General features: G+C 47.7%; 6 protein-coding genes and 1 long non-coding RNA gene across 24 annotated transcripts; 3 read left to right on the top strand and 4 right to left on the bottom strand.

Moving 5' to 3' along the window:
- Positions 1 to 3,069: 3,069 nt before the first annotated feature.
- On the bottom strand, positions 3,070 to 26,677 carry BCAT2 (branched chain amino acid transaminase 2). Of its 2 annotated transcripts, XM_053363772.1 has the most exons (12): positions 26,123 to 26,164; positions 23,074 to 23,129; positions 14,571 to 14,645; positions 14,181 to 14,381; positions 13,804 to 13,914; positions 13,122 to 13,241; positions 11,611 to 11,774; positions 10,007 to 10,149; positions 8,641 to 8,726; positions 6,133 to 6,273; positions 5,961 to 6,035; positions 3,070 to 4,272 (listed from the first exon to the last, which is right to left on the bottom strand). In XM_053363772.1, the coding sequence occupies exons 4-12, from the start codon at positions 14,289 to 14,291 to the stop codon at positions 4,234 to 4,236; spliced, it is 990 nt and encodes a 329-aa protein (XP_053219747.1). In that variant the 5' UTR covers positions 14,292 to 14,381; positions 14,571 to 14,645; positions 23,074 to 23,129; positions 26,123 to 26,164; the 3' UTR covers positions 3,070 to 4,233. The 2 variants fall into 2 exon arrangements, with proteins under 2 accessions (XP_053219747.1, XP_053219746.1); XM_053363771.1 differs by lacking the exon at positions 23,074 to 23,129 and having other exon boundaries at positions 26,123 to 26,677.
- On the top strand, positions 16,733 to 38,362 carry LOC128400992 (uncharacterized). 4 transcript variants are annotated; one of them, XR_008327408.1, is made up of 4 exons: positions 16,733 to 17,365; positions 23,140 to 23,213; positions 24,601 to 25,873; positions 38,296 to 38,362. It is a non-coding gene; the product is annotated as an uncharacterized LOC128400992 (long non-coding RNA). The 4 variants fall into 4 exon arrangements; XR_008327407.1 differs by lacking the exon at positions 38,296 to 38,362 and adding an exon at positions 19,542 to 19,585 and having other exon boundaries at positions 24,601 to 26,530; XR_008327406.1 differs by lacking the exon at positions 38,296 to 38,362 and having other exon boundaries at positions 16,735 to 17,365; positions 24,601 to 24,737; positions 25,144 to 26,530.
- On the bottom strand, positions 29,645 to 42,965 carry HSD17B14 (hydroxysteroid 17-beta dehydrogenase 14). 4 transcript variants are annotated; one of them, XM_053363773.1, is made up of 9 exons: positions 42,824 to 42,965; positions 39,838 to 39,882; positions 38,307 to 38,407; positions 36,598 to 36,664; positions 35,418 to 35,509; positions 34,179 to 34,283; positions 33,368 to 33,435; positions 32,405 to 32,501; positions 29,645 to 31,045 (listed from the first exon to the last, which is right to left on the bottom strand). In XM_053363773.1, the coding sequence occupies exons 1-9, from the start codon at positions 42,948 to 42,950 to the stop codon at positions 30,881 to 30,883; spliced, it is 867 nt and encodes a 288-aa protein (XP_053219748.1). In that variant the 5' UTR covers positions 42,951 to 42,965; the 3' UTR covers positions 29,645 to 30,880. The 4 variants fall into 4 exon arrangements, with proteins under 4 accessions (XP_053219748.1, XP_053219749.1, XP_053219750.1 ...); XM_053363774.1 differs by having other exon boundaries at positions 42,753 to 42,932; XM_053363776.1 differs by having other exon boundaries at positions 30,959 to 31,045; positions 32,405 to 32,526.
- Positions 42,966 to 47,480: 4,515 nt separating this feature from the next.
- On the bottom strand, positions 47,481 to 94,270 carry PLEKHA4 (pleckstrin homology domain containing A4). Of its 5 annotated transcripts, none has more exons than XM_053363374.1 (22): positions 94,248 to 94,270; positions 69,947 to 70,055; positions 64,917 to 65,027; positions 64,084 to 64,156; positions 62,752 to 62,852; positions 61,763 to 61,878; positions 60,551 to 60,814; positions 59,823 to 60,375; positions 59,646 to 59,723; positions 58,736 to 58,837; positions 57,781 to 57,849; positions 56,167 to 56,247; positions 55,909 to 56,058; positions 54,770 to 54,868; positions 53,452 to 53,554; positions 53,233 to 53,315; positions 52,325 to 52,438; positions 52,088 to 52,220; positions 51,057 to 51,112; positions 49,449 to 49,610; positions 48,444 to 48,612; positions 47,481 to 48,118 (listed from the first exon to the last, which is right to left on the bottom strand). In XM_053363374.1, exons 2-22 carry the CDS (start codon positions 70,028 to 70,030, stop codon positions 47,556 to 47,558), a joined length of 3,264 nt encoding a protein of 1,087 aa, XP_053219349.1. In that variant the 5' UTR covers positions 70,031 to 70,055; positions 94,248 to 94,270; the 3' UTR covers positions 47,481 to 47,555. The 5 variants fall into 5 exon arrangements, with proteins under 5 accessions (XP_053219349.1, XP_053219348.1, XP_053219346.1 ...); XM_053363373.1 differs by lacking the exon at positions 94,248 to 94,270 and adding an exon at positions 88,237 to 88,330; XM_053363371.1 differs by lacking the exon at positions 94,248 to 94,270 and adding an exon at positions 80,985 to 81,625.
- Positions 86,292 to 95,230, top strand: PPP1R15A (protein phosphatase 1 regulatory subunit 15A). The gene is made up of 3 exons (XM_053363384.1): positions 86,292 to 86,530; positions 89,957 to 91,430; positions 94,285 to 95,230. The coding sequence occupies exons 2-3, from the start codon at positions 89,964 to 89,966 to the stop codon at positions 94,543 to 94,545; spliced, it is 1,728 nt and encodes a 575-aa protein (XP_053219359.1). The 5' UTR covers positions 86,292 to 86,530; positions 89,957 to 89,963; the 3' UTR covers positions 94,546 to 95,230.
- Positions 95,231 to 97,983: 2,753 nt separating this feature from the next.
- On the bottom strand, positions 97,984 to 114,360 carry NUCB1 (nucleobindin 1). Its single transcript, XM_053363385.1, has 13 exons — positions 114,248 to 114,360; positions 113,092 to 113,225; positions 111,547 to 111,654; positions 110,848 to 110,980; positions 110,068 to 110,171; positions 108,136 to 108,321; positions 107,919 to 108,009; positions 106,665 to 106,723; positions 105,341 to 105,433; positions 102,931 to 103,020; positions 100,116 to 100,286; positions 99,707 to 99,821; positions 97,984 to 98,763 (listed from the first exon to the last, which is right to left on the bottom strand). Exons 2-13 carry the CDS (start codon positions 113,197 to 113,199, stop codon positions 98,636 to 98,638), a joined length of 1,386 nt encoding a protein of 461 aa, XP_053219360.1. The 5' UTR covers positions 113,200 to 113,225; positions 114,248 to 114,360; the 3' UTR covers positions 97,984 to 98,635.
- Positions 114,361 to 115,122: 762 nt separating this feature from the next.
- TULP2 (TUB like protein 2) lies at positions 115,123 to 137,746 on the top strand. 7 transcript variants are annotated; one of them, XM_053363378.1, is made up of 18 exons: positions 115,123 to 115,295; positions 116,189 to 116,315; positions 116,586 to 116,771; positions 118,874 to 118,923; positions 120,623 to 120,667; positions 122,468 to 122,519; positions 123,336 to 123,492; positions 124,096 to 124,221; positions 125,543 to 125,662; positions 127,500 to 127,694; positions 129,322 to 129,513; positions 129,840 to 129,976; positions 131,320 to 131,502; positions 133,317 to 133,429; positions 134,478 to 134,592; positions 135,419 to 135,517; positions 135,631 to 135,802; positions 136,930 to 137,746. In XM_053363378.1, the coding sequence occupies exons 3-18, from the start codon at positions 116,715 to 116,717 to the stop codon at positions 137,061 to 137,063; spliced, it is 1,947 nt and encodes a 648-aa protein (XP_053219353.1). In that variant the 5' UTR covers positions 115,123 to 115,295; positions 116,189 to 116,315; positions 116,586 to 116,714; the 3' UTR covers positions 137,064 to 137,746. The 7 variants fall into 7 exon arrangements, with proteins under 7 accessions (XP_053219353.1, XP_053219351.1, XP_053219352.1 ...); XM_053363376.1 differs by lacking the exon at positions 116,586 to 116,771 and having other exon boundaries at positions 116,194 to 116,315; XM_053363381.1 differs by lacking the exon at positions 116,586 to 116,771 and having other exon boundaries at positions 115,133 to 115,295.
- The last annotated feature ends 1,527 nt before the right edge of the window (positions 137,747 to 139,273 follow it).

Genomic DNA, 139,273 nt, shown 5'->3' with positions numbered 1-139,273 from the left:
TAATTTCTCCCTCTTGCCTCATTGTTTTGCCACCTTGGGCAGATGGGCAAAGTGCTGTGGCGGCCATGCCCAGTTTGCATGCTTCCCACAGGGATCTGGTTGGCCACTGCGAGAGCAGGATGCTGGACTCAGACAGTGGGCCATTGGCCGGATCCAGCAGCTGCTTGTTTTGTTCTTCCTTTGCCACTCATGGTGGCTGCTGGCACCTCACTCCCACTCTGTGCACTGTTTTGGAGGAAGGATATAAATTTATCAAATAAAGCAAATCAATGTTTCTCTTACATTCTCCCACCCTTGGACCACAAGAGCATTACTGAGCGTCTGGGTGGACGACTTTTCCTGCCCGTTGTATCAATGGTAAAACACTGTGCTGGATGCGTGCATTGCATTTTATTATCTCACAATCTGAATTCTATGGAATACGTGGATGGAATTCTACAAGATGAATGAATGGAGGCAGGAATGAGTTGAAGAAAGCAAGGAATATCTTTATTTTCTGCAGCAACAGAGTCCCCCGCCCCTTGCCGCCCTCGCAAGGAGGTGAGAGGACCCACAACAACTTTTAAAGACTTTAGAAATTGCCCAACCCCTTAGCCAAAGACCACCCCAAATTATCATACAAATGTCACAGAAAGAGGTGGTCCACAACAGAAATGTGAGAGTATGACTTGGTGCCTGTCAGTCAAGACACCTAACAATGCTTGCTGGTTGCCTTTTCCCGGTGAGTTTGGGCCGTTCTTTTGAAATGGTGAATATCTTGACTCCAGAATACATTGTCACAGGCCTGTTTCATTCATTGACAAGTCAGCTTGGATAGCCTACCAATACAGTGGTACCTCTGGATACGAACAGGATCCGTTCCGGAGCCCCGTTCGCATCCAGAAGCAAACGTAACTAGGGGCAGCACATCTGCGCATGTCGCTTTTCGCCGCTTCTGCGCATGCGCGTGACGTCATTTTGAGCGCCTGCGCGAGCAGCAAAACCCGGAAGCAACGCGCTCCATTACTTCTGGGTTGCCACGGAGCGTAACTCGAACACGCTCCACATGAAGCATATTCAACCCGAGGTATGACTGTACTTGTTAAATCAGCTTCACAGAGGGGAGACTAGAAAGAATTTCCTGCTCTGTAACCAGAGGAGCCTTGAGGCTGACTAGGGGGCCATGCACGACTGCTGTATTGCTCTCTCTGAATTATTCCAGCTCAGATTTTATCAGTAAAAGCGACATTTCATCGAGAAACTGGTGGATTCGTGGATAAAACAGGGCGAAGTGAAAGCATCTGCTGTCAATAGGCGCATCTGGATCCCTTGTTCCCATTTAAGTGACTTATGTCACAAAGGCCATTTGCAGAAGAGCTCCTCTTGCATTTCCTGGAGTCCCATGAAGGGGGCTGGGTGTTTTGTGGGCAATCTTTGTGCAGATGCACTTATCCCCATGCAATTGTAATGACATGTCATTAATTTTTCCATAACATACAGAATTCTATTTAATGCATGGATAGGCCACCTCTTCTGTTCCATCGCAAATCCAGACACACGCCACGGACCACCTGGATGATGCCTGCAGACCACTCTGCAGACCAGAGTTTGGGGTCCCCTGAAATAAATGCATTTTAACCAGGCTCCGCACCAACACCTGAATCCCAGGGCAGATGCCACAAGGCCTGCAAGTAAAAAAAGGTAAAGGTAAAGGAACCCTGGACGGTTAAGTCCAGCCAAAGGTAACTATGGGGTTGTGGCGCTCATTTCGCTTTCAAGTCGAGGGAGCTGGCGTTTGTTCACATACAGTTTTCTGGGTCATGTGGCCAGCATGACTAAACCACTTCTGGTGCAACGGGACACCGTGACGGAAACCAGAGCGCACAGAAACACCCTTTATCTTCCTGCTGCAGTGGTACCTATTTATCTACTTGCACTGGCATGCTTTCGAACTGCTAGGTTGGTAGGAGCTGGGACAGAGCAACGGGAGCTCAGCCCGTCATCACGGGGATTCGAACCACCAACCTTCTGATCAGCAAGTCCAAGAGGCTTGGTGGTTTAGACCACAGTGCCACCTGCAAGTACTGAGGCCTGCCATAGCCACATTCCACTCTCTACCCTGCTGCTGGCCACAGGCTGGCTTCCAGTTTGATTTCCCATATTGCTCTGGAGCAGAGGGAGGGGACTGGATATGGTCACTGAATGGATCATTCCTTCCCCTCACCCTGCTGGCCAACTCTGAGGTCAAGTGGCAACCTGAAAAGGGCTCACCTCATCAGTTTGCAAGCAGTTTCAATAGACTTCAAAGGCCGATTAACCGATGGGTGCAGAGCAACTTCAGTCTGAAGTCCGTTTACAAGTAGTTTGTCAGGAAACCTCTTGTGAACAGACTTCAAAGGCTGTGTCTGGAGAGACACTAAGCTGAGCACTCAGAACTATGTGAACTTAAAAGGGGTCTCCTAGCTGGCAGAGTGTTGCTGCCGTTGCTTTTGAAATTGTGGTCCAGTAAGCTGGAAAAGCCTGAAAAAACTCCAGAGGGGTTTTTCCCCCTGGGCTTCCATCAAACCCAGAGGCATCCTTGGGCCTTATGACCACCACTTCTGCACAAGGTACTCAGGATGTTGGAGAATTCCATCGGAAACAGAAACAGGAATGGAAATTGCCACAAGTTGCTCATTCACCCAGTTAGGAACAGAAATCACACAAGCAAATATGAACAGCATTCATTGGTGCCTTGTGAAAACCAATCATTGGTGCCTTGTGTAAGTTGGTGTGGGGAACCTTTTTCCAGTCTGAGGGCAACTACCGCTTCTGAGCGAGCTTTCAGGGTCCACATGCCAGTGGTGGGCGGGGCCAGAGGCAAAAGTGGGCGGAGCAACGACCATCAATGTTACCTTCATACAGCAGTGAAGATAGTTTCTTCACGCACCTCGCTCTCTCTTTCACCCAGGCAAAAAGGCACCATGAGAGTTGAAGGACACTTTCAAGCTGGGTAACAGGCTTGGCACCTCGCCTCCCCCCCGCCCCAAGCTGGACATCCCTTCACCCCTGCGTCTGGTATTCTTTATGATGGAATATGTGACCCACAACTACGGTGTTAATCTAGCTTTATTCTTCTTGGCACAACACAGCACCCTTCAGATCAAAGGTGGGGGACTTGTGGCCCTCCAGATGCTGTTGGACTACAACTCCCATCATCCCTTTCACTGACTATGCCGGCTGGGGCTCATGGGAGCTGAGTCCATCAAGGCCCAAGCAGGGCCACAGCTTCCCCCCTCCTGTGGTAAACCGTTCTCCTCAGAACTCTTTCCAGAACAAGTTGCTGCTTAAAAGAAATGGACTGTCGTTCCATGTGGGGAAATCAGAAACAGGTGCTCAGAAGCTTCTCCAGGAGATGGTTTTTAATTTTAAATGGCTTTTTTTGAATGTAAAAAAACCTGCCTCCCGTTCCCAATACGTTTTGGGGTTCAAAGCTAGTTTGCAACCCCTAAATGCAGATGGATTCTCTTAACTCTAAGCCAAGACAGATTTGGAATATTAAAAAAGAGGCAGCAAGAATGTTCAAGCGGTAAATTTGAAACGTCTGGAGAACTGCAGATCAGGAAGCAAAAGTCAAGCTTTTTTTAGCACCGGTGACTAGTGTACGAAAGCTAACTTTTGCCAGAGCAAAAAGTTTAGACTTGAGACTTCTGTGCTTCTGCGTGAATCCAAGAACATACTTTAAAAAAAATTAAAAACAGTCTCTTCCGGACAGATCCTGGATGTGTAACTACTTTTTTTAAAAAAAACAAACAAACACAAAACATGTGTGAGTTTCTGTGTGGATTTAAACAGTTTTGAAGACACATCAGTTTCTCCCTCTCTCTCAATATTGCACTTTAAAAGCAGGAAGCGGTTGAATTTTGGAGCAGAGAGAGCAGCGGAGGCGGCGATTTCAGTCCAAAGATTCCTTCCCGTTGCACAGAAGATGCGAGCAGGAGCTCTTCTAAGCTCTGGGCACATCCCAGAGTGGAGTGTTTCGCCGCCACAAAGCGGCCTGCAGTTGTAACAGGCAGAAGAAGGCCTCTTTATCCGAGAGCATAACCGGTCCAGTCCAAACTCTGACAGAGAAAAAGGCAGGACTGTCAAAGCTATAGAACCAAGTCATAAATACAGCATTGGTAAGATGAGAGAGAAAAACGGAGAGGCTGTAGCAGGAGGAGGAGGAGGAGGAAGAAGAAGAGGCGGCTCCGGTGGGGTGTTGCTCAGCCTACGTCAGACTGGGTAGACCCAGTCACTGGCGACACGTCCATACTGCAGGGAGAGAGAGAGAAATAAATAAATAAATAAATATGGGAAGGTGGGAAGATACACCATATTTTTCCGTGTATAAGTATATTTTCCCCCAAATTTTTGATGTTTAAATAAGGTGTCGCCTTATAATAATAATAATAATAATAATTTATTATTTATACTCCACCCATCTGGCTGAGTTTCCCCAGCCACTCTGGGTGGCTCGCAATCAAGTGTTAAAAACAATACAGCATTAAATATTAAAAACTTCCCTAAATAGGGCTGCCTTCAGATGTCTTTTGAAGATAAGATAGCTGCTTATTTCCATCACATCTGAAGGGAGGGCGTACCACAGGGCGGGCGCCACTACCGAGAAGGCCCTCTGTCTGGTTCCCTGTAACCTCACTTCTCATAATGAGGGAACCGCCAGAAGGCCCTTGGCGCTGGATCTCAGTGTCCGGGCTGAACGGTGGGGGTGGAGATATACAGGACCGAGGCCGTTATACGCGGATAGTGCATAGTGCATTTTCTTGATTTTGAGTCCCCCAAAATAGGGGGCGTCTTATACACGGGGGCGTGTTATACATGGAAAAATACGGTAGTCAGTTAGCATGGCTGGAAATGCCACCTGGCCGCAAATTCACAGACAATGATATGCCCAGTAATGTCAACCCTGACTGGCAGCAGCTCCCCGGGAGTCTTTTCCTGGAGATGCTGCTTTTCCTGGAGATGCTGCTTTTCCTGGAGATGCTGCTGGGGGTTGAGTCTGAGCTCAGGGCAGCTATCCCTGAGCTGCGGCCACTTCCCTGCTTAGCTCTAGGCTTTGCAGCTGCCTGACACTGGGATAAGGACGGGAGAGGCAGAAATGGGCCCGACCCCACAATGCAGTAAGGGAGCAAAAGGAAGTCTATTTTCCCACCTCCCCTTAAATTTATGAGGTGGGGTGTGTGTTTGGGGGTGGAAACAAACCACTCCCCCCGCCCAACACACAGCTTCAAAAATTCTGGGAAGGTTTTACATCCCTACAAAAAGAAAATTGCTGTGTGTGTCCACACACCTGCAGCTGAAAGTCATCAAGAGATTATCAAACATGTGGGGTGAACTGGTGGAAAAGCAGGGAAGTGGCTTCCCCTTGCGATGGAAAGGGCATATCGTTCCAGATCAGAACGGGTGGAATCTGCTGCCAGCCCCCACTGTTCCTGGAGTGTGTCCAGTTGTGCACAATTATCCCTTTACACTTCATTCTTCCAGGTTAAATCAACCTACCGTGGAACCTCGGGTTACATACGCTTCAGGTTACATAAGCTTCAGGTTACAGACTCTGCTAACCCAGAAATATTACCTCAGGTTAAGAACTTTGCTTCAGGATGAGAACAAAAATCGTGCTCTGGCGGCATGGCAGCAGCAGGAGGCCCCATTAGCTAAAGTGGTGCTTCAGGTTAAGAACAGTTTCAGGTTAAGTACGGACCTCCAGAATGAATTAAGTACTTAACCTGAGGTACCACTGTATTAAATTCCTCTTGCATAGTGGGTACCAAAGGCAGGTTACTCCACAAGGTCGCTGCGCCCACTGGTGGTCAAACAGGGAACCACAGGCAGGATAAGGACCCAGGACTCTGCCCTTTGCCTACAAACTGTTTTCTTAAAATGAAAAACAACTTGTCCGTCCCCCCACCCCCACCCCGCCGCCCCACTTTGCTAAGCTATACCTGAATATCTGTCAGCTCCTTCAGAAACCGTTTTGCAATCTCAGGTCCGTTTTCCATGGTGGGGATATGGTAATTCTGACATGAGAGAGGAGGAGAGATTCGTCACGAAACATGAATCACAATTCAGACGGTTCAGAAAAGGCCAGTGCTGGGCCCATGTCCTAACTCTCACCTTGCCCTGGTAGAAGATTTTATTCACAGGACAAACGACACAGGCCGTCCCCGCGCCAAACATTTCCTTGACTCTGTTTTCTTCCAGGCCTTGGATCAGCTCAGCCATTGTGATAACCTTTTCAGAAACTTTGAATTGCCCCTGGGTGGAAAGAGATTCAGGATTGAAAACAAGAAACAAACAAACCCATTGCCAGCTACTTTAAAAGCAGCAACATTAAACCTCTCAAGTTCAGTATGGAAGGAGTAGCAATGCAATTGTTATTGAGGAAAGAGGCTATAGCTCAGTGGGCAGGACATCTGCCTGGCATGCAGAAGTTTCCAGGTTCAATCCCTGGCATCTCCAGGAAGGGCCAGGAGCCGTGTTCGAAACTCCCATTCTTCTGGACGCATTTTGGGACCAGGAATTTCAAGCAGTTTCTGAGCTCTGGGTGCAGTACTGCACCTAAGATTTCAGATTAAAACTGGAGAGCGGAAGGAAAGGAGGACCTTTTTCTGCCTCCTCACTTCCAGCTACTCTCTGAAGACTGGAGAATAGACCCACTTCAGAATATTATGGGGGGTGGGCAGGGGAAGGACTAAAGCACGTAAAAAATGAACTTAATATTTTAGCTGCAGTTCATTCATTTTCAGCTTTGTATTCTTGTTATGTCTCCTGCCAACCTAGCAGTTCGAAAGCACATCAAAGTGCAAGTAGATAAATAGGTACCGCTCCGGCGGGAAGGTAAACGGCATTTCTGTGCGCTGCTCTGGTTCGCCAGCAGCGGCTTAGTCATGCTGGCCACATGACCTGGAAGCTGTACGCCGGCTTCCTCAGCCAATAAGCGAGATGAGTGCCGCAACCCCAGAGTCAACCACAACTGGACCTAATGGTCAGGGGTCCCTTAACCTTTACCTATTCTTGTTATGTACAGAATTTTTCACTATATAGGACGCACCCAACCATAGGGCGCACCTAGTTTTTAGAGGAGGAAAACAAGAAAGAATATATTCTGAATCAAATGTTGTATGAACTACTGTATTTAATAAACAACTGGTATATCAGAATCATATTACAGCCATGTAAAGTGAACAGCAGTCAACAATGGCATTAAGAACCATCATCACTGTCATTAACAAATGAAGAGAGGCTTTAAGGTTTGAGTACTCTTCTAGTCTTCTGCGAACCCCAAGAACTCATCACTGCTAGAATCAGAATTTATGAAGCTCAGTTGCTCACAATCACTGACATCACTTTCTTCGCTATCTTCATGTAAAATACCATCTTCATTTCCATCCAAAGCATTGCTAATGCCACATTTTTTCCTCTCAGTCCTCTTCCTCCTCTCTCAGCGAACAGCCTGCCCGCTGCTCCAAAGCTTAAGGGCAAAGGGCAGGCTGCTGCAGAACAGCACCCCCCACCCCCATTCAGCAGTCCAGGAGCGTGGGGCAGGCTGACCGCTGCTCCAAAAATTGAGGGGAAAGGGCAGGGTGCTCCAGAACAGCACCCCCCACCCCCATTCAGCAGCCCAGGAGCGTGGGGCAGGCTGACCGCTGCTCCAAAAATTGAGGGGAAAGGGCAGGGTGCTCCAGAACAGCACCCCCCACCCCCATTCAGCAGCCCAGGAGCGTGGGGCAGGCTGACCGCTGCTCCAAAAATTGAGGGGAAAGGGCAGGGTGCTCCAGAACAGCACCCCACCCCCATTCAGCAGCCCAGGAGCGTGGGGCAGGCTGACCGCTGCTCCAAAAATTGAGAGGAAAGGGCAGGGTGCTCCAGAACAGCACCCCCACCCCCATTCAGCAGCCCAGGAGCGTGGGGCAGGCTGACCGCTGCTCCAAAAATTGAGGGGAAAGGGCAGGCTGTGGCAGAACAGCACCCCCACCCCCACTCAGCAGCCCAGGAGCGTGGGGCATGGGCGCACAGCCCTCCCACTGCTCCAAAGCTTCCCGGGGCTGCAGGGGGAAGCCGAGGTTGCCGGCAGAGGAGCACGCCCCCCCCCCCCAGCAAAGAGCAGCCCAAGAGCGTGCCGCACTCTGGCACTTTGGCTCCAGGGACCACACATTCGCTCCATAAGACACACAGATATTTGCCCTTATTTTTTAAGAGTAAAAAGTGCGTCTTATGGAGCGAAAAACACTGTATATATAAAAAAAGCGCACCTAGGCATTCCGTTGTTGCACCCACAACCTAGGTTTAATGTTCCATTTAGCTCCTAGCTTTCATATCTCAGTTCCTAACACGGGTTGGGAGAGTGCCCTGCTTTGAAACCCTGCTGCCAGTCAGTGCAGACAATCTTAAGCTAGGTGGGCCAGCGGCCTGACTCCGTACAAAGCAGTTTCAGATGCTTCTCTAACTTAGCTCATTCAGCAAAATGCATTGTTTCCCCCTCCTTTCTAAAGGTGTGTTGAAAGATCATCTGGAGAAAGCAAAAAAAAGATTTTTGCTGCAAAATTCCAGCTTGCAAATCCGCCACCTACCCTCAGATCCATTCCAGCACTATCAAAAGTCTCCTGTTTTCTCCAAACTCACCCATTCGCGTGCCAGATCTAGAAGGCTTTGCCGTATCACACCGGGCAGGATGATTCCATTCAGAGGAGGGGTGACCAGCTCCAGATCTGGAAGGGGAGGACGCAGTGACAGACATGCAGAAAACATATAAACACAGAGCCTAACTCCCTTCAATTTTGCTTTTTGCTTTTTTTGTTGTTGTTGTTAAGATCCAATTTTCTCATCCTCATAACTTCAAAGATAACATACTTTAAACTGCGTGGGCAACACATGTTGAATTGTCAGAAGCCGAAGAGGTGGATGAATCCAAAAAGCCATAGAAGGTAATGGTTTTTCAATAACAATGTAGAGAAGATTCTGTGTCTTTTGTTTTTAAATGGTGCAGGTTCAACACATACCAGGCTGCCAGGAATGTGAGCCAACATATCTAGACACTTCATAAACCACAAACAAGATCAAAAGGGGAACAAAATCTGAGGGGGACGGGGCGGAATTATCTACCCGGATTGCACTTAGTAAGGAAAAGGTTCAGAAAAAAGAATCCTGCAGACATTTATTTTCTACATAAATATGATGAGGTAATAGCTGACGCAAATTGTTTTACCTTTACCTATGCTTTTAATTTCCTTCCAACGTGTTGTAATGCAATGGCAGCATCAACAGTGGACTCATCTTTTTTGGGGGGGGCGGATTTTAAGTCAGTTTGCAAAATTTTAAAAATAAAGTCCAAATTCTTTCTTTTAAAAAAAGAAAAGAAAAGCTAGAGGTGCCACCCGATTAAAGAAACCCTGCTTGACTGAACATAGGAGTTTTAGCTGATTAATCAGATTTCATCAACATAAATTTGCATTTGAAAAATACAAAAAAATACATCTAAAGGGAAAAGAAATATACTTTGCTTCTGAATGAAGCATTCATATGTCCCCGGAAGCACCTGCTTTAGGAGAGGCATTCCCTTTTCCTTCACATACAGGGCGTCATTCAAATATTTTTTATTAAGTGGTGGCTGGTGCTCATCGGAAGTCATACAGCAGAAGGCAAGGAGACTAAGAGGAGGTGGAGCCAAAGGCAACGAGAGGCGGAGCCAGAGACAATGAGGGGCAGGGCCAAGTAAGGCTAGTTCTGTTCCCACCTCCTTCCTCCCTGCTGAGTTCTACAAGGACAAGGCTGATGCAAAGAGCAGGAAGCTGGCAGGCCCTGCCACCCCCTGGACTGCCGATGGAGGTCGATGCAGCAGTGTCGTCCCACATGCCCTAATAGACCAGCCAATGCTGCATTTATTTTATTTCATTCAAGTTATTTGCCTCCACTCTCGGAGGCAGTGAGTCTCAGTACCCCCATTGCTGAGAATCGCAGCTCCCGACAACTCAGGGACCCAGTTCCTCACCTCCCTGCTGGTCTTTCCAAAGCACGAAGATGTTCATAGTCCCGACTTCTGTGATCTGGTGGTCGTCCCCGTAGAGCCAGAGCACCTGCTGGCAGCCCTCTTTGGCAGCCTCCATCTGCACGTAAATGGTGGGGCCGTAGTTGCTAAGGGAAACACGAGAGCAAGGCAGGATTTCGCCGTCAGGTTTTTTAAAAAAGGCATCTGCAGGCAGCAGAGAGTGCCGAGTCGACCCTCTCTTTGAAGGTGTGGGGAAGGCAGGCCACAGCTCTCAGAGATAACCCTATTACACTTATTTATGTGAGTAATTTTATACTGCCGTTCAGGGGATAGTACCCGCCAAGGGCAGTTCACAAAGCCATGAAAGATAAAAATGCACATCACAACAACATGCAAAAATAATTTCGCTCAGTGACAGCGATAAAAAGAGCCTCAGCTGTTCAAATGTCAGCTTAAGAGAGTGGGGACCAGCCTTCCCCAATCCAGCAATGGAGGAGGCTCAAACAGGTGCGGGTAAGACAGTCCTAGGTGGAGTCTAGATAGAGCTGGGTGATATCAACTTTTCAACATTGCAGTGGAAGACCTACATTGGCTCCCAGTACGTTTCCGAGCACAATTCAAAGTGTTGGTGCTGACCTTTAAAGCCCTAAATATACCTGAGCCCAGTATACCTGAAGGAGCATCTCCACCCCCATCGTTCTGCCCAGACACTGAGGTCCAGCGCTGAGGCCTTCTGGCAGTTCCCTCACTGTGAGAAGTGAAGCTACAGGGAACCAGGCAGAGGGCCTTCTCGGTAGTGGCACCCGCCCTGTGGAACACCCTCCCACCAGATGTCAAAGAGAACAACAACTACCAGACTTTTAGAAGACATCTGAAGGCACCCCTGTTTAGGGAAGCTTTTAATGTTAGATGTATTACTGTATTTTAATATTTTGTTGGAAGCCACCCAGAGTGGCTGGGGAAGCCCAGCCAGATGGGCAGGGTATAAATAATAAATTATTATTATTATTATTATTATTATTATTATTATTATTATTAAGCTTGTTTCTCCCTCTGCATCGTATGAGGGCAGAGTGCAAGGGCGGTTTCACTCAGCGATGTATCATTGGTGAAACTGCTGCCTCTCCCGATTCCCTCTGCTAGCAGCACCCACTGGAGGAAGGAACTCTTGACTCCCTCCAGCGGACGCTTCTAGCAGAGGAACTCAGGAGCGGTGGCGGTTTCACCAGCGATATATCTCTGAGTGAAGCTGACATGGCGGTCTGCTCCTCATACCAGTCCTGGCCAATATATCACCCAGGCCTAGTGAAGTCCTTGGCATTTCCAGTTAAATTATTTCCAAACACCTGGGAAATAAGCCCCCTTTTCTCTCGCTTCCTGAGATCTTGGATATCCACTGCCAGTCGGGCTAGACAGGAGTAGCCAATGCAGATGTTACTGGAATACAACTCCCATCTCTCCCAACTATTAGCCATGCTATCTGGGGCTGATGGGAGTTGCAGTCCATCAAGACCCGGAGTCCACCATGTTGGTTGCCCCTGGATTTGGCAGCATTGGGCTGGAGACCATCCTGCCGCCGTACCTGTTGAAACAGAAGCCGTACTCACCCGCCCACCTTGCAGTCCCCCACGCCGCCCATCCAGGCACGGACAAAGCGAGGGTCGGCCAGTAGGGAAACGGGGCTGAAGGTGCCGGTAGCGAAATAGGCTCCCACGGGGCCCAGGATCACATAGAGCAAGGCATGCCTGGACTTGGCGACCCCCAAGGAGGGCTGTGGAGAGGGAGAGAGAGAGAGCAAGGTGTTGGCACAGGCGTTGGCTGGCGGCCATTGGAATGGGCAGAGTGGGAAGAAGGGCAGCCCAGCAGGGGACAGAGTCAGAGTCAACAAGAGCCAATGGCAGGGGCAGCCAGCTCTTTCTGGTTCTGTCCCCATCCTCTTCCCGCTGCTCCTCCCTCAAGGGTGACCCTGAGAAGGAGGACGCCAAGAGGCTGGGCTGCTTGTAAGATGGCGGACTGAGGATGATGCGCCCCCAACGGACCAAGCTCCCCTAATTGGCAGTCCAGCAATACCCTCCATCGGCTCTGCTGCGACAGGCCAGCTCCATCAAGCCTCCCTCCTGTTCCCTCAACAGTCACCATTCCATCAGGCTGCCTCCGTGGGAGAAACAGGAATCAGGGCACATTCCATCAGGTTTGATGGCCTCGCTCCTGCCCCAAACTACTCCACTTGGCCAATCTAGGAACCGCTGTTTAGAAACTGGGGGTGCCTGAGTTTTGATTTCCCCCTCCCCCTTTTCCCTGGGGTGCTGTGGCCTTTTGGGGGGGCTGTGGGTAGAGACTGCCTTGTTTTGACTGCCTGTAAGCCGCTGAGGGAGCCTTTCTAGCAGAAGAGAGGGATACACCCTCTTTCTCAATAAATAAAATACAGTCATACCTTGGAATTCGAACAGCCTATTTCTTGAACGTTTTGGCTCCCGAACAATCAAACCCTGGAGTGTTCCGGTTTTTTAATGTTCTTTTGGAAGCCGAATGTCTGACGGGGCTTCCGTGTGGGATATAAAGCTGTCAGTCAAGTCCAACATTTCGAGAGGACTAACTGCCTCTATGGGGCAGGCAGTTTTGTCAGTTGGTCGGTTGCTGCAAGGAGTGTTAACTGGTAACTGCTCGGATGCAGTCTTCTCATGACTCACTACTATCTAGTATATAGTTTATCTGTTATGTAACCTAAGCCTGCCTTCAGGAACAACTCTGTAAACCTGAATGAATCTGATAGTAAAATAGTTTATGTTAATATGATTCAGATTCATGTGTGTTTTCATTAAAAGGGACAGAAAGGGATTATCATCCAGGAAGGTATAATTATTTATAGGACTCAAACGGTTAGCAACCTGTTTATCGCTGCATAAACTCAAACAGGGGATGGCTTAAACTCTGCTAAATTATATAAATGTCCCCACATTCCACGGCTTCTGATTGGCTGCAGGAACTTCCTGCAGCCAATCAGAAGCCAAACTTTGGTTTCTGAATGTTTTAGAAGTTGAACGGACTTCTGGAACGGATTCCGTTTGACTTCCAAGGTATACTTAAAAGAGCGGGGAGGTGGGCTCGGGAAACACACCTCAGTGCCGATGAAGGTGGGGCGGATGTAGAGGCTGGTGGCTTCGGCGTGTGGGACCCAGTCTTGGTCCAGGTGGATCAGCCGCCGGATGCATTCGAGAAGCTCAGACTTGTCGAAGGGCTGTTGTGCAGAAGGGAGGGGTGGGGAAAGAGCAAGTAAGACCGGTGATGCTGTTTCCCCTTCTCCTTTCTGGACCCCAAGAGTCTCAAGGCGAGCCTCTTTCCCCACTCCCACAGAAAGACGCTTTAGGGCTGCAGCCCAACGGCAGAGCATCTGCCCTGCATGCAGAAGGTCCCGAGTTCAAGTCCCGGATTCCCCAGGTAAAAACCCTTCTATGAATACGCTCGCACCCTGTGCGGAGAAAGAGACTGCATCGCTGTTTGTGCCGAGGAGAGAAAAGGGAGAGGGTGAGCCGAATGCAAGTAGTGTAAGTTCAGGCTTTGCCCTGGGGCGGTTGGGTCAATGCAGATGCCAGGCTCAGCGATCTGTGCATCCCTTTGAGGTGGCAAGGCTCAAAGGGAGGATGAGCCGAGGATGAGCGGGGGGGAGGGCCTGGGTCTCAGCCCCCAAACCTTGCAGCACCACTTGTGGGGGGGGCATATCTGAAGACGGCTTAAGATGCAGCAACCCACAGTTCCTGCAGGAGAGGGAGGCAAGGGGCCGCCTCACCGGAAGTACCCACCGGCAGGGAAGTACGGAGCGCGGAACGTAACATGCGGTTCATGTTCATCATGGGACGGAAAAGTTGGATGCGCTTGTCTGGGCCCCGGAATGCCTTCATCCCCTCAAAGAGCTAGATGGGAGAGAGAGAAAAGAGTCGTATGGAAGAAACGAGCTATTTAGAGACTCTGCCTTAATGTTTTAATGTTGTCTTTTAATCTTGTTTTTAAATTGTATTTTAATCAACTTGTTTTTATTATTGGTTGTTAGCCGCCCTGAGCCTGGTCTTGGCTGGGGAGGGCGGGGTATAAATAAAATTTATTATTATTATTATTATTATTATTATTATTACCTAGTGAAACTGACAGCGGAGACTCTTTTTATATAGGAAGCAGTTACCTCCACTGAGTAGTGCAGGGCGGAAGAGGCTGGATGCAGTGAGAGATTCTGGAACGGTTTGATGTGTGGCTTCCCCCAGCCTTTCTCCTGGCTCCATTCTATCATGAGCATGTGGTCAGTGAAATACTTGCCAAAGACCAGGTCCTTGGGGTCCGGTTTGGACTTTGGGTGCTTGTTCAATTCAATCTGGAGGTCCGAGGCCTGGTTTTGAAACAAAACAAGAAACAGGGACCGTTCATCAGTCAGGCCTCCATGAGGGCTAGGAATTTGCTTTTTCAATATCAAACTTAAAGGTGGGATCTCCCCCTGCGAGGGTTCGGATCCAACCCACATCTTCCTAGCTCAGATTCCCCCCAGATTAGGAGTTCATGAGCCTGCAAGTTTCCTCACCTTGAACGTGGTGCTTAAAAATCTCTGGGGACCGAGAAGAGAAATTAGCGCATCGCTGGTCCTCCCTCTCAAAACCTAGAAGGCAAGAAGGAAAAGGGCTAAGAACTGGCATTAAAGCCTGTCCCTATACAGTGGTACCTCAGGTTACAGACGCTTCAGGTTACAGACTCCGCTAACCCAGAAATATTACCTCGGGTTAAGAACTTTGCTTCAGGATGAGAACAGAAATTGTGCTCCGGAGGCACGGCGGCAGCGGGAGGCCCCATTAGCTAAAGTGGTGCTTCAGGTTAAGAACAGTTGCAGGTTAAGAACGGACCTCCGGAACGAATTAAGTTCTTAACCCGAGGTACCACTGTAATAGTATTATTTAACACATAGAAAACACATAGAATTTTCTAAGCGCTGTGCATATATTAAAAGAGAAGGCAGCCCCCGCCTGCAGGTTCCACTGACCTGTAGTAACAAATAACAATACAAAAGGATAAGGGAATGAGGAGGGAAGAGGAAATCAATCCCTGGGGCAGCTGGTCCTTCTCTGACTAATGGATGGGGCCAGTGGGTGGGGCAGTGGGTGCAGCTCCTCAGTGGCCAGCAGTGCCCTGGCTGGTCGCAGAGTACGCCTCCCTTTGGTTCTGCAGCCCTAGATCATAGTTATAGGTCCTGCTACTAAAAAAACCACAGTCAAGTCTGGTATCAGGAATAGAATCAACACAGGGCCTCTGCAATGCCAGGACAATCCAGGTGGCATTTCCTGTCCCCCTCCTTGGTCTTCAGCCTCTGCCTAGTAGGCCAAAGCTCCCAGCACTGTTCTCTGAGGCAAGAGAGCAGGACCGAGCTACTAGGCCTCACACATCCCCTTCTGGAGGACAAGTCTTCCCTCTGCCCTAACTCTTACCCTGCCCCTGGCTCAGCAGCTGCAGCAGGAGCATGCCTAGTGAATGTTAATCCAGAGGTATTCATTCCTGAGAAAACACAGTGTCCATCGCCCATACTGGCTGGGTACAGAATGCTGCAGCGAGACTCCTCACGGGGTCTCTGCCATGGGAGCATATTCACCCAGTGCTTTTCAAGCTGCACTGACTTCCGGTGGAGTACAAGGTCAGATTTAAGGTGCTGCTTTTGACCTTTAAAGCCCTTCACGGGCTAGGACCCTCGTACCTACGGGACCGCCTCTCCTGGTATTCCCCACGGAGAGCCTCAAGGTCCATAAATAACAACACCCTAGTGGTCCCAGGCCCTAAGGAAGTTAGATTGGCTTCAACCAGAGCCAGGGCCTTTTCAACTCTGGCTCCGGCCTGGTGGAACGCTCTGCCTCATGAGACCAGGGCCCTGCAGGATCTGATTTCTTTCCACAGGGCCTGTAAGACAGAGTTGTTACGCCTGGCCTTTGGCTTGGAGCCAATTTGATTCCCTCCCTCCCTCCCTCTCTTTCTTTTTTCTTTTCCTTCTCCTCCTGCGATGAGGCTACATTTTAATATTTTAATGTTCCATTATTTTAATGTTGTATTTTATTTTTGTTTTTAAGTTGTAATCATTCATCTTGTTTTTATTATTGCTTGCAAGCCACTCTGAGCCCGGCCTTGGCTGGGGAGGGCGGGGTATAAATAAAAAAAATTATTATTATTATTATTATTATTATTATTATTATTATTATTAAAAAGACCATCAGAAAGCAGGGCCGAGAAAAGCCTCTATTGCAGGGGTTGGCAAGGTTTACCTCGCCTGGGCCGGTTCACTCCAGCTGAGATCCCTCTGTGGGCCGGATTGCACGCGCATGCCTGCGTGCACACAAACACAATTTCCAGCATTGCGCACGTGCAATTTCCAGCGCTGCAGAAGCGAGTCCCTGCACCGCACTGGTTTAGCGCAGCATGCGGGGACTCGCCAAGCGGGTGGCTCAGTTCGGGGGTGGCTCGTAGGCCGGCTAAACGACCCCCGTGCGCCGCTTGTGGCCCATGGGCCTTAGGTTGCCGACCCCTGCTCTACTGGGATCTTCAGAGAGCTGCTGCCAATCAAAGTCCTGTAGCTAGGGCGGACCCATGACCAGGCTCAAGGAAACCCTTATGCTCTCATAGGAGAGTGTGTGTCTCTTGTTAGGAAGAGGAAAGCCCAGAGCAGGGACTCATTCAGAGACACCACAAGCACCCTCCTGGTCATGCTGCTGGGTCTTCTGCCTCAGGATTAAAAGGAACAAACAAGCCAGCCAGCCTCAGTGCAGGACTGCTGCTAACCCAACTTCTCTAATCACTCATTCGCCATGAACAAACAGATTCAGTTAATGTGTAATCTGCAAACACCAGGGGAGCCATGAGGCAGGGGCCTTCAGGGAGCTAAGCGGCTGACATCCCTGGGTGGGTGTGGGTGTGAGAGAGATCTTGCCCTGCTCTACGCCTGCTTTCTGCTGCTGCTGCTACAATGGCAACCAGTGCCACGGCTTTCAAAAGAGCTGCCTTCATTGCCAGGCTCAGCGAAGGGAGCACAAAAGGCTGGTGATCCGAGCGTGGGAACACTGCAATTTCCATTTGTGAGGCAGCCATTCCCCAATCAGAGGCGGGAATAAGTCTCCCACTCCTTCCCCTCCTTTCTATCTTCTTTTTTTTGGGGGGGGGGGGAGGAATTCCCAGAGTTGAACTTCAGCCCCTGTTGCATCACAGCAGTCCAGGGTGGAAAGCAGCAGGAACAAAGAGCGGCGGAGATCACTGGTACGGCGAGATTCTTTTAAAATACTATTTTCTTTCAAAGCACGGAGAAAGCACAGCTCGTCTTGGTGAAGAAAAGGGGGAAGATTTAAAAAGGTAAGCTTGCATGAATATGGGCGCTAAGGTGGTTTGGATCCTCTCCTCCTGTCCTCTACCCTTAACTGGGAATCATGCAATTCACTGGGAAGTGAGGAACAGGGAGATAGTGGATCCCATGGGCTGGAAAAGGGAGCAGGGAAACCCTTTGCTAGCAAGCCAGCTTCTGTAAGAGTATGCAAGGTTTGAAGCCGCACAGAGTTCTTGATCAGGCCTGAAGGTGTGAGCTGCTTGCAATGAATTATGAAGATTTATGAAGTGACAGCTTTCAGAAGGATGGCAGGAGACTCTGCTTTCCTCCTCAACTCAGGGAAAGGAAAGGAAAGACACCACACTTAAGAGTTTATTACAGTGGTACCTCGGGTTAAGAACTTAATTCGTTCTGGAGGTCTGTTCTTAACCTGAGGTACCACTTTAGCCAATGGGGCCTCCCGCTGCCGCTGTGCCGCCGCCATGTGATGTCTGTTCTCATCCTGAGGTAAAGTTCTTAACTTGAGGTACTATTTCTGGGTTAGCGGAGTCTGTAACCTGAAGCATCTGTAACCTGAAGTGTCTGTAACCTGAGGTACCACTGTACTTTAGAAGAACCTAGATGATTATTAAAATGCATTTGTATCTTGGCCTACCTTCCATTAGCTTAGTATGGCAGATGTGGAGTAGCTAATGGCCCCCACCCCATTAGCCACATGAGGCTAAGTGGGGGGGGGGAGAGAGAGAGAGAGAGAGAACAGCTGGTCAAAGGTTACTTAACAAGCTTCATGGCTGAAGGGGAATCTGAACTCTGGATCTCCCTGGCCAAAGTCTTACACTCTAACTCTTACATGGCGCTGGCTCCAGCTGGATAGAAATTTCACATGCAAGCACTGCCAGCAGAGAGCCTAGAAGCCTATGCATTGACAAAATCTAGCATCAAAAGCTGGGGTAGATTTTAGAAGCCAGCATCAAGGAGAACGGCTTCGTTTTGGGGACAGGAAGGCCGAGGCAACCAGGCCAGTGAGCAGGAGACTTCAGGCTTGTGAACAGGCTTGCTTCTGTTCTCTCTGCTGGAATCCACAGTTTCGCCAACCAGAGCCAGACAACATAATGGCAGCTCAGGGATCAGGCCAAAAGCAAAATAATAGGGCAGAGCCTATTACTTGTGAGCCAGCCTTGGTGTAAGCTGCCTCCATCAAGATGTTTTGGACCACAACTCCCATCATCCCTGGGCAGCATGATTGGAGTTACAGTCCAAAATATATTGGTGGGGGGGCAGGTTGGACCACGGCTGCCAAGTGCCATAGAGTGGTTCTGAAGAAGGGTTCTTGGAGCAATGTGGGAAGCTGGTCAGATTCTTTCTCCATCCACTCCAGCGCTGCGTAGTCCTACTGGTGGTGGCTCCCTGGGGTGTCGGACACAGAGGTCTTTCCCCCTGCCTTCTCCTCACCCCCATAGGGCCCAGTTGAATTGGCAATGCCAGGAACTGAACCTGGACCCTTTCACAATGTGCTCAATGTGGTCATTTCCCCAACTCATTTCACCTGGGGCCCAAAGATGGGGTTGGGGTTTAAAACCGGTAACTGCATAACGGCCTGAAAGCTAGGACCCCAATATCTAGTGGAAGAAGAATGGGTTTTAAGTGGGCCTGGGCTGTAGCATTTCATACTTAGGATAGGCAAGGATTCCACATAGGGTGGGAGGAGGCTCAAAGTAATACAAACTATTTATTTCTGGTTCTCCTTCTGCTGGAAAGACAGTTCACTGTTATGGGTGATGACAGGGAGTCTTGGGGACTGAATATCTGCCTCCCACTCCCCATGACAGAGCTGCTGTATATTTTTCAGTTGTGTGCCTGGCAGAAATTCAACAGATCTTCAGGCACAAAAATGCAATGCTGCGAGGGAAATGCCTACTGAATTTCTGCCTTCAAGATACCTATTTTAAAGGTGCACAGACTCAGAAAAAGGAAAGGCAGTGACTGTGAGTGCAGGGTCCTCTGGATGTTAAGCATCAACAGGCTTCCAGACAATGTGTAGTTAGCAGATTTTGCAATCTGGGAAAAGATTGTTTAAATGGATGCAGAAAACAATTCCAACAGCAGGGGGCAGCAAGAGGCAAAGAACCTTGGAAAATCTTTACAGCACATACCGTATATACCATTTACATTGATGACCTGAAATGACCAGCTCTCTGTTTACAGACACTTCCCTTGTCTGGAAGGGAGTCCAGTTCACTGGTGATCAGGTAAATGGCTATTTAGAACGGTCCATAAAGTGTTTCAGCCTTTAGCCGGTATAATTCTTGGTATAATTCCCAAAAGTATTCAAATTTTGCACATCCAAAAATCAGTAATTAGCCTCATTTATGCAAATGAAATACATCTGCATGCATCTCCTTACTTTGGCTACATCGTTCTGTTTTCCAAAGACCAGTTTTTAAATTTTGAAACCCTGAGATTGGGCTAAGTTGTTTTGTTTTGCTTTGCTTTGCTTTTTCATAAGGGCAAATATGTAGAGCTAAGGAAAATGCATTTTTCTCCAAAACTACAAGGACTAGAAAGTTGTGCAAATTTGAATGGAAGACAGGATTCTTAAGCCCTCGCATTCCAATCCAGATAAGAGCCCGCCCTCGAGCAAGAAACCTGCTAAGGTGGGAATACATATAGCAACGCTGGAGGTGACTGAACCAGTTTCTTTCTTCTAAATGGGTGCCTGGGATCAAAACCAATGCAGGCCCAGAGACTTCCCCTTTCCTTGGAGAAACAATAGGACAAGACTGAGCGTGAAAGATTCCACCTTATCACTCTAAGAATTGGGGGCTGAGCCAACAGAATAACAGCATGTAAAGGGGGCAGCGAGAGATGGCAGGTGGTGACATATAGTTCCATAAGAGGAGTCCTCCTGGATCAGGCCAGTGGCCCATCCAGGATCCTGTTCCCACAGTGCCTCTGGGAAGCCTGCAAGCAGAACCTGAGGGCAACAGCACATGCTCTCCACTTGCGACTCCCAGCATCCGGCATTCAGAACATATCCATCCTGGCTAGTGGCCATTGCTGGCCTTAGTTGTTGTTGCTGACATCTGTCTGTCTCAAGAGACAGTCCAAAGGGAAGCAGAGCAATACATTTGGCACCAGCTTGGCTGCACGAGTTGCCAGAAGGAGGCCTACAAGGTGCAGAGGTTTAGGATGAGAGCTTTCCTCCTCCTAGATGGGCCACCTTCCCAGGTTGACAAGCCCTCACTTCCCTCTACAGCACATGCAGAAATCACCTTGACTGCTGGACTCACTATTGGTCTTGTTGAACCTGTCTAATGCTCTTTTTAAGCCATCCAAGTGGGCAGCCATTGCTACCTCTCATGGAAGCACATTCCATTCTTTAACTACGCCCTTGTGTGAAGGACTTCCTTCCTTTGTGTGCCCCAATTCTTCCAGCATTCAACTTCCACAAGCATTACAATCCTGTGTGGGTAGCTTGTGGGCCCAGGAAACTTGAGCTGAAACTCTACCTCAGTCACAGAGACACATCACTAGCTCTTGGCCTCAGTTTGCCATCTGTAAAATGGTCTCCCAGATCATTTATAATGCTCTGCACCAGTTCCCTTAACCACAGTATCTGCTTTGCCTTCAGCTTCCGGCCTCCTTAACACCCCTTCCCTTGCTTCCCTTCGCTTTATGTGACAGAGGAGGCAGGCCCTGAACAAATTAAGGCAAAACAGGGGATTCAGTTGATATGCCAGCTAAATGTACAAAATCATCTGAGGGGAAAGAGAAGGGCCGCTGGGAGAAATCGGATACCCCAAGACGCGCTGCTGAAGGCCTCAAGAGCCACGTGGCAGAGAGCAAACTAGCTTGACAGCAGACATGAAATTCTAGCCTCCGAGCATTAAGTCAACCTCTAATTAAGGGGATTAGGAGGCAAATGAGGGATTGTGAGAGATTAATAACAACCACAAGAGGGAGCGTTTTAATGCTCTCCTGTGAAATAGGGAAGCCAGCATCGGTCCGCAGAAGCAATAGCCACAAAACTGAACAAGAAGGGCAGGTTGCTCAAAGCCATTGCAGTACAGTGGTACCTCGGGTTACAAATACTTCAGGTTACAGACGCTTCAGGTTACAGACTCCGCTAACCCAGAAATAGTGCTTCAGGTTAAGAACTTTGCTTCAGGATGAGAACAGAAATCGTGTGGCGGCAGCGGTAGGCCCCATTAGCTAAAGTGGTACCTCAGGTTAAGAACAGTTTCAGGTTGAGAACGGACCTCCGGAATGAATTAAGTTATTAACCCAAGGTACCACTGTATTTCAAGTGGAGGCTCTTTCTGCAGTGGGTCTCTGCTCTGCCATACCACTTGGCCCGAGTTATTCCAGAGGAGAAAGGGAGACAATGCACCAGGGGTAGCTAGTTGGGTGGTGCCCTCCAGCTGCTGCGGGACTCCAACTCCCACAAACTCTGTGGCCAATGCTGGTTGGGAATTAGGGGGGTTGTAGTGCAACATCTGGAGGGAACCACATTGGCTATCTCAACACTACACCAACGTCCCTGAACCAGCATCTTTGTCTCAGACCTTCCCTGGCCCACTGACATTGGACAGATGCCCTCACTGCATTGTTTGATATGCGTGCTGAAAAGCAAGCCTACCCAGACATATAACCTGGTTACTTATATTTGTTTTTAAAGTTTTGTCTTTGTTTTATAATTATGATATATTTGGGTTGTTGTTTTTAATGGTGGATTTTGATTTAGGTTTTATCTACTATTTATCTGTATGCTGCTTGGAGACTTTTGATCAAGTGGATTATATTTTTGGTGCAGTGCCAGGTGGCTTTTTCTGTCACAAATCACTGAACAATCTAATTTAAAAACAGCCACCTTAAACACACACAAGGCAGCAGCAGGTGGTAATCTGATACTACCGCTTCCAAGCTTCTCCATCATGGAGATTCACATCACACGTAGATATGAGATCTATTATGAGAATCATCAGCGCGGTGTAGGGATTAGAGTGTTGGACAAAGACTGGGGAGGCCTGTTTTCAAACCCCCAATTTGGCCATGGAAGTCATTAGGTAGCTTTGGACTAGTGATTGTATCTCATCCTAATCTAAAACCTCACTGGGCTGTTGTAAGAACAAAATGGGGAGGACCTTAAACAGACAGTGACTGGACCTGTGGAAATAGAAATATCACATGCACTTAAGAAAAACCCTGCTATGAAAGGCCCATCTGCACCAACACCTTGTTCTCAAAGTGGCCAGCTAGATGCCCATGGGAAGCCCACAAGCAAGACCTGAGAGCAAGAGCACTCCCTGCCCACTGGTGATTCTCAGCAGCTAGTATTCAGAGGCAGTGGAAGCAGAACATAGGCATGATGGCTAGTAGCTATGATAGCCTTATTCCCCATTGTAGTTAACCTCCCACCGAATCACAGCCACTTTACCTTCTGGTAGCCAGGGCACATCTAAGCAGGAATGTTTTCTCACCAACTAATCGTTCCCCACTCATTCCTAACTAAATGTTCTGCAGAACTCAGCTACTGGGATCAGAATAAAAAATACCAATGAAGCAAACATATGGAACTGAGGATATATAAACTAAGTAAGATGTGATTTAATGTGCAGTCGCTTCCTTTAATCCAGGGAAATATGGGACCTGTTTTTGTTTTATAAATTATATATATATATATATATATATATATATATATATATATATATATATATAAAAATATATGTTTGCACACCTTTGTCTCTCTCTATAACTTTCCTTAAGGCTTCTCTCATCTCTCCTCTTTTTCTTCTTCTCTTAGGGAAGCATAAACAAAACAAAACAAGAAAACGGTGGCAGTGGTTGCCCACTCATCAGGCCTATAATCTAAAGCAGGTATGGGCAGACATCAGGCTGGCACAATCTACTTTGCTGTTGTTTTTACTTGAACCCTGAGGTGCACCAACCAAGTGCAAAATGGTGGCTGAGGGAGGCAAAACCACCTACCTCCTGCAATCCATGAGCCATACATTGGGATTATCTACATAGACAAGTACAAATCTCATTTATTACAGATCAGGGGTTCTGAAGCTCCAGTTTAAAGGAGGAAAGCCTTGTTGTTCTTGCTCCGCAACTGGAAGTTAGAAGCCCTTGCTGATTTACTGCCATCAGCCAATGGTACAACTACAACATTCAGGTCTTCAAAGCTAGCATTAGCACCTGGCGGGGTACCTAGGCACCGAATTCTGAGGGGCACCAGGCGCCCAGTGCTGAAGCTGCCTAAGCTCTTAACTATCTACCTGTTATGAAATAATAATTTTGATCAAGCTAGAAAAACGAAATACATGCCCGTATTTTTCCGTGTATAAGACGTCCCCATGTATAAGACATTTTGGGGAACTCGATTTTAAGAAAATGGGGGGAGATGGCTCCATGTATAAGATGACTCATACTGTTTAGCATAATTTTTAAAGAAAAAAACCTAGCCTTAACACGGAAAAGTATGGTATGTACCTGGGTATTACCGAAATGTATACCTACTAAAGGACTTTTGACTTTGTGCACTCATTTACCAAAGACGTGCTGTGCAAGCAGCGGCACTTGTCATTCACAACGGCGGTGCTTGTCAGACTTGGGGACGCTGGGAGGATCTTTGCACCCCAGCGGCACATATGCTAAAGACTCCCCTGGCACCCATGGACAGTTGCTAGAACCCTAGTTCCCTGGCAGGGCCCACTGCTGATGCCTGCCCAATCCCTACCCCTATATATGAATGACTCACCACTCTCGACTGTGACAGGCAGCTGTATCTAACCACCCTTTACATTCCCTACAGTACCCCTGAATTAGCATCATTCATAAAGGGAGGGGATAGATACATCCACTCATCTCTGCTCGGAGCAGTGTCATGAAAACCAAGAAGCCCCCCTCACCCGTTGACAGGAGGAGGGTCTCAGCAGGGAACATCTTGTCCAGAGCTGCTGCAACCTGCAGCCAGCAACGCCAAACTCCTGGGTTTCCTTTGCACTGAATTTAATTTTGCTGGGTGCAGAATACACACACCTCTGTTAATGAGTGAGAAACAACTGAGTTGGATCTCAAAATAACCAGAAAGGACACTTCCCTGCTCTTGGCATGACAGCAGGGGACTGAAGAGAGAAACTCAGCAGTAGTGGCGACCATAATTCTTGGCCTTTGCAGAATTTTCAGTGCCTTGGCAACTGTTCCTCTTTTCATTGCCGACAAGCAATATAACACTTTGAAATTGCTCTCTCTCCTCCAGTAGAAACCCAATCCAGGCCTCTGAACACAATCAGCTCTATTTATCAGGAAGTTGCAGCTCTCTCGCAAGATGCATGTCAGAAAGTCAGGGGTGGAGTGGTAGAAAAAAGAAGCGGAAGAGAGAACACAGTGTTCCAGGTAAGTGAGAATATCATGCCAACTTAAATAAAGAAAGCAGGAGGTATGCTGCCATGGGACTGTGGCTGCAAAGGGAGGGGCAGCCCCTAGATTTGTATAACAGGTCAGGACAAGAATAATGACAAAATGGGGTTGCTCCAGGTGTTGATATTTCCAGGCAGAGTTTACAAGGAACGGATAGAGAATCCACAATTTCCTCATAACCAACATGAACTTTCATAACCCCACTGCCAAACCCACGTGTTTTAGTGTCTATTAAGTTAGCATCAGAAACACATTCGCATCAGAAACGCATAAACTGAATGTTAGCAGTTGTTTTTAAAGTCCACAGGGTTTTATCTGTGTAGTGAACACTTAAATTGCTCCTTATTCCGTTTAAGCATATTGCCATTCTTAAAAATCACAGGGAAGTTACAGCTGCTGAGGAGCATAACACTCCAATCACTGAAGCAGGATAAAGTTGTTCTTGGAAAAAATCTACCCTAAGCCTGGAGGAATTTTGAGCGGGATAAGCTGCATGGGTCAAATCGATGCCATTTCAAGCAAGACCAGGTAGGGGGGGAGGGAGGCAGCCATCACCATAGACTTAAAAATCAAAATTCTTCCTATTGTACAAAGCACCCCTTGTGTCAAAAATTGTTAAAAAAAAGAAAGAGTATGAGAACAGTACCTTAGGTGTGGAAAAGTACTGCTCTGGGTGCCCTAAGGAATTTCTCATGAGGAATTAAAGGAAATATAGCTGAGGAGAGTGTTATTTTTAGGACAAAAAGATTTAGCCATGTTTTTAGGACTAAAAGATCTCAAGAGGCGGGGAGAAGTGTGTTTTGTAACAACTTGGCAGTGATGTGCTTTTGGGAAATATCAAATTGGGAATTTATTTGACTGTAGGGAGCCAGCTGGAGCGGGGCTATCCAGTTCAGTAAATTTCCTCTGTTGGAGAAGAGATATGGGGCTTGAGGGAGGGGAAAATAGGTAACGTGTTACTACTGATCACAATCTTTTCCAGGCTAAAAACAGTTATTGGAAGAGCCAGGTGGTGAGTGACCAGGCGAATATCGGGGTTGGGGGTGCCTCCTTGGAAAGAAGGACTGGGGAAGAAGCAAGCTAATACCCATCTGGAAGGAAATGGGTAATAAGTATCTGTTTAGGAACTGGGCAAGGGATTTAGAGAAGAGATTGGCTAAAAGAAGACGAGGATGTTTTTTGGTTGTTTTTAACGTGGGAGCTACGTTCCCGCCCGGAGCTATTTAAGGACAGGACTGAGCCCACCACCGTGACCCCCATACCGGAAGTGCAGCCCCCTTCCCTTTTATTTGGGGATGGGCTGCGGGGAAAGGCCGCCGGGTCTCCTTCCCTCTTGGCCCCCCTCCCCTTCCCCAACTTACCCGCCCCAAAGAGCGCGGGACTCCCGCCGTCACTGCCATGCTGTTGGTGGTGCTTCTGTCTAATGAGGCCGGGCGGGGCCTGCTGGAGCCGGGGCAGAAAGGTTCCGCCCCTCGCCCGCCTCCAGCTCCACCTCTATTTGTCTACTTTCCATGCGGCTCTAAATGACAAAAAGGCTCGAGCTGAAAAGAGGGCGCAGCTCAGGACGCCTTTGTTTTCAATGTCAAATTTTGAAGGATGAGTGCGCCGCTAAGTATGTGCAAAGGGCTTGGCTTCCCTTCCCCCGGTCGACTTCATTTAAACGTCGAGTTAAAATGCGAAGGCTCTACAACCCTAATAAGGAATTACATCGAGATTATATTCAGTACTGCGACGTATTCAGCACATTCTTACTTATGTATGATTAAAAAGCAACAAGCAAGTTGAGCAAAACAGAAACATTTACATTTACAGAAACGGCTACATTTAGGGTAGCTGATAAAGGCAAGATCAGAAGCACTGATGATGCAAGAAGAATGAAGGGTGTCTGTTAGGAAAGGATTTCTGGAAATGTGTACATGTATTTTAGACACACAAACACATCTTCGTTTTTCTTGGCACAAATACCCTCTACAAAGTAGGGGGGGATGTTGCAGCCAATCACACTCGCTTTCCCTACACACGCCCACTCACCCATCCAATGGCAAAGCTGGCAGTTTCACATACACCCTTCAAGGAGCACATGTGTCAGCTTTGCATCTGACTATGCACAGAGCAAGCAAACAGCAGCACAGGGGCATGGCCAACAGCAGGGAGGGATTCAAGAATGTGCACAAACACCCACGTCATCTGGCTTGGGTGTTATTTATTTTAAACGTTATAGCCCTCCCATAAACTTAGAACAGGGAACAGTAAATGGGAGGGCATAACACATCAAGTGTTCAGTTAAAAATCGGTTTAGACTAGAAAGCCACAACAGAAGGAAACTGAAAAGCATGACTTCTTACTGGACTAACCAGAGCTGTGGAAAGGCACCTTTAGTAAAAATATGTCTAGGTATCCAAGAGTTGCAATGCACAAGGCAGCACAGGAGCCGCTGTGTGAATCAGGGTCTAAAGCGTTAATCTGGGTCCAGAGTTGTGGTTGTTAAAATCATGAGCTAAGAGATGGAAAGCGAAAGCCCCTGTTTTTGTCTTCACGGCACAGCTGTGAACTCACTGACTGGCAATTGGCAAGGCACTATTGAGCTTCAGTCTTTCCTCTCACCTATTTTGTAAGAAAAGGGGGGGGGGATAATTATAATCCTACCCTACCATAAAAGCTGGCTGTACTTACAAAGATCATGAGGATCATGTACGCAAAGGCTTTAGGCACTTACAAAAACTCATATTTAAATCCTAAATGTTATTGATGTTCTCCCTGTTTAGCCATGTCCTTGAGCAAATGACAGCAAGATCTCCCAGCCTTACTGGTTAAAATAGTAAAAATTAACTACCTCACAGGGCTCTTAGGAGGATGAACAAGAGGAGGTCTTAAGCACTTTGAAGACAATGAATTTTTTTCAAGTAATTGTATTTTATTTATTTTAGTTCATTTTTTGTAAAAATGGGAGGGGAGACAATAAACACATTTTTTTAAAAAAATCTGAATGGTGTAGAAAGTGTTTATGTGCTTGCCTAAAGCGGAAAGAGCACATCCTGGATTCATGAGTTTTGGAATCGAAGAGGAGTAATAATCCAGATGGGAAAACCTAGAACAAAACCATTCACTTACCCACCAACTCTTGCAACATCTGTATTGGCATTCTGCCAGCTTTTGAAGATGCACTTTTTTTACATAAGAATTCCTCTGATTGCTTGACCTGAGTCTCCTGTATTGTTTAGCTGTTTTAATTTCACATTTTAATCATGGAGGTTTATATTTTAATAGGGTTGTTTTATGGTCCCTTTTTAAATATACTGTATTTTAAGGCCCCGTCTGCACTGCACATTTAAACCAATATCATACCATTTTAAACAGTCATAGCTTTCCCCCAAATAATTTTGGGGGCTGAAGTTTGTTGTTTGGTGCTAGGAGTTGTTAGGAGCCCCCTCTTCCTCTCGCAGAGCTACCATTCTCAGTTCCATGGAACGAGGGGTGACTCTGGGAACAGTAGTTCTGGAAGGGGAATTGGGGTGTCCTAACAACCTTCAGCTCCCATAACAAACTACTCTTCCCAGCATTCTTTGGGGGGAAGCCATGACTGTTTGAAGTGGTATGATACTGCTTTAAATGCAGACGTTATAGAATTAGTTTAAAATATTTTGGTTTAGAAGCCATGTAAGCATTAAGCAGTAGAAAATATATAAATTTGACACACACATATAACGACGACAACAACAACATTGTCAGAGGGAGTGACCACAACCCACCCACCCATAGTTTGACAGGAGACAGAGGGACTGAGGTTTTATGAAGAGGGTTGCTATATTTTCAGGGCAGTATTGTTGTACATGTTGGCAGCCAGAAACTCAACATGTGAAGTTGCCTTCCCCATCTGCACTTCTCATGCAGCAGTGGCTGTTCTTGGGGGCATGGGGGGGCATGGAGTGGCAACCAGAAATTCTAGCATGTACCTAGTCAATGAAGAGCTAATGCTCTGTTCCTCCAGGACATTAGTTAATTGGCTTGAAAGAAGCAATTAAGGGAGCCCTGGAGTAATTGATTTTGCTGCATAGACTGCTCATTACCGCAGAAGGTGCTGGCTGTTCACGCAGCTATTCCCCCCCCCCCCAACAGAGCAGAGAAACAGCTGCCTCTGGGGTGGGAACAGCTGTTAAAACAGGAACTGTGCCCAGGTCTCCTTGTGAACACTTTATTCTGTTTATGCAGACATCCTTTTCCAAGGCAGCATTCACGGCCAGCCTCAGTTGGAGCAAAGATATGCCAGAGATCCTTTTCAAAGGGTTAAACACAACCACTTCTGAGAACACAATGGCCCTGTTTAGATAGCATATATACTGCCCATCATGGAGATCTGGCTATATGTGTGTGTTAAAAAGGAGGGTACTCCTACAATTAATAGGCGGGGGTTTTTTATCTCATGGCCATGAATTCAGTGGCTGATTTCTGCAAATCAAGCTGTTCTTAAAGGAACAGGTGCAAGTCAGGGCATTCCACCCCCAGCCCACCTCACCCCTGATCAGCTGGACATGCTGGAAGTTCTCTTTGCAAACAGATAAGAGCAATCTACCCACATGCCATTTGAACAGAGTTAGAGGAACAGAACAGAAGCCTGGGAAAGGTGCAAAAGTGGGAACAAGGCCGCAGAATCTAGTCTCTGACCAGGAGGCCCAACTCCTTCTGGTGGGTTCTCCGACTCGAATCATTTTAAAGCACTGTGAACACAAGGACTGGCTGATTTCACAGGATAGTTGTGAGGATAAAAGCTGGAGGGGACAAGCCCCATAAGCTCCTCGATTTCTTGGAGAAATCAGGCGGGGTGGTGCTTTTTTTTAGATGATAATCTTTGTCGGCCAACAGCATTGAAGCCCAATGAGGCGTCACATTTTTAAGTCAGTCTTTTCCAATGTATTTATTTAACAAGCAGATTCAGGATAAGAATTTCCATGGTCACTGATCAAAAGGCAAATGTTAAATATAACAAAATCTTCACCGCCACATGTTCAGCTTCAAGGTCCAGCTGACCTTGAGCATATTTGCATGACAAACAGGCCTATGGTGTTAATCTAGGAACTCCTTGGGGCTAAGCTGTAGAACCTGTTTTCAGTATTAAGACCTGGAACATGTAAAGCAAAATTAAGGACTGAGTTGCCACCGTTCTTCTGACTACGCTCCTATGCCTTTAGCTCCATGGCAAACAGGGTTATTCACTGGTCCGGTGGGCCAGATCCTTTTCTCCCCTAGCCTTCAAAGGACCAAATTTGATAGGTAGGTAGGTGGGCACCTGTCAACCGCCTGATGTCACAATTACATCACGTGATGATTCCTCAGGGCTTCGAAGCACTGCTTATCTTCAGGCTCAAGATAGGCAGTGACTTCAAACCTGTTTTCTACAAGGACTGGCTGTGTGAATCTGGATCTCACAGCCGATCCAGCGATGCCTCTGCCTGCCCCACAATTGACATCGCAAATGGGGTCAGGTTTGGGACAGGTGGGTTTAGTTTGGGGAAAACAGCATTGCAGGCCATAATTGGGTTGTGGGCCAGAGGTCCCCTTTCTCCTGCCCTACATGGGAACATAAAAGTACAGTGGTACCTCAGGTTAAGTACTTAATTCGTTCTGGAGGTCCGTTCTTAACCTGAAGCACCACTTTAGCTAATGGGGCCTCCTGCTGCCGCCACGCCGCTGGAGCACGATTTCTGTTCTCATCCTGAGGTAAAGTTCTTAACCCGAGGTTCTATTTCTGGGTTAGTGGAGTCTGTAACCTGAAGCGTATGTAACCCGAGGTACCACTGTACTGGAAAAGCTTGAGCTGTTGCCTTTCTGCTTGCTAAACAATTGTCAGAGACAGGCGTGGAAACCTGCTGTGTGTGTGTGTGTGTGGAGAAGAATCCCCTTCATCCCTGGGGCATATCTGGATTTGTTAAGTCTTTAAAAGTGCCACAGGGCTCTTACTGTTTTGGCTAAGACAGATAAAAACGTAGTTGCTATCCTGTGGACATTCTGACTTTTTGAAAGGATGGCTTGAGTAAAATCAACACTGGAGCTGCAGCTGTTCTTATAAGCCCACCTTATCAACTAACCACTGAAGACATTTGTGCTTTCCTTTCTGACTCCAGCTAGTCTTCCAAGCTGGGATTCAGCTCTCTGTGGCTCTTCTGTGCGTATCCAAGTTCAGCTCCGCCACTAAGCACCAGGTTGATGCCAGTGCAGAATGTGGCCTCAGAAGCGAGGTACAGAGCAGCTGCAGCACATTCCGCTGGGGTCCCCATTCGTCCCAAAAGCTGCAAGTACAGTTGAGAGGGAAATCAGTATTTTGCACCTTATGAGTGTGCACAGCCCATTCCTCCTACCTGGTGCTTTTACTTCATACTCTTAGCGTTCAGTTTAAAGAAGACACAAGTTTCTAGCCCCTGAGACTCAGTTAAAAAAAACACCAAAACAAGTTTCTAGTCCATAAATCTATGAGATCTCAAAAGTTAAGAGGTCAGGCTAAGAAGCTGATTAGTGAGACGTCCAATGCTTTGCATGACACTTTGGCTTTTCCCATAACTAAACAGAAAAATTGGCAGCTACGCCAGGGGTGGGAGGTCTTTGGCCTGCCGCATGTTGCTGAACTACAACTCCCATCAGGCCCAGCAAGCATGGCCAATGGCTAGGGGTGATGGGAGTGGAAGTTTAGTTACACCTGGAGGGCCACAGGTTCCTGACACCGGATCTATGCAGAAATAGCTCATATATACAAATGTCATTAATTTGCACACTATAGGGAGGTTGCAGGATCAGGGTTTCCTTGGTGCAGAGGTCTGGCCATATCCCCCCCCCCCAGTGTTGGCTATGTGATAGGAATTTTGAGGTCTTAGATATATGTCAAATGTCCATAAGTGTACCAACCAAGCACATACATAGATCAGCACAGGAAGACCGACCTGGAACCATTTTGATTCCCAAACTGTCCCAAACTGACCTAATGTTTTCTCTGCAAGGTCAAAGGAAAATGGAAAAGCCTCCCCATTGTCTTTTCCTTCACAAATCCTGTCTTAAGGGTATGTCTGTGTTTGAATAGGGTGTGAGCCTGTGACATGGCCCAGGAACTAAGTATTTATCATTACAAAAGACTGGCCAGGCTACCCCAGCAATCCAATCAAATAACCTGCCAGACAGGAGATAAACAGGAGAAAAATAACATTCAAATTTCTGTTTAGACCGCCTTTTCTGTGGTGCAGGTGTAATGTATCTGAGGGGTAGTCTTAGGTTACATCCCTTCTGTGATGTATGTATGATGTTTCTGGGGGAGGTCTTAATCTACAGAGTGGCAATTTCAAAAGTCTTTATAAGGCCTTGCATGCCAATTTTCTGGGTTCCTCTTCCTCTCCTGCGGGTGAGGGGAGCATCCTGTTGCAACAGATCAATAAAGATCAAGCTTACTAGCTGCTTTGCTTCTCAATAGTCTCTGGTTGGCCTCTGTTATTATCTCCTACCAATAGGGAACCTATGTAAGGACTCTATATGGGCTCTTAGATACCCCATAAGGGAAAAGGGCAATTTTTGTTTACAACAGCTACACAGCCCCCCCCCCCGTATGTAGGATGGAAACTTTTCTCTCTAGCAACACCAGACCTGTTTCCCCACAATGCACTTGCCTGAGCATCTATGCCTTCCTGGATCGTTGCTTCTGGGTCAGCTGTCTGGCTTGCAAGCTTCTCCCACATAGGAGTCCAGATATTGCCAGGTGAGATGCTGGAATTCAAATAGTTGGGGGTTTCTTTTTTTAAAAGAAGAGGGGGGTGGAGAGGTAGAAAGCAGATCCATTTCAAAATTAGTGAGGAAAGATGTCCCCTCTTTGTTATTTCCAGAAGTAGAGACTCCCATATCGACTTTAAATTTGATTCACAGAGAGCCAGTGGTTAGAATATCAGATTAGGACCTGGAAGAGCAGGGTTCAAATCCCCACGCAGCCATGAAGCTCGCTGGGTGACCTTGGGCCAGTCGCCAGTTCCCAACCTAACCTACCTCACAGGGTTGTTGTGAGAATAAAATGGGGAGGGAGGAACCACGTACACCACCTTGAGCTCCTTGGAAGACAAAGGTGGTATATAAGGTAATTTATAATTATAATTCACAGTGAAATCTTATGCTTGGTTGCTAATGTCCTGCCAATAAATAAGTTGTGCTCCAGCTACATCCATTCCTGGAGACTGCAGATATGGCCAGGGTAACACCTGCCTTCGTTAAATCATGTCTAGATTTCAATCATGTCTAGCATCCCTCTACACGCTGGGTTGACATCTTCACTGAGCCAGCCACCGTTATCCACTATTTCCTGGTCAAGCCACCTGCCAGTTCAGATGTGAATTTAAGATCTATTTTGCCCCAATGTGTGCATCACATCGCACTTGCTAACACTGAACCACATTTGCCATTTGCCCATGCACCAAGTCCGGAGGGATCCTTTCAGAACTTTGTGCAAAATCCTCTACACTTCCCATACTTTTGTTTGAAATGGTGTCCAAACAAACACCCTGCACACATGGAAGGAGGAAAGCTGATCACCCTGGAAAGCCTCGTGCACAACAGAGCTTCACTGCCAGCTGCCACTACAGTACCTGTTGACTCGGACACCATATTTGCTCTCGTCGATGGCCATAGCTTTTGTCATTGCAGTAACAGCACCCTGCAAAGTCAGAGGCATTAATAGGGAGGGTTACCAACGGACCAGAGAGGAGGAGGAAATGACACAGCCTCTGATAGCATCTTGCTGTACAGAAAACAATCTGAAGCTTTTCTTGGCAAGTAAATTGACAACGTCCCTTGCGTTCCTCTGAAAGAAGGAGTCGACAATTAAAAGTTGGCAACCCAAATAACAGGCCAATGTTTTCTTACCGCTTTGCTCCCATCTTTGGTGACTTTTTTATTTTAATGATGTTGCAAATAAGTAATCCCACTGATTTACATCACCCACAAGAGGCTAATCCAAAATTGAATAGGTTGAAGGACAGAAGAGTCCTTAGTTAAAGTATGGAATTCTGTTTTAAAAAAACAAAAACAAAAAACTGCACTGGTCATTTGTGTTACATGGAGGTTTAAGCCTGGTGTAATAAAACTAGTCAATTTGTTTTGGCCAAAGTAAGCAAGCACACACACACACACTGGTTTAGAAAAAATTGCCAACTGACCGGAGTGAGGAAAGCTGTCTCGCTCCTATGTCGTTAAACAGCAGCTAGATATGTGGAAATCAGAAAGTGGATTTCCAATGGCATAAAGACAGGCACTATCGTTTGGGATTATCCCTTGTGATTAAGACCACAGAAGCAGATGCTTGTAAACAAAAGTTGGCGGTCCAATCTTTACAACGAGAAGGGGAGGGTGGGGAGGATGGGTGCCTGAATCCAAGTTCTAGATGTTGCTCTGGATTACCTTGGTTGCAACATACGGCACTGCATACTTCTGTCCAATGAGACCAACAAGGCTGGCGATGTTGATGATGTTCCCTTTCGTTTTGCGGAGGTGAGGCAGGGCGGCCTGCTTGTGAGAGGAAAGATCCCGATAGATGAGGCTGCCTTGAATGGAGCCAGACCATTGATCCATCTAGCACAGTATTGTCTACTCTAGAAGTGGCTCAGCTGGGACCCACCCTTAACCCAAACATGCATTTAGGAACCCACTTCTGAATTGTTCTCATGGTGTGTTTGTTTGCTGGTAAGTGCTGCTGTTGCAACCCACTTTAGATCATCTTAGATCCCCACGTTGTAGAGTCCATGACCCACCAGTTGAAGATTAATGGTCTTGACACCAGGAGTAACCAATGTGACCTCCAGGTTTTGTGGGCTCAGCCCCAGCAAGCATGGCTAACAGGCAGGGATGATGGGAGTTGTAGTCCATTGATGTCTGGAGGATACGCTTGGTCTCCTACGACTGAAGGACTTTCCTAGGAGGCCTACCCAATATTACCAGACAGAGGGCCTTCTCGGTAGTGCCGCCTGCCCTGTGGAACGCCCTCCCACCAGATGTCAAGGAAATAAGCAACTATCTTACTTTTAGAAGACATATGAAGGCCGTCCTGTTTAGGGAAGTTTTCAGTGTTTGAAGTTTTATTCTGTTTTCAGTCCTCTGTTGGGAGCCGCCCAGAGTGGCTGGGGAAACCCAGCCAGATGGGCAGGGTATAAATAATAAATTATTATTCTATTATAATTATTACTTTAACAGGAGAGGCCAGGGATTAAAGCTGGTTTCTTTGAGAGTGGTTTAACAATCAACCCCTCTTTCCAGGGAGCTCTGGGAACTGTAGGAGGGGAATATGAGTCTCCTAACGACTCTCAGCACCTGTAACAATTTACAGTTCCCATGATTCTTTGGGGGAAGCCATGACTGTCTAAAGTGGCATCACAGGGCTTTAAATGTATGGTGGAGAAGTGTCCCCAGTTGGTTCCATGTGTCCCTGCCTGCTACCCCTACCAGTCCTAAGGAGCTCAGCCACTGCTAGAGAAGCAGGGATATAAAAAGACAAGATTTTGTGCAAGGGGGAAAGAGACCCCCCCAAAAAAAAAGATCTCTGCAATTTCAGAACATTCATTACAAATAATTCTCAGCCAGATGGACCAGTGGCCTGGCTTGGTATAAAGGCAGTATCCCAAGTACAAAATTGGAATCGCTCACCTTAGCGGCTAAGAAGCAGCTCACCACATTGAGGTCCATGAGGCTGCGGAACTCCTGTGCAGACACGTCGTCTATGGTTTGGTCAGGCGGATCTGTTTGCAAGAATACTCAACATTCATTGTCGTTCCTAAACCATCTTAGAAGGGATGTAAATATTACAGATCCAACATCAGATATGAAAATGAGAGTTGGGTGTCCCTCCCCCCAATAAAAAGTATCCTAATTACCGTATTTTTTGCTCTATAACACGCACCCGACCATAACACGCACGTAGTTTTTAGAGGAGGAAAATCCGTAGGCATGCCACCCGTAGGCATTCCCTTCATAACACGCACAGACATTTCCCCTTACCTTTTAGGAGGAAAAAAGTGAGTGTTATGGTGCAAAAAATACGGTAGTTTTGCTTCCTTTCCAATAAGGGCTTAGGTTTTGCTCCTTGACATAAAAGGTACAACACCTGTAAGGATATTCATGGGTCAGAGCGTGAGCCCAGAAAATAAAGGCAGCTCATGTAACAGAGCAGCTAGGAGTCAAAAAGTTCCCAAAGGCTCAACCCTCCTCACTCCTTTCCAAGAGCAGCCTTAAGCAAGCAACTTCTGCGCTCGCTCTCGCTCTCTCTCTCTCTCTCTCTCTCTCAACCTCAGTCCTCCATCTGCAAAATGGGGATAATAGTAAGCATTGGAACTGATGGAATAACTCATATGAAGTGCTTAGAATGCCCTACACCAGGGAAGGGCCATGCATTCACTCAGTGGTAATCTGTTAGAGGCCAGAGTTGGTGAAAAGCTGGGCCACCACCCCCTTTTTCCCCTGCAACTCCTCTACGTTCTCTTTCTGCTATCCTGTTGCCAGGAGTCCAAATGCGGTTTGCAGAGAGCTTTGCCCCCCCCTTCCCATGTCTCCCTGCCCCCTCCATCTCAACAGGCTTCCACCAACTTTCATGAAAACAGCCCACAAGTTCTCCTCCCCTGTCCTAAACTGTCAAAGAAACACAGACATTCACTGTGATTGGTTTTCTCTTCCGTTTTCTAAACAGACAACCACAAAGCTGTCTTTCCTCCGAGGCTTCTAGTCCTCATGGCCGTTTTGTTGTCGTTGATTAATCATAGAAGGCCCCACCTCCCAGGAGACAACCATCCCGATTCTTCCCACGCCCCCCAAAATTTTGGAAACAACTCACGGCCTCCAGCATTGTTCACCAGGCAGTCAAGCTGTCCATAAAGTTCTACGGTCACAGAAACCAAAGTCTGCAAGGAGGGGTATGAATATAATTGCCGCGGGAAAGAGAACAAAAAAATCTCTACAATTTTAGAACATTCAGCTACTTGAACGAGAGTGAGGAGCTATGCCACTATAGCCTAAAAATATCGTAGCTGTGTAGAGTAATATCTATAGATAATGAAAACACATAATGCTTAAAATCAGAGATCATCAACTAATGGTTATGGAAAGATGTGTTCTTAGTTGCCTGCACAAGTCTGGTGGAATAGACAAGTTTTCAGCAGGTACCGTATTTTTCCCTCTATAACACACAGATTTTTTCTCCTAAAAAGGAAGGGGAAATGTCTGTGCGTGTTATTGAGCGAATGTGTGGTCCCTGGAGCTAAAAAATCAGGCAAAAATCAAATCACGAGTCACGGAGAAGGGAAACCTGAAAAGAGGAAGCGGCTGCTTTCCTGCATTCTGCCTCAGGGTCTTACTGCCCACCCTTTTCTGTTTCTTTTCTGTGTTTGCTCAAACGGAACAAAGAGCAGGGAAAGCCCCTCCCCTCCACTCCAGGCAAGCAGAGGGGAAAGCAGAGTGTCGTTCCTTCCTCTCTGTGCTCCGGTGCTGCTGAAAACATGCAGGTGGGGGAGAGAGAGAGAGAGAGAGAGAGAGAGAGAGAGAGAGAGAGAGAGAGAGAGCTGGCTGGTTTGGGTGCTTGGGTGGGGGGAAACTTTTGCCTTTCTTTCCTCCCTCCCGTTAAATCCCTCTCCTGCATTCTTAGCCAGCTGCTTCTCTGCACACCCCTCTCATGCTCCTTTTCCCTTATTTGTTTTTCCTTCCCTCCCCACTTAAAATGTGGTTACAAAGCATGGATCCACATGGATCCTCAGGATCTTTGCATTGGGTCACCCCAAATTCACCATCAGATCACATAGCATGTCCATGGCTACAGCCTGCACCAAAAAAATCACGCACCCACTGTTGCCTGGGGCTGCAATGGTGCAAAAACGTGGTTACAAAGCATGGATCCACATGGATCCTCAGGATCTTTGCATTGGGCTACCCCAAACTCACCGTCAAATCACATGTCTGTGGCCGCAGCATGAAGCACAAAAATGATACATCCACTGTTTCATTCAGAATTTTTTTTTCTTGTTTTCCTCCTCTAAAAACGATGTGCGTGTTATGGTCAGGTGTGTGTTATAGAGCAAAAAATACGGTATTTAAAGGCTGAAACAGAAGGTGCTTTATATTAAATTACTTTATTTGGCAATTGCTTCTCTAACTATTGGAAATGTGTTTGCTCTATTCACCAATCACGTTCAGGTGACTTCTGCCTTTCATTTTTATCACATTTGTTACTTTTAAACACAGTGTAGCATGCATTAGTTTAGTATTTATTTAAGACATGTATCAACATTGGCTTTAATGTTACAGCGCTTTGGGTCACTTTGGTGAGGAAAGCACTTAGCAAATAACAGGGAAATTATCCTGAATCTGTGGGAAAAGGTCAGACACAGACAGCAAGAGGAATGCCCCCAAAGGCAGAAAATTTAAATAACAGAGAGCTGGAATTTGGGGTAGGGCTTTCTCAACCTGTTCAGCAAAGGAAAAGCTGGTCTTGGAGGTGCCTGAGAAACTCCCCCAATTTAATACTCTTTTTCCTCCACAGTTTCAGCTTACCTTAATGTCTGTTTCACGAAGGACATCGCAGACCTCAAAGTGACCTTCCCCAGGCCCTGCAGAATCATTCAGCTCCTTTTCAATAACTTTCCCCCTTTCCCCTGAAGGAAAATATAAAAGCTCAGTCACAACTAGAAGAGTTACTGTGGCCTTCTGAGGAGCAGAAGAGGAAGGAGGGACACACAGAGAACAAAGTTATCCCCAGCCAGTGGACTCACAAAGTCCTATGAAGCCACTTCAAACTGCCACGGCTTCATGTTAAGTTAAACTAATTGGAAAAACTTGCAAATACCAGATAGGCTTAGGATTTAAATATGTAATGTGATGAATCAATATGTTTAATGTTGAATTGGAAAGAAAGATGTTAAGCGATCAAGTTAATTTTTTAAGAATATTGGATTTGGAAAACTGTTAAAATGATATACATTGAAATTCAACCAAGGGGACATGAGGAAGTCACTTAACAATGTAACTAAGTTTGATTTAATACAGTGGAGATTTATGTTTGTTTATATGTCTGTTCGTTTAATTTTTTTTTGGAAAGTTAATAAATTTTTTTGAACCCCCCCCCCAAAAAAAACTACTACGGCTTCTCCCAAAGCATCCTGAGAAACGTTATTTGTTGTGGGTGCCAAGAGTTGTTAGGAGATGCCCCCCCCATTCCCCTCCCAGAGCTACAATTCCCAGAGCTCCCTGAGAAGAGGGACTGAATGTCAAACCGCTCTGGAAACTGTAGCTCTGTGATGGGACTGGGGGTCTCCCAGCAACTGGCCCAGACTGGAACAAGAGCCAAGAAAGGCTGCCCTAGTGACATGACATCCTCGCACAAAAAGGCCACCGCACAAGTTGCTAGTTCTCAGGACCAAACACACACCTTTTTCCTAAATGAAGAAAATCTCCAGGAGGAAAGAAAGAGAGCGGGGCTGTATATTGTCACTTGAAGTGCAGCAAGTATGCAGGCTGGGGATTAGGTTGCCCCCTTTTCCTGACAGGGCTCTTTATACAATTTGACACCTACTTGACAGGCAGAAACTCAAAAGGTGCAGCTTCATCACTGCATCTTTTGTAAGCCTGCACCTGTAGAATATCTACCACTGCCACAAAACGGGACTGTTTTTCCAGCCGCGCTTTTTTTCCTCAACTTTCTTGGGACATTTTGCTGCCCTCTGCTGTCTTAACCTTGCATATCTCCTTTGCATTAGCCAAACCGATTTGGATACACGTATAGTAGTACCTCGGGTTACAGACGCTTCTGGTTACATACACTTCAGGTTACAGACTCCGCTAACCCACAAACAGTATCTTGGGTTAAGAAATTTGCTTCAGGATGAGAACAGAAATCGTGCAGCGGCGGCGCAGAGGCAGCAGGAGGCGCCATTAACTAAAGTGGTGCTTCAGGCTAAGAACAGACCACCAGAACAAATTACCGTAAGTTCTTAACCCAAGGTACTGCTGTATACGTATTGGGAGCGAGAGACTGAGGGGGCCCTTTAACAATGAGTGGGGGTAATGAAAGATCTCCAAGCCTCACCTTCAGATCCTGGGGCACAGAAGACTACTTTGGCTCCATGGCGAACTGGGAAGGAAAGTTAGGGGAAGAAATGAATGCAAGATAAAATATCCCAGAGGCCCAATTCTCAGACATGCATGCAACTCATTTGCTCAGGAGCATAGAAATCACCCTAGAGTCAGACCCTTGGTCCATTGTCTACACCAGAGATTCTCAAACTTTTTTCTCTGGGCCAGACTTACATAATAAAAATTTGTTCATGCCACATCAATTTTTTAATTGACAAGAAAAACATTGGAAAACAAAAAGAAACAACTCCTAGCAGTGCATAATTTATAACATAGAATAAAATACTTTAGGACATGGGGCATCCAGAAAGTATAAATTCAGCTGCAAAAAATCATGACTCATCCCCAAAATATAATTATAAACAAGCCTCTTTGATATGTACCTTAAGTATGTATAATACAAGCCTAATGAGAGGCGTAAGCTTGCTTTTGCCGGGTAATCTTTTCATTTATATCAGGTCTAATTTGAGACAAATAATTACTATCATCTCCTCATCAACACAAATAAATATTTCTCTTTTCTCATCTTTCAAATTTGTCAGAGTTGAAAATCCCTGTCAGAACAATATGTTGTGGAGAACTGTAGAAGTGTAGCCAATGCTCTTGAATAATAATAATATTTTGATACTATACTATGCTATACAGTTGTACCTTGGTTTTCGAACAGCTTAGTTCACAAACAACTTGGAATTCGAACGCCACAAACCCGGAAGTAGGTGTTCAAATTTGCGAACTTTGCCTCAGGAGCCAAACGTCAAGTGCAGCTTCCGATTGGCTGCAGGAAGGTCCTGCAGCCAATCGGAAGCTGCGCCTTTGTTTCCAAACATTTCTGAAGTCGAACGGACTTCCGGAACGCATTCTGTTTGAAAGCCAAGGTACAACTGTATTACACTATACTGAAATGCTTAAATGTTTCTTTCTCCTTGCATCTTCCTGCCACACTTGCCATTCTCCCCTGCCACACCCTTTGAGAACCACTGACCTATACCAGCTGACAGACAGGGGTCTTTTCAGGCCTGAACTGGGAATACAGAAATTGGACCTTCCGCATGCATCACAAACACCTTCAAGTACTGCACAACTGCTGACTGGCAGCAAAACATATGAACCTATTTGGAACTCAGATTCCTGTCTTTCTGCATCCTGTCAGAGACTCCCTGCCTTTAGTGACAAGCAGATATTCAACATATGCCTATCCCCAAAAAAGGGATGTCAAAGAGGGCCTACCTGTCACAAACTCTTAATTTAATTACTCCTTTTGTTCCCTGTTTGCATTCCACACTTACTTCCCCTCCAGCAAAAAGCCTACCAACCAAATATATAATTTCAGGCATCTGATGAAAGAGACTGTAGTCCATGTTGAAGCCATGATGAATCTTCTAGTCTTTCAGGTGCCACAAGATTCATGTTTTCATGTCAGCAAAACCAGCTTTTCTTATGCTTCCTAGGCAATCAGAGCCAGATGCTCCTTTTGCGGCTGCTCAACCTGTCTTAGACTTCAGATTAAGGCCTCACCATCCAACCCCCTAGGCTCTGGCCATTAACAGTGGTGACTTACAGGTGGAAAATCACCAAGTAAAGCCACATATGTACAGAAATCCTGCCAGAAAAAGATGTCCACCTTGTTCTTTGAAATATGTGTATTTTGTCAGCCCAACATGTGAGACGGCAAAATTAGGAGGAAGATTCTCTACCTAAAGCCACAAAGGCAGAACTTTGTGCCTTTAACACAGGGGTGGAGAGGCTCCCATCAGCCCTCACCAGCAATGACCAGGGATAATGGAAACTGTAGTTTTCTGACATCTGGAGGGGCTATAGATTCCTCTTTCCCACTTTAAGAGCTTCACCTCAGAGAGAAAGTCAGCATGCCCTGCATTTCCTGGTAAAGGTAAAGGGACCCCTGACCATTAGGTCCAGTCGTGACCGACTCTGGAGTTGTGGCGCTCATCTCGCTTTATTGGCCGAGGGAGCCAGCTAGCATGACTAAGCCACTTCTGGCGAACCAGAGCAGCACACGGAAATTTACCTTCCCGCCGGAGCGGTACCTATTTATCTACTTGCACTTTGACGTGCTTTCGAACTGCTAGGTTGGCAGGAGCAGGGACCGAGCAACAGGAGCTCACCCCGTGGCGGGGATTCGAACCGCCGACCTTCTGATCGGCAAGTCCTAGGCTCTGTGGTTTAACCCACAGCGCCACCCGCGTCCCTTTTCATTTCCTGGTAGGGAGACTGAAATTGCTTCAACAACACGTTCCCCTTTCCCCCACCTCCCCATTTCTGAAAAAGAAGAGCTCATGTCCGGGCACCAGTTCCTGTTTTCAGTTCAAGGGCTCAGCACTGACCAATGCAGTAAAAAAAACAACCATATTACAGAGAAGGGTCAGTCCAGAGTCCTTCTGACTGAGGCATCTTAAAGTCTCATCAAAATGTATTGTGGCATAAGCTGCTGCCTGCTAGAAGCCTTATGGATGCCTCATGACAGCAATAAATCCGATGGTCTTTACAAACACATTGGTCCATCTAGCTCAGTGTTGTCCACACTGACTGGCAGCAGCTCTCCAGGGATTCAGGAAGGGGTCTCTCTCCCAGCCTTGGAGATGCTGGGAACTGAAGCTAGGAAATGTTCTTTGCCCTGCCTCAACTATGTCCAAAAACTTTCGGTTTTGCAATAACGCCAACATCGCCTCTGAGCTCGTGCAGAGCACATTCCTATCAGAAGCAACTTTATCCTGTCCGTCTCCGATCTCCACACATACAGATTGGGGAACAAGGTTTCCAGGCCAGACTTCCTGGCATATTTGAGCCCCGGCACTTATTTGTAGAAACTCCTTTGCCCCCAACCCGCCCCCCCGTTCCTTCCACCCTCACCAAATTCTCTCACGATGCCTTCGCCAATACCCCGGGTGCCCCCCGTTACTATGACGACCTTGCCCGGGTACCGCAGTCCAGTTGCCATTCCAGATGTTGTCGCGGCTCCTCCAAATCACGAACATCCAGCTGAACTTTGGACGCGGTCGCTGCAACATGTGTTTTCGCCCATTGCGCATGCTCTGTATCTCCGGGCATGCTGGGAAATGCAGTCCTTGCTCCTGCGTTTCGTTCTCGTATTCGGTGCAGCCCGATCCTGCGCTTACTCAAACTCCTAAATAAGCGTGCATTTCCTGTGGGTGGGTGGGTGGGTGCGTTTAAGGTTGCAATCCTATGAACATAGAGAGCTAGGACTGCAATGTACCAGGGTCTACACAAAAGTAAGCTCCATTGAATTCAGTGGGGCTTACTCCCAGGTAAGTGCAATTAGGTTGCAAGTGCAAATGACTGCACTTTGGAGCAAGCAGGCGTAAAATCCAGGTTCACTGTCCACGGTTGTGATTCTAAACACTTTATACTTCCAAGCAGTGCCGGATTTACTTATAACCTAGCAATAATAAATCGCCGTATAGCATGTATTCAACACAAAAAACAGCGGCAATTTGTTGTTGACAAAGGACAGCTGGACATATAAAGGGCCCCATTACCTTCAGTAGCTTAGAGCTTCATCAAACCTAAATCCGGCCCTGCTTCCAAGTAAACGTGGACAGGGTCAGGCAGCATCTTGTTTGGTAGAATATACAATAATGTCTCTTTTTTTGCAGGTGTATTATTATGGATGTACAGGCCGTTAGTGGATCCATACTGGACCATCCATATATCAATCCATTTTTCTATTTTTTTACCTTTTCTCCTATTCTATTCTTTTTTAAATTATGGGACACTTCACGGTTTTGTGTGTCATCCTTGCGCAGGGGCTAGGCTAATCTAGTGAGCATCTGTTTACTTTTCCTCACCTTTTCTCCAAGGTGGTTTCCCGCTTGCCTATTTTATCCTCACAACAACCTTGTGAAGTGGGCTGGGCTAAGAGGCAGAGACTGGCCCAAGGTCACCTGGTGAGTTTCATGGCTGAAGCAGGAGGGGCACTCATCTGCTATAGTACAGCAGAAGCAAGACCAAAAAAGATGACCAAAAGCAGGCTTGCAGTATGGAAAATTACAGGATGTCAGCAGGCTATCAGCTGGTTAAGTTTCGCAGGCGCAAATGGCCATTGAAAGAACAGTCATGCCTAACTGCCCCATTTCATTCTGAGCACAGATCACAATTGTTTTGTGGTTGAAACACACCCTCCAATGGCCTGCTTCCTTCGCCCCTCTGACGCACCAAATGGCTGACCTGAACATGGCCTGGTATGCCAGGTTAAAGAGGTGCTTAGATCTGTTGCTTGTTTTCAGTCGCAGGCCCAGGATTTTCAATGGAAAAGGAGCACCCAGAAGTTCCCTGCAGGACCCCCTCCTGCCCCTTAACAGATCAGTGTTGCAGGGATGTGCCCATTGGCTGTGCTGGCTGGTGCTGATGGGAGTTGTAGCTCTACTACACCTGGAGGGCTGGCAGTTTCAATAATCCATAAAAACTAATCTCAGGGATGTTGGGAGTTGTAGTCCATCTGGCCACAGGTTCCCTGTCCCTGCCCTGCATCCGTCACTCCTCCGCATTTACATTATCGCTCAAAGTGAATTTCAGCATGGTAGCATAAAGACTGGGCCTTGGAATAAATATACCAGGCAGACTCCGGGATGTATATTGTGTTAATCTTTTATTGAGTATACGAACTGGAATCTTTCACACATGGGGAGCAGACAGCTGCTAGTGTTAAAATGCAAAGGGAGGTGGAAGCTGCCTCCTTTGGGGGAGATGCAAATCTTCGTAGAGGGAATCCTCCCCACCCCCCAAGCGCTGAGATGCAGCAGTTGCCTTGGCAGACGTGCAGGTGGGTATTACCGCAGGGATCCCTCGTTCAAGCTGCATCGCTCCGGCATCCCTTGAGCTCCCCGGGGCAGGCCCAGGGTCGTGGCATTTTGCTTTCACAGTCCTGATTTTGGGTTTCCGGTTGTTAATTCACCATGCCGAAGTCTCCATCCAGGAACGTTAGGGGTTGCATTTCTTGGTGGGGTTACAAGCCTGGCAACAGAGCTGGTGTTGGGGCCAGGGCACCTTGGCAAAGCAGTGGACCTGCCCACCAGGGCTACGATTCACCAGTTAACCCACCGAGCAGCGTCCTGCGTTGGCAGGGCACCTTATCTGGGCACCTCAGCAACTGAATTCCCCCATCCCCCTTCCAAATTCTGCAGCAGCCAGTGTCCCTCTCCCCACTGTTTCTGATACAACCCCTCTTCTTCCCTTGCAGTTTCCCCTTTCCCCCCATCACCTTGCCCAATCCACTCTCTCTTTTCCGCTGAGCTGCGTCTCTCTCTCTCTGCCTCCCCAGCAAGCAATTTTGTTCCAGTATGTGCCCCTGCCTAGCTTCGTGCAGCCCACACTGCCACACTTACCTAACCCTTGCCAAATCCTGGCTGCCCTGGCATAAAAGTGAGGGCCTCGTTTTAAGCAGGCATTTTTCAAGCTTCGTACACCACCCCCTGCGTTGGCTTGGATAGGCATTCCACGGTGCCTCTCACATCACTGCCTTCGGCCAACCGTTCCCCTTCCACAAACACATGAGAAGAGCCCGGCTGGATCAGGCCAGTGTCCCAGCCAGTTCAGCATCCCATTCTCACAGTGACCAACCGGAAGCCTGTGAGTGACACAGCGCTCTCCCCCATAAGATAGCTGTCTCCTCTATGAATCTGTCTGATCCTCTTTTAAAGCTATTCACGTTCTGCTTTCCCTTCTTTTCCCCTAATGTACACATTCCGACAACAGACACCTTCATTTCTCCCCACCCAACATTGTACAATTCTAGGAACTTGAGTCACCCAGAGGCAGAGGATGCATTCACTATTTGCGGAGCGGGGGGCAAGTGCTTTTTCTTAAAAAACCAAACCCTGGCCCAATATACAACCTAAGGGCCTGGGAGCATTAGAAAAGCCTCTTACAGGCAACCAGGGCAGAGGAAACCCTGAACACCTGCTGTTAAGGAGGGCCTGTGCAAATATAGCCTAATAAATGCTGGAAAACCCGATTTCCCTAGACCCATGAACCTGCTGTTTCCTATTCGCCTTCAGGGGGAGCTGCTCTGCCTGCCTAGATGTTCACCTTGCCCTCTAAATTCGCTGGCCTTGCAAAAGCCAAAAGCACAGGCTTTTACACAGCCCCTTCTCTGATTGCCTGTGGCAATTACTAAACACCTCCAGGCAACTAGGAAAGGTAAACTGGAAGAAAAGAGTTGGTTGTCTTTCTTTCAAGATGACAATCAGTGGGCACTGATGAGGACTACAAGTGTTTGTGAGCAGGAACCCTAAACCATCTTTGTAGGCCAGTAACTTCTGAAGTTCTGAATTTGCATGGAGCAAGGCACTTTAGCCGTATTGGGTGCTTCAGGGAATGGGCTTGGGTGGATGTGAATCTGTGGGAGCCATAGGAGCCCACTCCTAGGAGCTGTGGGGGCTTCAGCCCCCACAATAAAATATTTGAGGGGGCCAGGCCCCCACAAAGTTGATTGACATTCCCATTCAAAGGGTGTGAGCATTGCATCATTTGACCAATTATGTGGGGCAGGGCTTACCTGGGCCCCCACAATATTTTATTCAAGTTGGCTCCCCTGATGGGAGCAAACAGGGTGTCAAGATGGGCATGAACGGCTATGGCTGCCTGAGTGTGTGTTTCCTATCATAAACTAGCAGTTATGCATCTGTAAGTGCAGATGCTTCATTTCTTTAGGAAACTCGCCCCCCCCCCCGGCCTTCTCCCTGGGAAGGGCTAAATAAATATCTGCACCCGCCACGTCTTAGAGCCACGTTCTCCAGCCTGATGCCCTCCAACTGTTTTGGACTACAATTCCCATCTACCCCAACCAGAAGCATGCTGCTGGGGCAGATGGGAGCTGTAGTCCAGAACAGCATTAAGGGAAGGATCTCTGCCACCAACTCATTGTAGAGACCGGGCGAGCAGTTTGACCTCAGGCACGGTTTCCAGAGGCAAACTAGGAACAACTGAGAACTCTGCCACTCTGCCTCAGGGATTTGAATTCAGTACCCCCATATCCCTGCTGTGCTTCCACAGTCATGCCATTGTATAAGTCCCCCCCCCTCTCATCCTGCAAAGGTGGTTGGAGGAGACGAGAGCAATGAACCCTGTCGAAGATACCCTCCTAAACTTGTGTGTGCAAGTCAGCGTGATAGCGATGGAATGGTGCATCTTGCCAGACTCGTGTCCCTGTGCTCAAAGACACGTGTAAAATGTTCATATATAAGTGAATGCATGTGCGGGGGGTGTTGCGGTTCTGACCCCTGGGATTTATAACAAGTTTTTTTTTTTTATGATGCTATCTAGGGTTGGAGAGTTACAAAAAAAGGAGTGGAAGACTTGCAAGGGCCGTAGCTTAGTGGTATAGCATCTGCTTTCTATGCAGAAGTTTCCAGGTTCAATCCTTGTCATTTCCAGATAGGGCTGGCAAAGACTCCCTGCCCGAAATGCAGGAGAGCCGCTGCCAATCAGTGTAGACAGTACTGAGCTAGATGGACCAATGGCATGACTTGTTATAAGGCAGCTTCCCATGTTCCTATGGAAACGGTCGCTCTGAGCCTGCCAACTGTATGGGACTGAATTTATTCTTTTGCCCTGTCCCTGTTAGAGAAAGATGGAGCCAGGCAGCAGGGCTTCCTCACGCCCCCCCCCTCAATCCTGGTTCTCCACCCTCTGAAGCTAAAAGCTGGATTTTACCAGAGTGACCCTGACAGGCTGCGCCGTCTCGCCAAGGCAGGCCACCACGTGGCGGGACTGGCTCTCGCTCCTCCACTTCAGGCACCTACCATTGGCTGCACCCTGCCCGCCCACGAGGCTTTGCTCAGATGCCCAATTGGCTGTTCTAGAGATAGACAGGTGCTGGCTGGTTGGCTGAGGCAAAGGCGCCGCCCAGGGAGGACCACTGACTAGGGGCAGCTCTTCATTGGCTGGTTCCAGCAGGTGCGACTCCAACTGCAGAGTCTTCGGCTTTAAATGGCCCGCCTCCTTGGGAAGAGGCGGCGGCCAATCGGATGCTTCTGAAGCACCCAGCACTCGATTGGTTGCGTGGGGTGGCCCCTGATTCGCTGTTCTGGAGTTATCGTGGCAGCTTGAGTTCCGAGCAGCTGTTTGGTCATGCTCAGATAGCAGAGGTCCACGGAGCTCTGGCTCTTTGGAGGGGCTGTCACCGGGGAGGCCGTGATGGTTCAGGCTTTCATGGGACACAGGGATATCGTCTAGGGAGGAGTGAGAGCTGGTCCTTCCTGGGGAGAAAGACGACATTAAGAATTCCCATCAACCACATGGACACTTGACTTCTGTGCACAGCAAACAGGAGATATTGGCATATATATTATAGAATGGGCTGCTTAGCATTTGCTGCTGTTCCAGTAGAAGGCAGGGCAGGGACACCATCAGGCCCAGCAGCAGCTGGAAGATGGGGTTTTTTTTGGGGGGGAGGGAGGTTGAGAATTGAGTGAGAAAGAGAGAATAGAAATGTTTCAGACAAATAGATTTGAGTCCCACCCCCTGACTACCTGACCCTCCCGTCCCACAGACCCCGGAAGCCCCCACTGCCTCTCCTAGTACCTGCGATGCGCTTCCCCCGCTGCTGCGAAGCCTCTGTCGCCAGGGCGTAGGAGAGCTGGATTACTCGCTGTCGCTCCCACTCAGGGGTCGGGGGGCACCGAGGAGGCTTGAGTCCCTCAGTTTGCACGCCCTCCTTGGGTGATGGCTCAGGGGGGGTATTGGGGAGGGGCTGAAGGAGAGATTAAATCACGGGGAAGGGGAACGGGGCATGAACAAGGCTGTTCCCACCTTAGGTCAGAGCACGTCCCCTCGTTCACCAACCCAAATTGGAACTTAAGCACACCATGAAAATAATAACCTTCCCTGTGGTTTTAATTAAAGATGCGGATGACTCTTCTAAAACACACACACACAATCCCATTTTGCTCATAGCTGTCAACCTTCCCTTTTTTTGCAGGAAATTCCCTTATTCCAGCGCCATTTCCCACTGATATCCGGGATTGTTAGATATCCCATAGACTGTTGCCGGGACAGGTGAGGCTGCTGATCCCTTATTTTCGAGGCTGCTGATCCCTTATTTTCAAATCTGAAAGTTGACAGCTATGATTTTGCTGCATAAAATGGCAGGAGTCCCTGATTTCAGCCTTTCTTTGGCCAAAGTCATGGCATCTCACACCACTGCCGGAGGAGCTCCAGCCCTTCCAAGTCCTCTCTATCTCGCGACCCAGGAGTCCTGGCTTTCCTCTTCCATGCTCCAGCTGCGATGAGACTTCCCTCTCCCTCTTACATAACTCAAAGGTATATCTGCTTCCCAGCCACATTACCCACCTGTTCCCCGGCAGGAAAAACAAGGAACCCAGCCCCTCAAGCACTGCCCACTGGATGCAGCTCCCCTCCCCCCCCCAGGCACCTGCCCTTCTGACCATACCCCCACCTCTTGTCCCGAGACATCCAGGGTCAAGGACGCGGGGCCTCCCTGTAGAAGGTGGCTGAGACCTCGCCCTTGCCTCTCGGCCCCTCCCCGCTGAGCGCTGGGTGCCCCCCTCCGAAAGGCTTCTCACCCACCCGGCCGGACCCGCGCTTGAGAGAGTCTCGCCAGTGACCCAGAGCGTTTGGCTGGGCAGCCTCCGATTTCCTTTTGGCCTCCTGGTTCCGCTGCATCCGGTCCAGCTGTTCCTGGGCACTCATGCGAGGGCGGCGAGAGGCGACTGCTTCTGTGGGGACAACCTAGATGGGACGCGAGATCAGGGGTTAGGAGATGCCGGCGACCAGTGGCCCTCGTTCATGATACCTGACTTCATTCATGACCCTGAGATTCATGACCCCTGAATCTAGCAGTGATCCGGAGTCGGAGGCAGCAGGGGCACTGGGAGGGAGCTAAGTCAAGATCCGGCCCCTGAGCAGACTGCTGGACTCACAAGGCCTCAGCCTGATCCCAACCTTTGTCGGAGCAAGCTGCTCACTGGGAGCTATTTGTGGTCTGGCAGCCTTGCTGCTTTCTGTGTGGGATCCAGCATCAAACCAGAACACAACGCCAGTCTCCGGGTCCCTGCCTTTGCCACAAATGGGATTTTGCTCTCAACAACTGCCAATAATAATAATAATAATTTATTATTTATACCCTGCCCATCTGGCTGAGTTTCCCCAGCCACTCTGGGTGGCTCCCAATCAAGTGTTAAAAACAATACAGCATTAAATATTAAAAACTTCCCTATATGCTACTGCCAGTGTCCAGCCACGCTGGCATCCTGCCATCCTGGTCAGGCTCTGAAGTGTACGTGGTACACCCCAAGAGTCCTAGAGGCTTCCTTTCTTATCCATTCTCAGGAGCGAGCTGGCAGTATATCACACCGTTGAAGTTGGAATTAGCTATTTATTAGGAAGAACACGAGTCTTGCCTGAGTCTCAGGCCTAATGATCACAGCAGCTTCTCCCCGGTTGGTCAGTTGCTGAGAGTGAAAGTCCCCACCTCATCCAGCCATTAGTTCCTTCCTCTCCAGGACTTTCCCCAAGCAATCAGAGACAGCGCCTGCATGCAGCCAACCTCTCTTCCACCCTCTTCATGCCTCTCTTGGTTCTGGGAGACCAGGGAGGAGGGAAGTTTATTTTTGCAGCAGAAGGGGGAGACACCCTGGCTTCTACAACAGCAGGACTCCTCTCCTGCTTCAGCATCTGATTCTGAACTTCTCTCCACCTCTTCTTCCCAGGCTTCTCCCTCTGCCCACTCATCATCATCACCCCACTGCTAACCCCCTGGCTCTGAGCCTTCTCCCCTCGGTGGTTCCTGCCTGTTGAAATAGGTAAGAGTCAGGCCCGGGGTATTGCTTGGGGGCCTGGATCAGACCCACCCACCTGCAAGATGTCAATTAGCCACTCCAGTTTCAACAGGAGCTGCGAAGCTTAAATTGTATTTTTTAGGGAAAGCAGAGCATAAACATATTAATAAGTAATAAAACAAAGCCTTCCTTTCCCCTGCCGTGCACTAGAACAGGGATAGCCAACACAGTGCCCTCCAGAGGAGCATGGACTCCAACTTCCATCAACTCCAGACAGCCTAGCCCAGCCAATGGACAGGGATGATGGGAGTTGTAGTCCAACAAGATCTGGAGGGGCACCACACCCTTGCAATGCATAGATTCTCTGCTGCCATGATTCTGAGGGTCCTCCGCGTACCTTGATTATGCTGTGCTCAGTGTCTTCACAGAGTTTGCTGATGTGGCTCCCGTGATCTGTGAAGGAGGAGGGAGACAGAGCATTCATTCAGAGGGTGCAGAACCCAAGTTTTCTGCTTCTCTCTCCTAGTTCCCACCTCTGTCCTGGCAGGGATAGGCCCTCAACGCAACTCAAAAGGCAGCTCTTATGCATCACACTCTGTGGCAAGATCAGGGCAGGTTAAGCCACCAATGGCGAGCACCAATGGCGGAATCCTTGCTTGACCAATGGGAAAGCAGCACACTGAAAGTGGGCAGCGAAAGGGAATGGTGGGTAATTCAAAAGGGAAGTAAGAGTTCATAGAATTATAGAATCGGGAGACTTGGAAGGGACACCAAGGGTCATCTAGTCCAATCTCAACTAAAGCATCCAAAGTTTCACAACTAAAGCTGTGTAAAGAATGAAGGGATCCGCCTTTCTTGCTAACCAGAAGCGCCCAAAACACACTCTGGGTTAAGAAGCAAATGTCAACTACCCAAGTCAACCCACACTGAAACTTGAGACCCGAGAAAACACCCTGTATGTGTGCAGGGCCAGATTTAGGTTTGATGAGGCTACTGGAGGTAATGGGGCCCTTTATATGTCCAGCTGTCCTTTGTCAACAACAAATTGTCGCTGTTTTTTGTGTTGAATATATGCTATGTGGTAATTTATGGACCTAATAGGTATCTAAAGCCATTTGCCATGCAACCAATCCATGCAGAATGTAGGCACCCTATTTTTAGACATCAGCAAACCAGTGATATTTTAGGGAGCAGGCTAGCAGGCGGGGCCCATTACTTACATCATAGGAGCCTAAACAACACAAAACACTGTTGCTGTATGTAGATTTTATTTTATTTGTTTTTTTTATCTTATATTTTGGAAATGTACATCCTTTTTTTCCCTTTAATTTTTTTGAGGGCCCCTAAGAGAGTGGGGCCCTAAGCTATAGCTTGTTTAGCTTATACGTAAATCCGGCACTGTGTGTGTTCCTCCCGCATCTCACTCACCTGGACCAACCCCATCCTTTGCCCTCACTTTCTCGGACTCTGCGGGCTCCCCGGAGGAATTGTATCGAGGTCGCCTGGTGGCCTCCGACTGCCGTGATGACCCCTGTTGCCCTCTGCAGGAAGCAGGTGGACTCTGCCGGCAAAGAACACAACATCAGCGAACCTCAGTCGCTGCCAAGAGAAAGTGGGCAAGGCTGCAAGGAGGGAACTGAGGATGCTGTTGGGGCAGAAACTTACAGGCGGATTCCCTGCCCGAGGGCTGTCCAGTTGGCCCACTGAGGCTGGCAAGTGGCTGGTGGTGGATTCGTGGAAGGACAGGGTGGATTTGGGAGGAGGAGATGATTCAAACTCCTTCGGGCGCCCATAGAAAAAGAGTGAACATTATTAGTAATGCATCCTCATTCTGCCTGTGTGTGTATGTGTTCTAGATAGACAGCTGTCAGGCGGGTACTTTCACTATTCCCTTTTCAGCACCTGCTAAAAACAATCTTGTTTAGACAAGCCTACCCAGATTGCTGATGCAAGTTTAAGTCCGTTTTTAGTCTATGGCTGTTTTAACTTATGAAAGTTTTAAATTGTTGTTGTCAGTTGCTTTTCCTATTTTTGTAAACTGCTTTGAGCTTGTCTTTACAATGAAGCTGTGTACATGAAATAAATATTACAGTGGTACCTCTGGTTGTGAACGGGATTCGTTCCGGAGGCCCATTCACAACCTGAAAAAAACGCAATTCGCATCTTTGCGTCTGCACACGTGCGGGTCACGATTTGTCGCTTCTGCGCATGCGCATGACGTCATTTTGCACGTCTGTGCATGCGCAAGTGGCGAAACCCAGAAGTAACCCTTTTCAGTACTTCTGGGTTGCCGCGGGACGCAACCTGAAAACGCTCAACCTGAAGCAAATGTAACATGAGGTATGACTGTATTTATCGAGCCATAAAGTAAGTACATAAACACACACATACACAGAGAGATTTTAAGGCCCAAATGGGCTTCTAAGTAGCTTACCAAAACCAGGGGCACCAATATTGAAATACAAAAACACCCACAATTAAAACACCGAACCCCTAACTTCAAAGTGCTTTGGAGCCCAAGGTCTCGATGGTGAAGCCACTGTACCATTTGAACCCAGAGACCAACCCCATACCTCCATTCCTGCACAAAGCTGCTGGGATGTGTGGCTTGGCCCCAGGTGAGAATCCAGGTTTGGGGTGCTAGCTGGAGACACACCTGCAATGGAGAGGTTCAGATGTTACAAACGAGGACTCATAAGGGGCAACACCTGCTAAATATCCGCCTCCCTCCCTCCTCCTCCTTCTCCTGGGCTGCCGGCTCCCAGCTCCTAGGACAGTACTGCATTCAGCACCTGATCTTCTGCTTTCTAGGGTGTGGTGGTTGGCTGGGCTGGATCTCAGTCCTGCCAGGATGTCGTGGATCCTCCACAAATCTTGCTGGGCAGCTACTTGGTCCTAAGGAGGAAAGGATCAGACAGGTGGAGGCAACAGAAATTAGTGCGGAAAGATAGGAAGCTGCTTTGAACCAAGCCAGGCCATCAACCTGCATAGCTCAGGATTGTTGACACCAGGGCAGGGGACGGCGGGGGGGGGGGGGTGTCGGGGGGGGGGACTTTTCCATTACTAGCTCAGCAAAGGAAGGTAGCTGTGTTGGTCTGCCATAGTCAAAACAAACAAAAAAAATTTCTTTCCAGTAGCACCTTAAAGACCAACTAAGTTAGTTCTTGGTATGAGCTTTTGTGTGCATGCACACTTCTTCAGATAAGCTATCTATAAGGTATCTGAAGAAGTGTGCATGCACACGAAAGCTCATACCAAGAACTAACTTAGTTGGTCTTTAAGGTGCTACTGGAAAGAATTTTTTTTTTTTTGTTTTAGCTCAGCAAAGCAAGTCTGGTAGGGGCGTGGCCTGGGAGAGGAGGCGTGGCCTGGGGAAGAGTCATAGATAGAGAGGTTTGGCTTGAAGCTCCCTCTCTCTCCTTTACTTCAAGGGTTCAGGTAGGGGTTTTTCTTAGTCCTACCTGGAGATGCCAGGGGCAGAACCTGGGTCCTTGTGCATGCAAAACAGAGGCTCTGAGCTGTGGGCCTGGGGTACCATGTTTCCACCACCTCCCAACCCACACTACCTCCAGATCAGAGCCATGAGCTCAATCTAGCAGCGATTCCACATGCTCAACCCTGTCATTTATTTCTGAGGCAGACCATTTTGGGGTTGGATTATTTCACCAACTACTGAGCAGGTTGCAGTTACGAAGCACAGAATCAACAATGCCTTTTATCATTCATATTTTTGAATTAGTTTTTAGCCCGTGTGGCAGCAGCAGACATAAACATGAGACGTGAATCCCAGAAAATACAGGGCCAGGACGAAGACTGAGGTGGATTTCCACAGGTCAGAAGAGGAGGACTTTAATATTTGGTGGACAGCTCATCTTCCCACCCACCCAGCAGAAAAAAAGAAATAAATTTGAAAAGCAGAATATATATATATTCTGCACGGTTGACAAAATTGTCTTCATTTGCACAAAGTGCTCAGATTACAAAACCTGATTTCTCACTTACAGAATTTGGAGTTTTGTCACTTTTTTGCAGCAACTATGCACAGCCCGAATGCTTGCAAAGTACCACAAAAAAGTGGTAGGGAGAGGTTTGGAAATGGGGAGCACATACCTGGGGGTGCCCCACAGTCCGGATATGCTCCAAGGAGCCCTTCACCATCTGCAGGTCATTTTCCAAGGCGGCGTAATCCTCCCACGCTCGTTCACTGTCCTGAGTTGGGGAAGAACAAAACTGCAGCTTATCCAGATCCCTTACGAAGTGCTGATTCACTGCAGATAAGGCCTGGTAAACCCCTGCTGCAGAATGAGGTCGTAGAATCCTGGGTGGGCTATACCGCTTCAGGTGAAGGATGCTATTTTCAATGCCTCCTGCCAAATATTTTATGAAAACACACACACACACACACACACGAGATCTGCAACAAAATGTTGCAGTATGGAGTGCTCCCATCCATTCCCACCCACCGTTCTGTGTGCAACTGCCCCCTAACAACAACAATAGTCACTCAGCAGTCAGTGGCCACTGGGCATTCTCAGTCCTTGTTGGGTTATCTTGAGGGTGCCCCCAATATGCATTTATGTTTCCCCCCTCCCAAAGTTTTTTTTTTGTACTTCTGTAAACTTGGGGGTCTCTGTAAGCCTGCTGCTTCTTCTCCACAGAAGTTCTGGCCCTCTAAGTACCGGGCATGCACCTTTGAACATTGGTCAAATAGAAAGGAAAAGCAGGCACAGCAACAAAATGTTGCTGTGTATCTCCAGTGGGAGGGTGTTGCCTGAGCATTGGGCTGAGGGGCTTGAAAGAAAAAAGTTAGCATCAAAGGCAGGAGTCCCTGCTCTACGCTGGGTCAACTTAAGGTGCGGAAAAAAGTCTTAAAAGTCCAACCAGTCTGTATGCAAGGCAATTGGGGTATGAGACTTCCTCATGCGACCAGGTTCTCAATTTGGCTTCGAAGGAGGTGAGAGGGGGCAATTTAAGTAGATTGACCTTTGCTGCAACTTGGAGGAATTTTGACGGGAAACCGAAAGGTGCCTCTGCCTCATCTCTGATCTGTAGTATTAACCGAGAACTAACCGAGAACTGGGACGCGGGTGGCGTTGTGGGTTTAACCACAGAGCCTAGGGCTTGCTGATCAGAAGGTTGGCAGATCTGTAACCTGAAGTGTCTGTAACCTGAAGCGTATGTAACCTGAGGTACCACTGTACAGTGTTTTCTCAGCTCAGGCTCCCAGCATGGGAATAAAAGCAACTCACCAGCGCTAGATCACAGAGGCGAGCTCGGGTTTGCACCAGTTCGTCTTGCAGCTGCCTCTGCTGGTAGCAGATTTTCTCCATCGTGGCGTCTTGGCCTTTAAACTCCTCCAGCCTCAGGCGTGTCACCTCCAAGGCTTTCTCAATCCGCTCCTGTAAAAAAAGGGGGCCAACCATTTCAACGTAAGCCAAAATAAATCAGATGGCCGGTTTAATAGCAGGAGTAAGGGAAAGAGGGAATAGTGGTAAAGTAAGACATACCTTTTCTGCCCGGAGCTGTGCCGTGTCCTCTTCGAGACCACGAAGCACCTTGTCCTGGCCGCAAAGTTTTGTCAAGAGAGCCTAGAAAGAGAGAGGGGGTGCAATTCTAAGAGAAGCCACCAGAAGGTGCTGCGGCACATACAATCATGGCTTTATAAAAGCAGGCAAACCCACTTTGGGACAAATGTTTGGCATGGTGTTGTGAGAGCGCCAGGCTCTCAGGGGCGCCAGGCTGAGAGTCCAGGGCCCAAGAGTTGAGTCCGAGGAAGAGCCTGCACCCTGGCACCGCATATGCTTAAGACAGCCCTGGTGAGATTCTTTCTTTTTTTTCTGAGAGCTTCCAATTCAGAGATGGGTTACGCTATTATTCATGCCCTCCATGAATGTATCTAATCCTCTTTTAAAAACATCCCAGCTTGGTGGCCTTTGCTGCCTCTTGTGGGAGTGAGTTCCACAGTCTAACGGTGCGCTGTGTGAAAAAGCACTTTATTTTTTGACTCTCCTGACCTCACCCAAGACAACAAAACATTGGGCACATCAGACTTTCAGGGTGATTTCCCACCCTGTAAAACCCCAGGCGACTTCTAATGCTGTTAGAAAACTGGCGTACTGCAGCATGAAACCGATGCACACAGTTTTATTGGGGGGAATTATTCCACCTTCAGCCAATTTCAGTGTGTAGTAAAATGTCTCAAACAAAGCCTTGTGTGTTGTGTGTCAGAAGAGAGGCACTTCTCTGAGTTGGTTTTTGCTTGAAAATGTAAACACAAAGTGGCAAAAATCTGGGGGTGTTCCTGACGGCTGTGCAGGTGACAATAAAACAAGCTGTAGGACTAACTCTCTGTAAATTCAGCATTGAGCAGTGACCCTACAGTGGATTCGAACCCAGTTTAATGTTACTTTTTTTGCAGTGACCCCCACAGTGGATCCCAACCCCGTTTTCTTGGAAGTAGGTTTGTTACTTATTTTGCAAGAGATTTCAAAAATGAGCTTTCAAACACCGTTTTATAAATGAGGCATTCCCTCTTCTGAAAGAATGACTCAATCTACTCGTAAGTCAAGGATGCAGGGACCTGTGACCCTCCTGATATTGTTAAACTACCAAGAGCCTAAGGCTTGCCGATCAGAAGGTCGGCGGTTCGAATCCCCGTGACAGGGTGAGCTCCCATTGCTATATCACTGCTCCTGCCAACCTAGCAGTTCAAAAGCACGTCCAAGTGCAAGTAGATAAATAGGGACCACTCCGGCGGAAAGGTAAATGGCGTTTCCGTGTGCTGCTCTGGTTCGCCAGAAGTGGCTTAGTCATGCTGGCCACATGACCCGGAAGCTGTACGCCGGCTCCCTTGGCCAATAAAGCGAGATGAGCGCCGCAACCCCAGAGTCGTCTGTGACTGGACCTAATGGTCAGGGGTCCTTTTACCTTTTTTACCATCATCCCTGATGGGAGTTGGAGTCCAGCAAATACCTGGAGGACCACAGGTTCCCCTGCCCCTGCTCAAAGTGATGTTTATGCTCTATGCTTCCTAAGCTGGATGCAAATAATTTTAAAAGTTTTTTTAAAAAACAACAACACACAAATGAACCCTTGATATGAGAAGAAGCAGAAGTGCGTACATCAGTGTCGCTTTCAAACCGTTGCCCCCCGGCAGAATGGATGCTCCTCTCTCGCACCAGAGTCCGGCACTGGAAAGACAGAGAAATGGTTGGTGTGAACAGCATGCAAAGGCACGTCTGGATAAGCCCCCAAACTTCCCACATGGTTTCCTAAGAGAAACGCCAGCTTGTTGCACCACGAAAGTTAAATATGCCCATGAAAGACTGTTTATGTATGCAACAGCAGCAGCAAGAATTCTTTGAGCCCCAGAATGGAAACAACAAGAAGTGCCAACGAAAGAAGAGTGGCAGGTGAAAATGATGGACTTTGCAGAACTGGCAAAGCTGACGGGAAGAATCCGAAGCCAGCACAGTCAAGTATTTCAAAAGGACTGGAGTAAATTCATACGATATTTGAAAGATCATTGTAAGCGATTGACATCACTAGCAGGGTTGTAATGAGAATTTTCTCCCTTTTTATATTTACTTAAATTTTGATGTATTTTGCAATGAGTGTAATTAGAATTGAAAAATGCATAAAGTGCGATGATATAAAGGTTAATCTTGTGGGAAGGAAGTCAATAGGCTAGAAAGAGCTAGAGAGGCAAAGTGGATAATAATGATGTGATTATATATTGTTAAATGGAAAAAAATGAAAAAAATTATATTTAAAAAAAAAGAAAATTAAATATGCCCAAGACATTTATGTGTTCAGCATTAAGAGGGCGTATTTATCAGGATAAGTTGCCCATGGCTTCAAGACTAACTACTTCAAGGGCTGTTCAATCCAATGTTAAGCTAACGGGGGGAGATGGGGGAGCCCAGTGTTAACCACGACAGACGGGAGGACAATTTGGTATTAAAGCAGAGCTCAGAGAATGTGCTGCTGTCCTTTCCTGGCCAGCCTATTCTTTTTGCTAAGCCAGCGTTTGATAAGTCCTAGACTCAAGGGAGGATCAAGCACGAAATCACATACCGTGGTTCCCAAGGACGTCCTTTTCCCAGGGGTGGGCCGGTTAGGAAGGGGGGGCAGGGGTGGTAGGTGGAGGTAGCTGGAGGAGGCGGAGTGGGGGGTGATCTGTAGGGAAAGGGAAGGCAAGTGTTAGGGAGAGTAGCCAGGGAAGCTCATGAGCAGGACTGTGTGCTACACAGTGGAACCTCGGCTTGCGGACGCAATCCATGACGGAGGCACATCCGCAACCTGCAGCGTTCGCATCCTGAAGCGCCGTGTCTGTGCAGGCGCGATTTGGCGCTTCTGCGTATGTGTGAAGTGGCGAAACCCGGAAGTAACCTGTTCCGGTACTTCTGGGTTTCCCACGGTCCGCAGCCCGAAACCATGTAACCTGAAGCAGCCGTAACATGAGGTATGACTGTAATAATAATAGTAATAGTATTTATTTATTTATTCATTCATTCATTCATACCCCGCCCATCTGACTGGTTTCCCCAGCCACTCTGGCCGGCTCCCAACTGAGTATTAAAAACACGATAAAACATCAAATATTAAAAACTTCCCTAAACAGGGTATGCCACAAATTGCACGGAAAGACTGCGCAATATAATACCGGCCGCACAATGCAGCTTTCTGGAAAAAAGGGAAAGAAAAAAATCTTTTCATTTTTTAAAGGAGGCAAGTTTGTAGCTCAACATTTGCATAATTTACGCAAGTTGCGGAATTGAGCTTTTCCTGCTGCAGAATTAAGACTCCTTTGGCTCAGGATTTCAGAAACGTTAAGTACAGGGTACACACAGCCCAGGTCACGAGCGGGGAAAGAGACATTCAAGCCAACAGACTCGTTTGTTTTCGTGTCACAGGGAGAGGAAGGCCAGGGAAAGGAGGACCACGGCGAACGGGAAAGATGGAGAACGCAGCCCCTGGTACTCACCAGTCGCCCATGTAGCCGAGACATGACCAGAGCACGGGACGTCCCAGCTGGCGGAGAGAGATAACCTCGGTCTGCAAACTGGCAGGAAAGGAAAGGTTAGCGCCCGGGTGGATCGAAGTCAAGATAAGCTCCAAACCCAGAGGTGCCCTGCCCACTGCTGCCGCAGCCTCTACTTACTCTGCTGGGCGGCAGCTGCCTTGCCAATGAGGGCGCCAGGCCTTCTTCGCCCGCCCTGCTGTGGTGAGGGCTCCGGGCATAACGCCTGCCATAGGGGTCTTCGGAGGAGGGGAACACGTCATACCGGTCAGCAGGTGTCAGGGTGCGCCCCCTGGTGGTGGGCGACAGCGTGGCGTAGGGGTTGTTGGGAGGGCCCTCGCCAGGGGCAATGTCCACACGCCCCATGGGGGTGTTGGGGCGCCCGAGACCCCTCGGGGAGGCCGCGGAGGACAGGTCCTCGCAGGAGATGGCCTGTGCGGCGGCGGCGGCAGCTCTCGGGGGCTTCCTGCGGGCGCGAGGGGGCGACTGGCGGGCGTCGGGTATCTGAGGCGATTCGGCAGGGGTCAGGGGGAGGGAGTAGGAACGAGAGGAGCGGATGGAAAGCAGAGGGGAAGGCTGAGGGGTCCGGGATGGGGAGGAAGGTGTGGGGCTCTCAGAGGGGGACCGCGGCCGGGAGGAGAGCTTGTGGTGGATGACGGGCGAGGGGCTTCCGTGAGTCTGGGAAGACAGGGAGCTGCCGATGGAAATAGAGGGAAGAAAAATAAGAAGGCACAGAATCAAACAACAAACATGAAAATCCAAGTCACGCCCCAACAGCACCTGTGGGAGCCAATCATCCTTAGCTCCCCACGGCACCCCCTGGTGGAAAACCGGTTCTTCCCTCCCTCCCTCTCTACCCACCAACTTACCTTAAATCTGGTTGCTCTTTCCTTATGTGGCTGTATCCGCCGTTGAGCGAGCTGCACAACGACGTCCTCCCGAGCCGCGGAGTCCCCTGCTGACTGTCCTGCACATGGAGACTGTCGGATGATGAGGCCTCCCCATCGTGTGCCTCCGAGAGACGGGCGATCTCCAGGGATTCTGCGCTTTTGGCGTAGTCGTTTTGCGTGAGTGTGACGTCCTCAAAGCTGGTGCATGTGGACGGGGACTGGCTTTGGAGACCCCTCCGGTTGCTGAGGCGGGGCAGAAGGGAAGATTTTTTAGACTGTATCAAAGCCCAGGTGCCTGGTTCCCCTGCGATGACCTTCCCCTTTGCCCACAGAGAATTTGAAATCAAGATTCCTCCCCCTCCAACCCCACCTCACAGTGGTGTCCAACCTCACAGTGGTGGCCGTTGAGACTGGTAGGGCGGAATGCAGGGAGCCCAACAGTAGGTGGCGCCACAGAGTTAATGACAGGAAGGAAGGAAGGAAGGAAGGAAGGAAGGAAGGAAGGACGGACGAGATGGGTGGGGCCATGCCTTGCTTCGCCCTAATGGACCAGTCTGCCCCGCAACCTAGCTGGCTCTTTCAAAGCTCATGCCTCCCCATTTCGCCCATCTTGCTTCTGGGTAACCCATGAATCCAGACACCCCGCATTCCTAAGATAAGGGTGTCCATGGGCTAATTTCAAAACTAATCTCAAAGTGACGAGTCTGGGTGTCTGGCAGCAGCAACTTGTCCCTCTCTGGGCAGCCTGCTGGGTGGGGAGGCAGAGGGTGATGGCGGGAGTGGCAGAAGGAGAGAGAGAAGGCGATGGTTGAAAGGAAGAAAGGCGAGCGACACTGCCTACGTTTGGCTTTGCCCTCCTCCCCACAGTGGGCATCTATCCCGGCTGCTGGATGTGGTCCTTGATCGGTGACGCCCCCTCCCCGAGGGACCACAACAGGAAGAAGAGTCTCCCATCCTAAGCAAACCGAATCTCTCTCCTAGAAAACTTTAAAAACTTTAAAAACATCTGCACCATTAATCTCTCCACGATCCTGCCCATAATGGAACTTGTTTCCCTTTCAAAAGTTCCTATTTCTCAGTCCCTCTTTTGATGGGTTCATGTCCCATACCCAAACCAGAGAACCCCAGGGGCAAGGTTACAGCCAGCCAGCGTAGGGCTGTGCGTAGAATACACTTGTCCCCAGCCCTTACTAGCTTCCATAGTCGCACTCGGCGGCGGCTGACTGGTTCATGGCACGGATCCAGCTATTCATGTCCAGCTGGGTGTCTGCGCTGAAATAATAGGTTCTCATGCCAGGATGTTCGGCCTGGAAGGTAAAAGAAGAAAAAGAAGGATAATTGCAGTGGCCCACCGCATCCTCAAGGGGGCAGCAGGCATACGGAAATTCTGGTGGACAAGAGCTGGAGAGCAGAGGCGAGGGTGGGCTTGAGGGCTTCTGGTGGGCTTTCTGCATGGCTGGCTAATGGAGGAGAGAATCTGTCGGCTTTGGTTCTCTCCACTTCTCATTTTTCCAGTCATTTTTCCACATTTCCACATCAGTTTGCGATTTATTAGCTTCCTTTTTTAAATAAAGGCTTCATGAAAATTCTTCAGCAATTTTCTCCTAATATACGTATGTTTGTGTGCAATTTTGCCTCACGTACACATTTTTTTTGCAAAGCAGTTCCCCCTAATATAATGCCTTTTCGTATGCTGTTTTCATTTACGTGCACACTTTCCCCTAGTATATGCACACACAGTGTGCATTGCAAAATACAGTGGTACTTCGGGTTAAGTACTTAATTCGTTCCGGAGGTCCGTACTTAACCTGAAACTGTTCTTAACCTGAAGCACCACTTTAGCTAATGGGGCCTCCTGCTGCTGCCGTACCGCTGGAGCACGATTTCTGTTCTCATCCTGAAGCAAAGTTCTTAACCTGAAGCACTATTTCTGGGTTAGTGGAGTCTGTAACCTGAAGCGTATGTAACCCGAGGTACCACTGTATGCAGAAATACGGATTCCGAAGGGCGACTCTGTTCGGGTTCTCCTATTGCTTTGCACAGTGGGACTTAAGTTCACCTTCAAATCCAAACTGAGTTGAATCTCTCACCCATCACTCATGGCTGTCAACAGACCTTGGGTGACAGCAAAGTAACAGACCTTGGAAGAAAACAAGCATCCCACTGTGGGGTGGACTGACCTTGAATATGAAGCGGCGGTTCTTCTTCTCCTTGGAGAACGCTGTCCGGATCTCATAGCTGGGGAGGAGGATGCTGCCCAAAACTTTCTCTTCACGGCTGTCTGGAAAACAAACACACACACATTTCCAATCTATGATTCTAATAAGTCGCTTCAATGCACTTCTCCCTAAAGCCCAGATGGAAAGAGCCCTGTGTGGCCCTTGAGATGTTGTTGGGACTCCAATTCCCATCGGCTCCAGCCCACCTGCCCAAGGGTCAGGGCTTATGCGAGTTGGATCCCTATAACGTCTGAAGAGCTACAGGTTCTCCCCTCCAGCTCTGTGGGGCCCTCAAGATCTCTGGGGCCTGAACTAGCAATTCTAATCTGTCAAACCTGGCTAGCAGCCCACTCCACTGCCTAAGGTCTGGCTGGTAGGGAGAAGAGTCAAGGCCTTCTCTCTCAACCATAGGGCTTAAGTTGGGGGACAAAAGGGCTTGTCCGCATCTGAGCACTATTTAGTTGTTTATCCACACCCACACACACAATTTGAATTACACTGGAGTAGTCCACACCCACACGTATTTTAATTTCCGTATGAGAAACAATTTCGGTCTTTCTTATTCATACCAGCAGGTGTTATCTTTTGTGTTTTTCCCTGCCTTCAAGTTTGTAGATTCTATCACCCCAGTTAAGTGCCAGCAGAGCATGACCACAGATAGCTGTGTCCTCATCTTGTTTTTGTTTTAATATCCCCCATCCAAGAAGTACACAAAAGCACAGAGCCAGGCAACTGTATAGCTGCTTGTGCAGTTTTCTGGCTTTGGGTAAATCTGATGGACCAAAAGAACACAACATCCGGTTTTGTGCAAATCTGAGGAATCAGAAGAAAAAGGGTATATATAAGGCTAAACTCCTCCACCAGAAAGAGTCAGGAGCAGAGTCGAAAATGAAATGAAAGCAACCAAATTCTCAGCACACCCTTTTCAGATCTGGATACAGAATATGTGGGCTTTTAGAATACATATAGAAATTCTTGTTGTAAACCACTTTGATGTATGATGTATGCAGCAGTATAAAAATATGCTTATAAGTAAGTAAAATGAATGAACAGCTGGAGGCCCATGAGCTTTCCACCCCAACCTACAGCATATTTTCCCAGCTCTGCTCCCAGACCCAGACAGACCATAAGGAATGTTATAGGCTGAGAAAGCAACAGGAGGAAGAAGGAGGCACACCCTCCGATGCTTGACCAGCCTACCTTGCCTGAGACTTGAAAAAAGCCCTCCCTCCAAAAGCATAATGACATCACTTCCGCCCACCTCTGGCAGAACCATGGGGAAATCCCAATTACCTCGGTAGTAGAAGAGGCAGTAATTAGAAAGGACGAACCAACGCCGTTTCCAGAGTTTAAGACCAGAGCTGTCCTGGAGGAGGAAAGGAAATGAAAAGGGGAGATCAACGGTGCCCAGGGCATCAACTCCCAGGAGAACCCCTGATCATTCTGCTTGGTTACGTCAAACATATTGTTTTATCAGTGGGTACAGAATTGGTAGTAAAGCTGCTAACAGTCACACATGTGGCTTTCTGCCATAAATGGAGGGGAAACATTCTGTCCCTGGCTAGAGGACATGGGCTACTTCCAGAAGACCTCTCTATCAAAGATTCGTCCTGATTTCCTTGCAGGGAGATGACACGACGTTGGCTATTTATTGAGCTGCTCGTTAAGTGGCACCACCATCAACATTGATTTGGGGCAAGATCATGACAACTCTGGGCGAGATCTCAAAATCTCTGCAAGATCTTGATCTATTGCGGTGTCGGCAAGGCTGGCAGTGGTGGTGGGGAGCATGGTCTCATCTGTGGTGGCCCCTGCTGCTGCGACACTGGAGCTCTAACAGCTGCCCAAGAATGACAGATGCTGAGGGTGTGATGCCACCAGCAGCCTCTGGCTTCCCTTGCTATATTTGGGTCCACCCATTCAGCATTCAGTCACTCATCCTTCAGGCTAATGCACAGCCAACGTGATAACATCCACATTATGTGAGTAACAACTCCCCTCATTCCTGACCAATGGCCACACTGGCTGGGGCAGATGGGAGGAGATGTGGCTGAAAACACCTGGAAGGAACCACGTTGGCTGCTTTTGAGCTAAGGAACCCCCTTCGTTTCTCACACTCTTTTTACCTGTTTATAAAGCCACCCCCGCATGATGACAGGCGAGTTGGGGTCTCTCTTGATGGAGTTTGCCCTCTTCCCAAAAGCGTGAACCTTCCGGACAGGCCGGGCTGAGCGTGGCTGCGGGAGACAAAATGTTGAAATGCAATACTGGGTTGTTAATAGCACGCCATCAGCGTTGGCATTGGTCTGTCTCAAGACAATGGAGTGCGCCTCTGTGGGTGATGTCAAACCGTGGCCTCACCTTGCCTAACGGGGCGCAAGCCTGGACAGCATGCATGGAGGTCCTGGGCTGCCCATACAACAAGACCTCCCCCCTCTCCATCTCACTGATGTGGTCCAAAGGAAAGCAGAGCAATACGTTTGGTCCCGGGTTGGTTGAAGGAGTTGCTGGAAGGAGGCGCACAAGGCGCCACCCAACCATCTTAGGGACTCCAGATTTGTGTAAGCTTTACTCCTTAGCCTTCTCTTCTCCCAAAGATTTATCACAAGGCAGCAGAGTTTTAGGACCAGAATTTTCCTTCTCCTAGATGGGCTACCTTCCCAAGCTGACGAGCCCCATCTACCCCTACTTCCCTCTGCAGCACATGGAGAAACCATCTTCTTGACCGTTGGAGCCGCTATCGGTCTCATCCGCTCAATCCGCTGGAGCCTGTCTTTGTATGCAGGAGAAGTCCCCAACTCATCTAGGATTTGAGACCCATCGGCTGCCCTCACCTGGCTTAGCCGGCCAGTCAAAGCCCTTCACAATGTGTGGCTGCTGTCACATGCTGACAACTTCTGGAGCCACAGGTGAGAGCTGAATGCAAGCCAGGGAGCAAGGTGGACAAACTACCCTACGAACTGCAAAGCCTTACCTAGGCAGTATATTCATGGTCCCTCCTCCAAAGGAGCTTACAATCCAAAACTGGCAGTGGTCAAACAGCAGTGGGAGGAGGTAAGCAAGGAAAGAAATGGAAGAATGTGGGCTAATGCTATTTACAAGCCTGGTGATAATCACTTTCCTGTATCACAAGTGTGGAGAACCTTCAGCCTGCCAGATGTTTTAAGACTACAACTCCCATAATCCCTGGCGACTGGCCACACTCTCTGGACTTGATGGGAGCTGTAGTCTGGCAACATCTGGGAGGCCAAAGGTCCCTCCAGACCTGCTTTATCATCAAAGGCCCAATTTTAGGAACAAGTGGATACTGTTGCTCAAAAGCTCCAAATCAACTTCAGCTGCACAAATTGACTTTGCCAGTATTTGATTAAATCACACCTGAAAAAAGCAACAGGTTTCCTATCAGATTTCTGTAAATAGGGTTATTGGGCAGGTTTCCCTGAGGCAATAACTGAAGCTGACAAAAGAGTGGTCAATAGCCCTGAGATATGTTGTAATAAGGAACTAAATACTTAGCCCCTTGTCTTGCAGGAATGTTGTGGGAATGTAGATAGAAAGAAGCATCGGAGGCAGACCACTCCCATCCCCGGTCACCCATTGACTAAGGATGATATAATCCAGGTGTTTATGTGAAGATAAGTCCGCAGTTTCAGCTTGACTGGGAAAGCCACAAAAAGCTGAGTTTGGAGCTCTAAAAAGTGATCTCTGGTTGCTGGCTGCCTCCCTAGAGATCTGATGTAATGTTGCCTATCAGTTCAAGTGTTTGACGCTGTGCCTGCCTCCACCTATGCAAATCAGTTCGAATGGAAATATTACACAATGCCAATAGGCCTCTCGTGACCTCCTTCCAAAGGAAACCAAACCTGAGTAAGCCCTGCGGCCCTAAAACTTTTTACCCCAGGAAAGTGATAAGTGAAAGGACAGTAATCCAAAGGAACTGGCACTCTTTATGAGTGTGACTTAGAAACTGGCCATTTCTGGGAGGAATGCTGCTATTTGTCTACTACAGCAAAAGCAAAGAGCCTTGTAGCACCATCAATACAAACATATTTGTTGTTGTTGGCTGTCTACTAACTATACCTTTAAAGCACTTTTGAAACACAGTCTTTCCCTCAAATAATCCTGGGCACGGTCGCTTGTTAAGGGAACTGTAGCTCTGTGAAGGGTAAACTGCAGTGTCCAGAAATTTTTGAGGGAAAGAGTATGTTTCAAAAGTGCTTTAAATGTATAGTGCTTTCAACAGTGCTGGACTAGAGCAGGCATAGGCAAACTCAGCCCTGCAGATGTTTTGGGACTACAACTCCCACCATCCCTGACCACTGGTCCTGTTAGCTAGGGATGATGGGAGTTGTAGTCCCAAAACATCTGCAGGGCCGAGTTTGCCTATGCCTGGACTAGAGCCTATTTCAGGATGAATGTAGGATGTGCTGTCTCTCCTTTCTTCCCTCTTATATCCCTTAAGACAGCCTCAAACATAGATACACTGCAAAATCTATGCAGCAGGCACTTGTAAACATCCATTTGCCTCATTGACAGTGGTGACTATCCCCACTGAATGTATGTTACATAAAATAGGTAAATGTAAAGGACCCCTGACAGTTAAGTCCAGTCACGGATGACTCTGGGGTTGGGGCGCTCATCTTGTTTTACTGGCCAAGGGAGCCGATGTTTGTCCACAGACAGTTTTTCCGTGTCATGTGGCCAGCATGACTAAGCCGCTTCTGGCGAAACCAGAGCAACACACGGAAATGCCATTTACCTTCCCATCGGAGCGGTACCTATTTATCTACTTGCACTTTTTGGTGTGCTTTCGAACTGCTAGGTTGGCAGGAGCAGGGACCGAGCAACGGGAGCTCACCCTGTCACGGGGATTTAAACTGCCGACCTTCCAATTGGCAAGCCCTAGACTCAGTGGTTTAGACCACAGCGCCACCCGCGTCCCTGTTACATAAAATATTTTATACATAAACAGACCAAGAGAATATTCCCAATACATCGTGGCAGAGTGCATATGGCCTCTGACAATCTCAAGATCTATTGTTTAAGAGCAAGGTAAACATTGCCTTTTTCTACATATGCTTATGTCTTGTGCCAGTAGCCAATTGGCTACCAAGCTAGATTCAAGTATTTGAATCTGGTATTTAGAAGCCTCATATGATTCTGGATCGGGGCATCTGAGAAGCTCTCTCTCTCCGCCCCCCCCCGCCCCCGGTCCTATTCCAATCACTTAGATCTGCCGCTGATGCCCAACACCCCTGTGGCAAGGCGTGCTGAGACTTGAGCCTGCGCTTTCAACACTGTGGCACCAGACTTCAGGAATTCGCTTCCCCTTAGGAGTGAAGCAAGCTCCAACATTGTTTTTGACATTTGTTGAAAACTTTTCTTGTCTTCCAAGCCTTCCAAGACTGGTCTGCCTTATTCCTGCAGTTTTTAATCCTTATTGGGGTTTTTTTATGTTTTCATATAGTTCTGGGGTCTGTATTGTTCTATAATTCTCTCTCTGTACAGCATTTGGGGATTCTTTGAAAGTACAGTGGCTTCTAAATTCTGATATAATTAAGTTAAATAAAAATGCCTCATGTTCCTCGAATACTCAGGTGTAATACGTTATCACTGTAATAATGGAAATATCCCAAATCCCTATGAAACCATTCTGATATTGGTGAAATGAGCTGCTTCCCGTGGTATAAGCAGTGGACATCTGGGCTGCTGTTCACAACTCATTCGAATTAATTTAATTACCATCTCCCAAGCAAGTCTTTTCAACCCTAACCATATATTTATTTATGGTTTTTAGTAAAGTTCATGGTGAATTTCAGGTATCCTGCTCCTAATCGCAGGTTATGAGTTTGTTCCTGGTGCTCATGTTAGTGTTTTAAAGCCCTACATGACTCAGGACCCAAATACTTGAAAGACTGCCTCCTTCCCTACGAACACCCTCAGGTATTAAGATTGGCAGTGGGGGTACTTTTCGTTGCTCCATCACCCTCAGAAGTTGGGGGAAATAGCCCAGGAGAGGGAATTCTCTATGGCAACCCCTAAATTGTGGAACTTCTGCCTCACAGTGTGTCTGGCATCAGGGCCGGATTTAGGTGTGATGAAGCTGCTGAAGGTAATGGGGCCCTTTGTATGTCTAGCTGTCCTTTGTCAACAACAAATTGTCGCCGTTTTTTGTGTGTTGAATATATGCTATATGGTAATTTATGGACCTAATAGGTATCTAAAGCCATTTGCATATAACAAAATATGTATTTTATCAAAGTAATTGTTGAACTGAAATACAGTTAAGAAGACGTATATTAATAGTGAAATACAATTAAGAAGAAGTATATTTGGGGGGGGGGGCAAGAGAGTGAAGCCCTAAGCTATAGCTTGTTTAGCTTATACATAAATCCGGCACTGTCTGGCATCTTCACCATATAAAGGTTTGTACCTCTTTACCCTAGCGTTTGACACCTGGGATTTTTAGGACTCGACTTATTTCTGTGATTGTAAGTTGTTTTAAACTGTTTTAAACATTATGTTTTAATTGTTGTAACCTGTCCTGGGACCTTAGGGTGAAGGCAGAGGAAAGAAAGAAAGAAAGAAAGAAAGAAAGAAAGAAAGAAAGAAAGAAAGACTTTGTAAACCGAGAGAAGAATGATTATCCCCTCCTCCCTTTCCTTCAGGTCACAAATGTGCCACAAATAACTGAGGGCTCATCCACACTTGTCCCGAGCCTACAAAGCACACTCTGAGAGATTTTCCCATGGAAAACAGTACTCTGCGGGAGAACCTGACTGCTCCGTTTGCACCGTTGGGCACTAAAGAGCGGTTTCCCCTGGGAGAAAGCAGCGGGAAATATGGATAAGCCCTCACATAGGCATGCAGGGATACATCTGCCTGTGTGAATGTTTTGAGGCTTCATAAATGTTGTGGACTTGTTCACATGGTTATTGTAGAATTCTCCTTTTCCCGAAAAAGAGCTTTGGTTATTTGTTTATTTTAAAGCACAAGCTGCCAACTCCTGAGATAAACACTATTCAGGTGTTCCTTGCAAATGAAGCTGCAAAGCCCAGCTTAATTCAGGAGGACAAGGTGAGCAGGATCTCTGGAATCCTATCTATCGCCCCAGCAGCACCTGTCCAGAGGGCTCGGACCACTTCCAATTCCTCACCTTCGTTCCCATGGAGACGGAAGAGATGGTGACTGTGCTGCTGGCTTGGCTCAGGCCGCTTGTAGGCCGGTCCCCTTCCGACATGGTCCTCAGCTGACCCAATGCTGATCTGGAAAAGAAGAGAGGATGCTGGCTTGTTGCAAGAATGCTTTGTGTGATGTTCACAGTACCAGAATCCCACAGCTTGGGGCCAGCACTTTGGGGGAATGTAAGGCACCAGGTCTTTAACCTTCTCCAGGGACCCTGGACTTAACCCCTCAGCCTCATGGAACCCACTTTTGACAACCTCGACCAAACCATCCTTCATGGCATCCTTTCTTTCCCCGCCTCTTTCTCCTCCCACAGAAAGATGGTCACTGTACTGTCTGTGTGATGAAACTTGGGTGAGATCTTGACACAATTGTGGGTCACATCCCACCAGCTTAGGAACACAGGGAACTGGGTTCTGCTGAGTCAGAACATTGGTCTATCCAGCTCAGTAGGTCCTGCATGGGGGTTGATCCAGAAAGCTCATATTATGTTTTTAAATGATCTCCCTCTTGAGACTATATTTCCAACCCCCAACAAAGTGTTTCCTGACAAGATATGCAAAATCCATTCTTTCTTTCATTATTTGTTCCCATCTGACAAACATGGTTTCAAATCCCTTTCTTTCTCTCCATTCTCTCTCCCACCTGCATCCCTTTCATGCCCTCCCATTCCAGATTTGGCAACAACAAAAACCCAAAATACATTTATAAATTATAGAATAAAGCAGCATTGTGAAAAATAAGTGTAGTAACATATGCTCTTTTGCTTCACCTAACTAAAGTTGCTGAGCATCAAATTTTAGTTTCCTGGGCACAGAACTGGATTTTCTTAGAAGCGGCAGGAGACACCGATCAGCCCCTGTTAAAATCTTTCCGTTTATTCCAGTGTTAATTTTGCAGGCTTCATTGATTCTTTTCCATCATTTCTTTTTTTGAACTGAAGTCAGAATAGAGTGTTGAAACCATTAAACCTGCTCCCCAGTTCAAACCCTGCCAGCAAATTCCCTCTAGTTATTTTTGGATCAAGCCCACCTGCTTGTGTCTGGCAAAAGCATCTCATTCGAGAGAGTGTCAACTTGGTGAGATGGGAAATTCCACCCCTTCTCTTGGCAGCAGAATTCTACAGTTAAATCACCCCTTTGTTGTTAAACACTCAGGCCTGCATTTCTTAATAATGGAGGCTTTTAACCCCTGGAAGCGATTTCTGAGTCCCTCTTCAGTAGACATTTAGAACTTCATGGTCTTTCTAGGCATCTAGTTTGCTGAGCATTCATCCCGACTTGTTAGCAGGGAGATTAGACGATGTTGACTATTCAGTGGGCATTCATTTGTTTGCAAGGAGGTTAAGATGACCGTTGCATCAAAGCAAATGTTCCCCCACACTTTTCACTGCCTTTTTCTATCACTTTCCTTGTCATTAAAAAGCAAGGTTTTTCAGGGAGGGGAATCTGTTGCACAAGGCCTCCCGATCAGCTTTAATTGTGCAACCTAAATTGGGTGGTATGTGACTGAATCCCACCCAGAAACAGTGACTGTCGGAAAACACCCTTTTGGCATTCCTGTCCATTGGCGTTACTGATTCTGTTATTTATTTCTATTATTATTTATTACATTTTTATATGGCACCTTTATCTTCCAAAGAACTCATCCTCACATTTCACCCTCACAACAACCCTGTAATGTAAGGTTAGGCTGAGAGTGAGTGACTGGTCCAAGGTCACCCAATGAGCTTCGTGGCTGAGTGGGGATTCGAACCCTGGTCTCCCAGGTCATAGCCCAACACTCTAACCATGCTGGGGATATATATCTAGTGCTTTAGGTAAGTGGGATTTCAGCCAGCCATCTATGCCCCCCTACAACTATGGGTTTAAGTCAACTAAGTAATCCAGAGTACACCCATTGCAATTCATGGGCTTGTCATGTCCATTAATTTCAATGGGTCTGCTCTGAGACTAAAGCTATGCACATGTTAGCAGCTGAAAACACAGCGAGGTCGTTCCTCCCTCCCTGCTGCGTTTCAAGTCACATTTTCACTTGTTGTGCATACCATTACCAAAACATTCAGAGATCCTTTTAAGTGGAGATGGCTGGGATTGAACCAGCGTCCTGTATAACATCATGGTCCCTTCCACTGCTATGTGGCCCTTCTGACTAACGTCTATAGCCAAGGCTAATACTCCTAGCAGAAAGATAGAGCAGGAAGCCTAGCATACCCCACTTTGGTGAATTCAAAAGAATAGATGGCTGCCTATAATTAGATTTCTCCAGGGCAGGGATAGGCAGGATCTTACTGGTTCTCAGCTTACAGAAAGGAAGAGGTTCAGAGAACCGCTGCAACAATGGAAAGCACGTTAGCCTCTAGGCTGCAAATTCCCTGGGCTTGAAAAAGCAAATCCACATTCTTTGCCAGGGGAAGCTCAGTTCCCTGCGCTGGGTGTCTCTCGCACAAAATAAGCAGATGTGCCTCGTTATATTGCTTCTGGCAAATCTTTCCCCAGGGGGTCAAGAAGAGTTCCTGGGCCAACGAACCAATCCTAGACAACGTCTCTCTCAACAATGCACATTCACACCCTGACCAACTTCTGCCAACTGCAGCAGGCATGACTTTCAAGCCTAATTTGCAGCAGCCGTAAGTACAGACACAACTAAGATACCTTCCAGATGGGGTAGCTGTGTTAGGGCTCATCCAGACTTCCTTTCGCACAGTGTGTCTAGGAACAGGTCCGTTCTTAAAAGGTCTGTGCTCAAGCACTTACTGTTGTTTTTGTTTTTGCCACAGCGCTTTCCCTGCAAAAACCACCGCGGTCTGACTCTGCCTAACAATAGGGCTGGCCCTTGAGGGAGCCAGATGCACTACCGTGAACTCCTTAGAGGAAAGGCAAAAGAAGAGAGAGAGAGAGAGAGAGAGAGAGAGAGAGAGAGAGAGAGGGCAGCATCTGTCTAGCATCCTGAAATCCAAAACTATCTTTCCTGCTTGCCAAAGCTCAACTGCTGTTCTCCACACCCTTAGCTTGACCCAACCAGTTTTTCACTTCCTTCTCCTCCTACCTGGCAGGTGGACGCAACTTAAGATGCATTTCAGGAAGCTCTGGGTATCCACACAGGCTATGATGCTGGGCTCCAATGATGGGTCATCAGTCAAGTGTCCACAGACACCCTCCCTGCAACCAACGACCACTGGAAGAAGCACCAGCGTAACGCCACAACCAGTGGCAGGGGGTTGTGGCAGTATATTCCGGATATAATCCATACAAAGTTGCCTATTGATGCAAAAAACCTCCCTTCCCATATGCTACTGGCTGGGGATACAATTGCGCCTCGTGATCCGAAGGGGCACCTCTTGTATTCCCTGGCACACTTTGGCCCTCGCATTCCATTCCTCCCACCTCTCACCCTTGCAATGACGCCAGGCGAATGAATAGGGCATTGATGCTGCCAGGACCCCCCTTCCTGACCCTTAGCAGTGGGGTGGGGGAGACATTGTGCCAGCTGTTTGCGATGGTCCCTTTCCTCCCCGCCCCCCCAACCTCCCACACTGGGTTCAAGGATCTTCACGTCACTGGCTTTGCCTGGAGCGATCCGGAAAGATGGAAAAATCAGCAAAAAGATGGGGAGGCGAGGGGCTAGAGAAGGAAGCCGTTTTGGGTGGGGTGGGAGGAATCGGTCTTTTAAAAAATGATCCGCTTCATTCTATACGCTGGCGGTTCGCCCTTCAACCAAAACAGTTCTCACAATAAAACATGAACATCACTTTAAAGCAAAAAATGAGCGTGCAACCTGAAAACAAATGCAATAAAACCAGAACAAAGGGTGGGGAAGCAATCCTATTAGAAAAAGAAACAGTCATTACAAACAGCACTTAAAACTAGGTAGCCTTTTGCGGATGAAGGAGGGAGGTTTTGGCATTCATGGTTGAATATGTCATTACGCCCCCGACTTTGGCACAGAGAAGTTCCCCATAGCACTGCCTTTCCTTAGTTAGGGATGCTAACTCAAGTTTCACTCACACACAGGGAGAGAGAGAGAGCGAGCGAGCAGGGCCCCAGCAGAAACTCTTGAAATGCCCTCACATCATGGTACTTCACAGTTTGGCCAAAGGTCAGGGTGAAATGAAGTATTTGCATGGCTGACTGAGTTTTCGCAGCTGTCTGGTAGGTTTAACTCTTCCCCATCTGCTTCTGGAGAGTAGAGCGCACAGTTCCATGAGGAGCAGGATGAAAAGGACACCGCAGAGGTAGATTGCAAGGGGACACATTATCATCAGCCATCATCTCTTCCCCCAATGCCACCCTGCCTCCACAACATATAAACTGACAACCTGCAAACTCCTAATATTGAGGCAGAGCCTTATCAGTGGTGGCCACTCACTGCTGGAATTTTCTCCACCAGGGGCACTCCTTTTTTATTTTATGATTTTCAATTTTATACATTTCAATAATTTTATAATCATTTTAACACTTCAAAACTTGACTTCCTTCCTCCTCTTTCTGCAGTTCCTTAAATTTATTTTTTAATATTTTCTGCATATCCAATTTAACTTAATTTACTCATTCATTCCTCTACTTTAAATATATTCTCTTGTGAAACTGCAGATTATAATCCTACCAATGTTCTTACCTGTTTACAATTTATTTGTAAATATTCAAGAAACAATTTCAATTATTTTATAAAAAGTTTGTTATCTTGATTTCTTATTCTTTTTGCCATTTCTGCACATTCCGTAAGTTTCTGTATCCATTCTTCTTTTGCTGGGACTTCTTCTTCTTTCCATTTTTGGGCAAGTAACATTCTTGCCACTGTAGTCGCATACATGAATAAATTTCTGTAGCGTTTGGGTAGTCCAAAAGGAAAGCTTTCCTTTTCACCGGGGGGGGGGGCACTCCTGTAGCCCATCTACTTCAGGCACCAAAGAAGAATTTTCCAAAAAAATTTCTCCTGGGCTTTTTAAACTTTCCATTTTATGGTACCCTTTTATGCAGCTTTCTTCTTTATCTTAAGTCTCCTATTTCTCAGCCTCTCCTACCTCACAGGATTGTTGTGAAGATAAAACGGGGCGGGGAGAACCATCTTTTGAGCTCTTTGGAGGAAAGGCATAAAACAATAACTAATAAATAGTAGTGGTAGGGGGTTGCTTTAGATTTTATTACATCACCTGGATAGCTCAGTTGGTTAGAGTGTGGTGCTGATAATGCCAAGGTTGCAGGTTCAATCCCTGTATGGGACAGCTGTGTATTTCTGCACCGCAGGGGGTTGGACTAGATGATGCTTAGGGTCCCTTTCCAACTACAGTGGTACCTCAGGTTACAGACGCTTCAGGTTACAGACTCCGCTAACCCAGAAATAGTACCTCAGGTTAAGAACTTTGCTTCAGGAGGAGAACAGAAATCGTGCTCCGGTGGCGCGGCGGCAGCAGGAGGCCCCATTAGCTAAAGTAGTACCTCAGGTTAAGAACAGTTTCAGGTTAAGAACGGACCTCCAGAACAAATAAAGTACTTAACCCGAGGTACCACTGTACATCACTTGTCAACTACCCTGGAAATATTTAAAACAAAGATTTCTCAGACTGTAGTAAGAGCTAGGGTCAGCCAGCTGTCACTGAACTCTAAACTTCAGGTGTATTGATACACCATCAAAGTACAACTGCGGTAACTTTTGGCATCTAACTATGGTCCTCCCTCTCGCTGGTACACAGCCCTTCTGCCCTTATTAGATAGTCCAAAAGTTACGGTAAGTCCCTCTGCTGATTTAGTTTTCCATCCTCCATTCTTTTTCTTTCTTTCTTTTTTATTAACATATAAAACACATACATTTGTATTTACACAATACACATACACAACACACTACCTTATTTTCATAACATAAAACATACCTACATTACCAAGCTATACTATACATATCAACATACCTATACACCTACCCCACATGGACACCCACCAAGTGACTTGACTTCCAGCCATTCTTGTTACGCTACTTTATTTTTCCAACTAGCTTAAACACATTTCATTATTTCTTTAATCTCTTCTTCTATCTTGACTTTACTCTCCTTTCACTCTAATCATTTTCTTGATTCACTCAATATTCCTTCCTCCATTCTTAATTATCACCTTGATTATCTAACACCGTTTCCTTGTTTCGATTTTACTAGCCGCCTCGTACTAGGCATTTCTCAGGAATTCTAAGAAACTCCCAAATTAGTGCAGTTTTGACATCAGTGGTCACAATCAGAGAAATTCTGAAGGGTTCCATCCACCATCACGATTCAAAATGGCACCCAACTGTATCCAAACACAGAAGAAAACCTGCTTTTTTGATCTCAGGAACCATTGTGCAGAATTTGATTACGAGATATCTTAAGAGGGATGTGAACACGTAGCAAGCAAGGAAGCAAACTGTTGAAGGTAGATTCCTAAAGATGCATAAAGAGCAAAAATATTCAATGAATTTTCTATTGCCATATTTCAAAGCCACAAAGTTAGACTGAAATTCTTTCAAGATTCTTTCACCGCCAGCCTGCTCTGGTTCTATAGGCTGTTTCCTATTACCGGATCTCTACATGGAAGTAACTTCTGTTTTAGTAACATGATTCCCATATGTTGGTTGAAACATGAGATTGTACTGCAGGCATGTAAACTGCTGCGTATACAAGTGCCAAGAAAGTGCGACTGACTCTTTGTACACGGAATTACTTAAGATCTTATTCCCAAGTTACCTAGGAGTAAGCCCCATTCATCTGGATGGAACTTAGTTCTAAGTCAAAACATATAGGATTGCACTGTTTGACTGAAATTCTAGGCACTCTTTATCCTCCTGGGAATATGTCCAACTCAACTAAGAGGTAAGCCTCCCTGAGAAGGATTGGGCAGTTGATTAACCTACAAAAGAGTTGAACTTTGGCAAGAAGCTTTGATCCTGCAACTCCTCTCTTGCAAAGCTTATCTTGTTTATCTGGTTGGTAAGGTACTCAAGAAATCACAGCAAATAAAACTACCAATTAGGTGGTGTTGTTTTTAAGGTTATGCCTTCCTTAGTGGGAGTGCTTTGATGCCTAAAGCCACATGGAAAATATTATATCAGAATAGGTCATTCATTTGAATTTTTAAGCAAAGGCCTGCTAGATTCCTGCTGGCTCCAACTCATTACTCAAGAACCCACAAGAATGATCAGTTCTATAATGTTTTCCACATGGATTATACTGCAGGAACCTTTCCAAAAACACTCCCAAGAAGGCAAATTGAAGACGACCATACGTTGATCAGGAACGGCCAAGGCAATCAGGATTTATTAATACAATGAGTTATGCAGACTTATTATTCAGTGAATGCATTACTTAAGTGTACGTTCATGTACAGTAAGACTGCAACTTACGTGCATTTAACTTGTGCACATTCAGCTTTACACGCTTGTAGAAAAAAATAAGTTAGAATTTTTAAAAGCGGGGAGGAAAGGGAGCAGGAATCTGGGAATAAAGACTTTGGCAATCCCACACACCATGGAAGCCAACGTGTTTTCACTATATATGATTTTGGCGATCCCTGGAATGTAACCCTTGTGTAAGTTGCAGGCTTAAAAAGGTAAAGGGAACCCTGACCATTAGGTCCAGTCGTGGCCAACTCTGGGGTTGCGGCGCTCATCTTGCTTTATTGGCCAAGGGAGCCGGCCTATAGCTTCCAGGTCATGTGGCCAGCATGACTAAGCCACTTCTGGCGAACCAGAGCAGCGCACGGAAACGCTGTTTACCTTCCCGCCGGAGCGGTACTTATTTATCTACTTGCACTTTGACATGCTTTTGAACTGCTAGGTTGGCAGGAGCAGGGACCAAGCAATGGGAGCTCACCCTGTCGTGGGGATTTGAACCGCCGACCTTCTGATCAGCAAGCCCTAGGCTCTGTGGTTTAACCCACAGTGCCACCCGCATCCCAAGTTGCAGGCTTACTGTATTGCAAAACTCACAATGAAGACGGCACCTTCTCTAAAGCAGGGATTCTCCAACTGTGCTCCATGGGCCATTAATGGTCTGTAAGCTTCATTCAGCTACTCTGCAATGGGGCAGTGAAGAACAGAAGGAGCAGTGTCTGTAAATGGCAGACACAGTTGCTCCCCGCAGTCCATAGAATCAAAGAATTGGAGAGTTGGAAGGGACCCCAAGGGTCATCTAGTCCAACCCCCTGCAATGCAAGAACCTCAACAAAAGGACCCAAGACAGGTGGCCACCCAACCTCTGCCCAGAAGGTGTGAGTGGGATGGATCAGAGACAGGTAGGTACGGAAGAGGCACTTGAAAGGAGGGGAGAGGATCAGCAGTGACGTGAATGCAGGGCTAGAATTAGGAAGTTTCATCCCGATTCAATCAACATAAATCGCAGAGCATCTAGAACAGTTCGTTACAATTGCTCCACAAGGCAGTCAAATCATTAAATCCTCTGCCAAGACCTTCAGCAATTTTCAGGTGGTCTGTAGGGATAGGGAGTTTAGGAACTAAAGTATTATTATGGGTAATAAGCTCATTTAGCATTCGCATAGCCCTGTTGAGAGCTCAATGCACATGTAGTATCCAGTTGCAATCTTTACAACAACCCTGTAAAGTAGGTCCCCCCTCAATACTGCGGAAGGGAAGAACTGAGCGCGATGGGGAGGAGTTTACCTCAGGCCATCAAGTGAGCTTGAGGCAGATTCAAACCGGGCGGATTTCCTGATTTGTAGCCCAGCCTTTTAGCCACCGTGCTGCACCAGCTCTTACTATTGTTATTATTTCTATCACCCCGCAGCTGTGTCTGACGCCATATAAACACAGGATTTAAGACAGGCTCCTGCCATCTATGGTAGGTAAATGTGAAATTACATACAGTTGCAGCTGTACAGTGGTACCTCGGGTTACATACGCTTCAGGTTACATACGCTTCAGACTCCGCTAACCCAGAAATATTACCTCAGTTTAAGAACTTTGCTTCAGGATAAGAACAGAAATCGTGCTCCGGTGGCGCAGCGGCATCAGGAGGCCCCATTAGATAAGGGGTGGTTCAGGTTAAGAACAGTTTCAGGTTAAGAACGGACCTCCAGAACGAATTAAGTACTTAACCCGAGGTACCACTGTATTTTGTTTGTGCACCAGAATAATTGGGAAACGCTCCCCAAGATTCTTCATCAAAACTGGAGCACTGAAGGTCAGGTTATCCCAAAACGTTCTAGTGGCCAAAAAAAGGACATCCAGGTGATGTGTCTCCTTCATAATGTGTTATGCCAACTTTTGGCATTTATACAGTGCATACAACCATAGGAAGGTACCTTATATTGACACAGGTCATTCGTCCAAGTACCTCAGAACTGTCTGCACTGAGTGACTCTCCAGGTTTTCAGGCAGCGCTATACTTGGAGGTGCTGGGGACTGAACCTGGCGCAGATCATATCTGTGGCCTGCACAGAGCCAGCCCTTTCCCAGTCTTTTTAAGTGCTAGCAGCCTCACCGATGAGTCAGGGATCCAAGCATCAGTCTGCCAGTTGCCAGTGGTTAATTGGCCAAAGCTTGCAGCGCAATTTTAGAAGTGCAGCCGACCGAAGCGCAAAGCCCCTGGATGAGCTGGCTGATGAGACCCTGGGAGTGACAGGAGGCTGGGCCAGCCAACAGCGAGTTCAATCCGCCTGTTGATATGCCCAGGAGCCACACACACCCCGACCCAAGGCATGGTCTCATCTTCGTTGGGCAGCCCGCGGTGCGAGGGATGTAGGTCCCTGACCACGGCTAAAAGTGGGCCTATCTTCTCTGAGGGCTGGGTGGGGCAGGGGGTGCAGAGAGAGGGCTGTGGGGTGGAAATAGCTGGCGGGCTGCCGTTAGCTCTTGTTATTTATTCATCCACTGGCATTTGGACGCAGCAGCTGAGACAAAAGGCGCTGGGGCAGCTGGTGGCGGGGGCGAGGAAACATATTTTGCATCAGTCACAGGGGTCCGTGTGTGTGTGTGTGTGTGTGTCCGCATGCATAACCCCGACACACCCAGCAGTTGGAAAGAGCTTGTGCTAAAAGGCGTTTTAACCCGTTCAGGGCCAGTGGTAAAGAGGAGGCGCTGTGGTGAGGAAGCACGGCAGACCTGGCTAAGTTGCCAACTCCCCACCCCACCCTTGCTCCTCTGCTATTGAAACAGCAGCCAAACATAGCAAAAGAAGAAGTAGGTGAAGCTTTCTCCATTATTCCATGACGGGGGGTGTGGGTGGGGGAGGAATCCACCTGCTTCCATTCTGCATAGCACAGGAAGAAGTCCAGTTTAAAACACACACACAGAGAGACATTGGCAATCCTAGATCCAGAGGAGCATTGCCTAGGGAAAGCCGCAGGGTCCAAAATACCTAGCGTGGGGCCACTGATGTAGAGAGGTTGATAGGCAGCGGAGACATTGCTATGCCTCAGTAGCATCCTCTGAAGACACTGTGACATCCAGAGATTCTGCATCTAGCCCTACAGAACCTGTTCCTACAGTGGCCAACCAGATGCCCCGGGGGAAGCCCCCCAGGGCCCAGCAACTCTCCCCACTTAGCATTCAGAGGGACAACAGTGGAGGGAGAGCATTCCCACCAATGCTAGCATCCCTTGATAGCCTTATCCTTCAGGAATCTTGGGTCCCGGGCCCACAGAGGCAGGAGACTGATCTGAAGACAGGGACTGTCCTCTGATAAGATGCTCTTCTTCTCAATCAAGGCAGGAAGGAGGCACAACTAGAGGACAACTGCTTGCCCCACAAAACCTGCCCCTTCCTTTAGGGAAGCTTTTAACGTTTAATAGGTTATTGTATTTTAGTGTTCTGTTGGAAGCCGCCCAGAGTGGCTGGGGAAACCCAGCCAGATGGGCAGGGTATAAATAATAAAGTATTATTATTATTATTCCTTGGTTCCCACCCACCCATGTTCATAAGGCAGAGAGGGGTAGGGAATCCTGAGGAACAGATTTCTGAGGACAAGCCTCCCCCATCTCCCTAAGGCCATCAGGCACAGAAGCAACAATGTCATGGCGCCATGGTCTTACCTGGTCACTGGTGTTGGCCAGAGGTATCTCCTACGGGTTAAGCAGATTCAGGAGGAGGAGGAGGAGGAGGGCAGCCCCTTATCGGCTCATTGGCGGCAGGAAACTTTATAGTCTTTCTTGGGTTCATACCCTACAAAATCAGATCTCTGGCGCTCAGCAGAACTTGGGATCAAAGCCCTGCGCGTCCGGCTTTGCTCTCTTCATTCGAACACATTCACCTCTATTTTTCTGCCTCCAGTATGACTCACCCCCTTCCTTATCTCTCTCCCCCCCTATACCCTCCACTCCTCTTATCTATCTTTCTATCTCTCTGCTCCTTCCACCAGCCCAATTTCCTCGCTCTTTCATCAATACAGCAGCGTAAGTCGGTCTTCCACCGTCCGCCTTTCCCAGCCCTTCCTTATCGACCTTCCCAATCGCGGTTTTCTCTCCCTCTCTCCCTTTCCCTGGCAGCTCCGGGGGGAAGAGAGAGGAGGAATAAAAGCAGAGCGATTGAATTTCAATCCTGGGACCCACCACTCCACCTTCCTGGGGGCTTGGCTTGAGAAGGAGGGGAGGGTATGCAGAGAGAGAAAGAGAGAGGGGGGCGAGGAGAGTAATGAGAGAGGGAGACAGGAGTCCGAATTCCTGACCTTAACTTTAGAGAGAGGAGTGGCCACAAAAGCTTTAGAAAAACAGGGATTTGGTAAGTTGGCAAAGAAGAAAGACATTCTTTGACTGGTGTGTGATATGGATGTCTCCTTCTGTAGGAGAAGGTGCATCCTCTGGCTCCGCCTGCTGGTGGGATTCTCCCCCCAAAAGGGGACGTTGTTCCAGCAGAGAATCTGCTTCCTATCCTGATTTGAAAAATAATATAAATGCAACCATGTGTCTGGCAGGGATACCATGCTATATTTTAATCAAATGGGGTGTGTTTGTGAAAACAGACTGTGGGGCTTGGTTCCCAGTCCTACACAACACCCATAATTTCTCTACTTATTATTTCCACGCACCTCTTTGCCTGGCAGAGAACCCAGGTGTCCTGCTCACAGGATTGAAATATGACCAAAATGTAACAGAACTTCCAAGCTTAAAGAAACAAAAAAACTAAAAGGGGAAAAACCCTCTTGGCCAGCTGCCAGAATTTTGTATGTAAAGGGCAGAACTATGCTTGAAGGGTGCATCTCACAGATGTGCGTTAACCTCACTGAGCTCAGCAGCAACACACCATTTCACCAGCAGCAGAACAGAAGCACTTTGTGCAGTGTGTAATGAAACTATAGAACTCACTCCCACAAGAGGCAGTGATAGCCAGCAACTTGGATAGCTTAGAAGAGGATTAGACAAATTGGAACCTGGATAGCTCAGTTGGTTAGAGCGTGGTGCTGATAACACCAAGGTTCCAGGTTCGATCCCTGTATGGGACAGCTGCATATTCCTGCATTCCAGGGGGTTGGACTAGATGATCCTCAGGGTCCCTTCCAACTCTACAATTCTATGAAATTCATGGAGGACAAGGCTATCAATGGCAACTAACCACAGTGGCTACATTCTACCTCCACTGTCAGAGGTGCTATATCTCTGAGCACCACTTCCTGGGAATCAAAAGTGGGGAAAATAGCTGCTGCTGCTCACGTCCAGTTTGCAAGCTTCCCACATGCATACGTTTGACAGCTATGAGGACAGACAGGATGCTGGGCGAGATGGGGCATTGGCCTGATCCAGCAGGCCCATTCTTCTCTTCCTATGTTAAGAGGCTTCAAGGCACATGGTGCGTATTGCACAGCCTTCCCTTGCAGGTTTCATTGAACCAGGAGGGTTTGTGTGTTGTCCTCCTACTGCATTTTTCAGCAACTGCAGTGCTTTATGGCAGAATGATTCATGCCAGCACTACAGAGCTCGACCGATTTAAAAGCAGTTTTGCAGTGCTTTGATTCCGTGATTTATAACATTGCTTTCAAGCACTTGTTAATCGGTACATTAAATGCTCATGTAGCTATCAGGCCTCCCTTTTAAGCCACCCTTATCCACAGCAGCTTCTGTAATTTAAAACCTACCAAGTTCCTGGAAATGGTACAGGTGTGTCTAGGGGGCGGAAGTTGCAGGCACAAAACAGATTTGCTTCTACATCAACACTGCTTGCTAGAAAGCTGCTTGGAGTTTTGAGAAACTCCAGAATAATGCAGCCTTATTGCAGCCTTATTGCACGAGTCCATCAAGTTTCACCTCTGACCTGCTAGCTCTTAGTCATAGATTTATAGAATTGTAGAGCCTGATGTTTAGTCAGAATCTCCTTTCTTCTAAACTGAAGCCTTTGTTTCGGGCCCTACCCTCTGAAGCAAGAGAAAACAAGGTTGCTCCATTCGCTATGTAGCGGCCCTTTAGATAAATGAAAATGGCTATTGCATCTCCTCTGTCTCCTCTTTACGAAGCTAAACATACCCAACTCCCTCAACCTTTCCACCCGTTTTAAACTCCTAGAATAGCCTAGGGCTGTATACACACCATACTTTTAAAAGTGCATGCCCCCCCTTCCCAAAAAACACACAAAAGAATGCCAGGAACTGTAGTTTGTTAAGGATGCCAGGAATTGTAGCTCTGTGGAGGATAAACTACAATTCCCAGGATTCTTTGGGGGAAGTCACCTATGGCATGTATGCAGCCTAGGAGTTTTGGATTCCAGCTGATGGGAGTAGTAATCCAAATCAGCTGGCGGGCACCAAGAAAATTTCCAGTCTGTTATCCAGGATGAGGCACAGTGTTCCTAGGTACAGTACTTAAAAGGGCACAAGCCCATAATACAAACTCATATATGCTGATTTACATGTATATAGACCTCCGGACAAATTACAATGGTAGGTTGCTGGGATGTTCCTCACACTGTGCTTAGCAGTACATTTTACACACACACACACACACACACACACACGAGAGAGAGAGAGAGAGAGAGAGAGAGAGAGAGAGAGAGAGAGGAGAGGGAGGGAGAGATCTAGGACCTGACAGAAAAGACCTGGGGCTCGAGCTACCCTGTAACTACACTCTTCCTGTAATCTTACACAACCCACCCAGATTCTTAGCCTATAAACCCCCTCCCTTTCCAATAATCTAGTGGTTCTGGTTACCTCTTCTTCTTGCACATGGCATACTCCAGAAATATTTTGTCCACAAATGAAAACGAGTGGGGAAAACAGAAAGAGAAACCGAAACAGGATAGGGAATATCAAACTACAACAGATCTTAATCAGGTGCAATTCCCCACCCCACCCCTCACAATTGGTTTTTTACATTACTGGCAGGTGATAGCAATACCACTGGGTTGAAAGTGACCCAGATGTTATTAGGTCCTGTAATTCTCATCTGCCTGACTGATTGACACCTGGATCTGTTTCTCTCTTATGTTGTTTCAGTTATTGTTCAGATTTGGTCCTAAATGCCAGGGGGCTGTGAGAAAGCAAGCACAGGCCTTCCAGCTAATACTGTTGTCCAAAATGGGCTGTGGATCATTGATAATATATTGGGCAGGGCTTTTCTTTTCCAGCTGGAACTCAGTTCTGCTCCCTCTCAGGTGGGCACCATAGCCATAATAAGAGAACAAGGGAGGTATTCATGGCAAGTCCCTGCACCTCTTTTTCTAGAAAAATTAGCACTGATCTTGGGGAATTAAAAAACAAAAGAGCTGTGGGTAACAAGTGACGTTTCTGTCCTTTTATTTGTAAAAGTGTTGATATGCTGTCTTCTCCAAAATATCAGAGCTGTGTACAACAATATGTATGCAATAGCAAGTATACATATTGGGTTGTGTGTCCTGTAGTAGATTATTCCTTTTACAGTGGTACCTCGGGTTAAGAACTTAATTTGTTCTGGAGGTCTATTCTTAACCTGAAACTGTTCTTAACCTGAGGTACCACTTTAGCTAATGGGACCTCCTGCTGCCGCCGCACGATTTCTGTTCTCATCCTGAAGCAAAGTCCTTAACCCGAGGTACTATTTCTGGGTTAGCGGAGTCTAACCTGAAGCGTCTGTAACCCGAGGTACCACTGTACTGGTCTGGCCTTGTCAATTTATTTTTTCAACTTCATTGGGTGGGTATCTGATGTACATTTACCTGATGTAAATCCTTTGTATTCGTTTTTGTCCAACAAGCTAGAATAAATGTGGTTGCATCATGGGGCAAGGCTATGCATCTTGTGGTGTGGAACACAGGAAAACTGCCTTATGCTGAGCCCATCTAGTTCAATATTGTCTCTGCACCGAACTAGCAGTGGCTCTTCAGGGTTTTGGACAGGTAATATTTCTCCATTCTACCTGGAGATTACAAGGATTGTAGCTGGGACCATCTGTATGAAAAGTAGAAGCAAGAAGCATGCAAATGTGTACTGGCGATAGTCACTGGTTTCAGGTAAAAACAGAAAAAGTGGTAATTTGTAATCCTTCTTATTGCATAGAAAGTGACTAATACTTGATAATCACTATTGTCTCAAATTATTATGGATTGGAGCAAAGACTCCACCTTTTAGCTTGTCCTTCTGGTGACTTTAATCTTGCTGTTGTTATTGTTGTTGTTAGCCTGTTCCCTGATAAAAAGCCTCTTGTTCTGTGCCTACAAAGTGAGCAACTTTGCTTTACAGTGGTACCTCGGGTTAAGTACTTAATTCGTTCCGGAGGTCCATTCTTAACCTGAAACTGTTCTTAACCTGAAGCACCACTTTAGCTAATGGGGCCTCCTGCTGCTGCATTTCTGTTCTCATCCTGAAGTTCTTAACCTGAAGCACTATTTCTGGGTTAGCGGAGTCTGTAATCTGAAGCGTATGTAACCTGAGGTACCACTGTATATTGAATAAGGAAGAACCTAACTTTCTCTTGGCCTCGCAGGGCTGTTGGGGAAGATAAAACGGGGGGGGGGGGTGTAAAAGGGATTTTGCAAGCCACCCAGAGCTGCTTGGAGGAAGGGTGGAATTTAAAAGGAGACATAGACAGTTATTTGCCAGCTGAGAATAAATGGCCACGTAGCTGTGATTGAACAAAGGTTATGCCACAATAAGCCTTGCAAATGGCTGCTCCAGGCAGGAAAAAAGAAAAGTTAATTTCTGTATTGATCATGGTAAATCCCACTAGTTTAAAAAAATGAAAATGGAAAGTACGAGGAGCATTTTCTAAACGAAGCCTCTGTTCTACTAGGAGAGTCCACAACAACGGGAAGTACTTTCGTTTCAAGTTTTGTTTCCCAACCCAACCCAGCGCCGCTACTCCTCGCCCCTCCCTCTCCCCAGAACCCTCCATCGGTCACGTCTCTCCTCTGGCCCCGCCCCGTTCCACAACGTCACAATGTGGTGACGTAATCCCCCCAGAACGAGTGTTTATATAGACTCGGCGTCAACAGCGACGCATCCAAACATTCTATTCCTATTCACAGAAGAAAAACAGCCGCCGCCGCCGATTGAGAGACATGGGTTCTGCCGCGACCGACCGCTCTTCTGCCCAGCCCGCCGCTCGATCGCCCGATCACCGCGCCAACCCCGCAGCTGCTTGCTGGAGCGAGTTTGTTACTGGCTAATTCGATTCGAGAGGTAAGGAGGCAAAAGTCCACCATGGGGTCCTCTCTCTCCCCTTTCCTTGGAACCCAGGAGTCCTGGACCCCCCGCAGGTACTGTGAACGGCTAGACTCCGCTCCCACGCCAGACCAGGGAATTTTGCAGACCGCTTGTTAACCGCTCGATCTTCCCATCCCTTCCTAGAAAACCCAGGAACCCCGGCCGGCTTCTCGCCTTCTCCCCGCCCACGGCACCCGGGATCCCTCCTTCGCTTTGTACTTGGGAGTTAGACCGCCCACCACGCCTCTTTCCACACCACCCAGGCGCCTCGGCTCCTCAGCCCTAGGACCCAGGTCTTCTGCCTGCGGAGGACCCAGGAGTCCTGCCTACCATCCCGCCTCTCCAGATTCCTTCCCGCTGGTGGTGCGTGCACTGTGCCGGCCCCCACCCCCGTATATCTCTTCCGCAGGTATCCACCCAAGACCTACACCCTTTCTAATTGCTACGTCCTCGTCCTTGCTTAATGCAAGCAAGTTCTCGAGCTTGTTTGGAGGTTCTGGCAGGGGAGCGCAGCTATTGTACACCCTTGACCCAAGAATGGTACACTCCTTTTATCTGGGATGGTCGTCCTCTTCCACCGAGGATGCACATGGAGTGGCCTAGCCAGCCAAATCAACCCTGGCAATCAATGGGGTGACAGATGTCGCAGCCAGATCGACCTCACATCCTGCTTAATGCTGGTCCATAGCTGTCAACGTATTCCCTTATTCCGAATAGGATTCCTCGCAAGAAAAGGGAAAAGTTGACAGAATAGTGTCTTGGGAATCTCAACTCGGGAGAGCAATGAGGTTCTGCCCTGCCCCAAATCTGTACCCCAGTATTATCCATGTGGGGGAGATCTCCAGATATCCCATTCTAGTAGTTTCCTCAAGATCCAGTAACGAATAATCTATATTTTTGCTGTTCCTTTTTCTTTTAAAGTATCCTTATTTTATGTTGAACCCCTCCTCCCCCAAATTGTGGCACTGCTAGTCCTAAAACAATAGCCTTCTGTATCTTGTCTATGCCTCTATGTCCTCTTTTGCATTTTGGGGGGTCATTCCCCCCATTAACCTGCACCCCAGATCTCCCCTCCCCTTTGTAAAAATGCATTAGTTATATCCACTGCTCTTTTTGAGCTCTTCCAAGATTTCGTTTTCTGTTCCTCTGCCCTCAGACTGCAACAATTTTCCACTTCCCCCAATACCGAATTCCTAGGGAAGGCCAGAAAGCAGAAACTGAACTTCACCCTCATTTGGTTTCTACCTTCCCTAGCACACCTAGTTAAGAAACTGCACCATTTCCTTTTCGCTCCACATTTTCAAAAATATCCCATCCTACCTACCGGACTAGGATGAATGCCAATGAGGTTGTTACTGCCACTGTTGTTCTCTCTTTCGGCACCCCTACCCCAAACTTAATATTTACAGTACTTCACATTAGGAATATCCTCAGCTATAACCCTGGAGAGTGTGACAGTTGTCCTGTATGACAGGGAGGGGGTCTATTTCTGAATGGGCCCCCTTCCTGTTTTAGAGGAGGGCTTTGATCGTTAAGATCGCTGTCAAAAGCGGGGTGCTCTCCAGCTGCTGTCCCACAATCCTGGGAATCCATGCATCTTTTTGCTTTGAGGGCATTTGGAAATCTTCAAATGAACATTCCCCTCCCCTCTTCTCCCCCTACCCACCATTTCCCGTTCTAACCTGTTGTGGGTCAGAAGGTTTGCTGTTCTTCCTCTCTCCCCGACAGCTGCACACCCGGAATCCAGACTGTGTGTGTGTGTTGTGTTATTTCCCCCCCTTTCTGCTTCCGGACTGGGGTGTTGCCAGCGTTCCAGGGGCACTTGCTTGAGCTTGTTTGGGGCGCGCCCTGGATTAAATCAACCTACACATCCAAGCCAGGAAAACAACCCGTAGGAAAAAAGAGAGAGATAAACTGAGGCACACATAGGGGGCGGAAGTAATCTTGCTGGAATGTGGGGATAAGGGCCTAGAAGTGCAGGATTCCTGCCCCATGCCTTAACTTCCTACCTCCTATTTTACTCCACAGTCTTATTCTTAGTTGGGCTTTTCCTAATCCACTTCATGAGTGCGTACACACCATACATTTAAAGCACATCCCAGAATCCTGGGAACTGTAGTTTGTTAATGGTGCTGGGAATTGTAAGTTCTATGACTGGTAACAATTCCCAGGATTTTTTTGGGGGGTGTGTGTTTTAAATGTGTGTTGTGTACAGAGTTAAGGTGTGTATTAAAGTTTCCTCTTATTTTTAACTTTTTTAAAAAATACTTTGTTACCAAAGGATTTCTTGTTAAGAACAGTTAAACAAACACTAAAACCATTCATATTCCGCCCTCAAACAACCTCCAAGAAAAAACAGGATGCCATTGTACATATCATTATATTGCTTGGAACAAATAATACATACACCCTGAGCTCCCAAAAATGTAATATCAATCAGGGAAGGGTGCTATTTGCTACTGATACCATAACCCATTCTCCTTCAGGACATTTCTTGCCTAAGGCCTCCATTCCAGAATCTGTTGTTGGTGCCAAGTCTCTGTCCATACTGGGCTTAGTCATAGCAGCCCTGGTTACACACAGAAGGCCTTTACTCACAGCTTAGAAATTAAGCAGCATATAAAATACCTGGCATAAATAAGTAATACTTCACAACTTGAGTATAAACAACCTGTTCTTCCACACTCTGGATTAAGGGAACAGGCCTTTCAGGTGGATTCCTGATAGGTTTCAGGTTTTGTATCTCCTCTGTGTGTGTGTTTAAATGTCTTGCTTACAGGAGAGACTACAGCTTAGTGGTAAATGAAATGCTTTGCAGGAAGAACTTCCTAGATTCAATCCTTGGCATCTCCAGGAAAAAAAGAAAATGTGGGCGGTGAGGGAAGGACCAGGTAGTGGAGATGAAACCCTGGCAAACTATTGCCAGTTGAAAGAAGACAATGCTGAACTAAAGGCACAAATAGGTCCCATATGCCCTATATATTAAAGCAGTATCATACCGCTTTAAATAGTCAAGGCTTCCCTGAAAGAATTCTGGGAAGTGTAGTTTAAGGGGGCTAAGGTTTGTTAAGACACACACACAATTCCCCTCACAGAACTGGCAAGAGGGATTGACTGTTAAACCACTCTGGGAATCTTTACCTCTGTGAGATGGCTTGGTGTTCTAACAATTCTCAGCACCCTCAACAAATGACAGTTCCCAGGATTCTCTGGGGGGAGCCATTGTTATTTGAAAGCAGTGTCCTATTACTTTAATGTATAGTGCAGATGTGGCCTAAGTCTGACCCCTTCCTATAATGCAGCAAAACAAAGCATATTGGAATCTGACTCTCTGGGCTTTCCCCAGCACCACTTTCAGATTTTTAATATCTGGTAGCTTATTTTCACTTTGCTTCTTTTCAGGTCTAAGATGCCCCCTCACATCACATCCAGCCAACTGACATCGCCCCCCTCAGACACAGAGAGGTTGTTGGTTTGCTGTGACCCCTTCAGGCTCAGAATGGCTAAAATCCTCCCTGCCGAATCGAGCCAGTCCAGCCCTGCTGGCAAGTTCAACATGGCGGCCATGATTCTTGGACGTATGGCCCAGATCGCTCTGGACTGGGTGAGGAGGTGGTTGCACCTCTGGCAGCATAGCCCTGCCACCCTGGTGAGGGCTGTGTTGATGGGCATTGCCAAGGGGGCAATGCCCATCTTAGGGAAGACGAAGCAACTCTTAAGAGGAACTTGGGAGGAACTTGGAAGAGAAGAAAGCAAAATGGAGGGGCGAAACTTAAAAGCTGCCCATTTAGGGTACTTTTCCCTGGACAGTCACAAGTGTTACCTTCGAAGGGATACGGAAAGCTTGGCTGAAGGCGGACATTTTGAAGAGGACCTGGCACTGCTTCTGCCTGCTTCTAATGGTCCATCCAAAATGGATAGCATGCGTTTGGAAGAGGATGGCATTTCTGAACCGTACTTGATCAGCACTTCCATTGCCTACGACCTTGGAAATGACTGGGACGTTTCTTCAGAAGAAAACATGGCATTGGAAGGCAGAGAGAACCCTGGGAATTCCCCCCAGAAATGGCTGGAATATTGTTGCCATCCACAAGCATTGGTGAAAGGATTGAATATTGGCAGATACTGTAGGGAGAATGTGGAAGGTTCCTGTAGCCACCGCGGAGAGTTAAAGGATTTTGGAGGGGGCTTTTGTTTGGAAAGTACCTCCGCTTCCCAGGGAAATGAGGAGGGCTTGGGATCTAGTGGGGATTTGGTGATGCGTGACGGGCAAAGTCCATCTGATTCCCCAAAGGATGGGGAGGAGATAGAAGCATACAAGAAAGGTGGAGATAAGGGTGCGTTAAACTCAGTCCCCTGTGCTTCCAAAAGCCCCCTTGTCCTGTCCTTGTTCTACAGTCCATCAGAGGAAGAGGAGGATGGCAGTGACGATTCAGAGGACTGGTGGAGTGAAGACGAGATGGAAGAGAGCATTCAGTCTGGAGGGCACTCGGGGAACGGGGAGAACCACCTGGAAGCGGAAGCAGACACTCTGCATCAAGATATATTGGAGAGCCTCTGCGAATCTTTTTTTGCAAGGAATGACCCTTTCCACCCACTCTGCTTTTCCAAGCCCATTCAAGCCCCCACACCTGCCCCTCAGCCTGAGGCCAGGAACCACAAGGAAATCACGGTCACTTTTTATCCAACAAGGCTGGATTCTAAGCCTGAGGAGCTGTGTAATCCACCAACGCGACCACGTTCCAAGTGGAATCCAAGAGTTTCCTCCAGGCATCTAGCTCAGAAATGTTGCCAGCCAGACTCTGAGGAAAACTCTGATCCTGTGACCACAGAAGTGTCATCCGTTTCCCAGGAGGCAAACCAGGTGATTAAGAAGGTGAGTTGCTTTAAATACTTTGTGTGTGGACTAACCAGAACCCCTAGGTTCTCCAGAGGATGAGTCTTGAGGGAGACAGTTCAGAAACGTGTGTGTGTGTGTGTGTGAGAGAGAGAGAGAGAGAGAGAGAGAGAGATTCCATAATTAGGAATAGCTAACGCCCTTGGTTCTGCCCCTCACAATTACTAGCCTGGATTAGAGTTGCCCATTTCATTCACAAATGTTTCAGGAAGTCTTCCTAATTTTATCACTTAACTGCTGTGTATAACTACTATGTTTACACAACAGTGGTTATGAGTAGAAAATTGGGTGTTACAGAAGCTGTTCCCCACCCCACCCTGTGCCCTTTTTGACAGCTGAAGTTAAGGCAGAAATTAAACAGGTATAGCTTTTGTTTACATAAATTAATTAAAATAACACTATTCCTGCTTTTCAAGTTTTTTTAAACAATTGAAGACATCTCAGACAGGCTTTTACAATGATAATTCTTTCTGTCAGCCTCAGTAGATCAGAGCGGTTTGAAATCTTAGCGGATGAACTGAAAAGCTATTTAAAAAAAAACCCTGAAAGCGGGCATCTCACAGGGTAAAGGATGCCTAGCTTAGGGTACTCTGGTGGTCTTGATGGGCACAGTACGGTCATAGCAGGGAAAAAAGTGTTTCTGGTGATACTGTAGCTCTAAACCATCTTAAAGAATCGACCTGAGTTGGAGCGATGGGGAAAGCTCCATCTGTTGAAATTATGTATTCACAGGGATTTTCTTCCTCAAAGGAAGAAAAGTGAGCATGCTGTGTGTGTCTTGGGGTGAGAACTGAACAGTAATACCTCTGGTTACAAACCATCCTCCTTGCGAACGCTTCGGGTTACGAGCTCCGCTAACCTGGAAGTAGGTCTCCTGGTTGCGAACTTTGCCCCTGGATGCGAGCAGAAATCACGCGCCAGAGGCTCCATTAGCGAAAGCGCGCCTCAGGTTAAGAACGGTTTCGAGTTGAGAATGGACCTCCAGAACGAATTAAGTTTGTCATCGGAGGTACCACTGTATGGCTGTTGCACAGGGAGAAAGGGGTTGCTAATAATAATAATAATAACAACAATAATAATAATAATAATAATATTAATATTTGTACCCATCTGGGCTGCTTCCAACAAAGATTAAAATCAAGGAAATCAATAATTTTGGATTCTGCTCCCCCAACATGTAGCCTGCCCCCCTTACATAAATCCTGGCTACGCCCATTCTCCTTTTCTAAGCTGCCTTCTCTCCCATTCTAAAGATACCTTACTCAGCCCTCAGTTTTTACTTTCTGCACCCCACCTTGTTCCCTGTTAGCACCACCCTAGAATCTCCTTAATGCTCCTTGGCCTCCCCCGTCCTGCTGTTGGTTTCACCCATCCTGAAATATCGTGCAACATCCCTATCATACAACGTGACCAACCAGGAAGTGGATGATGTAAGGCTGGGTCATTTCCCAGCAGACAGGACTCCCCTGCCTTACCCTCACTGTTCCCCCTCCCTCCTTTTGTCCACAGAGTGTCGGTAGATCTATTGGAAGCTGAGCTTAGTGGTTTGCTTAGTCACCTTCCACAAATGCCCCAAATATAAGAAGAACAGCAGCACACAAAATAACAAGATCAATTTAAGAACAATGCAAAGTGGACACCCACAACAGAAACCTATGGTTGCTAGTCCTACTCAGAGTAGACTCATTGAAGTTAATTAACATGACCAACTTGGGTTCATTTTAGTGGGTCTACTCTGAGTAGGACTCAGTTGTATACAGCCTCTCTTCCTCCAGCTTGGAAATGCAACTGTGTGCAGTGCCCACAGTTGTGTGAAACCCAAAGAGATGCGCAAGACACAGCTAGAGATTAGCAATGGAATTCAAGGAGTCGTGGAAAAGTGTTCCTCTGAGCATGGGTAGAGTACGCCTTTGCCTAACTCTTGAGCAGCCACAGCCAGCCTCCACACACCTATCACTTGAGGTGGTAAATAAAAATAATAGATAATATATTGTTAGTGTTTATATCCCACTTTTTTTCTCCAAGGACCTCAATATGGTGTACATGGTTTCCCCCCCCCTCTCATTTAATCCGCATAACAACCCTGTGAGGTAGTTTAGTCTGAGCAGCAGACTGGTCCAAGGTGAAAGTCATGGCTTGGTAGGGGATTTGAACCCTGGGCTCCCAGGTCCTACTCCAACACTTCTGACACTGTAAGAGCTGTTCAACAGAGGAACAGTCTCCCTTGGGAGATGGTGAACTCTCCTTCCTCGGAGGTTTTTAAGCAGTGGTTGGATGGCCACCTGTCCTGGATGCTTTGGTTGAGATTCCTGCCTTGCAGGGGGTTGGACTAGATAACACTTGGGGTCCCATCTAACTCTCCAGTCCCATTATTCTATCACACTGGCTTTCAGGTATGGTGTCTAAATAGGAGTAAGAGGTGGTTTGCATCATCTCTCTTGCCTAGGGCAAGTTTAAATTAAGGTCCTGATTCAGTACCCACAGAAAAGGAAGTGGACTAAAACTAGGGACAACACAAGGCTGTTCTTCCCTGTCCTTGGCTAGAATGGAAACAGACAGGATGATAACCTGTTGCACATCCTGAAACATCTGGAAAGAAGCAGCTTCTCAACCCCTGGAGCACAGGGATGGCTGTCCCTTAAAACATGATATTTGGCTTGTTTAGCAGAGAAAAGACAGTAGGATTCAGCAGGGCCATTACATGACAGAAAAAACCAACCTGTTAACTGTATGAGGTCTAGCCAATTATTTAGTTTAGTAGCATTGGCATAAATTTGCGTAAGAGCAAGAAAATACCTGTCCCACTATCCTCATAGCCTCTCAATTTCCTCAGGTCCGATTCTCTCCGGTGGTGACCGTTCACCCACTGGTGGCCTGGAGCTACGCATCTCGGGCTGCCCGCCGTGGCCCCTGGGAAGAAATGGCCCGCGACCGATGCCGCTTCCGCCGGAGGATTGCTGAAGTGGGAGCCATCTTGGAGCCTTGCCTGAGGGCGGAACGCCGGGCCAAAGCTTGGAGGGAGATCTATGGGGTTCAGGAAGAAGAAGGCAACGACAACTCCCCTCTCCTTTCTGCTTCTGCTGAGGCAGATTAAGCTGTGCCCCCAAAGTCAGGAATGAAATGGCTCTTCAAGATATGGCAGCCATGAAGTAAACCGTCCATTAGAGATACATATAAAGGGTTCTGAGAGCCAAATTGAATCCTTTTTTTAAACACTGGAGATCGTAAGGGGAGGCTCATGGGTCTGAAAGGAGGGCCGTGTGTGTGTGATGTAGCAAGATTTAATTCTGGGCCTGAAATCCACATTCTCTCAGGGTGGAGTGGGGCCTTGAAGTTGCCGTGAGGAGCAAGAGCTTCTGTGCTCTGATATTTCTGAATAAATGCACTGATGTAAAGCTGCTACTACCTCAGTTGATTTGAAGGATGTGGCTGCCAGGCCCTTAGTCTACAATGTGTGTAGCATAACACAAGGAATTGGTGGCCCTGGTGGACACGCCAGTGTGTTATGTGCATGCTCTAGTTTACACATGATGTTAAGTAGACAGAATTTCCTAATGTATTTCTATTTTACATGCTAGTTATCTTTCAAAGCAAGCCTTTGAGATTTCTTTAAGTAGTATTCCCCCCCCCTTAATTTCAAAATATGTATTATTAGTAATGGTGATGTGAACTCCCAGGATGGAACAGAGACTTGATGTCTGTATGTATAATTTATCTGTCCACAAATTATTACTTTTTTAAATAATAAAAAAATTACAGCTATGACTGTGTATTCCCTCGTCATCTTCTTGGTTATTGAAAATGTAATATTGAAGGCTGATTTCAGAAGTCTCCCCACAACACGTGTTTACCCCTTATTTGTGACTAGAAGCACCCACTAGAGTTTATTTTCCAGGGGGACATGGGTGTCTTGAGCAACGAACATGCCTCAAAAGCTGTATCTCAAAATCAGACTTTATGTGATAAAAGTGATGGCAGGGTAGAAATCACAGGAAAGTGTAGGATAGCAATCCACCCTCCCACTTAATTTTTTAGTATTTCTGCAAAGCCTGGGATTTCCCCCAAGCCTGCTGCTACTTTGCCTCTGAAACCCCATCGACATTCTTAAGTGAAGCAACATCATTAAACAGTCATGGCTTCCCCCAAAGTATCCTGAAAATTGTAGGTTACAGGTGCCAAGTGTTGTTAGGAGACCCTTATTCCCCTCAGAGATCTACACTTCTCAATAGATCCCTGGGAAGAGGGATTGACCCTCTTCTCAAGAAATTGTAGCTATGAGAGTCAGGCCCTGGGCCCTTAACCTGGCTCTCCTAGCCTCTCTAAATTTGTTCCTCAGCCTAATTTTGCCCTTACCTACCACAGAAATGTGGCCCATGGAAAGCTGCCCAGTGGTGAATGTGGCCCTCAGCTTGAAAACGGTTTCCCACCCCGATGCTATTTTAGGATGGTGGCAACAGACATAGTAAAATAATGGATGAAAGCCAAGCCACCTCTCCCATTTTGGTCCCTTGCTTTCTTTCTCCTAGATTTTATTTCCTGGAACTGTCAAATCGGAACCTAGTTTTAAGCCTGGCAAGTAGGCAGAACTTCCAAGTTTACACAAAAGAGGAAGGAAAAAGCCACTGGAGTAAGAAAACAGCCAGAACAGTATCAGCTCTTCGCAAACAACCTAATGATGGATGACGTTTCTGTTCTCTCATGGCTTAGGAATGCAGTCTTGCATACCAAAGGGCACTGACTCATAAGGCCTTAAAAATAAATGACTGGCAAACTGAAGCCAGCACCTACTAGAAATAACTTGAGCTTCTGTCCTGTTAACTAGAGTTGAGGGTGGTAGATGGGTTTTGTGAGGTAAACAGTTAAGCAAAATGGCAGCCTGTTGGTACCACACTGTTTGGCCTAGTGCGAGAGGGCAAGTAAGAAAAAGAAAGATCTGGTTCTATGAAACCCAAAGGTAGACTTTTGCTATGCAAAAGGCAAACTTGTTAAATGACAGCTCCTGACAGCCTAGCAAGCATGGTCAATGGCCGGGAATTTGGGGGGCGGGGGGGGGTTAGTTCAGCAACATCTGGGTAAAGGTTCTTCACTCCTGCTGTAGCTTCTTGGACTCCCAACTCCTATCATCCCCGGCCACTGGACATGTTGCCTGGAGCTGACGGAAGCAGGAGCCTGACATCTAAAGGGGGAACAGTCAACCCCTCTTCACAGGGAACTGTCTGTGAGGGGAATAGAGGTCTCAACAACCCTCAGCAGCGTCCTTAACAAACTAACCTTCGCAAGATGCTTTGGGGGTCATTGAAAGTGGTGCAGTGCTGCTTTACCTGTAGAGTGCAGGTGGGGCCTGGCCCTATGGTGCATTTCTAAATGGGGAGGGAGGGAAGGAAGGAAGGTGGCACATCGAAAGCAGATGCATGAAACCACAGGGCACATGAGACGCACATGGGTGGAGCTCAGGAGCAGACTGCACAACTCAGGGAAGGAACAGGTTGCTCTCTGTCACACCCACATTATTTTCCATCCAAGGGGGCGAGTGCCTATGAAATGAGATAGTGGGTAAAGGCTACTCACCTGGGCACGTGATGGCAGCTGGCACAGGCCTGCGCTTTGGCCCATTTAAACAGGCCACATACAACATGGTAGACAGATAACGTAAGGATTTGTATAACTTTACAATATGCAGAGAATAATATGGGCTGAGAAATCAGAGAGGAGCTGAGGGAAGTCTCTGGGGGAGGGGAGGGAGGGTTTGAGGGGGGGAAGGGGAAAAATAATGAATATGATAGGTTTTGATATGTTGAAATTGCTAATAAAAACATTTTTAAAAAATAAACAGGCCACATACAAGCCTTCCCTCTGCCCAAATTGCATGCAGGGGACATGCCAAAGAGTTTCGACCCCTGAAATTTTGCAACCCTTTCCAAAGTCTTGCTGCACCGGACCCCAGTTCCTGCCTTCATTTCTGCCCCCTCCATGGTGCTGCTGCTGCAGGAAGCAGTTGAGCACACAGGAGGCCTCTTAAGAAGTGACTGCGGATAAATGCTCTGCCTGCATTTACCACATGACCACTCAGAGACGACGGGGGCCCAGCTGCAGCTCAATGGTTACAGCATCCGCTTTGCATGCAGGAGGTCTTGGGTTCAATCCCTGTCTTCTCCAGGTAGGGTTGGGAGAGATCCCCCTGCCTGGAATGCTGGCACCTGTCCGTGCAGACAGTGCTGAGCTGGATGAGCCAATGGTCTGACTCAGTACAAGGCAACTTTCTAGATTCCATGTGGAGGTCAGGATGCAACCACTGGCATGGAGGGTGTGTGGCCAGGGTGGATATACACACATCTACACAGTTTATTTATTGTAAAGTAAGGATGGCTCAACCTCCGCCTGGGGCCCCCGACTGATACTGACACAGACTCAGAGCAATTTTTGCTCTTTCTTCCCTTAAGACCCCACCGGACACAGTGGGACTTTCTCAGAAGTATGTGCATTGAGATAAGTTCCTACAGAAGGAAGCAAGAGAAGCCACTGGAAATCAGACGTGTTTTGAGAGCTTTATTTAAATACAAGGGCCCAAATAATTAAAAATAAAAAAGTTTCAGCACTGCAATCCCATTATAAAGGAATCAACTTTTGAAAAGGAGGAAAGTAGTGGCCCGAGCCTACAATACTGACATCAGCAAGAGAGACATCATGTCCCCCAACCCTGTTGATTTCCCCCCAGTGCATCCAGGAACATAGTAGAAAATGACCAGGGCAGGTGTGGTGCTGGTCTCTCGCTCAGTTTCTTCTCCCTCCCTCTGCTCATCTTCCATGGCAAACGCTCCTCCACCTCCCTCATTAGAGCCCCACTAAGGGCTCCCTCAGAGGCTCTTTGTGGCTAGAGAGAAACAGAGAGCCCTGATCGGTTAAATTTAAAAAAGGGGAGGATTTATGTGTGTGCGTTGCTGTTTTTTAACAGCTCCCATACCTATTTTCTCTTGTGTGCAACCAGAAGAGGAGTGGGCAGATACTGGTTAAGGGGCAGGGCTTCCATTAAAGACTCTTCCCACAGTTTTCTGTGATAGGAGAGATCTCTTGCCTATTCCCTTTGCCCATGGTACCGGGGAAAGTTTGGATTTGGGAGCTCCAGGTGCAAAGGGGATGGGGAAACAAGAGGAAAAGGCAACCCTAATTCCCCACAACCACACCCATCAGTGCTCCACAGGGTTCGCATGATGCTGTTGGTTCTGGAGAGGTTCCACCTGGTTCTGCAGGGCAGGAGCATCCGGCAACGCAGGGCCTCCAGCACGGGACTCGGGTGGAGGAGGAGGTGTTTGGTCTGGGGGAAAAGGAGAAGACAAGAGTGTGGAGCTGCTGTCATCAACAGGACTTCACTTGCCTCTGCAAGAGCCTGGGAATCCTGTTCCTCCCTTTCGCTTGCCCTCCTGGTGCCCACAACACAGGTTTAGACGGTTCCACCTGCCATGCATGGTGCCACCCTCTGGAGAGGGTGCAGAAGTGACCAGCCCTCCTCGCAAATTTGAAGCTGCGGGCAGAGATCATCCTGGCAGCTACACGGGCACCCCCTCTCTCCCTCCCCAGCATCAGAATTGGGGAGGTGGCTGGTGGAGACTGCAAGGAATCCAGAGTGCCATGGCCAGGCAAGCCTCCCCACCCCCTGCACTCTCCTGCTATGGGGAAAGGCCATAACTCAGTGGTAGAGCAACTGCTTTGAATGCAGAAGGTCCTGGGTTCAATCCCCAATTTCTCCATATTGGATTGGGAATGCTCCCTCGCCGGAACCCAGGAGAACTACTGCCAGACATTATAAACAGTTCTGAAGCCAGTTTTACTTGTGATTTAATTTAACCCCCCCCCCCCCGTTTATAGCCCACCTCTCCTCCAAGGGGCTCCAGGTGGCCTACATGATTCTCCCCCTCCCCATTTCATTGTCCACCAGCCCCTCCGTGAGATGGGTTAGGCTCAGAGACAGGGACTAGCCCAAAGTCACCCAGCGAGTCCCATGGCTGAGTGGGGATTTGAAACCTGGTCTCCCCGGTCCTGGACCAACACTCTGGTCACTTTGCCACACAGCTTCTGGCGTTTGGGAGCATATTTCGAAGTACTTTTTAAAGAGGCGGCTGAACTGCACTGCATACAGGCCCAGATCCTCGTCCCTTTCAAGAAAGCTCAGAGACCCCAGCTGCCAACCACTTTTCCTCTCTCAACGGACCAGACTCCCTTATTTTCCAAGAGAACTCAGGGGATACGGCTCCTCCTACCTGCTGGGGCTGCGTGCGGCGGCTGGGCTTGGAACTTCAGTTCTCCGTCAGGTCCAACGTGGGGTGCCTGCTCAGGCTGCTTTTGGGCTTTCCTCTGTTCCATCTGGAGCACAACCTGTAAGGAACGGGAAGCTGAGTGAGCTCACACACAAACCCTCAAAGTGCAATTGCATCCTGAAAACGGCATGCATGCAATTACAAAATGCTGGGATCTTTTTTGGTTTTGTTTTTTGCACATGTTCCCCCCATGCTTTGATCTTCTTGCAGAAGAAAGGGCTGCAACTGCACACTTATTGCCACACCAAAGCCCTTTCTCCTCTCGGTTAACCCGTCTCCCAATCTGACTTCCCTCACCCAACAGCTATGCCACCCAACCAAATATCTGCCCCCCCAACCTCGTGCTTCCCACCTGCTGAAATTCCTTCTTCTGGGCATCAAGCTCCACCTGCCGCTGCTGCAGTTCCTGGTGCTGCTGGCGAAGCTGCTCAGCTTGCCGGCCTAACTCCGCCTGCTGGGCTGCCAGCTCTGCCTCAAAGCGCTGAAGCTCGGCTTCCGAGTACACTTGGGTCTCTTCCACAGTCTGGATGGGGGAAGAAGTGAGAAACAGAGTGGCTAGCTTAACTGACGAGAGAGATCGTTGAATCTGGGAGCTCTTTTAGGTCACGTGACATGGACTTGGTCCAACACAGAACGAAGGGTGATTGTGGTGGTGATTGTATATGTAGGCAACTCCCCATTGATGCAGCGCATGTTTAAGTGAAATTGTGTATACTGGGGAAATCATTGAAAGAGCCTGCCTGCAAACACCCACTAAACCAGGCTTCCTCAAACTCAGCCCTCCAGATGTTTTGAGACTACAATTCCCATCATCCCTGACCACTGGTTCTGCTAGCTAGGGATTATGGGAGATGTAGGCCAAAAAATATCTGGAGGGCCGAGTTTGAGGAAGCCTGCAAGCCTCTGGAAACTCTTGAAAAAACCCCAAATACACCAAACTCTCCACTGCAATCGCTCCCTGAAAACCTCCTTTCTCAAACTCCAACTCTCCGCAGGCCTCAAAGGTTGGTGCAAAGGCTCCTGGGATTGCACTCGCAAAGGCTTGTGGGATTGCTAAACGTGGTTTTCATGCCATTTTGTTCCACTTCTGGGGTGTGCAAGTCGCCCATGCCTCGAATGTGCCTAAGTGGGGAGTTGCCTGTAATATGGATCAAAGTACCTCTGTTGCAGATTTCACAAATACCAAGGCTTAAGCAGAGGAGGCTGGCCCATTGGGGAAATGGGGCACTGCCCCACCAACATCACTCTGTCCAGGGGGAGGCACTGCCTGCCAGCTTCCTCTCCCTCCTCAGCTTCAGAGTTGCTTCAATAGAACTCAACAGGGAAGATGAGGATGGCAACAAACCAAATACCGTATTTTTCACCCCATAGGACGCACCGGCCCATAGGACGCACCAAGTTTTTTTGGGGGGAAATAAAGAAAAAAAAATTATTTCCCCCCCAGGCGCTTGCGGGGCAGGCAGCGGGGAGAAGCGCTCTTTTCCCCGCCGCCCACCTGCAGACCAGGTCCAGGGACAGCAGGAAGACACGCTGCGCCTCCCCGCTGTCCCCGGAGCTTGCGGGGCTGGCGGCGGGGAGAAGCACGCGTCTCCCCGCCGTCAGCCTCCAAACCACATTGGGAGACAGCGGGATGGCGGCTTTCCGCCTCCCCGGTGTCCCCCGACCTTGTGGGGCTGGCGCTGCGGCTCTCCTGAAGCCTGGAGAGCGAGAGGGGTCGGTGCACACTGACCCCTCTCGCTCTCCAGGCTTCAGCGAAAGCCTGCATTCCCCCCATAGGACGCACACACATTTCCCCTTCATTTTTGCAGGGGAAAAAGAGCGTCCTATAGGGCGAAAAATACGGTACAAACTCCACTAGTCTCTGGCTCTTGGGCTCACTGCCTTCTGCCCCACCAGCCCCAATGGGCACGGGCAGCTACTGGGCTTATGTTCCCATGGCTGGAACAAGTACCCACTGAAAAATACAGTTATAGCTCCTAAAAGGCTGCTGCTGCAAAAATGAAAGGTTCTGAGCATTTTTGCTCTCCTCAACAAATAAAAATGTAATCAAGCTGAGGGGTGAGAATCAGAAATGGCCACACAAAGTTGCTGGCTTCGTAGTTATGCTGCATATTAAAACTGCTTTATAAAGTTGCTTTATTAGATCTGACAGTTGTTTTTGGAATCAGTTTATTTTTTTGAAATGCTGCAAGCAACTTTGAGCAATTTATAGAAAACTCTCCTAACATACACAGGGCAGGAAAAACCAGTCACCTTCATTCATCATTTAAAAACATCTTCTGCCCCAATTTTCTTTTTTTTAATTGCATGGCTTAAAATCATTTGACACTTTTTTTATTAAAAAAAACTTGAAACAACCTTTACCTTTAACAACACCAGAACCTTGAGGCTCAGGGCCATCAAAGACAGCCAAGGAAAAGTCAGCATGTTTTGACTGTAATCAGATAAAACTGAAATGTTGTTTTCTTGACTCAGAAGTCTCTCACAAAATCAATTTTCAAAAACTCCCACACTATAGCGAAGGAATCGGATCAGGGACAGTAGGCCCTCTTGATACACAGCCCCAAACAATTTAAGACAAGTCTCCTTCCACGCCAAGGGAATTAGCTTGCCTCAAGCAAAGACAAATGATTTGCTTTTTAGAAACTTCACATGCATGCAGCAAGATTAACCTAGTTTCAGAGAGTGTGTTAGATATGTCTCCTCCTGGCCTAGGGATGGGCGGACCTTATTTAACCAGAGGGGCTCACTCCCTCAAGGGCAACCTTGCATCATGCCAGTAGAGGGTGTGGCTAGAGGCAAAAGTGGGTGTGGCTAATGATCTGACTCTTACCTCTGTACAATAGGCTACATTCCAGGCCTGCCAAGCCCAGGCTTCTCCAAGCGCCCACCCACCTAAATCTATCCTTACATATCCAAGGCATAATCACAGTTCAATAGCAGATTTCAGCCAGGGAAAAGCACTTGGAACAAGGCTGGAACAAGTGTTTGGCCCATGGAGATTCCTAGGGCTTGAGAGAGAGAGAGAGAGAAGAAGGGAGGGAGGTAATTTCTGGCCCCTGCAACTGAGGTGTCCCACACCCCTGAACCTGCAATCTGCTACAGTGACCTGCTTCTTTGATCCTTGTTAGAATATTGTTTCGCACAGCAGTCTCCCCTCCACAAACCTCCCATCCGTCGGCTTCATTGAATTCCTTCTTCTGAGTGGATTTGAGGAACTCTTCCAGGGTCACCAGGCGGTCTTTGTTAAGGTCCACCTGCAAGAAGATAAGTTGTGAACTGACCACAGAAATCTGCCTGAGCTTTCAGTACCTCTATTAGGCTTCAATCGCCATTTTCAGCCCCTCCCTGCTTTTCTGACATTTTCCCCTCCAAGCCTGTTGGCGCCTCAGAAATTTGCAGCGTATGAGTTATGGGTCCTCCACCCTTCTCTCTTGACTCTGGGTCACTCCATACTTATACTGGCTACACGTCTTAAAGCTTTCACTTCTTAAGGAAAATAATGAGCAAGATTCTAGGCTCGTTTGCTGTGAAACAGACTTGGAAGTAAGTTTTGTATATCCGTATGCTGCATTTCTGCACCCACAGAAAAAAAAACAAAACAAAAAACTCACCTTAATGTTACAACAGCTCCCAATTTAAATCAACATAGAATTATAAATAAACAAAACCAATCACTACAAACCTGACAATAAAACCTACAAAAACAGCAGCAAGTAGATGACAAAAAGCAGGAGCAGGACAGGACAAACAACTGCTTTCCCCACAAAAGCTTTTCTAGAAAGGAAAGCTTTGACTTGCCCTTAGGAGGAGGGGAGAACCCACACAAACCTCCCTGTGGAGGGAATTCCATAGGCTGGGCACCACTACCAAAAAGGCCCCGTCTCCATTTCAGCCTTAGCAAATCTGGAAGTCATCAGGTTGGCTAACTTCCCATCACCCCCAACCTGGAGGGCACCAGGTTGGCAAAAGCTGCTCTCGTTAACAATCCTCCTCACATCAAAAGGTGGGGAAAGCAGAAACAGAGCCCCAGTGATGAGTCAAGCTGGTAAACATTCAGAACAGAACAGCCTTCCCTCAGCCTTGGGTCCTCAGGTGGGAGGGCGACATCAGGTTGGGGGAAGTTCCAGTCATCTATTCTTGATACTTGGAAAAATACCGAGGTGTAGATGACACCAGCTGACGGGAACAATACGCAGAAAGATCTCAGAAGCCAAATGTGTGGGAGAGAAAAGGGGAAAGCCAAGTTTCCCAGTACACACACACACACAAATAAACACACAGGCTCTGCCACCCACATATTTCCTGAAGTCAGTCTCTTTCTCCACAACCTCTCAGGGGAAAGGAAACGTGTGGTCTGGCCCTTTCAACCACTCTGGTAGTGAAAGGATGTTAACTGGAGGGAAGCAGTTCAGTCCTCCTCCGCTCCAGTTGCAAGCTGCTTCCGTCACTATAGACGGCCAATGTTTTCTGTGCTTGCTGCACATTAGCAGAGATTCCATGACCTCGCTTGCTGCCTCCGTTCCATTTCCAGCAACTCCCATCAGCCTCAGGGCTGCACGGCCAATGATAAGAGATGGAGAACAGTTCAAAAAAACATCTGGAGGCAGGCAATGAGTTCTGCCACCCCTGTTGTGGTCTCTTTTAGTGTTCACCCTCACCCACAAATTCTGGGGTTTGGGTATTTTTTTTATTTTTGGCAAAGCTTTCTACTAAGACGAGTCTTCTAGACTCAGTACAGTGGTACCTCGGGTTACATACGCTTCAGGTTACATGCGCTTCAGGTTACAGACTCTGCTAACCCAGAAATAGTACCTCGGGTTAAGAACTTTGCTTCAGGTTGAGAACAGAAATCGTGCAGCAGCAGCAGGAGGCCCCATTAGCTAAAGTGGTGCTTCAGGTTAAGAACAGTTTCAGGTTAAGAACGGACCTCCGGGACGAATTAAGTACGTAACTAGAGGTATCACTGTACTGTGAATGAGCAGAGGCAACGCCACAAAGCATAAACTGTGGAACTCGCTCCTGCAGGACATTATGCACGAGAACCCTGTGAGGTAGGGCTATGCTGCAGGCAATAGGCTGGGCTGAGAGACAGTAAGCCGGACTGCAGCTCCCATCATCCCCCAACCACAGACCATGACTGCTGGGGCTGAGGGTCATTGGGGGAGTCCAAAAATCAGGAGGGCGGTAAGTTGGAGGAAAGGTACATTAAGTCCTCCCGCCAACAACAACAGGCTGTGGGAACTTGGCATCTCACTCAGCTGATACGCTAGCACTGTGGATTGCTTTACCACCAGCAGCCTTCAAAAAACAAGCCAAAGAGGCAGCGTGGTGCAGTGGTTAGCGTTGGATAAGGACCTAGGAGAGCAGGGTTCAAGTCCCCACTCGGCCATGAAGCTTGCCAGGGCTACCCCGCCTCGCAGGGATAGAACAGAAAGGGGAAGAAGCAGGTGTTTCACTCGGAGAAAAGCTGGGGTGTCATAATAAGCATGTCTCGCAGGTGGACCCCCCTTGCCTTCTCTGATTGCGGGGAACAATGGCGCTACATTGCCCTCTCCGTCCGGCCCATATGCTTACATTGTGCATGACATGCTCCCGCATGCGCAGCCGCTCCTCCTCCATTTCTAACATGTCGTCCTCTTCGTTCCGGGGGTCGTAGACCTTCTCCAGCTGCAAAATGGGGAACAAGGGCAAGGTGAGAGGCTAAGAAGTCCTGTTGTGCCCATCTCCCTTCTCTAACCCCGAGGAACCTCTTCCCCACAAGAAAAGGTCCAAAGGTCCTAAATCTTGGGCGCATAGGAAGCTGCCTCCTACTCTGTCAGACCAGTTGGGTCTATTTAGCTTTGTCTACACTGGACTGCCGGGACGCGGGTGGCGCTGTGCGTTAAACCACAGAGCCTAGGACTTGCCGATCAGAAGGTCGGCGGTTCTAATCCCCATGACGGAGTGAGCTCCCATTGCTCGGTCCCTGCTCCTGCCAACCTAGCAGTTCGAAAGCACCTCAAAGTGCAAGTAGATAAATAGGTACCGCTCTGGCGGGAAGGTAAAAGGCGTTTCCGTGTGCTGCTCTGGTTCACCAGAAGCGGCTTAGTCATGCTGGCCACGTGACCTGGAAGCTGTACGCCGGCTCCCTCGGCCCATAAAGCGAGATAAGCGCCGCAACCCCAGAGTTGGTCACGACTGAACCTAATGGTCAGGGGTCCCTTTACCTTTACCCTGGACTGCTAGCATCTTTTTGGCTCTTCAAGCTGAGGCATCCCCCAGCCCTGCCTGGAGACGCCAGGGATCAAATTTAGGACCTCTGGCATGCACAACATGCATGCTACACGCCTGAGCTCATGTCGTTCCCAAGAAGGGAAACCCGCCTCTCAAGACTGCTCACAACCCACCCCACAAAAAAACAGGGATGGGGAGTCTGTGGCCCTTGAGATATTGCTGGGACTCCTATCAGCCCTCTTATCAGATCATCTCTTGACAACTGGGCTGTAGCTCAGACAGGAAAGTGCTTGCCCTGCACGCAGAATTTCCCAGGTTCAATCCCCAGCATTTGGGCTGGTAAATAGACCCCTGCCTGATAAAATTGCTCACTATACGCAGGCAAGAGGCTAGTCCTTATGATGACCTGTTTCAAGGTTGCACCACAGCAGACTGCAAGGGGAGGCTCAAATGCTTGAATGCATCCCCTTCTGCCCCTAAATACAAGAAAAACTTCTTTGTACACAGAAAACAAAGTGTCAGAGAGAAGCTTTCCTCCCATGTGCTAGTTTTCTACATGCAGAGGGGCTTGCGGGCTTGCTTTTGTATGGAAGAGCATTGAAACATGCATGCCCCTCCCAGCTGCAGTCTGCTGTGGTACAGCCTGGGCACAGGCTTATTACTAAAAACCAGGCAGAGAACTTACCTCCTTAGTGAAGAGAGCCTCCAGTTCCTGCTCATCTAGAACTCCATCACTATTTGTGTCTGAGGGGGGAAAGTAAGAGAGATAAGAGTTAGACCAAGGCAAGCCTCTCTCTGTCCCCAATGAGTAATTATGGGAGAGCCAGTGGCCTGGTTTTGCACATCACAATATGCCAGAGTTTTATGCCCACCCCAACCCCACACAAATTACAGCCTGTCATGTCACCTAAAGCCTAGGCTGTGCCTTGTTGCCTTCAAACAACATGGTGAGCTACCAATTAATCCAAGAACAAACCTTGGTTTTTTTGCACGTGGTGGGTTTGAAAAAAACCTTGTTCTGGGTTTGAACAACATTACAGCCAAAAGAATGTGGCTTTGTCCATTGTTTGAATTAATTTCCAGATTGTGTTTCTACATTACCCTGGGACCTTGCAGTGAAGGGAGAGTAATAAATCCGATCTAGAAAATAATGTGACTTGTTTGGGGCACATGTGGAGGTGAGGGAGAAGAGAGAAGCTGTGCAGGGACAGGGTGAGGCACGTTCAGAAATAAACCATGTTTTCAAGACAAACTGTGGCCTAAATGGCCTCCATCCTGTATACCTGAAGGAGCGTCTCCACCCTCATCGTTTAGCCCACACATTGAGGTCCAGCTCCGAGGACCTTCTGGCAGTTTCTTCACTGCGAGAAGTGAAGTTACAGGCAACCAGGCAGAGGGCCTTCCCATCAGATGTCAAGGAGATAAATAACTATACAACTTTTAGAAGATACCCGAAGGCAGCCCTGTATCTGGAGATTTTTAATGTTTCATGTTTTATTGTGTTTTTATGTGTTGGAAGCCATCCAGAGTGACTTCCAACTACAGTGGTATTTCGGGATGGAAATGGGATCCGTTCCAGAGCCCCGTTCGCATCCTGAATGGAACGTAAGACGCAACGGCGCGTCTGCATGTGCACGGGTCGCGTTTTGCCGCTTCCATGCATGCACGTGACGTCATTTTGAGCGTCTGTACATGCGCAGGCGGCGAAACCCGGAAGTAACACGCTCCGTTACTTCCGGGTTGCCACGGAGCGCAACCCAAAAGCACTCAACCTGAAGCACATTCAACCCGAGGTATGACTGTACTAAAAATGCCACTAATCTACCGATCGTCAGCTAAACCTGTCAGCCCTCCACTGCTATAAGCCTGAAACCAGAGCTCCCTTCAGGGAAGTGATGAAAGACAGAAATAGAGGAACACCCTTCCTCCCCCTCCTCACCGTGTAATTTGAAGAAAGTCTTGGGGTTAAACTCATTGGGGTCCAAGCCGTCGGTCTCCTGCCAGACTTCCTTGAGCTGATCGCGGCTCCCCTGCGTTGGGGTTACAGATGAGGCAATCAAGGCCAGTCCAAAGAATATCTCCCATCTTTGCCTCCCACAGGAACACCTGCATGCAACCCCCCCCCAAAAAAAAACACCTAGAAGTGGTTCCCTTACCGGGACATTGACCTTGGGATGCTCCTTGTGCTTCTTCTTGAGCGCCTCAAAATGCGCCTCCTCCTCCCGGCGCTTCTCCTCATCCAGAGATTTCAAGTACTCCCGGCGCTCGTGCTCCTTCATCATCTCGTAGCGCTTGAACTCCTCGTGGTGAGCGGCATCGTAGTTCTCCAGGTCCTTAGTAGCCTGCGGGGCGAAGAGGCAAGACAGATAGTGTCAACAGTGACAAAGTGGAGTGGGAGAGCTGGGACAAAAGCATTTCCTCCTGCTCTAACCCGGGATGCTCGAAGACGGATGCTTGAAGTCCCTGCAAACCTCAAAGTAAACACAAGAATGTAAGGCGAGCTTGCTAGATCTGGCCAATGATCCATCTAGTGCAGCACATGCATACATATTTTTTGCTTTTACGATTTTTTTCACATTTCCATTCACAAAAAACAAACATTAATCATTGACTTCCCTCCCTTCAATGGTTCATTCTAATTATCTTCTGCTGCTGCATATTCTAATTAACTCCATATTAATTCTTTCTCCTCTTCTCTCAGCTTAATTTATACCGCTGAATTTACTCTAATCCTGCCAAGGTTTTGTTTGCAATAACTCTTCAGATATTATACAAACGTTTTCCAATCTCCCTTAAACACTCTTTCCTCCTGATCTCTTATTCTGCTGGTTAAACTTGCTATTTCTGCATATTCCGTCAGCTTCGTCTGCCATTCTTCCTTTGTTGGTACTGTTCCCTCCCTCCCATTTCTGACCATATACCATCTGGGCTGCTGTGGTTGGATATAGAAACAGATTCTTTAGAGACATCTGACTCAGTTATTCGGAACAGCTAACAACTGGTTAACAACTCTAACTCCTCTCTCAGCTCTCTCAATAAACCACTGTAAGAATTGCAGCTCTATGAGGGGAATAAGGGACCCCTAACAACTTAATGAACTACAGTCACTCCCAGGATTCTTTGGGGAAAGCCACGAGTGTTTAAAGTGGTATAATACTGCTTTAATGTATAGTGCAGACAGGGCCACCGTCTTACTGAGCTAGGCAGAGCTGAGATAGAATTGCACTAGGACTGCAAACTCAAAAGCTATTCCGGATTTGGGTCTTGCAACCCCACTTGATCTCAGACCTGCCATCTACCACCCATCCCTTGAGACCAAAAGTAGAATAGATTGGATACATATTAAAAATCTGGATGTGCTGTGATTACTAAACGTACATGCACAAAACAAAAACACAGTATCTCCCATCCTGATCAGCCTGCCTTTCTTCAAAAGGGGATGAGCCAATAAAGAAAACACTTTACAGAAAAGCAGAGGAGCATTGTGGGGGTGGGAAGAGATTATCTTACTTCCTCGAACAAACTGTGCATGAGAATTATTGTCTTAGGAGGCTGCTCCTTCTGGGGGAATTGAATCCTCAACACAGGCAATTACCTCCAGTTTAATTCCCAAAGAATTGCTCTTTTTGTGGCTGTTTTCCTCCAGAGCATAAGGAAAGGAAAAAAACTTCACTCCCTTAAACAATATGGGGGAGGAGAAAACGACACACACGGCTGATCCCACACTGAACCACATGGAGCGTTAGGCAAAAGGCCTTGCTTTTAAACCAGTCACCCATACTTATCAATATTAATTAGCAAGTGAAGCTTCTTCCACCATGGAGCAAAATGCGATCACCTGTTAATTGCCATGGATCACACAGCTGTCGAAAAGCGCAGCAGCAGCAACAGAGAATGGTTGATAAATAGGCAATAAGACCCACTGCAAGGATATCTTCTTGCACAGCACTTGAATCAGGCAGTTGTGTTGCATTGCACAAGTATGGACCAGGGTGAGGTGAGCAAACACCAGGGCATCAGCACACCACAGGCTGACAAGACAGCCACATCGATTTTGGTAAGAAATAAGGATGGAAGTTCAGACATACGGCTTGAATGAGCAACTCCAGATCCCGGGCTTCAAACGTGTGCTGGTTTTGAGGGTCCAGATGTTCGAACTGCTTCAGCAAAGAGAGGTGATCGACCTGTACATCTGGAGGGGGAGAGGAGTTTGCAGGGGAGAGGTTAAGGATGCTGGTTCACATCTGAAGCTCCAACAGGTCACAGAGAATGGGGATGAGGAGCCTGCAGCCCTCCACAGGTTGTCGGGCTACAAATCCCATCAGCTCCAACCAACCTGGCCAAGGACAGCACACAGAAGGCAGCAGATTCCCCACCTTCCACTTAAGCCAATGGCTATTGGTCAGAACAACTGAAAATGGAACTTCCAGACTGTATCAGTTCCTGGTGACAACAGGGGATGGGGCTCACTATGAAGCCTAACTCATGAGTCTCCTGAAAAGTAAGTGTGAGGGTGGGGAGACCAGGCTGGCGGCTGATGGACCAATCTAACAAGACCATTTTTATGGCTACATCTGAGGAAGCCCAGGCTGAAAATGCAACTAATAAGTAAGTGCAATAGACTGTCAGGAACAATTAATCCCTGATCAGAAGGGATAAGTGTCCAAAGACCACTCAGTGTGCACACAGATTAACTCTGCAGTGGCCCTGAACTTCTCATGCTGGAACCCAGATCTAACACAAACTATCCAAAATGCCACAGTCCCAACCACAAAACCAGGATCCCTGACTCTCAGCACCCCCTATTTCTATTCCCCAAATCCCTCCAGGAGCCCCCACTCACGCCACCCTCTTCTGTCCCAGCTCACCTTGTTCCATGGTTGCATCCATCTTGGCCTTCAGAAGCATCCGAAGCCGGGAGACCTCTTGACGCTTCAATTCATCAAGTTTGGTGCGGACATGGTGGCTGACAAAGTCCAGCTCTTTGCTGAGTTTTCCGCTCTGAAAGAAGCCACAGATGGCAGAGGTTTTATTTATTATTAGTCATGCTAATTCCACCCTTCCTCCAAGGAACCCAATGCAGAACATGCATCTCATCCAATCTTCACAACAGCCTTATGAGATAGGATAGGTTGAGTGACAGCAATTGGACTAAAGTCATCTAAGTGAGCTTTGGGATTTAAAGCAGGGTTGGGGAGCCTCCAGCCCAGGGGCCAGCCTTAGCCCACTGGGAGTCCAATTTGGCCCACCAGGACATTTGGAAAACTCATGCAAGGGCTTTTTGGAGGTGGCCAAGGCTGTCATATTTGGCCTGATAAGCGTCTTGTCCATGGAGTCAAAAAGGTTCCCCACCCTGATTTAAGGCCAGGTTTTCTCAGTCCACGTTCAGCAAGTGAAGTGTTACCACACTGCAGAGCGATATGGATCCATTACTACCACAAAAATCCAAGTCTGGCTCCCAGGGAAGCCATATTTCATTATCCACCAAACCCAAAACCTCTGAATGTTGGCTAAAGAAGAAAACTATCTTGCTAGCACACATGACCACACAACATAGTTCAGATCACCTTGATGTCCTCAGCATTGGCTGCTTGGAGCTTTTCCCGGAAGTGCCCATCTGTTTCCAACACATTGATCACTTCTTGGAGGTAGCGGTGATAATAGAGGCCTGTGTCCTGTGCAAAAGCAAGAGCAATGGGTCAGGGCAGCCATCCGGGGAAGGGCTGTTGGTCAGAGGTAAAGCGTTTGCTTTGCACACGTAAGGTTCTCCGATTTAGTCCCTGGGGTCTCCAGAGAAGGGGACCTGGGAGAGATGCTTGGTTAGAGAAGATACAGAACTGGGCTTAATGGACTCAGAGGTCCAATGCAACATAAGCAAACTCCATGTGCTAACCATCATCCTCATCAATAACAAATGGAGAGCTGTAACAAAATTCTGCAGTGTGACATGCTCCTGCTCTTGCACCCCAAGATCCATCAACTTCCTTATCACAATCAGTTCATAAATACTGTTGAGACCAACAAATTTCTGGTGCCATCTGGTCTCTGGCTGAGACACGAGGCTGTAAATCTTCCCCTCCCTTTCACAGCCTAAACTGCTCAAAGTAGAGGCTTCATCCTTGAAATATGAGAAAGATACAGTTTAAGAGACAAAGACAATTAGTGACATATATATGGTGTGGGCTTCATCAAACTTTTGGGACAAAAATCAGGCCACCTAGTCCTATCTCTCTCTCTCTGAAACGAGAGATTATTCACTTCCACTAAAGTATGAAGTTCTCAATTTCCACAGCAAAACTATGTAAGGGCAAATCCAGCAACAAGATGGGACAAAAAACAAGAAGCCCAGAGAGATGTTCTGCATGTTAAACACCTGAGATTTCATCTGAACCTATATTTAATTACGCACTGATTTAAAAGTTATCTGCTTTGTCTCATGACGAACCAAAACATTTTAAGAGCTAAACTTCCATCCTTGAATTTATTTTATTCCTATATAGTCACCAGATAACATGGGAAGACATCAATGACCTTAAATGTCTACTTCATGTTTTATAAACCCTCTTTACTCCATTTCCTATGATTTATTATATTTGTAGTTTTTTAAAAATAAACCACTGCATTCCAGTTTGTTCAAGCAAAAATGAAATATTCCCATTTCAGAGTTACAAGTAAAAAAATACCAGTTGATAAATGGAATGATTTCTGGTACTGGCTTGCAAAGAATAGCATAAGCATTTCCTGTATTGAATCATAAATAAACACATTTATTCTAAAGTGGTAGGAGACTGGCGCCTGACTCCAAGTTCTGCTAACCAGGAGATAGGATAATGATGATAATATCATAGAATCATAGAGTTGGAAGAGACCACAAGGGCCATCGAGTCCAACCCCCTGCCAAGCAGAAAACACCATCAGAGCACTCCTGACATATGGTTGTCAAGCCTCTGCTTACAGACCTCCAAAGAAGGAGACTCCACCACACTCCTTGGCAGCAAATTCCACTGTCGAACAGCTCTTACTGTCAGGAAGTTCTTCCTAATCACCAACCACCATTATACATTAGGGCACTACTCAAGAATACAGAGATGTTTAGGATTAGAATTCCTTACTGGTGCCTCAGGGGGAGTCTCCTCTTCTTGCTTCTCCTTGGGCCGTTCAATGGGCACACAGCTTGCCAACCCTAAAAGGGCAGCGCTCAGGAGCCACGTCAGGTGCATTGCCTTGCGTGCCTGTTGCCGAGATCCTATGGAAACCAGGAAACACTACATTAGGAACGCAGAGATGGAATTCCCAAAAAGGAAAGAAATGGCAAGAGCAATCGTTTCTCCACACCTCCCCCCACCCCCAGGGCCGGATTGAGGTTTGATGAGGCCCTAAGCTACTGAAGGTAATGGGGCCCTTTATACGCCCAGCTGTCCTTTGTCAACAACAAATTGCCGCTGTTTTTTTGTGTTGAATATATGCTATATGGTAATTTATGGACCTAATAGGTATCTAAAGCCATTTACACATAAAAAATATGTATTTTATCAGCGTAATTGTTGAACTTATATTTTGGAAATGTACATCCAGTTTGTTTTTTCCTTTAATTTTTTGGGGGGCTCCCAAGAGAGTGGAGCCCTAAGCTATAGCTTGTTTAGCTTATACGTAAATCCGGCACTGCCCACCCCAAAGGAAAGGCAAACATAAAAGTCCAGGAACGGGCAAGTTTGCACCACGTGGCAAATGCAAATCTGAAGTCCACAGACTGCAGCTGACCAGTGTAATTTGTTGCCAGTGCCAAAGTTCAATACAGCACTTGAGAACAGTAGTAATAATAATAATAATAACAATAAAAGCCAGGAGCCCTAGAGCAAGTGCAGAGCAGTTCCTCACTTGCTATGTCCCCTCAACATATCTTGGATCAGGGGGCAGGGCTTGCAAGTCACAGAGCAAAGCTGTAATCCCCGACGTTTCACAAGCCTCAAAACACATCCCCAGCAGTACCCGGAACCTAAAAGCGGAGTGGGGAGAGCTTGAGCGGTGAGCTGCATCCTTTGACCTGGAAACCCCAATCCCTCCTGCCGGAGACGCCGAGGAGGCGGGCGGTGGTTGGGCGGCCAGCGAAATGCACTCTGGACATGCTCAAGAGGGCCGCTTTCCCCTCCTTTGTGATACTGTTCTGAACGTCGTAGGGCTAGGAGCCCCCGGCGTTGGCGAGTTATTCCGAGGCTTGGCCCTTGCGCCTGAAGCAAAGGTCCCGGCGCTGACCCTTCCGCGACTCACCTGAGTCCAAAGGTGCCTGCGACCGAACGTTCGGCCACCTTCTCCAGTCGGCTTCCTCTTTCCCAAGCAGGCCCCGCCCCTATATCTGCATGCCTAGCCACGCCCCCTCTCTAGTCCGGGCCTCGCCGGCTACGCCACCTTCGCTCTGTCACGTCCGGCGCTCTATTTGCGTCATGCCCCCACCTTCCAACCTCTTTTGCATAGACGGCCACGCCCCCGTCCTCCTCCTTCCCAAATAGCTGCATCCCCCCTCTTCCTCCCTTTATCCGTGTTTTCTGGTAAATGGACGCTAGAGGGCGCAGAGAGGCGATAGAAGTTAATTTAAGGCGCAATTAGAGCCCGGATTTATTTGGAGACCGAGAATTTAGCAGCGGCCGCGTGTGATCTGCTAACTGGCGAATGTATTTCTGAGCATGGGCAGAGTGCATTGGAAATCACAAGCTAGAGGTATAAGGCGCTTCGCGAGCGCTGATCCGGGAAAGCTTCTGCTACAGTAAAATGTATTCCTTAATATGCTGGTTACCCCTCTGAAATTTGCTTCGTAAGGCTGCCTGCTTTTAGAAATCTGCTGACGGAGGCACTAGGCTTTGCTGCTTCCAGTGTCAGGCAGAAATTCAACAGGGGCAGATGCCTCAGCATGGAGACACAATAAACAGGAGGAGATCTTTACTGAGCTAAACAAAGATTGTGGGGTGGTTAATTAACTGAGGTATCTCAGTCTTATTCATTTCAGTGAGTCTACAGTATTCTGAGTAAAACTTGCCTGAATGCCACCCAGTGATAACAGTGACTAGAAGTCATTCCAGTAAATAATAATTTAAAAATAACTCTGTTGGTAGTATTTCCAGAAGGCTAATTATGTTAGTCTCTTGCAGCAAAACGAAAGAAGTCTTGTTTATAGTTCACAAGCAGCCTCATACCCAGCATTGTTTGGGAATTCAAAGAAACCAGAAAATCAGAGCCATTTCGAAATTGATTCAAATGGTGTCCAGTGGAGTCCAAACAAAGATCTCAGGAACCATCATGCAGAATTACAGGATTTTAAGAGGTGTGCAAATGCATATCAAACAGACAGTCAACTTTCCAAAATGCATAGGGGATAGAAATGTCAGAAATGATAGTTTTATCTGCATGGTAAGTATGCATTTCTCAATTACTGCAAGAAATGGTAAGCGTGCCAGCTAGTACGTGTATACAGTGGTACCTCGGGTTACATACGCTTCAGGTTACAGACTTCACTAACCCAGAAATAGTACCTTGGATTAAGAACTTTACCTCAGGATGAGAACAGAAATCGTGCGGCGGCAGTGGGAGGCCCCATTAGCTAAAGTGGTGCTTCAGGTTAAGAACAGTTTCAGGTTAAGAACGGACCTCCGGAACGAATTAAGTACTTAACCTGAGGTACCACTGCATATGAAATGTACCGGTAAGTTGCATCTGTAGCCATGGGCGGAGCAAATAAGCCCTTACTGTTGGGCAACTAGTGCAAAAAGCAGTGGCTCTACCATTCACCGGAGCAGGATATTGCCGCCATGTTACGACGCATACCGCTAAAAGAATTGCACAGGCTGCCAATGAGCCACCTGGATATGTAGTTTGGGACCAGGATGCCTGAGCATTTGTCTTTCCCCTTATATACCCAATCAATCAGTGCTCTGCAGGTGAAGGTCTGCAGCAGATAGTCCATTCTGCACAATATAGAAACCAGGCCTTTCATGTGGTGGCACCTTCTCTTTGGAATTCCCTTGTTAAATATAAGACAGGTGCTGCTTCTGTTGTCTTTGCAGTGCCTACTGAAGACTTTCTTCTCCCAACAAGCCAACAACTTAGCTTCCAATGATAACAGAGATCTTTCTCAGTCTGTATCTGCATGGGAATTCTTTTTTAGATGTTTAAATTGTTTTATTTTCATGTGTTTGCTGCTCTGGGCTCCTTTTGGAGGAAAGTTAGGGCGCGGATAAGACTGGAATCCACTCCCCTCTGCCCATGGGAAGAGCCTCTGTTGGCACAGCTACTAAGTCCCTCTGGAACCAGCCAAGCCACGTCTATGTTGGCATCCAGTAGAATGGTGGGTGCCTCTGTCTCTACATTCTGGAATTCTTTATTCCAGAATGGAACATCTTTTTAATCCTTTGTGGCATCGCCAAGATTACCCATTGTCCAATCAGCAAACGGTAGCTTGTATGGTGACCTTGAGCACTGAAGGAACTAGTGTGTAAAGCAGCTGCTGAGAGCTGGAGGACGAGGAGGGGGGAAATATTAAGCGCAAGTTCTAAGTTTTTCAACTCTGGTTGATCTATTGACCTCAGTTCCTGAACTGGAATTTGCTCTTTCCCAGCTGTAATGCTGTCTTAGAACTTGTGGTCTTTGCAAAGCCTGAAAGGGCTCCTTTATGCAAAGCGGACTCAAAACATACAAGCCGTAGGTTTTGTGGATTTCCTGGAAGGATATAAAGGACGCTGGAGCCATGCTCAATTGGAACAATGATATCAACATGTCACTGAGACTGATCTCGCCAGAGGAGGTAAGCTAACAGAGGAAGGTGAAGCCAATGGGAGATTTTTTAGTTCAGTTTGGAGAACAGTTGGTGTCTGCAGCTTCAGGCTGTCGAAAACATGCCCAGTGGACCCCCTTGCTGAGTGATGGGTCCACCTCCTCCTCCTCACTTCTGCCCCTGCTGCCCATCTGCTTGCCCCCTACCTCTGGGCTCAGTCCCTACAAGCACCAGATGGAGAGTCAGTTGTGACTGTGCTCTTTGGACAGGGAGGGTGGAATGCAAGGAGGTCAACAGTAGGTGGAGCTAGAGCCAATGGCAAGCAGGGGAGCCGACCAATTCTGGTCTTGCCCCCATCCTCCTGCTGCCTGCCAAATTGTACAAGGGGCAACATTGAGAGTTAGGAAGAGGAAGTGGAGAGGCAGTACCATGTCCCTGGATTGGTTGTCGGTAAGAAAGTCAGCAGATGTGAGCTGGCTCAGGGCAGACTGAGGCCGGTGGGGCAGTGCCAATTTTTGCCCTAATGGACCAACCTCTGCTAGGGAGAGCACGAAGCAACTGAAGGTTGGTGCTATTTCTCCTTGCTCTGGCCAGGAAGGAGAGGAGCCACGGAGCCAGGAGGAATTCTGGGGAATTCAAATTGTAGTACAGTGGTACCTCTGGTTAAGAACTTAATTCGTTCCGGAGGTCCGTTCTTAACCTGAAATTGTTCTTAACCTGAGGTACCACTTTAGCTAATGGGGCCTCCCACTGCCGCCACGCCGCTGCCGCCCGATTTCTGTTCTCATCCTGAAGCAAAGTTCTTAACCCGAGGTACTGTTTCTGGGTTAGCGGAGTCTGTAACCTGAAGCGTCTGTAACCTGAGGTACCACTGTACAATAAAGTACAATCGATATGAAATAAAAGCAGCAATAAAAAGCACCATTAAAAATCATGCAGCACTACCACTAGGCTTGCCAGTCTGAATCTGCAGGTGGGAGAGAGTGCCTTTACTGTTCATGCATCTTGCAAGCTTCAGCTCAGCAGGAGCTGTGTGCAAATTGCAGCATAGACACGCGGGGGGGGGGGGGGTGTTCCGCCCTCCTCTGCTACTGCCTCCCAATTAACCTCCATCTCCAGGGCCTGCCCTGAGATATCACTGGGGGGCCCCCATCATAACATCACCAGGGGCTGCCCCAGGGTCTCAGGTTTGGACTGTAAGACGTCAGGGTCTGAAATGCTCCTGGCTTAGCAACCCTGCCTACCACAGTGCATTACAGTTGCTACACCTGGCAGAAAAACTATGAAGTGGTCTGCCAAGACCCACAGCAGCCTTCAAGTGAGCAGGGAGCAGGGAGACGATTGGGAACCACTGCCCTATTCATATATGTGTGCATGGATGTAGCCATAGTTCTGCAGCTGCTCACTCAAATGCAAGCTTTTCCTCTTGCTCGCTCTCGACAGACACTGTGCAGGAAAGACTTGCTCAGGGTTCAGCAGCCCAGCCACTGGCTGCTCACACACCTGACTCCCAAGGCCACTGGGCAGCAGGCACCTTTCGAGGCAGCCACAGGTCCTGCAGACTTAAGGCAGACCAAGTCACAAAGCTGATTAGGAGAATCTGATGCTGGTTTGGCGGGGGAAGAGGAGCTGCTCCACTGCATGCTCCCCCCGCCCTTCCACATCTACCTTCGCCAGCTGCAGTCCGAAGACCAGAGCTAGGAGGGAGAAGACAGGATCCAACCTCAGCCTTGCAGTTTGGGGATTTGAGCAGTTGGGGCTTTCCCTGGGTGAAAGCGGTGAGTTAAGAAGGGAGCTTGGGCTCGTCATTGAGCAGGATTCTGGGTGCAGGGTGTCATTTGATTGCATTGATCAAATCGCAGCAAGCTGTCTTCTCATTCTCTATGGAAAGATAAATATCTGGCACCGTTTTTTTAAGGGAGTGTTGGAAGGTGCCCGGAGTCGCACCTGGGAACTCTGGATCGAGGAGCAAAAACTAGTGATTTGTGACGCTAGCAAAGAGAAGCCAAGATTGGCAGTGAATTAAGAGTCCAAAAGGTTCAGGGCAAAGACGGCTGTGTCGTAGGTGGGGAAATTTAAAAATCAAAATATTGTGTGCCTCTATCTATCCCCTGGTTTTTTCTGCTTGGCAGATGCAGTTTGATCCTGCTGCGGTCCAACCATCTCCAGCAAGGCATAAAATGTAAGCGAACGGGGCTCTTCTGGGTGGGTGGGTGTGTACTGTTGGCTGTTATTCCTGCTAATCCCTCCTGAGGCTAATTCTATCCCGTCCACCTTAGAAAGAGAACAGATGCCTTGCATGGCTAGCCTCGCCCGTTCGCCTTCACGCTTTTAATCCACGCTCTTAGCCTCCGGAGGTCATTTTCGTTTAAGAACCCACTTGTGAGGCTGCTGTCAGAAGAGATGTCTGTGCCACAGACTTAATCAGTTCTCAAAGTCAGTTTAGCTGCTGTGGCTCACCATCCCTCACGCCCCCCAAAATGTTCCCTAGGAATACATTTCAGGGCAGGCAATTGTGTTTGTCTGTTGCACAAAGGAACCAAGAGCCTTGTGGCACCTAAAAGATTTGTTTGTGAAGGCGCAGGACTTTGTATTATAGCTTAGCAACATCTGGAGGGCCACAGGTTTCCCACTTTTGCACTGAAGCTTAAATGTATGTAAAAGAAATGTAATAATAATGATAATATATTTATACCTCACCCATCTGGCTGGGTTTCCCCAGGCACTCTGGGCGGCTCCCAACAGAATATTAAAAACACAATAAAACGTCAAACATTAAAAAACTTCCCTAAACAGGGCTGCCTTCAGATGTCTTCTAAAAGTCAGATAGTTGTTTTTTTCCTTGACATCTGATGGGAAACGTTCCACAGGGCGGGCGCCACCACCGAGAAGGCCCTCCGCCTGGTACCCTGTAGCTTCACTTCTCGCAGTGAGGGAACCATCAGAAGGCCCTCAGAGCTGGACTTCAGTGTCCAGGCTGGACGATGGGGGTGGAGACACTCCTTCAGGTATACTGGGCCGAGGCTGTTTAGGGCATTAAAGGTCAGCACCAACACTTTGAATTGCGCTTGGAAACATACTGGGAGCCAATGCAGATCTCTCAGGACCGGTCACCAGTCTAGCTGCCACATTCTGGATTAGTTGTAGTTTCTGGGTCACCTTCAAAGGTAGCCCCATGTAGAGCTGCAGCGATGCTCCTACAGCCTCCCTCAACCTGATGTCCTTCAGATATTGTTGACTCCATCAGCCCCAGGCAGCATGGACAGTGGTCAGGGATGATGGGAGTTTGAGTCGGGTCCCTCTGGTCCTTTCAGACTGGCTCTTCAAGGCTTCCAGTGGCTGCAGTTTTTTTGGCAGTGCATATGCTTGGGCTGGAGAAGGTCCCTGGTTCAGTCCCTGGCCTCTCCATATAAAACGTGATGAGTATACCACTTATGGGATGCTCTCTCCCAGAGACACTTGCTTGAGGGTGCAAATGCTGTAGTCCTTTGGGTGCTAAGTGAAAACCATCCTGCTTCCTTCTTCCGTTATGCGTCCCAAAGGCATAGCAAACAAACAACTTTCCAAAATATATAGTAGATGCAAACAGCCCAGAGAGCTTGGCAGGAGGAGCAGTGTGTGAGCATAATTAAATAAAGAGAGGTGTTGTGCAACTGTCTCGGCAATCCCTTGCCTGTGCTGCACTATTCTTGCAGATTGTGCTAATCTCCCAGCCTTGGGACTGGCGCTGTCCCTGTGTGGTTTGCCTGTAGGAGCACTGGACATTTTACAGCAAAGACGACTTTTCTGCTTGCTCAGTGTCAGCACATATTTAGGGCCGGAGCATTCAGAAAGCATTTTTCTTTTTGGTGGTCTGACCCACCTGCACCGTTTTCTTGCAGCCTCACGGAATCCACAAGTAAAAATGCTTCACCCACCCCTGGGAGGTAAGGAAGGGGAGGAAGGGGACTTAGTAAGAACTGGTGCTTCTTAGTCTGCCTAGCTAGCTAGCTAGCTGCTTAGCTGAGTATTGCAACTGAGATAACAGCATAGTGGTTAAGAGGCAGAGGCTGGTTGTACGCGGAATCATTTACAGCTGTATCAATGGGAAGGTGCAGCACCTGTTTTCCATGCAGAAAGTTAGGACTGAGATGCTCAGACCCAGGTCTGAAACCCTGGAGAGCCACTGCCAGTGTAGACAATATGGAGCCAGGTGGGCCAGCAGTTGGACAGCTTTGTATGTTCCCTAGCTATGCACTTATTGACAAAAACAGCTATTTCAAAATGGTATAAAACAGAGGTAAACGAACATCAGGACTGCAACCATTCATTGGTTGGATTGATATATTAATGCCCTTTTTGACTGAAACGACACCGATTAATCAGGCAACACATTTCGGTGAATGCTCGCTATTTTTAAATAAAAGCACTTACACAAACTTCAGCTGAAAAAAGCCATTCCCCTTTAATTGTAACACAGAAGGGATGCCTCTTGGCCCCAGTGCCATCATATATATACATATAAAGAAAAACCCAGCATATTTTCTCCCTTCAAAACTATCGGTTTAGTCATAGGAAAATCTGTGCGGGTCTCATCAGTGAACGAATCCATTACTTATTCAGGCAGCACCTCTAAATAATACCAGCCTGCCGTACAATTGTGCGTGAAAAGTGCCCTGAATGTTTCAAAGCACTTTGGAAATCCTTAGCATCTTTATTAAGCCTTATTTTGATTAGAACTCAGCTCCATTCAGTCCTAGATGCTGTCTTGCTACAGCTCCATCGTTCCTAACTGTTAGCCTTCTTAATGGGGCTGATGGGAGTTGGAATCTGACAACGCCCAGAGGGCCACAGAATCCCCATCCCTACTTTAGGGAATGGGTCTAGTTTAAAAATAGTGGAGCCCATCTTGTTTCTTCCTCACTTGTAACTCCTCTGTCCGTCAGTGTGAACAATACAGAGGGTATCCATGTTATTCTGCTCCACCAAAAATTACAGAGTGTCTTTGAGCCACCTGAACATATTTATTATGGCACCTAAGCCAGATGTTGTGGACTGCAGATTCCATCGTCCCCGTAGGTTCGCTCTGCTGGCTGTGGCTGATGGGAGTTGTGCAATCCACAGCATCTGAGCAGCACCTCAGAATTAGTGGACTCCATCTGCTGAAATAAAACCATAGTCCATGATAGCTTATATGCCAATGCAACTGTGGCAGGTCACATCATCCACACCGTACATTCAAAGCGTGTGGCTTCCCCCAAAGAATCATGGGAACCGTACCTTTGCTAAGGATGCTGGGAATTGTAGCTCTCTCTGAGGGGTAAGCAGCAAATTCCAGGATCCTCTGGGGGAAAGCCATGTGCTTTCAATGTGCCATGTGGATTTGACCGTAGTCTTTAAGGTGCCACAACACTGCCATTTTTTTGTGAGTGATGCAGGAGTTCGAGAGCACTGAGGGCTTTATAACTTATAAGTTACGATGAGTGTGTGGACATGGCCTTGTCCACTTTTCCGCCTCCACCGTGGCTGGGCCTTTGAGGCTTTTGTGAGGTCACAAAATCCTTTCAGCGCCATGGCACTCAGAACCCCCAGGGAGCAGCAATCCTGGGGACTGACCCCTCTAGCAGGTGGGGCTGCCCCGGAGCTGGCAGAGTGATGCCACATCTCAGAATGTACCGGAATTTGTACCGCCGCCTCCACTCCCTCTCCAATTCACCTCCTGATGCTGGTACCCCTTTCTCCTCTAGCAATGGCAACGACGAAGCAGCGTTTATTCGGAAGCAGAAACTGGAGATCCAGGTACCTTGCCTTAGGAGCGGGCCAAACTCTTGGGAGTGGGGAGGAGCTTGAACATTGCTGGGGACCTTCTTGATGGGGTGGGGTAGACAGCTCTCGAGCTGCAGGGATGCAGTTGCTTGGTGTGTGTTATCTGTAAGTGGCAATGCTTTGTTTAAAAGGTTCTTGAGTATGGCAAGGGCAACACACCCCGTAATTCTCATGCTGCAGTGTATTCCAGCACAAGGGTTTAGATCTGGGTTTTTGGCAGAACTCGTCTGTGGGATCTCTTAATGGGGGAGGCAAATAGAGGGGAATCATTGCAATTGACATGAGTCTTAGAATCATAGAACTGTAGAATTGGAAGAGACACAAAAGGTCATCTAATCTCCAATCCAGTGCTTTTAATGGTAAAAAAATAGGACATCGGTATTTGTATATTGATAAAAGTGCTGTGGGTGTTGGCATAAAACCGCAAAGAAAGAGGTGACTGTACTGCAAACCACAGCCACCAAAAAAGTGTTGAATATACACAGCACCCTCCTCTACACCAGTGTGGTGTAGTGGTTAAGAGCGGTGGACTTATAATCTGGTGAACCGGGTTCGCTTCCCTACTCCTCCACATGCAGCTGCTGGGTGACCTTGGGCCAGTCACACTTCTCTGAAGTCTCTCAGCCTCACTCACCTCACAGAGTGTTTGTTGTGGGGGAGGAAGGGAAAGGAGATTGTTAGCCGCTTTGAGACTGCTTAAGGGGAGTGAAAGGCAGGGTCTCAAGTCCAAACTCTTCTTCTATTTAACCCTGCTTCCGTTTCTGACCATCTCTCTGTACACCCTTCTAGCGCCGTATCATCGAAAAGAAGCAACGGCGCAAGCGCCAGGAGCCGCTCATGGTCCAGGCCAACACGGAGGCCAAGGTGAAGGGGCGCCGTGGGAGGCGCAAGCCGGAGGAACGCATCCCACTCATGGAGTCTTGCAGTGAGCATAGCCTGTGCAATAGTGAGTATCAGCACTGCCCAGCCTGAGGAGATCATGTGGCCTAGCAGCCTGCTCTCGCATTTAAATCCTTTTGTTGGGTGGGACTTTGGGAACGTTGACATATCCCATCGCATAGGATGAAATTCCAATCTACAAGGAGGCTTTCTTATTGTGATAATTATTTTTTAAATAAAGAGAGCTGCAAAGTGATTAGTAACTTCAAATGTGCACACATTTAAACTGCATGCAAGGCTACAGAAGGGGGCAATATGCAGGGGGAAAGCAGTCAGATGAGCTTTGATAATTATATTAAAAGCACCCCCCTTTGCTCCAAGGAGCTCGAGGTGGTGTAAATGGTACTCCTGCCCCCCTGATATATCATTACAACCACCTTGTGAGGTAGGTTATGCTGAGAGACCATGGCTAGACCAAGATCACCCAGTGGGTCTGTGGGTGGATTCGAACTCGGATCCTTGAGGTCCACAACTAACCCACATCAGTACTGGACCAAAATTTGCCCTTCTCAGCTAAATGGTAGATAAAATGGATGGCGTGGAGATTTTGGAGCTTTTCTCGGATGAGATTTGATGCCCGCTGAATGATAATCCGCCTGTCTTTCCAAAGGTACAAGCAACCCTTTCCTCGTGGAATCGGTCCCAGAGGCCCACCTTGGCGCTCATGTGTGGGGTAGCTCTGTGCAGATGAACCGGACGCACAATGGCCAAGGGGAATGCCAGGAACCCTTTCCAGGTAACAAAAGAACGTACGGTCATATAAGAGCTTTGCTGGATCAGGCCAGTGGCCCAACTAGTCCAGCATCCTGTTCTCGCAGTAGCCAGCCAGATGTCATTGGGAAGCCCACAATCAGGGCCATGGACACAACAGCCGTCTCTCCCCTTGAGACTTCCTCATAACCCTTCCCAGGCCACACTTCCTCTCCTCAGGCCACACTCCTCAGTAGCCTGGTTTCAGTGTTTTTGCATGGCTAATAACCACTCTTGCTTGTCTGGAGGAAGGATAGAGGCAAGGGTGGGTGGGGACTAGCCTACTGTGCAATGGTAAAATTTACCTTCATTGCTCCTCCCCCTTTTGACCTCTGACCCCGCCCAGCACATGTGGCCCTCAGAATAATTGTCCGGAAGGTAATGTGGCCCTTGAGAAGAAAAAAGTTCCCCACCCCATAGGCTCTGAAATCTTGCACTTCTCTTTCCAGGAATAACTGGTGATTATCCCTGTTATAAGAAAATATCTCTATTTTCCTTATGGGGAGCCCTTAAGAGTCCCTCAGGAAATCTCTATCAGTCAGAGAGAAAGCAGAGGCCACCCAGAGTATACTGAAAGCGAAGCTGCTAATAAGCCTGATCTTTATTAAAGGAAATCAGCTATTGCAACAGGGTCCCCACTCACCATACGCAGGAGGGAGGAGACCCTCGAACAATGGTGCGCAAGCCCCTATAAAGACTTTTGAAATTGCCCACCCTGTAACCCAGACAACCCCTCAAAAATCATACACACAACACAGAAAGAGGTGGTCCCCAGCAGAAATGTGAGAGCGCTGCTTCTCTCCTGTCTGCCAGGATACCTGATAATGCCTTACTTGATAGCATTTTCTGGGTAGCCTGGCCATCACTTTGAGATGGTAAATACTTTAGTTCCCTAATCTCTTAGGCATATAGATAGTTTGCTCAGCTTAACACATACTTGCTAGACTGTATTTACAGGGAGGTGTAAGCCCCTACAGTCCAAAGTCAATTGGAAAGCTTTTCCCATTTCCTTCCTCCTCTCAGAGAAATATTTGAGGTCAATTTGGGAGAGTCAAAATGGCTTCCTGTACTATTTCAGACATGCGGTTTATATGCTTATATATTTGTTTGCCTTGTACATTTATGAACATTTATTCTATATTTGAGACCGTAGAATTTTTATAATCCCCACCACCTGTTTCCTCTATTCCCTGAGGTCTTCAGCACCCTTTCACCTTTATTTTTTATTTTATTCAACAAAATTTATCCAGTGCTTGATTGAACAGCCTTTGTGTGGTCTTTGTGCCCTTCCCTCTCCCTCTCTACAGATTTCTTTGATGAGGCCCAGCTGGAGGAGGAGCTGGAAGTGGCCATTTTGGAAGAAACCCAGCCTATCAACAGGAACGAATCAGCTCCCAAGAACGGCTGGCAGGCCAAACAGAGAGAAGGTGAAAGGGGGGGCGGGGGGAGAAGAACCAGGTTGCTGAACATTCACCACTGTGATACCATTAGTGGTTGCTAAGCAACTGCCTCTGATGCTCGGTTGCCAGGCACCAGAGCTGAGTCAACAAGACTCGTACTGCTTTGCACATGTCCAAGGACGAAGTTCTCTTATTCAGAGAGGGGTTCCCAAAAGGCAGAGGCAGCTATATTAGGCAGTCTGCAGGGCGCACAGGTACCCCAATGCGGGAAATACCCCTGCTAATGTTCCCAGTTGATTTGAGGGGATTCCCGCTACTAGTCGCTTCCCCCATGCAGGGAGAGAAGGTCTAAAATTTATGAGGAGGAGATAGCTGGTGGTGTGGTTTCTACAAGGAGTTGCTGTGGGAATAAGGAATAGCAAAGTTTTTACCCCTGTTCATTCCAGATATACAGCATATAGCAAATCTTAGGGGGCTTTATAATGGATAATCATGTTGTTGCCACTCACCAGATTGTTACGTTTCAGTATTGTCTGCCTGTGTTTACCCCTAGACCTGATCTGTGGGAAAAAGAAAAAAAAATTATAGGGCTTATCTGCCCAGTGTAGGTAGGCAAAATTTGACTGAGGCTTCAGAACTAATGTGCTTTTAGTTAAAAACTTCCCCCTTCAAGCTTCTGCCCATTTTATTTCTTCCTGTTCAGCAGAGCTTGTGAGGAATTGCTGCTTAATTAGTCACTCTGGTAACGAAGTTTGGAGAAGGCTTTCATTGCTAGTTGCCGTCTTTTATTTTCTATTGTAGCAAAATAAATAAAAGAAGGGATTTAACCCTTTCCCCTGTGCCATCTCCTGAAACAGTCGCCACCAAAGTTGCTTTTATCCATGAACAGGGGTTGGGGAAGACGGGTATAATACAAGAAATGGCAGCTTCAAGAGAAGTGGCAAATTAAATCGGCGAAATATTGCTACAAAAAGGGTAATGTTGTGAACCGCCCTGAGATCTACGGGTGAAGGGTGGCATACAACTTTAATAAATAATAAAAGAATAATTAAATTACCTATCCCCACTCCCCTAGGAACAGGGCCTGTTCGTAGGTCTTCCTGCAACAGGTTTTACAAAAAGAAATTGGGAGATCCAATAAATAATCTCACACTTTGGGCCTCATTTTAAAATAGCAAGTTTCTAGTTCTGATGCAGATATAAGCTGAAAAATGTGAGAGCACAGTCTGGTGAAATCACAGGAACCAGAGAGAGAGACTGAGCCAGACTTCCACTGATCAAATTCCAGTGGGAATTCAGGGCTTCCTATACTGTATTTCCTTCTCCCTTCCCCTGGTTGGAAACTAACAGCATAAATAATGCACATTTTCTTATTTACACCCCCCTACCCCAAGTTACAAGGGACACAAGTGGCGCTGTGGGTTAAACCACAGAGCCTAGGACTTGCCAATCAGAAGGTCGGCAGTTCGAATCCCTGTGACGGGGTGAGCTCCGGTTGCTCGGTCCCTGCTCCTGCCAACCTAGCAGTTTGAAAGCACAAAGTGCAAGTAGATAAATAGGTACCGCTCCAGCGGGAAGGTAAACAGCGTTTCCGTGTGCTGCTCTGGTTTGCTAGAAGCGGCTTAGTCATGCTGGCCACATGACCCGGAAGCTGTCTGCGGACAAACGCCGTCTCCCTCGGCCAATAAAGCGAGATGAGCACTGCAACCCCAGAGTTGGTCACGACTAGACCTAATGGTCAGGGGTCCCTTTACCTTTAACCCCAAGTTACAGAACTGACTTTTTGCTGGCTTGCTATTTACAGTAAGGCACATTTCATGCATAACCCCTGAGGTCATTGTCATCTCTCTCTTACCACCTGCAGGGCACCCCAACGCCCAGCGACATAGCCAGGCTTCCAGGTCAAAGAAGGAAGTCTTATCCTTCAGAGAGGCTGTTCCGTCTAACATTGTAGACATGGAAGGCGAGGCTCCTGGCTGCGAGTTCCAGGCACCCCAGTTGGAAAAGGAAGCCTCATCCCCAATACAGAAAGCTCCATCCATCATCATGGATATGGAAGGTGAGACTCCAGAGTTTTGCATAAGAGGAAAGGGAGGCATGGAAAGCCCACTCTGGAGGCAAGGGAGTATGAGCTTGTGCTTTCAACATGTGCCCCTTTTCTAAATAACTGTGCCAGGGAAGCATGTATACTCTGAACAGGGCAGAAAAATTTGCATTTAAAGCTGTGCATATGCGAGTAGTAAGCTAATATGCCACTGCTGCAGCGCTTTCTGTATAAAAGCTGCTGCAAAAAAGGCAGCTCAGAAACTTCCATTTTAAATGCATCGACTTCATTGGTTGCTAAACAGTTTCCAGGCTCAAGCTTAGAAGCCACCTTGACAATTATGTTGTATACAAAAGACCATGTTGGTTAATAAATTACATTTCCCCCACCTTTCATACAACTGTGACATACACAGTTCTCTCCTGAAGTTTAGCTGGGTTCCCATGAGGCAAGACAGCGATAACAGCAAGGACCTTTATTGAACTACATGACTGGGAAACGGGGGCAAAGCAACTTCTTATATACATTTCTGAAAGCCTGGGCCACTCCCACTCCCAACGTGATTGGCTGTCTAAACTTCGAAGCTGCGAATCACAACTCAAGAGTTCAAGGGCCAATGGCAGAAGCCCAAATCTTGAAATGTTCTGTGATTGGACAGCATGTATCGAATCAGAACACAGGAGCTCAGAATCCTTAGTTCAGACTCAAGCTCAGGCAAACACAGACCGCTGAGTACATAACATCTCCCTTCCTCATTTAATCCCCAACAACAACCCTTTCGGTAGGTTAGGCTGAGAGGCAGTGGCTGTCCCAAGGTCACCCAGAGAGCTTCATGGCTGAGTAGGGATTCAAACATTGATCTCTAGGTCCTAGTCCAGCACTAGTCGCCCTCTGCTTTAGCACAAGATCAGGAATGGGAATGAGCGAGCAAGTGGGGGATGCACAGTGGATCTGTGTTTAATAAGACAGAGTGCAAAGAGTGTGCAAACGGGTTCATGGAGGGAGGGAGCAAGCAAGGAAGAAGTAGGAAGACAACAAGGCCCATCTTCTTACATTATTCCCCATGTCAAATATGAGCCATTATTCCTAAACTGCATGCAGACAGGAATATAGACTGGTGTGAGTATTCCCTGGCTGCAGAAATTACATCTGATGTTGAAAAAATATATGCTGAAGTGAATATACAGACACACAAAGCTATCCTATATGAGCCAAGCCAATGGACCACCGCACCCAGTGTTGTCTATTCTGACTTGCAGCAGTTAAGGGTCTCAGGACCAGTCTTTCCCATCATCTGTTACCTGACATCAATCCTTGCTAGGCTGTTGCTCACGCTGCGGGGTATACAGGGACACATTGGTGAATGCCATGGTTTGTGTGTTATGTACTTCCAGTCTCTAAAATATAGGGGACTTTTGGCCTTCCAGACGTTGTTGAACTACAACTCCCATCAGCCCCGGCAAACTGGGCCAATGGGTATGAACGATGGGAGCTGTAGTTCAGCCACATCTAGAGGGCCTGAGACTCCCCATACGCCTAATACAAGGTCTGAAGCAGCCCTGGGACAGGAGGTAGACTCTGGCGGCGTGGAGACGAGAACAAGCCAGAAGAGGGCAGTAACAGAATTGATTTCACATCTTAGACCATTTCGAGAATGAACCGCAGAGAGAAGACATGGACCTAGAATCTACAGGGTCCAAGGATACCACTGGCGAAGCCTGCCATGTCGACACACTGCTCAGCAATTCTGACAGTGAGGGGGAGTCATCCCAGGAGTTGACAGTCCCACCCTCACCCATGAAAAAACCCCGGGACAGGATGCTTGCACACAGAGGTGAGTGGCCTTCCTGCCAAACTGCTCTTTCACTGATCTTGGCAAAGAGTTCTGAGATATAGCCAAGATAAAGCCAAGAGTTGTGTGTGTTTCTGCAGCTCTCTGCAAACATCCAGTTGCGTGATGTTTGGCACAGAATTAAGTGTCATGAGGACCTTAGGTAGCTAGTTTTTTTTTAAAAAAAACTTTCTAGCATTAATGGCTGTTAAAATAGGCATGCAATGTATAGGCTATGCCCCTGATCTAAAGAGGTAGAAGGGAGAGACAGAGAGAGATCAGTGACTGGATTCCACCCCATCCTTCGCAATCCTCCTTGCTCTTCTCAGGGTCTCTCACCAATGGAAGGAGGAGCCAGAGTGAGGAAGACGAAGACGACGAAGAGAAGGATGACGAAGATGAAGACTTCAAGGACAAGGATCAAGACATCCTTATGTACTTCCGTGAGGAAATTGACTCGGCCACCGTAAGAGCCTACGGCTGAAATTGAGCATCCCCTTTTCAAGCATCTGAATGATCACTCGGGATATATGTGGCTGGGCGCATACCATATATTTAAAGTGCATGGCTCCCCCCCCCCAAATCCTTGGAAATATAGTTTACACATACATACTTACAATCCCCAGCACCCTTATCAAACTACAATTCCCATGATTCTTTAGGGGAAACGTCGCATGCTTTAAATGTATGGTGTGTACAGTATGCAGTTGTGCTAATGTGAGAGAAGCCCCACCCCCACCCCCCTATCCTAGCTGTGGCCCCCAATGTCCTGCAACTCTACTCGGTTGCTATTCCATAGGTACACCTTCACCTCACTCCAGCGCCATTTTGTTCATTGTCCCACTGCCCTGGTCTCCACAGAAACAGACAAGGTTGGGGAAAACTATTGGCAGTTTCGACAGACAAATTTGGGGTGGTTGAAAGAACCAGTGCATTTGTGGAAACTGACAATGCTGTCTCTCTCTCCCCCTTATCCGTGGCTAGAGAACAGTAATGGAAACTGGCCACAGTGAAATGGACAAGCTTTTCCCCCTCAACATACTTTTATATAGGGAGAAGTCTAAAGGTGAAAAAAGGCGCTCCCAAATATGTGGAAAGAATGGTGGGTGAAGGACTTAAAAAATGGGTTCAGATGGAATACATCAGTTGCTGTGCTGCTCCCTTGAAGGGCGGTGCCACAAACTTAAAACAGGGTCTACAAATGGTTCAACTGGCATAGTTTAAGAGCGTAAGACATGCTTGCTGGATCAGGCCAGTGGCCCATCTAGTCCAGCATCCTGTTCTCACAGTGGCAGACCAGAGGCCTTCTGGGAAGTCTGCAAACTCGACATGAGCACAAGAACTATAATCCACAGGATTCCATGTGTTTGAAGCACTTGTGGTCCACACATAAGAGCAAGGAGCCAATCAAGCAGTTAAAGGAGAGAACGGTTGCCTTTGACTGAGCTTCCCTACCTCATTCCTTCCAAAACACCTCCCACCTGAGGACAATCTTGCCTTGGGAAGGAAAGAGAAAAGACTGAACTGTCTGAAAAGCTGCCTACCATCTAATTCCCAGTATTCCACCTGAGGGCATTTCCCTCCTTCAGGTGGGCTACTTAAGGACCATCTTGCCCCAAAGGGAAGAGAAGGTCAGGTTATCCAAAAGGATTTGTTCCCCCTTGTCACTTGTCTTGGTTGTTTTAATGTTGTTTCAGTTGATGCTTATTGTTTTCCTATTTCCATGTTAACTGCTTTGTGAGGTTTTCCCCAAAAGCAATCTCTAACTAGCCTTAAGAAGCGGCCTATCCTTATTTTCCCCCCTCTCAGTCTCCCAGTGAAGAATGTAGCACCCCTTTGTCCCTCAATCTGGATGACCTAGAAGAATTTGTACTGAAACCCGCTCCTCAAGGCAGTACAATCCAGTGTCGCATCACACGGGACCGGAAGGGGATGGACAAGGGCATCTTCCCCTTCTACTACCTGCATCTGGAGATGGAAAACGGCAAGAAGGTATCTGCAAGCGAGAAGGAATTCTGTGCCTTTAGAAACAACAACAACCCTGCTTTCAGGGGTCAGCAAACGTTTTCCGCAGGGGGCCGGTCCACTGTCCCTCAGACCTTGTGGGGGCCCAGATTATATTGGGGGGGAATCCCTCCCCACGACTCTCCCCACCCTTTTCCACAGCACCAGACGAGCCCCGGTGGCTGCTTACCTGTGCCTTGCGAGTGGCAGGGGCTGGCTGCGGTGGAGGGATGATGAGTGGCGCAAAAGGGCTGGCTCCGGAGAGGGGCTGCTTAAAATGGCGCTCAGCCAACCGCGGCTCAACAAAGCCCAGCCCCCTTCCTCCTCTAGGCAGGGCAGGGAGAAGCTAGGAGGCAGCGGTGTGGGGTGGGGTGGGGTGGGGTGGAATGGCACAGCCCGAACAATCAGAATCCCCACGGCAATCCACACGGCGATTCCCAGACCGTCCACCAGCCGGATCCAGAAGGCAATTGGGCCGGGTCCAGCCCCCGGGCCTTAGTTTGCCGACCCATGGACTAGAGTCCATCAGATGAATGAAGTTTTAGCCCAGGGGTCAGCAAACTTTTTCAGCAGGGGGCCGGTCCACTGTCCCTCAGACCTTGTGGGGGGGTCAGACTACGGTATACTTTGGGGGGGGGGATGAACAAATTCCTATGCCCCACAAATAAACCCAGAGATGCATTTTAAATAAAAGGACACATTCTACTCATGTAAAAATACGCTGATTCCCACACCATCTGCACTCCAAATTTAGAAGGTGATTGGGCCGGATCCAGCCCCCGGGCCTTAGTTTGCCTACCCATGTTTTAGCCTTACTTGGTGGGGATATATAGAGAGAAAGAAAAGGTCAGAAATGGTGAACAGGGGGGTCTAATAGGAATGAAAAGTCTGGCAATTCAGTTAAGGCGGCAATCCTGGGAGCTCATCTCTCTCTCAATGGATGGCTTCCAGCCTCATGAGGGCCTTCTCCACTGCCATGGCTACCACTGGGGCCCTGACCTTACCAACCTCTCAGCGATGTCGTTAGAGGCAAAAAGGCAAGTGCCTCACATATGCCAGCCCTCGCACTGGTGTATGTATTCTCTCTCACCTTTGAAAGATGTTCCATGGAGGAGGTCCCAGGTACAATCTCTAGGCGTGGCCAGGAGAGTCCCCTGCCCGAAATTCAGATAGTGTAGTAGACAGTAATGAAAGGCTAGATGGATCCATGTTCTTAGTAGGTTGCAACAAGCTTCAGAGGAGGAAGCTGCCAATGGGGATATCCAGACCAGTGATCTTATCAATAATATTGTACAAGAACCTATAGGTAATTACTCTAGAAGGAGGTGCAATTTGTACCGCTTCCTGTGATTTGACACTGCTCAGCAATTATATCCCAGGGTTGTTTTCCAATACATTTGGATCTTCACAGGAGATGTTAAAAGTAGGTCATGAGTGACCTGTTGGCCTCCAGATCTTGCTGAACTACAGCTCCCATGGCCATGCTTGCTGGGAGTTGTAGTCCCACAACATTGTGGGGGGCACAAGTCTCCCACACCTGCAATAAAGTCTCTGCAATTATTCTGGATGGAAGTGGCTTAGAAGTGGGACGGAAAGCCTTGGGCCTGTAGATATCGTTGGATTCCATCTCGCATTGATCCCAGTCAGTGCAGCCGGCGGTCAGGGAGTTGTAGTCCAACAACATCCAGAGAAAGGGAAATGTAAAGATACCTGTGTGGATCAGAAAGGGGATGCTGGCCATTGCGGGAGGGAGGCTTGCCAGGGACCCATCTCACTGACCGTTGCTGTGTATTCTCCCTCAGCGATTCATTATGTCTGGGCGGAAGAGGAAGAAAAGCAAGACTTCCAACTACCTCATTTCACTGGACCCCATTGATCTGTCAAGGGATGGAGATAACTACATTGGGAAAGTCAGGTGGGTCTGTTTCAACCCCATCTTGCATTGGCAGGGTTGTGGCACAGTTGGGAGGGTACCTGGTTTGCGTGCAGGTGGCCCCAGGTTGAATCCCTGCCAGGTGATGTGAAAGACCGAGACCCTGGAGCGCTAGGGCCTGTCAACGTTACGTTGCTGTGGTCACGTCTCCCCAAACATCCAGCCCTGCAGCACCTTAGTAGGTAAGGTAAAGCGACCCCTGACCATTAAGTCCAGTCGTGACCGACTCTGGGGTTGCGGCGCTCATCTCGCTTTATAGGCCGAGGGAGCCGGCGTACAGCTTCCGGGTCATGTGGCCAGCATAACTAAGCCACTTCTGGCGAACCAGAGCAGCGCACGGAAACGCCGTTTACCTTCCCGCCGGAGCGATACCTATTTATCTACTTGCACTTTGACGTGCTTTCGAACTGTTAGGTAACAGAAGCAGGGACCGAGCAACAGGAGCTCACCCCGTCACGGGGATTCGAACCGCCGACCTTCTGATCGGCAAGTTCTAGGCTCTGTGGTTTAACCCACAGAGCCACCTGCGTCCCTAGCACCTTAGTAACCTACCCATTTATTGGGCCAAGAGCATTCATAGGCAAGGACCTACAACGCCTCCTCTAAGTTATCGCCAAAGAAAACCACAAGAGCAAGCGAGGCAGCCTCTTTTCTTGGAGCAATTTAAAGTTCAAAGTGATGATAGTGATCTTTTGAGTTACCCAGTTTTTCTGGAGGAGGTGTTCAAAAACAATTCCCATAAGGAGCAGGAAATGGCTATTAAGCCATTGTCCTTTCAGGCATCTTGTTTATTGAGCATTTGTCCTCATTTGTTTCATGTATGCACAAATGATCCTTAGCTCGGAGACACAAAACACTTAAGTTTCATTCTAGGCTGCCGCATTTTATTTTTAGCAGTGCTCTTGTTCTTCATTTGTATTTTCCTTTGATATTGGGTTTTGGATTGTTATTTATTAATTGGGAAGTGGGGGAGTTGAGGATAAGGTATAACATTTCTAAAATAAGCGTTTCTCCCCCAACCTGCTTCTAGGTCCAACGTACTGGGAACCAAATTTACCGTGTTTGACAATGGGATGAACCCGGATAAAAAACCTTTTGTTCCAGAAACAGCCCAGCTGCGGCAAGAGCTGGTAGCCATTTGCTACGTAAGCTTGAATGGAGAGTGGGCCCTGTTGGAATGAGGGGAGGAGCCTGGGCAGTAGGAAAGACCCAAGATCTCAAAGAGCCACAAGCTTCCAAAATAGGCAACACTGAGCTAGATGGAGGAGTGTATAAGCAGAAACCTCTATTGCTATGGTGCTGCCTTTACTACAGAGATGAGATGAGCCTGTAGTCCTCCAAAGATGTTGGGCTACAACGCCCATCAATCCCTGGCGATTAGCCTGAGGCTGACGGGAGTTTGGGGCCAACAACATCCGGAGGCTCAGAGCTGCTCCGTCCCTGCTTTATTTATCACCTTCTGGCCACTTGTGGTGTTTTCCTCTGGTATGAAGCAGCTATTGCTTCCAGTGGGACAACGATGGTTGAGTCCTCGGCCCAGTATACCTGAAGGAGCATCTCCATCGCCATCGTTCTGCCTGGACACTAAGGTCCAGTGCCAAGGACCTTCTGGCAGTTCCCTCACTGTAAGAAGTGAGGTTACAGGGAACCAGGCAGAGGGCCTTCTCGGTAGTGGCGCCTGCCCTGCGGAACACCCCCCCCCATCAGATGTCAGGAAAATAAACAACTACCTGACTTTTTGAAGACATCTGAAGGCAGCCCTGTTTAGGGAAGTTTTTAATCTTTGAAGTTTTGTTGTGGTTTTAATTCTGTTGGGAGCCGCCCAGACCCAGAGTGGCTGGGTTTCCCCAGCCAGATGGGCAGGGTATAAATAATAAATATTATTATTATTACTACAAAATGAGAATGTCCAACGTGGGGCAATAGGAGAGTTTATGTTGCTTTTTGCTCCTTTCCTTGCCTCCTTTATAGGAAACCAATGTGCTGGGATTCAGAGGCCCACGGAAAATGACAGTGATAATCCCTGGTGTGGACGTGGACAACGAAAGGATCTGCATCCGGCCTAAGAATGTGAGTGGTTCACTGCGGCATGGAGGCTGGCAGGCAGCGCCGCTTCTTCTAGTGCCCTTCTAGGGCTGAAGCCGCCAGCATAAAACATCCCCCCATGTCTGTGTTGTCGGTAGGAACATGAGACCCTCCTGACTCGGTACCAGAACCGGAACATGCAGAACCTGATCAAACTCCAGAACAAAATGCCGGCTTGGAACGAGGAGACCCAGTCCTACGTGCTCAACTTCCGAGGGCGCGTCACACAGGCCTCCGTCAAGAACTTCCAGATCATCTCAGAAGATGACCGTGAGTAGTGGGCGGAGTTGAGAGGAGGCGATTTGAGGCGAATGTGCTGCAGCCCAGTAACTTAAGCCACAGCCGCTCATAAGCGAGGCCGGTTCACTGGGACTTCCTTCCAATCAAACAGGCTTAGAAGGACCACTTCCTTTGTGGGCAAGGGATTCTCTGGTATGGCCTCCCCAACCTGGTGCCCTCCAGATGTTGTTGGACGAACCACTCGTATCAGCCCCAGGCAGTGGAACCAATGGTCAGGGATGATGGGAGTTGTAGTCCAGAACAAACAGAGGGCACCAAATTAAGGGAGATGGCTCTGGCCTAACAGTCTCAGCCCGGATATTGCTGCATCTCTGCAGTGCACAAGAAACGTTTGGACATAAAGGTCACAGCAGACCTGAGTGCACAAATTACATATTTACATATTGCCTGGTGCAGACATGCTACACGAGGATCTCTGTGTAACCAAGTTACCTCTATTCACCAAGCTTCATAGGTGTAAGAAAGCTATTTGCACCACCCAGCAACCATCTTTCAAAAGAACAGGACCTCTCAAAGATACACACCCCTCCCTCTGTTTATCACAGGCTGAAGGAAAGTTTGAGCAGAGGTTTGGCTGTATGTAGTAAACGGAGGTGGTGGTGGGGTATGTATCTTTGGAGGAGAGGTCCCTGAGCATGTTGTTTTGAAGAATGGGAAGATGGGTAGTGAAATATACTCGGGAGTCGAGAGTGGATTTCATGCTCTTTATTCAGCTTATAGTGGTGGGGAGGAATGGAAGTTCCCCCAGAATGTCTGCTTTATATACATTATTTACACAATGGGCCCCACGTGATTGGCTAATTCCGGGAGTCTCCTGTAGGCCAATCAGGTTGCAGATTCACTTCCACCTGGAGCTGGATTGGATGGCTCCTGGGGACCAATCAGACTGCTGCATTCTGGGTCCTATTGTTCTAGGACCAATCAGACTGCTGCATTTTGGATCCTATTCAACTCAGTACATAACAGGTGGGCAGGCCGGCGAGGTGGTGGACCAGGGTGGATGTCTTCAAAGGCGTTTTGTCTGCATGTTTAGCAGCAGAGATTATGTACAGAGTTTCCTGTCTCATTGGTGCTCTCTTCCCATCCCTGCCGTCCAGCTAACTACATTATGCTGCAGTTTGGTCGTGTGGCGCCCGATGTGTTCACCATGGATTACCGGTTCCCTCTCTGTGCAGTTCAGGCCTTTGCCATTTGCCTGTCCAGCTTCGACGGGAAAATTGCTTGCGAGTAGAGAGCCATCCCGCTGACTTCTCTGACATCCAACCTCTGTGGCTTTTGCCCCGGATTGCCTCCTGCTGCCTCGTAAAACTGGACACAAACTGTTTTGCTTTCAGTATTGCCCACCTTCTACCTCCAACCTTCCCGTCTTTTGTCAGGCTGGACCTCCACATGACCTGTTGCCGTCAAGCTGGCATGTGATTTCCCCTTTTGCTGCTCCCCATTCAAATCCCGACAAGCCATTTCCTGCCAAAGTATCTTCACCATTTCCTGTAGCCCCCAAACCTTCGACTTCATCTCCATCTTTCTTGTTTTGATTCTGATTTTTTATTCGCTTTGAAACTCCCCCTGCCCAACCTGATTTCTGACCTGTGTCACTTAACCTTTGAACCTTGCTACTTTGGTTAAGGCTTGTTATGTCCTAACTCCCCCCCCACTGCCTCCCCCCCTTCAAAGTAATTAATTAATATCCATCTATGCAAGAAACATACCATCTCACCAGATGTGGACCAAAGCTCCGTTATTGAAGAAACAACAAAGCACTTGAAGAAACAGCAACTTCTGCCAGCTTCATGAATTCAGAACAAGGGAAGGGGCAGCCATTTTGAAACTATGGGCTGAAGCTGCAACCCCACCTATTTTCCCTTCTCTATCAAATTGGGTAATAGATTGGAAATAAAGCTTACCCAGAGATCAGTCTGGCCTCCTGACGTATTCTTGGGAGCAGTTGAGGCTCTTTCCAGGAAAACCTGCTTCTAGAGGGGTTTGACTACATCAATTGGGGATTCCAAACTACCCTTCGTCACACCTCTGTTTCCACCCTCATCACAACCAGAGACACTGATTTATATTGTATTTTAGGGCTCGTCCAGACTTCTTGTCGCTTGCCTAGAGAACACAAACAGTTTTGTACTTGTCCCATGCTTTTTTGGCACTGGCATGTCCCCTGGAAAACTCAATCAGAGCAAACGTCAATAAAACCCAGTTTATGTTTGTTCTGATCCAACAATAAGCAGCAGGTTTTCCTGGGGAGAAGGGGGAGGGCAAGAGGAAGCATGGATGAGATTATACAACATATAATCATATATTACTAATAGCCTGTACCAGGCACCATTTGGGAATTCTGAAACCAAAAAATGGGTGCAGTTTTGAAAAGTTCAGCCCACCATCTTGATTCAAAATGGCACCCAATCATATACAAACTTAGTTGAAAACCTGGCTCCTTGATCTCAGGAACCATCTTACAAAATTTGGTTCCATTATCTTAAAAGGTGCCCAAATGTATAGTGAACAAACAAACAGCTTTCCAAAATATAGAGAATATCTGTTTATTTTATCAGGAGGTATTAAAGGCTGCATTTTAGATTGTAGGTTGCTCCCCCCTGTGGTTTATAACATCTAAGTAATGGAGTGTAGATTGCAAAGTAGTATGAACTGCATCCACTAGATTCGGGCTGTGTGTGTGTGTGTGTGTGTGTGTGTGTGTGTGTGTGTGTTTATAGCAAATCTCTAACTTCCAAGATGGCAGTTTGGTTTAATAAGCTGAAAAATATCCAATACAGCCTCCAAGATTAGGCCCCAATTAAAATTAGCCATGACAAGCAATTTCCATTGAAAGCAACGGGGCAGAAGTTTTTTTTTTTTGTCGTGACTTTAACTTGCTCCATTGTTTTCAATGGGACAGGCAGCTCAGTGTGCTCTCTTAAGTTTACACAGAAGCAAGTCCCCCTTACCCAGTAAGCGTGCACAGGGGTCACCATCTCACTCACAAGTAACTTCAGCTGGATCGAGAGCCTAGAAAAGTACTCTGCGAATTTCACATCCCTTTGGTTTGAGGGTACAAAGATCAGTGGAAAAAGGGGGGGCATAGGATTTGGGGAAGGACTAGGACAGTGTCTCGGGGGTAGAGCATCTGCTCGGCATGCAAAAAAAAATTTAAAATCCCAGGTTCATTCCTCAGCATCTCCAGGTAGCACCGGGAGAGGCCCCCCACTCCCATACTGAAACCCTGGAAAGTAAACACTACTGAGCGGGACGGACCAATAGTATGGTTATTAATGTCAATACTAGCTTACTCAGCAGTTAGACAGGTCACCCTTTGAAAAGCATTTATGTAACAGCACACAAAATGGAGGAGGAGGAGTTTGGATTTGATATCCCGCTTTATCACTCCCCTAAGTAGTCTCAAAGCGGCTAACATTCTCCTTTCCCTTCCTCCCCCAC

This window comes from Podarcis raffonei, chromosome 13 (assembly GCF_027172205.1).
Source record: "Podarcis raffonei isolate rPodRaf1 chromosome 13, rPodRaf1.pri, whole genome shotgun sequence".
In the NCBI taxonomy this organism is placed as follows: Eukaryota; Metazoa; Chordata; class Lepidosauria; order Squamata; family Lacertidae; genus Podarcis; species Podarcis raffonei.
Note: the sequence above shows the minus strand (reverse complement) of the source record. Positions and strands in the feature narration are given on the sequence as shown.

What these genes read in the sequence shown, in the direction of transcription:
- BCAT2 (XM_053363771.1), bottom strand. Translation starts at nt 26,161, where the DNA reads ATGGCAGTGACGGCGGGAGTCCCGCGCTCTTTGGGGCGG. An exon ending in TTTTAAGCACCACGTTCAAG is followed by an intron (nt 14,382 to 14,570) that starts GTGAGGAAACTT and finishes TTTCAAAACCAG; the next exon opens with GCCTCGGACCTCCAGATTGA. An exon ending in AGGAGCTGACAGATATTCAG is followed by an intron (nt 4,273 to 5,960) that starts GTATAGCTTAGC and finishes CTCTCCCTGCAG; the next exon opens with TATGGACGTGTCGCCAGTGA.
- HSD17B14 (XM_053363773.1), bottom strand. Translation starts at nt 42,950, where the DNA reads ATGCCCGGAGATACAGAGCATGCGCAATGGGCGAAAACACATGTTGCA. An exon ending in GGAATGGCAACTGGACTGCG is followed by an intron (nt 39,883 to 42,823) that starts GTACCCGGGCAA and finishes TTTCCTTCCCAG; the next exon opens with TTCGCCATGGAGCCAAAGTA. An exon ending in GCTGCTTCTTAGCCGCTAAG is followed by an intron (nt 34,284 to 35,417) that starts GTGAGCGATTCC and finishes TCTCACAAGCAG; the next exon opens with GCCGCCCTGCCTCACCTCCG.
- PLEKHA4 (XM_053363370.1), bottom strand. Translation starts at nt 73,052, where the DNA reads ATGCATCTTAAGTTGCGTCCACCTGCCAG. An exon ending in CTCGGCTACATGGGCGACTG is followed by an intron (nt 58,838 to 59,645) that starts GTGAGTACCAGG and finishes CTTTCCCTACAG; the next exon opens with ATCACCCCCCACTCCGCCTC. An exon ending in CTGAGCACAGCATAATCAAG is followed by an intron (nt 49,611 to 51,056) that starts GTACGCGGAGGA and finishes CGTCCCATCTAG; the next exon opens with GTTGTCCCCACAGAAGCAGT.
- PPP1R15A (XM_053363384.1), top strand. Translation starts at nt 89,964, where the DNA reads ATGCCCCCTCACATCACATCCAGCCAACTGACATCGCCCCCCTCAGAC. An exon ending in CAAACCAGGTGATTAAGAAG is followed by an intron (nt 91,431 to 94,284) that starts GTGAGTTGCTTT and finishes CAATTTCCTCAG; the next exon opens with GTCCGATTCTCTCCGGTGGT.
- NUCB1 (XM_053363385.1), bottom strand. Translation starts at nt 113,199, where the DNA reads ATGCACCTGACGTGGCTCCTGAGCGCTGCCCTTTTAGGGTTGGCAAGC. An exon ending in TGGAGTTGCTCATTCAAGCC is followed by an intron (nt 108,322 to 110,067) that starts GTATGTCTGAAC and finishes TTCGCCCCGCAG; the next exon opens with GCTACTAAGGACCTGGAGAA. An exon ending in GGGAGCATGTCATGCACAAT is followed by an intron (nt 103,021 to 105,340) that starts GTAAGCATATGG and finishes ATCTTCTTGCAG; the next exon opens with GTGGACCTTAACAAAGACCG.
- TULP2 (XM_053363376.1), top strand. Translation starts at nt 115,229, where the DNA reads ATGGTGTCCAGTGGAGTCCAAACAAAGATCTCAGGAACCATCATGCAG. An exon ending in TGTTGGCATCCAGTAGAATG is followed by an intron (nt 116,316 to 118,873) that starts GTGGGTGCCTCT and finishes TCTGCTTGGCAG; the next exon opens with ATGCAGTTTGATCCTGCTGC. An exon ending in TCTCCAGCAAGGCATAAAAT is followed by an intron (nt 118,924 to 120,622) that starts GTAAGCGAACGG and finishes GTTTTCTTGCAG; the next exon opens with CCTCACGGAATCCACAAGTA.